This window comes from Canis lupus, chromosome 20, assembly GCF_011100685.1.
Source record: "Canis lupus familiaris isolate Mischka breed German Shepherd chromosome 20, alternate assembly UU_Cfam_GSD_1.0, whole genome shotgun sequence".
NCBI lineage: Eukaryota > Metazoa > Chordata > Mammalia > Carnivora > Canidae > Canis > Canis lupus.
Genome location: NC_049241.1, coordinates 56319149 through 56457359, shown reverse-complemented (window position 1 = coordinate 56457359; position 138211 = coordinate 56319149). Strand labels below are relative to the sequence as shown.

At 61.8% G+C, this 138211-nt stretch overlaps 2 protein-coding genes and 1 long non-coding RNA gene across 28 annotated transcripts in view; 2 read left to right on the top strand and 1 right to left on the bottom strand.

Moving 5' to 3' along the window:
* CELF5 (CUGBP Elav-like family member 5) overlaps window positions 1-33203 on the top strand; it is a 48182-nt gene extending 14979 nt beyond the window's left edge. For 2 of the 23 annotated variants that reach the window (XM_038567850.1, XM_038567841.1), the window contains exons 2-13: window positions 3992-4074; window positions 14907-14958; window positions 16728-16856; window positions 18982-19061; window positions 21099-21245; window positions 21871-22012; window positions 22108-22254; window positions 23750-23812; window positions 24194-24277; window positions 27566-27709; window positions 29756-30013; window positions 30488-33203. In XM_038567850.1, coding sequence (XP_038423778.1) covers window positions 3992-4074; window positions 14907-14958; window positions 16728-16856; window positions 18982-19061; window positions 21099-21245; window positions 21871-22012; window positions 22108-22254; window positions 23750-23812; window positions 24194-24277; window positions 27566-27709; window positions 29756-29973 — 1289 coding nt within the window. In that variant the 3' untranslated portion in view covers window positions 29974-30013; window positions 30488-33203. The other 21 variants (XM_038567843.1, XM_038567840.1, XM_038567849.1 and 18 more) reach the window with 21 other exon arrangements.
* On the bottom strand, window positions 32877-38365 carry LOC102153539. The gene is made up of 2 exons (XR_005375227.1): window positions 37992-38365; window positions 32877-34161 (listed from the first exon to the last, which is right to left on the bottom strand). It is a non-coding gene; the product is annotated as an uncharacterized LOC102153539 (long non-coding RNA).
* Window positions 38366-73913: 35548 nt separating this feature from the next.
* Window positions 73914-136207, top strand: NFIC (nuclear factor I C). Of its 4 annotated transcripts, none has more exons than XM_038567826.1 (11): window positions 73914-74014; window positions 89756-90287; window positions 114190-114261; window positions 118220-118294; window positions 118944-119067; window positions 119626-119750; window positions 124652-124777; window positions 126483-126667; window positions 127264-127411; window positions 129289-129374; window positions 133467-136207. In XM_038567826.1, exons 1-11 carry the CDS (start codon window positions 74012-74014, stop codon window positions 133482-133484), a joined length of 1494 nt encoding a protein of 497 aa, XP_038423754.1. In that variant the 5' UTR covers window positions 73914-74011; the 3' UTR covers window positions 133485-136207. The 4 variants fall into 4 exon arrangements, with proteins under 4 accessions (XP_038423754.1, XP_038423753.1, XP_038423756.1 ...); XM_038567825.1 differs by lacking the exon at window positions 73914-74014 and adding an exon at window positions 80033-80210; XM_038567827.1 differs by lacking the exons at window positions 73914-74014; window positions 127264-127411 and adding an exon at window positions 80037-80210.
* The last annotated feature ends 2004 nt before the right edge of the window (window positions 136208-138211 follow it).

The window sequence follows — 138211 nt, the reverse complement described above, 5'->3', positions numbered from 1 at the left end:
GGCCAACCCCCCTCCGGCACAGCCTCCCCTGAACTCCTCGCATCTGCAATGGCTCATTTTCCAGATAGGATCCCACTGTGGGGTCCTGAGGGGTTAGGACAGCCGCATATGAATTTTGGGGAGCGGGGATCCAGTTCAGCCCCAACAGGAGCTGAAAAGTCAAGGCTGTATTGACCCAGAAAAGGGTAAACATCACACGTTCTCCCCCCAACTAGAAAAGAGAAAATGAAAAGGTCAGGAAGAGAGAACAGGCAAGCGTTTCAGCACCGGGGACAGTGGCACGCAGTTGGGGCCTGTCCCTGGGGCTGCAAACCATCGGGGCCCAGAGGCTGATGGTCTCGAAGGTCGCTGGGGGTCAGGGGGGTGGTGGTGAGGGGGGTGTCCTACCCCGGCCTCGGGGACCAGCGCACTCCCGTGTTCTGCAAATGAGACCTCGTGGGCAAGAAGGGGCCCAAGGAGGAAGGGTTTTGCCTGGATTGTACATCTCCCCTGGGGTCCAATTTCTTGCTGGCTCCACCTAATTTCTCTCAGGCCCTAGGCTAGCTGTCTCCACGCCTCCCCTTTCCCTGAAAACCTTGAGGGATTAAGTTCAGAAAATAGGAACCCTGAAAAAAAAAGAGTAGAAGGACCGGCCACGGATCGGGGAAAGACGCGTGCATCCGATGTAGCCATAAAGGAACACGAGATATTCTTTATTTGCACAGCACATATAGAACTCCTACAAAGCAGCAAGGTGCCCCATCTTATTAATAACCATAAAAAGGTATGTGACCATCTCCATGAAATAGAGTGATGCACCCCCTCCCCCGCCCCCCACAACGACTGACATTTAAAAGGCCGGCAAATGAAGCATTGATACTGTCAGACCCGTTGGTCGGAGAATTCTTTGGTGCAACCCACTTTGGGAAAACGGTCTCTGGAAGAACCAGTCAAAGCTGATGACCATAAGCCTACCTCATAACCAGCAATCCCACTCCTGGATCTGCCTTTGTGCCTCAAAGCACCTATGTCAGAAGCGCTCCGCAGCAGCCCTATTCACGATCGCGCCTAACAGTGGGCGCCCCGGATGCCCACCCACAAGAGAACGGAGAGCCCGCCTGCGGCATATTCGCGGGATAAAACACGACACAGCTACCCGAGGAAATTAGCCCCCGATACACACCACCACCTGCTCTTGGGTAGCAGAAGCCAGACACAAAGTGTGCGTATGCTCCCATCCCCTTTCTGTAAGTCCGGAGGCAGGAAGGACGCAGCCACGTTGACGAGTGACACACACACGGGGCGGGAACCCCTAATGAGAAAGGAACCACGTGGTTATCACTGGAGCCAGAGTAGCAGACACCTCTGGGGGGCGGAGGGGATTTTCATGGGGTGGGAGGCACGGGGGCTTCTGGTGGCTGCTCAGTCCTATTCCTTGAGCTGGGGAAACAGTTAACAGGATTTTATAATTACTTGTTACATTGTACACTTATATGTTCTGCACCTTTTTTTGAGAGGAGAGTATGTTTTTAATATAGCCCGATGACAATTTTTTTATTGTGGTAAAATACACATAACATTAAAATCACCATCATAACCATTTTTCCCCCAAAACATTTATTTATTTTTAGAGAGGGAGGGAAGGGCAGAGGGAGAGAGAATCTCAGGCAGACCGCCTGCCGAGCGCGGAGCCCTTTAGGGGCTCCGTCTCACGACCCTGAGACCGTGACCTGAGCCCAACACAAGACTTGACTCGGACATTCAACTGACTGAGCCACCCAGGCGTCCCCTCCATTCTGTTTTTAACTGCATATCTCAGTGGCATCAAGCACACTCACCCTGCCCTGCACCCACCCCCACCACCGCCTCCAGAACCTTCCATCTCCCCACACAGAGACTCCGTCCCCAGGAACCACTGACCCCCGCCCCCCTGCCCCACCCCTGGCTCCCACCACCTCCTCTGTCTCTGTGGACGGGCCTCCTCTGGGGACCTCCTGGGAGTGGGGTCCTGCGGGAGGTGTCCTTCTGGGTCTGGGTCCCCTCTCTGAGCCCAGTGTCCTCGGGGTCCGTCCACGTGGTCACATGGGTCAGAATTATCCACTTCTTAAGGCAGATCAATACTCCAGTGTATGAATGGGCCGCATTCTGCTTATCCATGCATCTGCGGATGGACACTTGGACTGTTCCACCTTCTGGCCGTTGTGAACGATACCGCTGTGAATATGTGTAAATCTGAAATATCTGTTTGAGTCCCTGTTTTCAATTCTTTTGGGTATAGACCCAGAAGTGGAATTGCTGGATCATATGGTAATTCTATGTTTAACTTTTTTGAGGAGCCGCCAAACTGTTTTCCACAGGGGCTGCACCATTTCACATTCTCACAACAATTTTTTTTTTAAATGCTAGAAACCCATCCTCAGCTCTGCCTGCTGGCCTCCTCCCCCAGGGCTCCGGGGGAGCCTCTGGGGGGCCTGAGGCAGACCCCTCCCCATCAGTCGGCCCAGCCGGTGGGAGAGGCGGCGTGGTGAGCACGTCCCAGAAGGAAGGACATGGCTTTAATTAGCTCCTGCCTGGAGCAAAAATGAGCACCAGGAAGCTGTTCCCAGGGCCTCTGCACAGGGGGTCCTCAGAGGAGGGAGAGGCAGAGAGATTGTAGGGAGGGAGGTGGGGGTGGTGGACACAGGGTTCAGCAGCATCCGAGCAGCCAATGATGGGCTCGTTGCACACGCAGTGAAAGTGAGGCAAGGCCCAGGGCTAAGGCCCAGTCCCCTGGGTCCATCCAAGGGGACCTGGCACCTGCCTGCCCTCCACACCCCGCCTCAGGCAAACATCTTTCAAGTACCTTTGATCTCCTCGGTCTTTCTCTGGGGGCTTCTCTGTCCTTGCTCCTCTGTCTCTCTCAATGTCTCTTGTCTCTGCAGTTCTCCTGCTTCCCACCGCCTCCCCCCCAGCCCCACCCCAAGACACCCTCCCTGTCCTTGTCCATGGCACCCTGGCTCTGCACCACTTGGGGGCTGGCCGGCCCCTCCTCTCCTGATTGGCTCTGCCCTTGGCCACTGCACCACACCCCCTCTAGCTCCAACCCCACCCCCGGCCCGTCCTTCCCCACTGGACCACCCTCTCTGATGGGGCAAACCGACGCCCAGAGAGGGGTGTTGCCCTGTCCAAAGCCACTGACTCGTCTTCTGCATCTTTGAGGCCGCTGGTGCGCCCCCCACCCTCGTCCCTGAGGCAGCCGACCCCTCCCCCACCGCACCTCACCCAGCCTTCCCCGTATCTCTTTATCTAGCGGCAGCCACGGATTTAATTAACAGCTGGGTCTCCTCTCCCCCTCCCCTATCTCGCCGTTTGGGTGGGGGGCGGCTGAACCATGGCTGTTGTCCCCCCACATCCTCAAAAAAAGTTGGCTCCAGTCTCCTCTGCTTACCTTCAACTTGTATTTTAACAGAACATAAAATCTACCGTCTTAACCAATTTTTCCTTTTCTATTTTTAATTTTTTTATTATTTTATTTTATTATTGTGATGAAATAACACGTAACATTAAATTCACCGCCTTAACGGTCTCTAAGTGCACAGCTCAGGGCACGAAGCATGCTCACTCCGCTGTGCACCCACCCCCACCACCGTCTTCAGAACCTTCCATCTCTCCACAGGGACCACCCCCCGCCCCACCCCTGGCTCTCACCACCTCCTCTCTGTCTCTGTGGATGGGCCTCCTCTGGGGACCTCCTGGGAGTGGGGTCCTGCAGGAGGTGTCCTTCTGGGTCTGGGTCCCCTCCCTGAGCCCGGTGTCCTCGGGGTCTGTCCACGTGGGGGCAGGTGTCGGGATCCCTTCCTTCCTGGGGCCGAACAACATTCCAGCGTGTGGATGGGCCGCACTGTGTTTATCTGTCCATCCACTGATGGACACTTGGGTTGCTTCCACCTTCTGGCCATTGGGATCGATGCCACTGTGAACAGGGGTCTACACATCGCTTTCTCTTAACAACGCCCATTTCCTTCCTTTCCAGGCTGTGCCTTTCTCACCTATTGTGCCAGGGACTCCGCCATCAAAGCTCAGACTGCCCTGCACGAACAGAAGACCTTGCCCGGGGTGAGTCCTGAGTGCTGCCTGGGGTGGGGGAAGGGGGGGAGGGGGAAAGGGGCTGCTCTCAGCCAGGGAAGGCTGAGGCCCTTCCTGGGATCTGCTGTGAAGCCCACATGCCTCTGGACTCAGAAAGAGGTATAAGGTGCAGACAGATGGAAATGATCACCGGAGAGAGCATTTATTGAGTGCCTACTGCATGTCATGGTCCATACTTCACAACAGAGTGGTTGTTTGGGGTTATGCAGCTTGCATACTGCCCAAGGGCACCTGGCCCGGTGTGTAAGTGTCGTTGCAGTGAGGCCTGAAGGATGAGGAAGCACTAGCAGACAAATGGAACAGCCCATGCAAAGGCCCTGGGGCAGGACCAGGCTTGGTGTGTTGCAGGACCAGCAAGGAGGCCTCTGTGTCTGGAGCAGAGCAAGCAAGAGCGAGAGGAGGAGAGGGGAGGGCAAGGAGGAGACAGGGCAGGCCATAGGGAGCCTTTAGGGCCACCAGGAGGAGCTCAGGCTCTGCCTGTTTCTCCCTATATAATGGAAAGGGATTTACTTATCCCTGGTCTCTATCCCACAGCAAATAGAGCTGTAGCCCTTGATGCAGGGGCTGCCTGGACAGCTTTTCCATCCCCAGGGGAGGCTGGCCCAGGCCCCAGCCCTGCTGGCTCTCCCTTGTGAGGAGGTCCCTGTCCCCTGACCCAGCTGAGCCCAGGCCCCAGGCAGCGCCTCTTGATGGAAATGAGAGGAACCGTAGTGAGAAGTGAGATCCGTGGTGCCCCACGAGCCCTGGGGGTGTTCACTGTTCCCTCTGGGATTCTCAGGGAGGGACTGTTCAGCATCGGAGGCATCCGGGGGCTGCTTGGGTGGCATCTGCAGCCACAGATGCTGGGAACACGGGTGCAGCACGGCTGGCTGGGCAATGGGGGGCGCACCTGGCGGGGACGTGAGATCATGGCATGGGCAGACTTGATTCTGAACGAGGCTCAGAGATGCTCCCGGGGCTGGCCTCAACCTCAGGGTGAAGGATAAAGGGCCCTGTTTGGGGGAGCGAAGTGGAGACGAGTGTGGTGGAGGGACGGGGCGGCCACACCGGCGGGCTCCTCGCTGAGCTCCAAGCAGCCCTTGCCGTGTGTCCCTGAGCCAGTGACTGAGCCTCCCCGATCTTCAGCACTGGAGGAGCACAACAGCGCGGAGTGGAGGGAGGAGACTGTAGAGAAGGTGGTCAAGGAAGGCTTCACGGAGGAGGTGACATCTGAGAAGAGAATTCACAGTTGTCCCTCCCTCGGCCCTTGTGCTCGCACCTCCCCAAACCAACCGGCCCGGAACTGGAGGGCAGGTGCATCCATACAGGTTAGCGCCCGGGGAGGGGTGGGGGGAGCAGTGGAGCTCAGTGGGCTGTATTAGTTCTCTCCTGCTGCCTGGCAATTATCCCACAGCCTGGTGAGAGGAGCCCGGGGGCCGTTGGGCATCTAGACCAACAAACCAGTTTGTACTGGATTCGTCCACAGTCGAGCCGCCAGCAAACAGCAGGATGGGGATTTGACCCTAGACCCCGAGCGGCGGACGTGCGCGTGTCTGTGGTCAGATTTGGGCTGGACGCTCCGAGGGTTCTGTCCAGGGAAACCCGCCGCTTCGCGGACCTGCTGACCCCAGCCGTGCCCCAGCCGAGCCCCAACTAGTTCCCCCCTGCTCCCACCTTCCTGATGGAGACTCAGAGCCGAAGCCAGCCTCCGTTCCCGACCTGAGGCCCAGCTCCCTCTGTGCTGGGGGCCGAAGCAGGGCTCTGGGCTCCATCCGCGGCTGGGAGGGAAGACGAAGGTGGAGGTCTCCCCCTAGGTTGGGGCCCCTCCAGGGCAGACCCCGGGCCGAGTCCTCAGCACCCACTGGTTCATTCCGCAGACACTGAGCCCCCGATCTGTGGCTGGGGGGAGCCCAGTACAGATAACGAGTGAGCAACCAGCCCGGCGAGAGGACTTCTGGTGCTGAGGGCAGCACGGAGCTGAGACGCGGGGACACTTTCGGTGCCACTTGCAGACTCAGGATGGCCGTTCAGGTCACAGTGGGTGCTCGCAGACGCCCCTGCGCAGGGTGGCAGGGCCGAGGGGCAGCAGGGAGCTGCGGTGGCTGGGGCGGGGACAGTGGAGGGGGAAGCAGGGGGTTTGAGATGCTTGAGGAGCAGGGCTTTCCTGGGGCAGGAGTGACGGGGGCTGGTTGTCACCCCGCGGGAGGGGCCCCCCCTCCGCTGTAACAAAGCACCACCCACAGGAGGGGGCGCTTAAAGCAACAGAGGTTTACCCTCTCACAGCTCCGGGGGCCAGGAGTCTGAAATCAAGGCATCAGCAGGGCCGAGTTCCCTGTGGAGGCTCCAGGGGGGCAATCTGTTCCCCCGTCTCTCCAGCTTCCGGTGGCGCCGGCAATCCTTGATGTTCTCTGGCTCGATGATGACGCATCCGTCCGATCCCTGCCTCTGTCACCACATGGCCGCCCTCCGTGTCTACACGGCTCCCCCCTCCCTCTGCCTTTCTCTTATGAGGACACCTGTCATTGGGCTGAGGGCTCGCCCTAAAGCCAGGATGACCCCATCCCGAGATCCATGGCTTCATGACATCTGTAAGGAGGGACGCCTGTTCCAAATGAGGTCCCATTCATGGGTTCTGGGCTTAGGACTTGGGCGTATTGTAGGGGAGGCCCCCCCCCACTGCCGCTCCCATTCAACCCGCCATAACGGATGAGCACAAAATGAACAGCGGGTATAGGGCAGCCAGGGGCAGCATCACGGCGGGATTGGGGGGAGGGGGCCTGCGCTGCCACCGTCACCCATGACTCCCTCGCTGCAGCGGGGCAAACAAGGCGGCTTCTTGGAGGAGGGAGCGTTCGAGCTGCATCTTCGGAGATGGGGAAGACTGTGGCAGATGGAGGTGGGGGTGGCGTGGGGACCGAGTGTGCCGAGACTGGGAGGTAGGAACGTGCCAGGCGCATTCTGAGTGCGGGAGCCCAGCAGAGCCCCTGTTGTCTAAAGGAGGAGTTCACGTGGGGTCAGAAGGGGGCTCAGCCCGGGCGGGGGGCGCGATTGTGCCCCCATGGGACGCCGGGCGACGCCTGGGGGACGTTCGTGACTGTCATGATGATTGGCATCCAGTGGTCAGGAGAACAAGGAGCTGGCGAATGTTCTAGAGCAGTGCCCATAGCCATGCAGTGCGGGCCACGTAGAGCATTTACATTTTTCCAGGAGCAACATTTAAAGATCAGAGAGGAACGGGCGCAGTTAATTTTCATGCTAGATTTCTCGTGAACCCCCCACCTCTCCAAAATAGCATCATTTCAGGGGCGGACGGTGTAGTTAGGGAGAGCCCACGTTCCTGTTTCCCTCGCGGGCGCCCGCCCCCCCCCCCCCCCCCCCGTGTGTGTCCTGCCTCCTCTCAGGCCACCTCTGGTTGGACGATCGGTTGTCACCAGAAATGCTCGATGTGCCTCTGCTCTTTGCCCTCCGTGACAGTGGCAGTCGGAAAACTAGGTTCTCACTCCCCGCTTGCTCGAAGCGTACTTAAAAGATTTCCCAAGCACCGCGTCACGAACCGGCTCTCGGATTCGGGTTTACACTTCCACGAATTATCATTAGACAAAATTTAAGCTTCTGTTCCTCGGCCACACAAGCCACATTTCAAGGTGTTTGATGGCCACACGTGGCCATATCGGGCAGTATTGTTCAAGAATGTTCCAGGCCGCGAGTCTGCAGACTCCTAAAGGAACCTAAAGGATCAGAGAGTAAATATTTGGGGCCTCATGGGCCATAGGGCCTCTGTTGCATCACAGAAAAGAGACCACAGACAATACTTAACTGAATGGGTGTGGCTGTGTATCAATAAAACTTTATTTACACAAAGAGACAGAGGCCCAGACTGCAGCTGGCAGATCCCTGTTTCAGACCATTGCTGTCCAGTAGAATTCTCTGCGGTGATGGAAATGTTCTGTCTCTTGCTGTCCCCTTTGGCAGCCACTAGCCTCTTGAGCCCCTGCAATGTGGCAAGTATGACTCTCAGGAGCAATTTCTTTTTTTTTTTTTTTTTAAGATTTTATTTATTTGTGAGACATACACACACACACACACACACACACACACACACAGAGGGGGGTGGGGGCAGAGACACAGGCAGAGGGAGAAGCAGGTTCCATGCAGGGAGCCTGATGTGGGACTCGATCCCAGGACTCCAGGGATCACACCCCGGGCTGAAGGCAGGTGCTAAGCCGCTGAGCCACCCAGGGATCCCACAATTTCTAATGTCACTCAGTCTCAACACGTTTACATGTAGACCTAGAAAACCCGCCACAGGTGGCTAGCGGCTACCACATGGAACAACTCTAACCCAGAATGTTCTAGATCAGGGGCTCAGCTACGATGTTAGACAGAATGTTCTAGACGGGGAGGGGGGGGTGTTACCTACTGTATTGGCAAGTTCAGACCTAGAAAATTCTGGTCTAGGAGGTAGCTACTGTTTGGGGTATAGCACAGATGTAGAATGTTCTGGTAGCTGTAGAAGGATCAGCTACCATGTTAGACAGTGCAGGCCTAGAATGTTCTAGACCCAAGAGCATGAGGCAGTGTCATCATATGTCTAGATTGTGGAGTTTGGGGGTCTCACTTGGATGATACCAGCTCACGGTTGGAGGGGGAGAGGGAAGAGTCTCCAGCAATACCCAGAAACCATCCCTATCATGTGCTCAAGCCTGTGCTGTCACTCTCCCGACTTTCAGGGTAACCAACCCCTGCTTCTCGTCACGTTCTTCGCCCTTGTGAATAGATCTCTAAGATATTGGGCGGCTTTCCCCGTCTTGCTTGTTACCTAGTATGAATGGAACCATGTTATATGTAGTCTTTACCATCTGTGTGGTTTTTTCCCCCATAATACGATGCTGAAGAGATTCGGTATCACCTGCTCCTGCTGGTGCCACGTGCCTGGGTGGCTGGGGCCTTTTCATCCCTGGGTAGTATTCCACGGCGCGAAGACGCAACGTATTTGTCCATTCTCCCGTCGGTGGACATTTGGGTTGTTCCCAGGCTTTTGCTGTCACCGGTAGAGATCCTTGTCCGCGCTTCGTTTCTGACGGACACGTGCCGGGTTTCCCCTGGGCGCGCACGCAGGAGTTCCCACCCGGAGTGTGTGCGCCTCCAGCTTGGGCAGCCGACACCCACCTGACGAGCCAGGGGGTTTGGCCGGCGGGCAAGCCTCCTGCCCGCGAGGGCGCCTGCAGAAGTGGCATCAGCACGCTCAGGGCCGCAGCAGGGGCCTCGTTCGCGGCTTGCAGGAAGAGCGACGGGGCTGCTGGGGTGGAAGGCACCCCCCTTGCCTGTCAGCCGCATCTGAGCACGGATGTCTGAGCCCCCTCCAGGCGACTCTGCCCAGCGACGGAGCAGCAGGAGCAGCAGCCGCACGAGGTTCGCCCCGTGCTGGCGGAGCCCACCCAGCGGGTACATGTGCCCGCACACGTGGGTGTTAGGGGCCACAGCACGGTCACGCTAGAGACCAAGACAGCCACCGTCTCTCCCGTCGCCGCGTGTGTGCGTGGGTGTTGGGGGAGACGGCGTGGAGCGGCCGCTCCTGTCTTTTTACCTCTCTGTACACCAGGAGGGGACTGAGCCGGGTCATTCGCTGGCTCCGCACTTCTCCCCCCCACCCCCAAGTCCAGAATGCTGCTTCTGAAGCAAGTTCCAGTTCCCATCTCAAGTGTGACAGCGGCGGCGTCCGTGGGGGATGCGGTTTAATCAAATCTCAGCATTCTGGAATAGGATCCTAAATTGAATAACAGAATCCCAGAATAGAACCCGGAATGGACCGCAGGACCCTGGAATCCACGCTGGGCAGATGCCTCCGATTGCAGCGGAGGCCCTTTGTGGGGCTGTCAAACCCCAGGATGAGGCTCCCGGAGATGGACCAGATCCGTGGGGACAGAGGGGAGCAGCGGTGGCGGGTCCGGCTCCTGTCTCTGAGAGGCCGTGCCATTCTAGGGGCACTATCCATTTCTTCCTGAAGGTCTTGAGGGGCAAAGGACATCCCAGACCTGATGGCCGCCCTGCTGTTCCTCTGAGCACCCTAGAAAAGGATAGGTTTGTCTGGCTGGCTTGGAGGGATCCCCCCCCCGCCACAGCCTGCTGCCGAAAACCCGTCCTGTGCACACAGGGGTTTCTGAAGTGCCCCCTCACAAGGCCCACTCCCACATGCCGTGACGTGGCTCAGAGCCAAGCCAAACCAGAGAACGCACTAGGGGCCCCAGGTGCCGAATGTCCGGTGGTTTGACCTTCCCAGGCCTCAGTTTCTTCACTTGTGAAATGGGGCCGCAGAAGGGCTTTGAGGATCCTGTGGGGTGACACGGGCCCATTGCTGAGCTCACAACAGGAGCTTGGCAAATCCATGCTGAATGATCGAATGAATGAATGAATGAACTGTCCCACGCAAGTCAAGCCTGCAGGACTCCGGGCCAGTCACGTTGTCTGTCCAAGTCTGCTTTCTCCCTCGGGATACGGGGATAGCGTGGACACAGCTGGGCACAAGCGCTTGTCACTCCCCGTGCAGGGCGCTGTCCCCAGCACGTCGTGCCCAGCTTGCTCTTGGCCCACAGGGACAGGGACTGGGGTTCCATAGGTCTCGTATCATGTCATTTCGGTTGTCGTTTGCGTACCTGGGCCCCTGCCCCCCCACCCCGGGAGCTCACCCAAGAGGGACACTGTGTCTGTTGGGGGATGTACCACAGTCAAAGTCGTGCCTCGGCAGAGCCCCTGAAGCAGATGGCCTTGGGGGGGACATCTTCAGGGGGAGGTGGCGTTGGAGGGGTGGGGTGTGGAGGGGTGAGTTCCAGCCAGTGGGTTCAGCAGTCCTGGAGTGGGGGGTGGGAGGAGGAGTGGGGAGGAATCCCAGGGTGTCACCCCCAGGGCAGTAGGGCCACAGCAGCACCTAGAGCAGGAGAGAGGCCTGGCCTGGGTGTTGGACAGAGGCCGGGCTGGGGCCGAGGGGCCGAGGGGAGGCTGGAACGGGCCTGGGCACACCTGGCCTTCGCCTCCTTATCACCTGGAAACAACCCAGAAACAACCCCGTCTTCTAAAGGCACAGCTTTGCATCTTCTAAAGGACCATTTGGGGGCCCCAGCCTGACAGCCAGGAACAGCTCCTGCGGTCCCCCCGCCACCCCCCGCACCCTCGCCACCCTCCGCACCCTCGCCGTTTCCCCGTCTGCAATATACGTGGGTCAGACATGAGGGACGCTGGTTTCTCAATGATGTGTGGCTTGGCTGAGGTGGCCCAGCAAAAGCTGGGGGGCGGGGGTGGGGGGCAGAGCAAGGCCTGGGGCTCAGCTATCTAATGTGTGCCCACCCCAAAGGCACAGACGTTCCCCCAGAGCCCTGGCCCATGGGACCGCTGGCTGGGTCCTAGAGGACCCTGGGGGAACCAGCAGGGGGTCGGGCCTCCGCCTCTGACTCTCTCCTCTCCCTTTGTGACCTGCCCATCTGTAAAATGAGAACGTTCCCATCTCGTAGAGTAGAGTCGTTTGGAGATTAAATGAGTCAGTGGATGTAGGCATCCCTCCAGCCTGAGAAACTGTCTCCCCCCACCCCAAACTCTTACTCATACTTCAAAACCCATTGCGGATTTTCCATCTTCAGGGAAGCCCCAGGATAGCCTTTGGCTCTTCACTGTTCTATGCTCCAGGGTCTCCCAGGCCTGGATCCCCACCCTCAGGTCCGGGAGCGGCTGTATCTGCCTCTGCCTCCCCTCCGGGGGCCTCCCTGGGGTCGCAAGATCACTCAGCGTGGGGCACACCGGGGAATGTTGCTGAATAAATGGAGGGAGGAAAGGAGGGGGCAGGGAAGGGACGATGGGGAGCCAGGGAAGGTGGAGGAGGGAGGGAGGACACTAGGCAGAGACCTCTCGGTGGGACAGATGGAGAGACGGAGCCGGAAGGAGGTGGGCAGAGCCAGATGGGCGGGCAGGGGCGACAGGAGGGGTGGGTGTGGGGAGACCCAGCTCCCCCCAGCTCCCCCCCAGCTCCCCTCCCCCCGGCACGCCTCCGCCCCTCCCGGCTCGGGCGGGCTCCGCCGGCAGGGCCCGGCCTCTGGCGGGCGGGCGGATCGGCAGCAGCGCCCGCCTGCCTGGGCGTCGGGCGCGGGGAGCGAGGCGCGGGCCGGTGCGCGTGCGGCGTGTGCGCGCCTGTGCGCCCGGGGCGGCCGGGCGGGCGGCGGCACGTGGAGGCCAGCCTGGCGCGCGTCTCCGGGCCGGTGGGTAAGGCGGGCCGCGGGTGCGGATGGCCAGGCCTCGGCGCCTCGGCTCCGGAGCGGGGGACGGGGAGGAGCGGCCCCGCAGCCTGGCTCCTCGGGTCCAGACGGGGACCCCTGCCCCGAGAGCCCCGCAGACCCGGGAGGGGGGAAGGGGGCCTCCCAGGGGACGCGGAGGGTCCCAGGCCCCGCAGCGGCGCGCGGGGGAGACGGGGCGCAGGTACCCAGGCCGCGAGAAGGGGGGGCGGGGGTGGAGGGTGCCGTGATGGGGACCAGGTTCCCTCCCCGTGGCCCCCCTCCCTCGCTCCCTCCTTCAGCTCATCCATCTCCAGAAGATTATATTTAAATATCTCTTTTGTGCAAGGCAGGAGCTGGGCTCGCCCCTAAGAGGCGGTTTCCATGGCAACAACAATTGCCAGCTTCCGTGTGGTGAATCAGCGTTGCCATGGCAACCCCATCCTCATCTGCCCAAGGTGCTGGGAGGAGGGAGGAGGTGAGGGCCAGCGGAGGCGGGGTGGGAGGGGTGGAGGCGAACGGGAGGCTGGGCTCAGGTGCCCCCACTCCCCCCGCCACCTCTCTTCACAACCACAGCCTCCCCGCTGCACCCCCAGCCCAGAAACTGGTCCCATCTGGTTAAAATAACCTTCCCTCCTGCCTCCAGCTAGCTGGGTGTGGTACCCAGGTGGAGAGGGCCCTGGGTGTGTGTGTGTGTGTGTGTGTGTGTGTGTGTGTGTGTGTGTGGCAGTGCGTGATGGGGGAAGGGAGACGTGGTTTGGCCTTTCCCAGGTGGTCAGGGTCCCTCTAGGGATGCTGCTGGGTGGCAGGAATTGGGGACACTGGAAGGCCTCTCTGCTTCCGGGGCTCCCGAGGCTGAGTTCAAATTGAGGCAGCCCATATGAACCTGGGAACAAACAGTCAGAATGGGGGGGCTCCTGGAAAAGAGGGTGCAGAAGGAGGGAGGGGGCTTGGATGGTGTGGGGTTGCTCAGAGCTGAGATAAGGTCTAAGACAAGGGGAGGAAGATTTAGGGAGAGGGGTCTCTACTCATGGGAGTGGGTAGAAAGGTCCTGACATGTGAAGTCTGCGAAGGCTTAGTGCCTCGACTCCCCCACCGTGACCTTGGGCACATCGTCTGGGCCTTGGTGTCACCATCTGTAAAGCCTGGTGAAAACCATGCCTCTCCCTGGAGCTTGCTGGGGACCTGCGCCGTGACTAGGAAGCTGACATCTGTCAAGCACCTGCTCTGCCTGGCCAGGGGGACGGTCTGACCTGGGAGGGGGTCCGGGCCTGGCGCTCATTCCAACCCCGGCCGGGACTAGAGGCACCAAGCGGCCCTCCTATGCTGCTGGGCATGAGCCACTTCCTTCTGGTCAGTTCGGTTCAGCAAGTTTCTCGGATTCTCCCTGCGTGGTGTGGGGAGAGCTGCCTGCTGTGAGGAAGCAAGACATAGACTCTTCCTGCCCTGAGGCAGAGGGAGGAAGGGACCCAGAAGGGTGGAAGGAAGGTGCCTGCATGGGGGCTTTGGAGGTGGGTTTTGAAGGATGAATAGGAGTTCACCAGGAGCCACCAGGCGTGGAGGATTCTATTCTCAGACCAGTGGAGAAGCAAATGCCACCCACTTCCCACATCCCTTGAGTTCATTCTCAAATATCCACATTAGCTCACACCATGGCTGGGTAAGTTTGGGGGAGGGGGGTTAGAGAAGGATTTCTGTCATTAGATGTCATTTCCAAAAAACAACAAAACCCTGTCATTTTCAGTGCTGGGGGTGGAGGATAGAAGTGTCCAGAACAATGAGTCCAGATTGAAAGCTGGCCCACTCAGGTATGACAGTCCTCCCGCCCAGGGCTCAGAGAGCAGAGAGTAGCTGCCTTGGTGTCACCCCAACCATTTTATCTGTGCGTGATTCCCTGGGTTAGGAAGCTCAAACCGGGCTCAGCCGGGTGGCTCTTCTGCGGGTCTCTCCCGGGGTCGTTCCTGCAGGGCTGGTCCGGATGAGCTGGGACAGGCCAGCCTCACCCCTCCGCGTGCGGTTTGTCAGTGGGGACTCTCGGTGCATGAGCTCTGTCCTCCCGCCTTGCCTGGGCTCATCACCTGACCACGTCAGGGTCCCCAAAACGGAAGTCTCTGGAGGCCAGAGCTTGGAACCACTGTCCTTCCACCACATTCCACTGGCCAGAGCAAGTCACACCAAGGCCCAGATGCAGAAGGGTGGGGAAATAGACTCCAGTTTTTGACGAGAGAAACTGCAAAGTCACATCACATCCGGGGACTAGCGGGGTCAGGCATCTTTGCAAGAGCCTCTACTGCCCTTGGGCAGGCAAGGAGGCCTCTTCCTACAGCAAGAAATGGCGTTACTGGATTTTGAAGGTAAAGTAAGAGTTTTGCAGAGGGCAGTGAGCGAAACCCTGTCAGTGGGACCACGTGTCACTTGTCTGACTGGTTTGCTGCTGCAAGTTTGGTGGGATGCTGAGCCTTGGGGCGGTGGGCAGGGTGCCTGCCAGAGCTCAGGTGAAGCCCGCACCCATGGTGCCCCCCACCCCCACCGCCAGCTTTGACGTCCTCCTCCCCTCTCACTCCACAGATGGCGCGGCCGATCCAGGTGAAGCCGGCGGACAGCGAAAGCCGCGGAGGTAGTTGTCATCTCTCCGTGGCCACCAGGCTGGGTGTGGGGGGGAGGCAGGAGAATGGGTGGGGGAAGGAAGGGAATCCCCCATCAGAAGGACGTAGCAGTCACCTATCTGCTCACACCTCTCATGGTGGTGGCAAAGGGGCAGGGGAGCAGGGGCGCTGTGTCCCCTCTTCCAAATCACAGTGCCACAGGCCCAGGATTGGGGGGGGGGGTCTGGCTAGGTCCAGCTGCTTGGCCCTAGAGCTTGAAATGCACCACTCCCCCTAGGATGCAATGTTGGGGGGGTCTTCTGACGCAGAGGGGATTGCTTTCAGCACCCACGTTTGTGCGTATGTGAGCATACGTTCCTTGGCACGCCTGTGTACAGATGTGCGTGAGCACACGCACATGTGCATGTGTGTTTCCGGGGCTTACACCCTGGGGATCCCTGCCTGGCCTGTGCGTGAACGCATGGGCCTGTGGATGTGTGTGTGTGCGAGCGTGTGTGCTTGACTGTAGTTCCAGGCTGGGCGTGTGGGTATGCAGGCTGGAGGCCTGGCGTCTGCATAGGTCTGGACCGTGTTGGGGACGTGACCATGGGGGAGGGGATGCTCGGCTGTCCCCCATCGGCTGTCCCCCAGGCTAGTCATTCTTGGAGATTTTCCTACCTCCTCCCCATTTCTGGTGGACTGGGGTCTGGGAGGTGGCGTGTGGGGCAGCGCTGTTGGGACGTGTGTGTGTGTGTGTGTGTGTGTGTGTGTGTGTGTGTAGGACCTGGTACGGCCCATCTGGGATGGGACCTTGTTCACGCTCTCCCACCAGCTGCTAGTGTAGGTCACGGATTAGAGGGGGGTGGTCTGCAGACTCCATCTCTAAGGCTTCTCTGTCTCTATAATGCTCCCTCCTCTCCTCCCCCTTGCTCTTCTGTCTCTCTCTGTGTCTCACCTTCTCTCTCTCCCTCTCACTCCATCCCTCTTTCTCTCTTATCTTTTTCTCTCCTTTCTCTCTGGTCCTCTCGTGCTCCTCTTTATGTGTCTCTCTGTCTCTTACTGTCTCTCTTTGCCTTCTCTGTCTCTGCTTCTCTCTGTCTCTCCTCTCTCACCTGTCTCTTTCCCTCACTCTCTGTTTCTCTGCTTCTGCGTCCTTCCCTTCCGTCCCCGTGAGTGACAGCTGCCAGAGAACCCGTTTCCATAGTAACCCAGCTCAGCATCCCTGGGAGCGGCTGCTGCCCTGGTCCGGATTACAGGGGAGGGAGCGGGACTCTGGTGCCCCTTGCCGGAGAGGCTGGCCCAGCCGGGCCTCCAGCCAGAGCCCCCCACCCCAGCGCCACCAGATGGGGGCTCAGGCTTCCCGGGCACCTGGTCCTGTGCGCACACGTGCCCGCACTCACTCAGCAGACACTGTGCCTGGCTCCTGTCGAGCGCTCACCCCGACTGGGAAATCTAGATGACAGACAGACAGACAGACAGCCATGCAGTTCGTAGCTAGAGGTCCTCGGAGGGCAAGGAGAGAGGCACCTCGGCCCGGAGGGTGGGAGCAGGGACGCGGAGGCCCCAAGACTGAAGGGAGGACGTTCCCGGAGGTGGGCACTGCGCGAGCAAGCGCTTGGAGAGGAGCCGCGCGCGGCACGTGGGAGGATGGAGAGAGCGGGGCCGCGCGGCGGGTCCTCCCACGCGCAGGCAGGGCAGGGGCCGGCAGTGCTCCCCCCACGCCCGGCTGCCGCGGCTCCGTTGGAGGGACCGAGAAATTCCCGGAGACCAGGACGCGGCTGAGGGGGGGTGTCTCCGCCCACAGGAGACCGGAAGCTGTTCGTGGGGATGCTGAACAAGCAGCAGTCAGAGGAGGACGTGCTGCGGCTCTTCCAGCCCTTTGGGGTCATCGACGAGTGCACCGTGCTGCGCGGGCCTGACGGCAGCAGCAAAGGTGACCGGCGGGGCGGGGACTGGAGGGGACGGGGGCTGGGGCGCGGAGCTGGGCGTCTGCGGGGATGGGCCCAGGCTGGGCGACGGGGGCGGGGCTGGCTCCTGGAGGGGCGGGGCGGGCACGTGAGAGGGCGGGGCTGGCTCCTGGGGGCGGGGCTGGCTCCTGGAGGGGCGGGCCGGGCACGTGAGAGGGCGGGGCTGGCTCCTGGAGGGGCGGGGCTGGCTCCTGGGGGCGGGGCTGGCTCCTGGGGGCGGGGCTGGCACGTGAGGGGCGGGGCTGGCTCCTGGGGGCGGGCACGTGAGAGGGCGGGGCTGGCTCCTGGGGGCGGGCACGTGAGTGGGTGGGGTTGGCCCCCGGGGGCGGGGCTGCTGCTTGAGAAGGCAGGACTGTCTCCAGGGGGCGGGGCCAGAGCCATGGGAGGAGGGCGGGGTTGGCTCCTGGGGGCGGGGCCACGCACTTGAGAAGGCGGGACTGGCTTCAGGGGCGGGGACAGACGTTCGAGGGGGCGGGGCTAGCTCCTGGGGGCGGGGCCGGGCCGTGAGAGGGCGGGGTTGCCCTGGGGGCGGGGCGGTGTGGGCAGAGACAGCCTGGTCCCACCTGCTCCCACCTGGTCCCACCTGCATACCCAGTCTGTGGCGTCGTCTGTACCTCCCTGAGCCTGTGTGACAGTTTCCCGTGGACCCTCTGCCTTATCCTGGCTGATCGTGTAGGAAAGACTTGAGCTGCTTCCCTGTCCACCTACGTCTCGGTCTCTTTTTCTCCCTGAGTGTCTAAATGACTCTTTCGGTGTGGGTCTTCATGTGTCTGGTGGTTTTTGTCTGCTACGTTTTTGGGTTCATCTGTCAGGCACCAACTCTCGCCCTACCTGTGCTACTTTTTATCGTCTAGGATTGAATGAATCCCATGGTCCTTATTTGCTTGGCTCTCTCTTTTTTAAAATTATCTTCATTTTAAAATTTTTTAAGTGTTTTTTTAAAGTTTATCATCTCTACACCCGGTGTGGGGCTCAAACTCACGACCCTGAGATCAAGAGTCACAGGCTCAGGCAGCCCTGGTGGCTCAGCGGTTTAGCACCACCTTCAGTCCAGGGTGTGATCCTGGAGACCCAAGTCCCACGTCTGGCTCCCTACATGGAGCCCGCTTCTCCCTCTGCCTGTGCCTCTGCCTCTCTCTTCGCTCTCTCTGAATGAATGAATAAATAAATCTTAAAAAAAAAATCACAGACTCTACCCATGGAGCCAGCCCGGCGCCCTTCTTTTTTTTAATTGTTATTTACGTACTGTAAAATTCACCTTTTCCAAGTGTACAGAGAAATGCTTTTCAGTATATTCAAAAAATGCAACCGTTGCCACTCTCTAGTTGCATTTGTCCCACCTGCCTGGCTCTCCCATAGTACTCTGCCTGTCTGGAACTATGTCTAGTAGTCTCTCCTTATGATTGTGTGTCTGAATTTGCCTGTGTCTGCTGGTCCCTGGCCGTCTGTCTGCCTGATTTCTGATTTCTTCCTGTGTGACTGTTCATTTGGGTCTGACCTGTTTGCTTTTTTTGTTTGTTTGTTTGTTTTTTGTTTGTTTTTTTGTCCCGGTCTCTCTGACTCTGGTCACACGGGCATATCTGTCCGGGTGTGAATGTATCCATGCCTGAGTGTGCCCACAGGACTGTATCTCTGCACCTGTGTCAGAACATTTGTCACCTTCTCTCTGCATATCTGATTACAACTCTGGATCTCGTGGCATCCAGTGGCTGATGGGTGTTCTTAAGCCTGTGCCCTTCACTCCTTCTGGTGGGCAGGACCTGCCTCCCCGACTGCGCACCACCTCACTGTGTCTGTCCGACTGTGTGTGTGACAACTAGCTGTAGCTGGCTGGTTTCTGAGTGAAAGGACGGCCAACTGGCCGATGTTGTACTCTGCGGCTGGCTGCATGCTTGTCTTATTGCCTGATCCTTTACTGTCCAGCTGTCTATCTCAACAGATGACTGTTGTCTCTCTGTTCTGACTGTCTGACCTGGCTGCCTATGTCTGACACTGACCAGCCATCCAGGGCTCCCTGTCCCCTCCCCAGTGGCCCCTGCCCACCCGGAAAGGCCCTGTTGCCCCTCACGCATTCTCCTTCTCTTGGGGCAGGCTGTGCCTTTGTGAAGTTCTCCTCGCACACCGAGGCCCAGGCGGCCATCCATGCCCTGCATGGCAGCCAGACCATGCCGGTGAGTAGGAACTGCCCTGGGTCGTGGTGGTGGGTATGGGGACGGGGCCAGGGAAAAGGGACAAAGCCTCTCCCTACCGTTCCAGCCACCCTGTAGCCTCTGGCTATTCATCAGCAAGGCACAGGTGGAGAAAGAGGTGCAGTCTCTCACGGTGGTGTGGGTGGGCGTACGCATGTGAGTGTGCGATCGTGCATGTGTGCTGTGAATCAGTGTTTGTGTGAGCATGCAAGTAATTCTGCAGGGGTGTGCATGGATGTACTGCCGGTGTGTGGCTGCATGTGTGTGTGGTTGTGTGTGGACTAGCATGTGTGTGTCTATGTCTGTGTGTGTATTTAAGAGAAAATGTATGTGAGTGCATATGTGTGTGGTTGTTAGTAGGTGATTGTTAATGTGTAGTATGAGGTGCATGTGTGTTAATATGTATGGATAAGTGTGTGTGCTAGTGTACGTGTTTTTGTGTATGAGTGCACGTGTGTAAGTGTGTTGAAAGTGCGCTTGTGTAAGTGGGTTTTGCAGTATGTATGTAGGTGTGTGCACATGTGTGTTTATACATGTGTGTACTGAGTGCACGTGTATGTGTGGGTCTGCCTGGACGATGGGGGGAATGAGTGCATTGTGCATCTGTAGGTATATGTGAGGGCAAGTGTTTGTGGATGGGTGAGCACTTGTGTGTGAATATGTGTGGATGTGATTGCATGTGTGATTGTGTGCATCTGAATGTATTGTGTGAATGCATGTGTGCAACCATGTGTGATATGCATGGTGAGTGTAAATATGTGCACATATTTGTGCGTGTGTTCATTATGTGAGTGTGTAAGTTTGTGTGTGTGGTGTGTGTGCAAATGGACATGAGCATGCACAGGGAGTATGCATGTGTATGTGAGTGTGAGCATGCATAATGTGTGTACGTGTGTGAGTGTATGAACATGTATGGTGTGTGCGTGGCACTTGTGGTGTGTGTATTTATGTCTTCAGCTGCATCAGTCTGTGAGCATGCATGGGAAGTATGTGTGTGACTGTATGACCATGTGTGTGCATAAGTGTGCACGTGTGTGGTGAATGTGTATGAGTGGGTGTGTGTGTGTGAGCATATAAGAGGGCATCCTAGAGGGGCGAGACCCATAGCCAGCAAGGGGACGTGGAGCGTGGGGAACGACAACAAGGATGGGGGTGGGAGGGGGTGGCCCCAGAGGAGTGGGGGACATGGCTGGAGGGGCTGCAGTCCACGGCCTGGGAGCACGGGGCTCCTAGGGTGATGAGGGGCCACGAAGGTTTGGCCAGGCCGGTTGGAAGTGTCCCCTGGGCCAGAGCGGGGATGGGCGGGGGGCAGGCCTGGGGCGGTGAGAGGCTGGGGACGACCAGCCAGGCACTGAGAGCGGCCCTGCCCTCTAGCAGGCGATGCCAGGAGCCACCGTCCCTGTACATAAATGTCCAAATTTGCCACAGGCCTTAGAGAACCAGCTCCCCTCTCAGCTGTTCTCAAAAATGGGTGTGAGGAGCGGGGCAGCGGGGAGCGCCGTTGCTCTCTGGGCATCGGGCGTAGCTTGCAGTCCTCGGAGGGGCAGGTTCAGCTCAACAGGAGGTCAGGCTTTCTCCTGCACCGAGCGGACCGGCGGGTGCGTCAGGGAGTGAGCTCTCCATCAAAGGGGGCATGTCCCCTCTCTGACGGTTGGGGTCTCACCTGTCCTCAGGGGTGAGCGACGGTCATAGGGGCCTCCTCCACTTGGGTCCCCATCGCTCCTCCCAAGCAGTTGGATTCTCGGTTTTTGAGAGTGTGGCCGATAGTCAGGGTCCCCTCCATGCCCCAGACACAGCCCCACCCGCGCACACAGGCGGCTGCACCGTCAAGCCGCAAGGCCCGGGATGCTGACCTCTGAGCTGTTCTCGCTGGGACACGCGTGTCCTGCAGCTCCAGGCCCGTGGGCAGGACTGGCAGCTGCTGGCATCACCGCTCACCCAAGGGCCGGAGCTGACGTGGTCCCGGGAACCCCGGAGTCCTGGCTACCTCCCTCCTTTCCCTCGTGCTTGCCGCTGTAGGGTGCCTCCTCCAGCCTGGTGGTCAAGTTTGCCGACACGGACAAGGAGCGAACACTGCGGCGCATGCAGCAGATGGTGGGCCAGCTGGGCATCCTGACGCCATCCCTCACCCTGCCCTTCAGCCCCTACAGTGCCTACGCCCAGGCTGTGAGTGACCCCAGCAGATGCACTTCTGTCTCCAGCGGGGCCCCCGACACCACTCTGGGGGTCCGGCTCAGTCTGCTTGTGCGCTCTCTCTCCGTCTCTGCTCTGTTGGGGGTTCAGTGCCTCTCTGCTTGTCTTTCGGCCTCTCGCCCAGTCTCTCTGACTCACGGTCCTATCCTGGTCTTGGGTGACTCCCTAGATCCAGGCTGGTTCCTGAGCACCCCCACCCCAGCTCAGCCCCAGCTGAACCCCAACTCTGGACCACATGACCCCATGCTTAGCCCCTAAATCTAGGCTGGGTCTCAAACCCCAAAGAAGCCTCTAAATCCAGGCTGACTCTGACTGGGACCCAACCAACCCTGGTTGAGTTTAATGTTGGCTGATCCATGCTCCCAGACCAAGTCCAAATTCCTGACTCAGCCCTCATCTCAAGGCTTGGCCCTGATCCGAAACTGATCCTTGATCCCAATTCCTAACTGAGCCCTGACCTCAGCCTGTGCCAAGATAGCCAGGCTGACCTCCTCCACCCTCCAGTTACTTGAGGGCTGGGCCTCCCTCCCGCTGTGAGTCATGACCTCAGGGCAGGTGCCACCCCTATTGTGCACGCTGACTCCCTTTCCACCCCCAGCTCATGCAGCAGCAGACAACGGTCCTGTCCACGTCGGGCAGCTACCTGAGCCCTGGCGTGGCCTTCTCACCCTGCCACATCCAGCAGATTGGCGCCGTCAGCCTTAACGGGCTGCCTGCCACGCCCATCGCCCCCGCCTCTGGTGAGAGTCCGCCAGGGGCCTAAGGATGGGTGGGCAGGGCAGGGCCAGGGCCAGGGCCAGGCTCAGGCTCCTCATGATGCTCCTCTGTCCTGCAGGACTGCACTCACCCCCGCTGCTTGGCACCACTGCCGTGCCTGGGCTCGTGGCTCCCATCACCAATGGCTTTGCAGGTGTCGTGCCCTTCCCTGGGGGGCACCCCGCCCTAGAGACCGTATATGCCAATGGCCTTGTGCCCTACCCAGGTAATTAAATGGTCCCCTGGGACCTAGGAAAGGGGGTAGGACAGGGAGTTCCTGTGCCATAGTGGGACACAGAGGGACACAGGAAATCTCAGCTGACTAGACGTGAGCCGTGGGCATACAGAAAGAGGCTGTAGCAGGGCGGTTAAACATGGGAACTTTCTATGCAGACATTTCTGAGTTCAAATTCCAGTTCGGGGGCCCTGGGTGGTTTGTGTGAATCTCTGGGCCTCGGTTTCCACACCTGGGACATGGGGCAGATGACATCAGTCATCTCATGAGGTTGCATTGACAATGAAATTAGCATGTAAAGTGCTTAACACATCACCTGTACCAAGAACAGCAGGGTCAGTCTTCACTGTGAATCGTCCCTATTTAGGAAGACATATTCATACCCATACCCATACCCATATTCATACCCATACCCATATTCATTCACGTATGCATCCATTCAGTATTAGGCACCGAGTCAGGCTGGGCCCTGCCCTTGTGAAGCAGAGGCCCCACCTTTCCCTGCCCTACACCGCGATTCCCAGGCAAGCATCCTCCAACGCCGTGCTTCAGTGAAGTAAGCCATCCGCGTTTCCACCATTGAGGAGAATTTATTTTTATTTTGAAATGAGTGGAGCTCACTGGGAGTTTCAAAAATAGTACAGAGAGGTCCTGGTCCCTTCAGCCCAGCCACCCCCCACCCATGCCAACATCTTACATAACCTGAGCACATGGTCGAAACCGGGAAACACACTGGTACAGTCCAGTGAACTCAGCGAGAGCTGGAGACCTTATCCACACGGCACCACGTTCTGTGTGCACTCGTGTGGGTGGGTGGGCAGGGTGGGGGTCTGTGCCATTTCATCACAGGCATAGATTTGTGCAACCACCACCACCATAATCAAGACACAGAACTGCTCCATCTCCGCAGTGATCCGTTCATGTGACCCCTGCATGGTCACCCCCACCCACACCCCATCCTCTAGCAACCACTCTCGATTCAGAATCTTTTGGCTAAATCCCCACCACCACCACCACCACCACCACGCACCAGCTCCAGTGGTCTGGACAACCTCCCCTCCCCTTACTTCCCCCCCTGGGAGCAGGTGGGAGGACACAGCCCTGTGGGGGATCCACGGGGTGTCTGATGAGTGAGGCAGGGGGTGGGAGAGAGAGAAACGGCGGGTGTGGGGGATAATCAGGAGCAGAGGCCTTAAGTCCTGGAGAACAGTGCAGGGGTCCATATGGGGGTGCTGGTCTCACCTCTCTGGAGTCCTCTTCGACTTGTGCCGCTGCCGATCCGAGGGGCCCTGTGCCAGCTGCTTCATCTCTCTCAGCCTCTGTTTTCCCACCTGTAAAATGGGGACCCTACCTGTAAAACGTTTATGCAGAGGTGAAGCTGGGGCGGGGTGGATGTCTATTGCTCTCCTTCCGGGCTCCTAAAGCTCGGGGCGGACGGAAGACTTCTCGTGCCCCCGTCCCACTCAGCCCTCTGTCTGCCCCGCAGCTCAGAGCCCGACCGTGGCCGAGACCCTCCATCCCGCCTTCTCCGGAGTCCAGCAGTACACAGGTACGCGGGCAGTCGGGCCGGGGCGGGTCGCGGGCGGGGCCCCGCCCCCTCGGCTCCGGCGGCCTCCCTAGGCCAGCCCCGCCCCTAGCCCCGCCCCTAGCCCCGCCCCCGCAGCATCTGGTCCCGCCCCGTTTCTGTCCGAACCCCGCCCTCAGGCAGGCTCCGCCCCTCGAGCTCTGGCCCCGCCCACTCCGGCGGGCACTCGTGTCATTGGCCCCTCCTTCAGCCCCGCCCCCGGCCGCGGCCACGCCCCCGGTGGCTGGCGTTGGCCCCGCCCCCTCCCGTGGGCACGCCCTCCGCCGCGGCAGCCCCGCCCCCCGCCCCGGGGCGCCCGCCGGCCTCACGCCCGCCTCCGCCGTGTCTCGCTCCCGGTCTCCGCAGCCATGTACCCCACCGCGGCCATCACGCCCATCGCGCACAGCGTCCCCCAGCCGCCGCCCCTCCTGCAGCAGCAGCAGCGAGAAGGTGAGGGGGCCGCGACCTCCCCTGGGCGCCAGCCCCGCCCTCTGACCGCCCCCCTCCACCTCCAGGACCCCCCCACCCCCTCCTCCCAGCCCGGCATGGCAGGGAGCGCGACCCCGGAGAACCGCGGCCTGGAGCGCCGCCTGCTGGCCGGACAGACCTGGGTTCGAGTTCTGGGGCTTGGGGGGAGCTGAACCCGGAGAGCAGAGCGGGGAACCCTAGGAGAGCGGTGACCCCACCACGGCCAGCCGCCCTCTGCAGGACCGGCTGATTCCCTGGATTTTTGGAAAGAACGCTCGTTTTGAGGTCGGGAGGTGGAGGGGCCATGAGATGTCTCGGGTAAACTGAGGCCTCCCCAGCAAAGTGGAAGGAGGGAGGAGTTAAGATTCTGGAATCAGACAACTCGAGTCCAGGTCCACCCAGTTCTGACTGTGTAAGGAAAGCACTTCACTGCCCTGTGCCTCAGTTTTCTCCTCTGCGACAGGAGCGACCATCTGTGTCAAGAGGTGTCCCTGGGAAGGAAGCAGGGCCGGTGGGACCCGTGGTGCGGCTCAGCACCCAGCAAGGCCCCTTCCCTTGCCGGTCCAGCCAGTGGGGGTGGGGGAGAGGTGACCCACTAGAGAAGCCCCAGATCACCCCATGGCCAGGGGAGCTCCGCAGATGGCCTGGCACCAAGACCAAGTCCTTGGGGCCCCATTTCTCCCTTGCCCTTGGCCTGTGGAAGGGGCTGGGGGGACACTGCCAGGGTGCAGGAGCTGAGCTTTGGAGGCGAGCCCTAGGCTGAGGGGTCCCCAGCCCTGCCAACCAGATGCTACCCTGTTCCCCGTCAGATTTTACCATCTCCAGGATGCTCTGTGGTTAAAGTCACAGACAGCGGACATAAGGATTCGGCAGTGCCAGCAGCTCCAGTGTGACTTTTGGTGACCTCCCAACACCCCCTGTACCTCCCACCCAGGGCCGGCCAGTGGGAGCTTCAGAGAGGGCCCAGCCGCCTCGGGTCACTCGGACCTGGGTGTCTCCCTTCCCGGTCCCTTCTCCAGCTTCCCCCAACCTGGGCTGGGGACGTTATAGCACTGCTGTAACTCGAGACGTGCGTTCTGGGGAGTTCTGGAGAGTCACCACGGCATGCAGAACCGCGCAGTACCAGACTCCTGCTTGCATGGGGTCAGGATGCACCATTCCAAACCTTTGTCCGTGACACGTCAGAGCAAAACAAAACGAAAGACAGAACCCTAATAAAAACGGTAGCACAATGTCACGCATGTGAGCAGGTCCAAAAAAACCCACAATGACCTGACCCTTTATCCTGGAAGAGGGCTCAGGTCTGCGCGTGGAGGTGGCACTGATGGAAAGGGTTGCAGCTGTGGGTCAGTGAAGAGGCTTGTCTGAAGTCAGACGGGGAGTCGTGACCCCAGACGGGGATGCGTGTGGCTCACAACACACTTGGGGAGCTGAGGGAGTGGTAGGTGTTCCAGCCGTGTGTGTGTGTGTGTGTGTGTGTGTGTGTATCTGTGGGCGCGTGTGTGCATACTTTGTTATCTCAAGAGGTCCGATTCAGCTGGGTGCGGCTCTCTGTGTTCACCCCGAGTTTCATGGAGGTGAGAGAGCACATGAGCAAGCGTAAAATCTGTGTTGAGGTCAGAATTGTGCCGTCCGCATCAATCGCAGTGATGACGTTGGAACACACTTGTGTTTTAAAAACGAGCATTTTTAGAACTGTGGCCCTAATCGGGAAGGTAAGGGTTAGACATCAATGTGTAGTCTTGGACTTTATATTTCTGGGGTGGAGCGTACCCATTTCCAGGCCAAAGGGAGTTCTTGGTGGTGGGGTTCCCCATGTTTTGTGGGGCCATGGGAGAAGGTCATCCCTTGGTTTGGGATTAGGCAGATTTGGGGACTGTTCATGGCTTCGGATAGTGGAGGTTTTTATTTTTTATTTTTTATTTTATTTTATTTTATTTTTTTTGGTGGAGGTTTTAAAATTGGATTATTATTTATAGCTTTTACATGAGTCAGGCATTGGGGATTATTTGGGGAGGGGATGGTTTTGAGAGTTTGCTATGCTTTTAAAAATTATTTCTAGTTGGCATAGTATATCATTTAAAAATTATCAGGTGGGGGGGCTGGTTACCTGTCTGGCTCTGGGTAGGGGACACAACTCGACCTCAGTGTTGTGAGTTTGAGCCCCACGCTGGGCATGGAACCTCCTTAAAAATAATTTTATTTATTTTTATTTTAAAAAATTTTTAATATATTTTTTTCTCCTTAAAAATAAGATAAAATTACCAGGTGATTTGGGAGCTAGAGAGTTTTCTTCTTATCTTACTCGATTTTATTTTTGTGTCATCTGACTTTTGAAAGTTATTCAGGGTTTGGAGGATCATCCACAGTTTTGAAAAATATCTGGATTTCTGGGGCTTGGGACCAGGGAGTTACTTGCTTCGTTTTATTCTGTGATCGTTGGACTTATAAAGCGTGGAAAGTTTATTTTATTTTATTTTTTTAAAGATTTTTATTTATTCATGAGAGACAGAGAGACAGAGAGAGAGAGGCAGAGACACAGGCAGAGGGAGAAGCAGGCTCCATGCAGGGAGCCCGATGTGGGACTCGATCCCGGGTCTCCAGGATCACGCCCTGGGCTGGAGGCAGGCGCCAAACTGCTGAGCCACCCAGGGATCCCCTAAAACCTGTTTTAGATTCACAGAATTAGTGCAAAGATAGTGCAGAGGGGCCGTCGTATACACCACATACAATTCGTCTGATGCTGTAAATAATCTGGAGTTTCAGGTTTAGGTTTTATTATATTTATTCATGAGAGACACAGAGAGGCAGAGACACAGGCAGAGGGAGAAGCAGACTCCTCATGGGGGGCCTGATGGGGGACTCGATCCCGAGACCCCAGGGTCACAACCTGACCGAAAGGCAGATGCTCAACCGCTGAGCCAGCCAGGCGCCCCAGGTTTGGGGACTTTTCAGGGGTTTCCGGTTGGCTGGGATTTGGGGATTATCCAGGGTCTGGCATTGAGGGTTTATCTCAGTTTTGGGGGTGTGGGAGGGACTGTCTGAATTGTGTGAATTATGTAGGGCCTGAGGATCCCGAGAGGTTCAGGGTCCCCAGGTGTGGGATTAGGCAGGCGAGGATCCCCTCCCTGCCGTCTCCACGTGCCCCTGCTTCCCCGGTCCCCCCACCAGCTGCAGATGCCAGATGTGGGCTCTGGTCCCGCGCCCCTCCCCCGGGGGGTCCGCCTCCTCTCCTTGGGGGCTTTATGTCTTTCTCTCCCCCACCTGCAGGTCCCGAAGGCTGTAACCTGTTTATCTACCACCTCCCCCAGGAGTTTGGAGACACGGAGCTGACGCAGATGTTCCTGCCGTTCGGCAATATCATCTCATCCAAGGTGTTTATGGATCGGGCCACCAACCAGAGCAAATGTTTTGGTGAGTACCTGCTCCGGGCACCCCGTCCTGTCCCACTGGCCAGCCCCGTCCCCGACTCCGCCTGCCGAGGAACAGGGGCGCGGGCGGGCGTGGTCCAAAAGAATCCCCATTTATAAACGAGAACGAGCACTTAGTAGGCGCCTGCTGTGTGCGCCAGCCAGTGCTGGGTGCTGGTACACAGCAGTGAAGGGAGCCAACGAAATCCCTGCCCTCCGGAGCTCAGGGCCCCGCTGTGCTGGCCAGCGGGGTTTGTCCACGGCGGAGATGTTCTGCATCTCTGCCGTCCGAGCCATCAGCCGCCGCTGGCCGCCCGGCGCCTGAAGCGTGGCACCCCACCCACAGAACCCAAGCTGTGGTTTTAACGAATCCAAATCTCAATAAGCACCTGTGGCCAGCGACTACGGAGTGGGAAAGCCCAGGTTTACGGGCAGCAGATGGAAATACACAAAGCAGGACGTAGGCCAGGGGGCTGGAGGTGGCGTGACAAATGCCATCATCATCTACTCCTAAAGACGTAGAAGCTGGCACACAGGAGGCAGTGTTTCGGCTCAGCCCCAAATGGTGAGATTTCCCAGCCACAGGATGTCGGGGGTATGGCGTTCCAGGCAGAGAGAGCAGCACATGCAAAGGCCCTGGGGCATGACCTGTCTGGCAGGTTGGAGGGCCAGCCAGGGGCCCCAAGTGGGTGGCTGGAGCAGAGTGAGAGAGGGAGGAGGGGAGGGGAGGGAGGGGACAGGGCAGGTCCTGCAGGGGCTCGGGGGGCTCCAAGTTCACACAGCAGCAAGAGGCAAATGTAGTTTTTTTTTTTTAGATTTTTTTTTTATTTACTCACGAGAGACACAAAGAGATGCAGAGACACAGGCCGAGGGAGAAGCAGGCTCCCTGCAGGGAGCCCGAGGCGGGACTCGATCCCAGGACCCTGGGGTCACGACCTGAGCCGAAGGCAGACGCTCCATCGTCCCCAAAACATAGATTAGAGCCAGTCTGTGTGACTCTAAAGTCTGGACTCTTGATCCCACCCTGTCTTACTCAAAAGGCCAACTGTTGCCTATCTAGTAGGCACCTCCTGTATACGTTCAGTATCCCCATGAAGTAGAATTGTGCCTATTTACTGAGGGACGAGGGAGAGGCTCAGGATGGCCACACAGCACAGCTGAGGCCACCCAGTAGGGGTGCTCGTCCAGTGCCCAGGCCCCTCCTCAGCGTCCTGCTTGCGGGAGGAAGCAGGAAATGTGTGCCATGGGGAGTCCTGTGCCTTCTCAGTCTCAGTATATTGGGGCGGGCGGGGCAGGTGTTAGGGACATGACAGATACGAAGACGTCACTCCCTCGCTGGCTCCACGTTCCCTCATGGCTCCCCGTGGGCCTCCGCTCACCCCTGTCCCCACCGCCTCTCTGCCTGGCCCCCCACCCGGCCTCTTGAACAGAGCTCAGGGACCCCCGCCTCAAATGCCTGTGCATGCGGTCCCTCGGTCCAGAGGGCCCCTGGCCGCTGTGGCCCCACACCGTCCCGGGAAGCCTGTGAGGGGCAGGAGTGGGGCGGGTGGCCTGGGGTGGCAGGTGGAGGGAGCTGGGGCTGCTGGACACTGCAGGGGTGGCAGCCTGGGATGTTTCTCATGGCCTTGGGGGACATGGGGGGAGAGGGGGTGGAGAGACAGAGATGGAGAGACGAACGGCAGAGGACAAGAAGAGTAGAAGGTGCACAGGACACTCAGAGTCCGATGCACAGTCAAGATCCCAGAAGGATAGCGGCCTCAGAGGGGCAGGGGGTTAGCACCCAGGGCCCTGAAGGAGGCGGGCATCCAGGATGGGGAGGGAGGAAGGGAGAATGTGACCCTCCCAGGACCCCCAGGCCTCCCCTGCACCCTCTGCAGTGGGGGAAGCCGCAGCAGAGCAGACCCCAGGTAAGGAGCAAGCACCCCGTCCCCAGAGGCATGCAAGTCCAGAGGGTGTCAGAACCAGCCCCGGGCTGCCATGTGTGCTCTGGTGCCCCCTCCCACCTCGCCGGGCCCATCTGCCCCTGCGAGCGCACACCCCCCGCCCCCAGGACCCCGCGAGCCGGGAAGCCGGGGCTGCAGCACTGGAGCAGAGGACGCCCACGTTGCCCACCATCGCGGGTCCGCCCCGGTCTCCGCAGGCTTCGTGAGCTTTGACAACCCGGCCAGCGCGCAGACCGCCATCCAGGCCATGAACGGCTTTCAGATCGGCATGAAGAGGCTCAAAGTGCAGCTGAAGCGGCCCAAAGACCCGGGACACCCCTACTGACCGCGCCCACAGCCGCCCGGAGGCTGCGGGCCTGGCCCAGGTGAGCCGCCAGGCGGCCCCACCCACACCCACCCACCCCCTCCCCGTCTTGGCCAAACACCCCCTCATTCTCCAAACCCTCCCCAGCCCCCCGGGGGATGCTGCTGGAGACCACGAGGAGCCCCCAGTTGGGTCGGTGGGGACACAGTCACCCCCATCCCCCCTTTGGCCGGGGCTGGGACAGAGGGTGGAATTGGGGTCCGGGGGTGGTTGGGGGATCCTTCCAGAAGAAGGCTTTGAGGGATGAATAGGAGTTCACCCGAGAGGCCAGGTTTGGTCTGGGGTGGGGCAGGCCGTGGGGAGGGGCTTGTGTCCTGTCCTAGGAATCGGGCAGCGGGGCCCCCGTCCATAGCCCCTCATTTGGTGTAATCGTGCTCAGAGGACTGGTGAGAAAGTGGAACGTTTGCCCTGCTCACCAGCGTGCCCCCCCAAAGATACCCCCAAACAGATCCCCCAGAGTGTATTTTGCCCTCAGAGAGAACACCTTTATCAACAACCAAACACCTTCCTTGGGGAACGAACAGAGAGCCTAAGGGGCCAGTGGGGAAACGTAACTGGCCGCAGGCCTCGGTGAGCCTCATCTGTGCAGTGGGTTCGTGAAAGTCGCCTCCCGAGAGGCAGCAGGGAGCATCCGCTTGGGGATGCCGCGTTTTCCCAGCCGAGCCCAGGACCCGCCACCTGGAAGGCTCTTGATCATTTGTTTCGATTCTCTTTTTTTCCACCGCGAGCGCCGTCATCATCAAAGCGCCGCGCCTGGGGTCTGGCGCGAAGTAGGTGCTCAGTTAGGGGCTGCGCGTGCTTTTCAGACCCCGGCGAACCAGCACCCACAGATCCGAGGGTATTCAGTCACGGGATCAGGCACCCAAGAGACGCCCCATGCTCCTGAACACTCTGGGACCGCACATCCTTGCTGAGCACCTACTATGCGCTGGGCTCGGTTTCCAGCGCTCGGGGTCACAGCTGTGAATGACCAGAAGCGGGGTTGGGGTTGGGGGAGGGCTGCCTCTGCGGAGCTTCAGTGCCCGGGAGCGGGGGAGGGGACACGAGAAGAACCCCAACTCTTGCCCCACACCCCCCGACACCCCCACCCTGGGTTTGCAGGAGGAAATGGGCTCCGAGACCCAAAGTCCCCTCCAAGGCGGTTTGTTGGCCTCCGAATCTGAAAATGGACTCTCTCTCTCTGACAAGATAGGGGCCCCCCGGGTTCCCAGAACCCAGCCTGGCCAGGGCAGTGGGGCGGGTTGGGGGCACTGCCGTAGGCCTGCGTGCCCCCCATCACTGCGCCCTAACGCCCCTCCCTTCTCCGCCAGGTGAGGGGGCCTCCCCACCCCAGGAGGGCTTCCCGCTTCCAACCGATCCCGGACTTTCCCGTAAATTACAACCGAGTTTGGACACCAGCCCTCCCTCTCCTGTCCCACCTGCCCTTGCCCCCCACCCCCTAATGTGAACGGGCAGGGGGGTGTCGTGGTCCACCCCAGCGCTGGAGGGGGAGGCGGGCTCCTGAGTCGGGGGCCGAGGGTTTCACCGCCCCCTCCTTGGTGGCTTCCCCCAAACGAAATCTCAACGTTTCCTATATATATATATGCATATATATATAGAGCTATAGACAGTATATATATTTTTTGAGTGTAGATCATGGGACCAAACTTTTCCGACTTCCTTCCGTCCAAGAGAAGGTGACCCTGGCCCGGTCACTCAGCAGGGACATAAGAAGGGCTGAGGATGACCGGGCAGCCCAGTGTCTCCCCATCTCCCGCTGTCATGTCAGACCAGGGCACCGAAAAGCACTGGGAATCATCAGCCAACGCGATATACCTCCAGGACTTTGGGCCCCTGCCGTCGACGGTTCTCGCAGGCCTCCCGGCTCAGCCAGCTCAAGTGTCCCTGGTCTTAGCAGCAGCTCCCGGAACCCCCAACCCCTCCCGCGCCCCAGGGCCCTGCCTTCCCCGACGATGTAGGCACAAGAGAGACCCCGCCCCGGCCTCCCCCCCATCATAGCCTTACTCATGTGACCAATAGCCCTTAGCTTTCCGTCAGGGGCAGACAGGGTCGGGGGAGCCCCCCCCAACCCCTCGTGCCCCCTCCCAAGGGCAGGCAGCCACCCTCCCTGCCTTCGGATCACCAGCCTGGAGTTCACGATCTCATGACCAAGATTGCCAAGCGCGTTGGACGAGCCCAACCTGCACAGCACCCCTTTACCAGAGATACCTCTACAAATGATTTTTTTTTTCTTAATTTTGGTCTTTCTGAGCAGATACAAAGAAGAAAAGAGAAAAAAAATGGGGAAAAAATCAGACGACAGTGGATTTTTGTTTCCTAGTTGGGGCGGGGAGGGAGGTCTTGCGGGGCATCTCTGTATAGCTACTCAAACCGTGAAAACCCACCTTGAAGCACAGAGTCAAGTTCGTGGACGTCATTGGGGCCTCTTGCCAAGTGAGGCGCCAGAGAACTTAATAAGCTCAAGAAAAGAAAAAAAAAATTTGTAAAGAAAAAAAAAAAAAACAGCATTCCCTTTTGTTTCTACCAAAATGTGTTGACTGACCCAGAAAAAAAAAAAAAAAAAACACATAGCAAAAAAAAAAAAAAAAAGGAAAAGAAAAAAAAAATCTTATGACCAACTTGTTTCGATATTCCAGAGTTTGATAATTGTTCCGAGACACTCTAGCGTGCCTGTGTCCCGTGCGTCTGCGTGTGCAAGCACGTGCCCAGGGGCCCCGAGGGGGCCTCATCCGCGTCCCCGGCACCTGCCAAGCCCCCGCCGGGCCTGCTTGGGAGTGCGTGCTGGCGTGCAGTGGCGTGTGTCCTTCTGGTCCATGTTTACTGGCTGTAAATACCATTTTTATACTCCACATCGAAGACCTACGTGATTTGTACGATGTACTTTATTTCTGCTACGAGTAATTTCATGAAGTTTCAACTTGCAAACCGACTTTTGGAGACAAACCGCCACACACACACACACACACACACACACACCTCTACACATACACACAAACACACACAGAAAAGGAAGACAAGAAAGGGACTTCGAGGGAACTTTGGGTTGGCGTGGTTTGGATTTCTGGCTGGAGAGGTCCTTGTCACTGTGGCGTGTTCAGGTGAGAAGCTGCGAGCATCATCTTAATGTCCAAACGCCTCTCTTTGGTCTGGAGAAACTGAAAGTTTATTTAATAAAAGTTTTACTTGCTAAAGGACTGGGTCCTCTCTTATTTGCCCTCTCTCGTCGATGAAAGGCCCAGCGTCGCAGAACATCCCCGTGACCGGGCTTCTGGCTGACGCGTGCGGAAGTTGCCCAGATGGGACCGTTTCTTCTGCAGAAGAGCAGGTGGCTGTGCCGGTGCAGCCACACGCGTCCACAACGCAGACGCCGGCCGTGCGCCCACCCCCGTGCTGGCCGCCGTGACCGGGGGGCTCCAACGTGCGTCTCCTCTAAATCGAGGTCAAATTCACGTAACGTAAAATTCTCCATTTTTGCCACTTTAAAGTGTACGATCCAGTGGCATTAGGTAGGTTCACAAGGTTGTGCCTAATTCCAGGACATTCTTACCCGCGAAAGCAGCCCCGTCCCCATGAACACTCACCCCTTGTCCCCCTCGAGCCCCCTCCCTGTCCGTGGATGAGCCTGTCCTGCATGTGTCACACACGTGGACTCACACCCCACGGGGCCTCCTGTGTCTGGTTCCCTCCCTGAGCGTCGGGGGCTCGGGGTCCGACCCCGGGGTGACGTGTGGGCGCCTCACTCCTGTCCGCGGCTGAGGGACGTGCACTTGGGAGCACGGACCACGTTTTGTGCATTCGTTCATCCGTCTGCGGACACTTTGGGTGTCACCTCCTTTCGGCCGTTGCACGCGGTGCCACTCTAGATATTCGGGTGTGTGTGTGTGAACACCTGCCTGGGTTCCTGGGTGTGGGGAGTGGGGCCGCGGGGCCACCGGGCGGGGTGCTGTGAGCTCTTGGAGGGGCACCCACCTGGTGACCGGAGACAGAGATGCGCCGTCAGACCTGAAACAGCTGAGGACTCAGCAGCATCTCAAAGAGGTGAGGCCCAGAGGAGGTGACCCTGGGGAGGTGACAGGGCTGTGGCTGAAGGAGAACCAAAACGAAACTGCATGCTGCTCCTTGCCGTGCTCCTGGGAGGCCTAGAAGTCCCTAAAAAAAATAAAATAAATAATTGAGACCTGGGGTTAGAGACACCAGCTCGGGGCAGGGTCTGGCTGGGCAGGGGTGCAAATAGTGGGGACGGCCACAGCCACACTCATACTGACCACTCATCAGTGAGCCACTTAACACCCCGCCAGCCACTTGCCACTAGCCACGTCTTTCCATCTTATCAATGACTCATCCCATTTTCTGGTTCAGGAAACTGAGGCCCAGAGACGGCAAGCGCCTTGCTCCAGCACGTCAGACAGGGCAGGGCCAGTTAGGGAGGAGGCTGGGAAGCTGAGTCTGCCTGGCAGGGCTTTGTGGGTGGAAGGAACAGCCTGGGCAAAGGCTCAGAGGCTGAGATGTTGTGGAGGTTGCACGGTCGGCTCAGACGCAGCTCTGGCGGCAGAAGCAGCTGCGGAGGTGGCGGGGCCTCAGCTACACGGGCCCCTCGTGATTCAGCAGCTACCAGGTGCCGGGCCTTGTCCCCGCGCTCCCACGGCGCCGGTCAAGGGGGAAGATGGCAAACAAAACCCCAAAAAACCCAGAAGTGCCCATCCCGGCAAGAAAGAGTAACTGCAGAGTGTGCTAAGAGTTGTAACCACAGCGACACGAACAAATCTGGGCTATTATCTCGAGGGCAGTGAGGCGCTCCAGCAGGGCTTTTTTTTTTTTTTAAGATTTTTATTTATTTATTCATGAGAGACACAGAGAGAGAGAGGCAGAGGCAGAGACACAGGCAGAGGGAGAAGCAGGCTCCACGCAGGGAGCCCGACGCGGGACTCGATCTCAGGTCTCCAGGATCAGGCCCTGGACTGAAGGTGACGCTAAACCACTGAGCCACCCGGGCTGTCCTCCCAGGGCTTTGAGCAGGGATCCGACTGGCGAATGAGAAGGAAACGGGGGCGGGGGGGCATCCTGCTGCTGGGAAGTAACTCCATGCTCTGGATGATAACGTGGCCGGACAGTAGTTCCATCAAGCATTGATTAAGCACTTACTATTTGCCAAGCATTGTTTCAAGCCTGAGTCACACACGACAGTAGCCGCCGCTCATCACGCACGGCTATTTAAAAGTTAAACCGATTTACCGAAATTATAAATTCACTTCCTTGGCCAACCCAAGCTGCGTTTCAGGGGCTCAGCAGCTCTATGTCCATCGCCGCACAGCGTTCCCGCGGACAGCCCTGGGCCGAGCGTCTGTACGATGTCACTCACGTAACCTGCCACCACCCTGTGAGGTATGTCCTGATGACAGCCCCATTCTAGGAGTGAGTAAACTGAGGCCCAGAGACAGCAAGTGCCTGCCTGAGGCAGCCCAGCAGGAAGGCGATCCCGGCCCTCTGGCTGGCCTCTTAACCACCGTGCCAGTGCCCAGTGCCGTAGTGGCTAAAATGCAAATGTATTAGATTGTCATTCGAATTATTTATAAGACTCCAACATGGGGATCCCTGGGTGGCGCAGCGGTTTAGCGCCTGCCTTTGGCCCAGGGCGCGATCCTGGAGACCCGGGATCGAATCCCATGTCGGGCTCCCGGTGCATGGAGCCTGCTTCTCCCTCTGCCTGTGTCTCTGCCTCTCTCTCTCTCTCACTGTGTGCCTATCATAAATAAATTAAAAAAAAAAAAGACTCCAACAGAAGCTTTTAACTGTAACTAAGATTCCAACAGAAGCTTTTAACCTTAACTCAAAGTTGCCAAACGTTTGAAACGTGCATCCTCACAATACAGCAGTTCGGGCGTGTGCTTGAGACACGGAGGCCTGCTGTGATGTCGGGGTCCACCCAGTGGGAGGGGCTCAGTGAGGTCCAGGGTGTATCAGTTAGCGATCACTGCCTAACAGCCACACCCCCTCCCGGCAGTGTAGGAGCTCAAAGCAACACGCATTTATTTTCTGATGGTTCCTGCGATGGAATCCCGGAGCTGACTTAGCTGGGTGGTCCTGGCGCAGAGGTCTCTCCCGTCAGCACAGAGGCCAGCACATAGGAAGGCTGGACGGGGGCGAGAGGAGCCGGTCATGCTGGTGCCCTTGCAGGGCTGCTGGCGGGAGGGAGGCCTCAGCTCCTTACTGCGTGCGTCGGTCTCTCCGTGGGGCTGCTCATGACCTGGCAGCCGGCTTCCCTGTGACCCAAAGGAGGAGCGGGGGAGGGACGGAGAGAGTGGATGCTGCCTTTTATGGTCTGTGTCCAGGTCACACATCACCACCCGCACCTCGTCCGTGTGGCTGTCAGAGGATACAACCCTCTCCAGGCCACGTCCTCTGATGAAAACGAGAGAGTTGCAGGGAATACCGGCAGGGAATACCGTGTGTGTACGTAAAGCATGCATTCTGTCCAGGGACGCGTGTGTGATCGCAAGGATGTTATGATCACACACGCTGGAGGTGTGTTCACCAGGATGGGGAAGGAGGTGGCTTTGGGGAGTGGGGAACGGAGGGTCTAGAGGAAGCACAGTGGAGCCTCACCTGCAATCTTTACAAGGTGGGTATATTCATTGCTTAGGAAATTAAGAATTCATCTTAAATACATCTTGTGAAGATGCAAGAATGGAAAAGGCAGGGATGGGAGGCACTTTGGAAAGAGCGCCGGCATCTCCCATGACTGCCCCACCGCCCTGTGGAGAGGCCCACGTGGCAAAGACCAGCCGTCAGTGAGGGACGGAGTCCTGCCAGCAGCCACACAAGTTTGGAAGTGGGTCTTTCCCCCATGAACCCGCCCTGGCCATGCCCTTGAATGCAGCCCACCGCAGGCCGGGAAGCAGACGAGAGAACCCAGCTGAGCACCCTCAGGCTCCCGAGCCTCGGAAACTCAGACAATGAACGGTTTAGGCCACTAAGGTCAAGACTCCCAATCTTGAAGAGAACTTCGGCACAGTTCAGATCGCCAGGATAGAACTGGACCAACTGATCCTCACAGTCATGCAGGTAACTGAATTGCAAGGGAAGCCGGGCCGGGATGCGCCAAAACCAATGGCTGGTTACTGTGCGCATACGACGTGCCTGACACGCTGGGCTCGGGCTCGGTTCCCTAAATCTGCCCGGTGCCGCCGCCTGCGGGTTTTATCTACTTCCCTATTCCCGGGGCCTGGCTCGGAGCAGCTGTTTGCTGAGCGTCCTAAAAGCATAGTCCTGAAGTCTGGAGGCCTTGCGCCCAGGGTTGGAATCGCAGTCATGACACTTGTCAGAACGGTGGCCTATCCCTCGGCTCAGACCTCTCAGTGTCCCCTCTCTGCAGAGTAGGCTCACCGGGCACCCCGTTTTGAGGGTTCTTGTGGGAACGAACGCGTTAAAATATTTAGAAAGCACGAAGGAGTGAGCGGGCTACACAAGCGGCCAAAATAAATCAATCCCTTTTCCAACTTTCCAAAGACTTCCTCCCAGGACACCAGCAGGGGGCAGCAGAGACCAGTATTGGCGTCACCATTTTGAAAGGCCGCGAGCATTTATTGAGCACCCGCTGTGTGCCACGCACTGCTCTGGAGGCTGCGGGAGGTGGCAAGGGGAACTGTGGGTTCTCTGCGGGGACACTAAAGGAATACCCTGTCCAAATGTCTCAGCCTGTGCCTTAAGGCCGGTGGGGTCAGCCCCGTCCCCTGCGCGGCTGCCAGGCCTTGGCTCTCCTTCCCACTCCGGATGCTGTGATGCTCGGCTGGGACGCAGGCACACGTAACTCCTGAGCAGAGGGGACAGCACTGACCGCGGTGGAGGGGAAGGGGTCAACCGGGCCCCAGTGGCGGAGCAGGGGACGCCAGCGGCGTGCGTGGTGGTCAAACCGAGGGTAAGGTGGGGCGCCCGCCCCCCCCCCCCCCCCCCCCGCCCCAGGATGCGGACTGCATGCTCACCTCTGAGTTCTCAGGACCTGCTGGGTAGAGTCGCGGTCGGCCCGCCCTGGGGCAGCCTCTTTCTCTCTCCAAACCTCAGTTTCCTCATCTGTAAAATGGGACTCGCGACAGCATGCCCCGTCCAGGACTGCGGAGCTCTCATCAGGGAGATTAATTAATGCACGTAAGTTGCGACAGCCGGCGTCATTTTAATGCAGTCCGATGAGGCAAAACAGAACCTGCTCCCAAGTCGGAGCAGTGAACCCTCAGACATCACTCCTAGTGGGTTCGGGCGTCGGCAGCATCTATCGAGCACCTGCTGTGTGCACCCCGGCAGGTCCCACCAGACCGGAAAGCCCAAAGCTCCCAGAGGGCGCGTGCAGCACGGCGCCCCGCCCCCGGCCCCGCCTTCTCCCCGCCCCCTCTCTGTCCCGAGCCTATCAGAGTGCGGCGGGGGTGGGGACTATCTACATATTCATGAGGCCATCAGCCAATCCCCGGCCGGGACTCGGGCGGGTCTTTAGAGCCGTGAGTGAAGCCTTAGGTGACCCTTAAAGGTACAGTACCGGCCTGCAGCGAAGGGAGCCTGGCACCTCCCGGCCCGCCTTTGGAGGTGCGTCCAGCCGTGGAGGTCTGTCCAGACCCCGCAGGTTGGGGGGCGCCCAGCAGAGAAGCCGGCTCAGGCCAACGGCGCCGGAGCAGGGTGTAGGTAGGCCTCGAGCGCCCGCTCCCCAGCGAGCCCGGGTTCGCCGCAGGCAGCTTAGCTTCAGCACCGGGGGGCGCGGACAGGGCCAGGGGCGCGCCGGCGGGGGGCCGCGTGGACCGGCCGGGGGCAGGATCCGGAAAGGAGCCCAGGCAGCCAGCCAGCCCAGCAGGGGCCGGGGCCTGCCCTTGTCCGCCTGTCCACCCCCCACCAAAGCCTCCAATGAGCCAAGAATCCACCTGACACCCTCCCCCAGAGGCTGTCCCTCCGGACCCCAAGACCTGCCTGGACCCCCCCCAACCCAGTCCACCAAAGGGCACCCGTGAGCACCCGAGTCGGTGCGGCCCTCCTCTGCCCGCAGCCCTCCAGGACTCCCACCTTCCTGGGGGGAAGAGCCCCAAACCTCCCCGAGGCCTCCCAAGACCCTGCAGGACCTACTCCCATCCCCTCCCAACCTCACTCACTCTGTTCCAGCCACACGGCCTCTTCGTTGTTCCTCCAACACTCCAGGCAGGTCTTGCCCCAGGACCTTTGAATAGGCCCTGTCCTCTACCTGGAACCCTCTTCCTCCAGCTTCTCACCCGCAAATTATTCTCACTTTCTTTCCACACACAGGGGTAGCCTTGGGGGAGTGGAGGTGGGAGATGTTAGCAGAGGGCTGACTAAAGCGGTTACAGTCTCTGGAGACCTGGTGACAATGCTGGTCTTTATTCAAAAAATATATTTATTCATATATATATAAATATTTTTCTATATATAAAATAATCTAATGTTCACCCCCCACCCCGGCATACTGTGAGCTGCCCGATGGCAGGATTGGGGTCTGCCTTGGTCTTGTTATGTTCCCCAGGGCTCAGTACAGGACCTAGCATACAGCAGGTGCTTAATAAAAGTCTGATGAATCAACAAATAAGTGTCTCATGCCCAGAGCCCTAGCTAGGAGGCATCTGACATCGCACCGTCTCTCGCAACAAAGCTGCAAAGAAAAACGTCACTGGACCCATTTCACAGATGGGGAAATTAAGACCCAAGGAAGGAAAGTGGTTGGTCCGAGCAAACCCAGGCAGACACGAAAGAGGTTTCTGGTGGTCGTGAAAGGTCTCATTCCTCAGAAGGCGGCATGGGGGGCAACGATGGAGCCACACGGTTGCAGAGGATGGAATCACCTGGCAACCCAATGGCAAGATAGCGTGCGGCCCAGTCGGGGAACGGGTCCAGAGCGGAAAGTCCAACCCGTGCAGACAAGAGCACTGTGGTCAAGGGATCACGCCATCCCCCCAGTGACGGCAGCACCTGCCACTTGCTCTAACCAATAGCGTATGGCAAGGGCGATGGTGTCAACTCCCATGGTTGGGTTACTTTTCTCCCTCTTGTGTTTTTTTCTTCAATTTATGCATGTAACGTAAAATATGTGTAATACTGTGCACGTAACGTAAACTCTATCATTTGAACCATTTTCAGGCACACAGCGTAATGGCACCAAGCGCATTCATACAATCTATAACATACGCCTTTGACGCTGTAATTTTTTCACCTAAGTGCCGTTTTAGCTGCAGCTCATACATTCTGATGTGTTGTGTTTTCAGTTTCGTTGAATTAGAAGTATTTTCTCACATTTCACGTGTTCCTCTCTGATCTGGATTCTTTTTTTTTTTTTAAGATTTTATTTATTCATGAGAGACACAGAGACAGAGGGAGACATGGTAGAGGGAGAAGCAGGCTCCATGCAGGGAGCCTGATGCAGGACTTGATCCCGGGACCCCAGGGTCACGCCCTGAGCCAAAGGCGGATGCTCAACCGCTGAGCCCCCCAGGCGCCCCCTCTGATCTGGATTCTTAAGAGAAGTTGGTGGCTTGACGTCCAAACATCCAGAAATTTGTTTCCCCACATGCCTCTTTGCCAATGATATATAGTTCCATTTTGTCATGGTCAGAAAACATTAATTTGGGCGGCTTGAATTCTCTTAAATTTATGATGGTTCATTTCACACCCTGTCTTGGTGAATATGACAAAAGAATATGGTCTCTCTTGGGGGATGTTCCATGTTAACTTGAAAAGGAGGCATATTCTGTTATATGATGGCGTGTTCCATCACACTGAGATGGAACTGAGCCACCCAGATGTCCCTGTTTCTTATATTTTATTTTTATTTATTTTTTTAAAGATTTATTTATTTATTCATGAGAGACATAGAGAGAGAGGCAGAGACACAGGCAGAGGGAGAAGCAGGCTCCATGCCAGGAGCCTGACGTGGGATTCGATCCCAGGACCCCAGGATCCCACCCTGGGCCAAAGGCAGGCGCCAAACCACTGAGCCACCCAGGGATCCCCCTGTTTCTTATATTTTAATTGTCTGTTGTTAGACAGTTTGCTGATTAGATGTGCTTAGATGCACACACATTCCGGATTCGGGGACTGAGCCCACCATCAGTATGCACACCTTGCTAAGTGTCTGCCTTGTCTGTGTTTAATATATTCACCCCAGTGTATTTTAACTGTTCCCTCATACATTTCCTCCATCCTTTATCTTTATATTTAAAGTGAGTGTCGGGGATCCCTAGGTGGCTCAGAGGTTTGGCCCCTGCCTTTGGTCCAGGGCATGATCCTGGAGTCCTGGGATCAAGTCCTGCATCGGGCTTCCGGCATGGAAACTGCTTTTCCCTCTGCCTGTGTCTCTGCCTCTCTCTCTCTCTCTCTCTCTCTCTATGTCTATCAGAATAAATAAATAAAATCTTTTAAAAAATAAAAAATAAAGTGAGTGTCTTGCTCATCATAATCCCCCCCCCCAGTATTCATTTGCTAAAAAATCCTTCCTTTCTCCTTCATTTTCAAGTGATACTTTCATTGGGTATAAAATTCTGGGTTGACAGTCTTTTCCTGTCCGCAGATATCACTCCATTGCCGTCTGGCCTGTACATGTTCAGATGAGACGTCTGTGGTGACTCTTACTGTGGGTCTCCTGTATGTGATGCATCTCTTTGTTTCCTTAGCCCCCTACAAAAATTTTCTCTGTAGCTTTAATTTCATGTACTTTTAAAAAGAATTTATTTATGGGGACCCCCGGGTGGCTCACTGGTTGAGCATCTGCCTTCAGCTCAGGGAGTGATCCCGGGGTCCTGGGATCGAGTCCCATGTCAGGCTCCCTGCATGGAGTCTGCTTCTCCCTCTGCCTGTGTCTCTGCTTCTCTCTGTGTGTCTCTCATGAATAAATAAATAAATAATGTTTTTTAAAAGATTTTATTTATTTATTTGAGAGAGAGCAAGAAGGAGAGGGAGAAGCAGACTCCTTGCTGACCAGGGAGCCTGACATGGGGCTCGATCCCAGGACCCCAAGATCATGGTCTGAGCCAAAGGCAGGTGCTTTGCCGACTGAGTCACCCAGGTGCCCCTAATTGTATTCTTTTTGCATATGACTTACCTAAGTAGGTGTTGAGTGGGGCAGGGCGATATTTATTCTGTTTAGTAGTTTCTGAGCTTTTGGGATCTGTGATTTAATGTCTTTAATTTTTGAAACTTATTGGCCAGTCCCTCTTAAAATATTCAGCCTCTTTTTTTTCTTCTGGGGATTCCGATGACACGTGTGTTAGATCATCTGATCCCGTCCCACAGCCCTTGGATGCTCCTAAGCTGTCAATCTGTCCGTTACGCCTCTCTAACACTTGTTACCTTTTCAACAGAGAGAGAGCAGACTTTAGACTTCATCTCTGGCCAGAGGTGGATAAGACTGAGGCGTTTCCTGCATGCATCTTTACCGCTGGCCTTGACTCATGGCAGCCTGAGGGGCGAGTTATATTTTTCTCTTTAAATACACCTCGGTCTTTTTATATGGATAGTTTGATTGAAAGAAAAACATTGGGCAATGACTGGACAGAATGGAGAAGGCGAGTAACAGAAGGCTGAACAGGGCTGAACGGGCCTCATCTAGCCTGCTTGTTCAGCCGCTGGGGAAACCAAGGCACAGTGTGGGCAAAGATCTGTGCACCTGGGCCTTCTGCCCTTGGAACTGGAGGATAGGAAGCGGGGGGGCCGTCACAGAGACCCAGGCCCTGGCCCAGCTCAGCCGCTGCTGAGGCTTTGGGCTGCTATCTCAGGGGGTCTCGGTTCCCCCCAGTGGAAACAGTAGCTCATCAGCCAGGCCCGCAGGGCTGGGAGTGCAGGGTGTGTGACCCAGAGGCCTGTCGCAGGGGGGGTGGCCGGTCCCCTGGCCCTCCTCTTGGCCCTCCCCGCTCTACCTCTGTGTTGTGTTTCTCTGTTCCAGTTTGTCTCTGTGCCTCTGCTCGCTGGTCTCAATCTGTCTCCGTCCCCCACCTCTCCCTCTGTCTCCCCGTGTGTGTGTGTCTCTCTCTCTCCCTCCCTCTCTCCCTTCTTGTTTGAAGACTGCCTCCCACATCTGCCTTCCGCCGGGCCCGGGCTCTGACCCGCCGTCTGAATGCCTTACTCCGACCGCACATCTGTGGGGTAATTGTCTCCTACGACCACAAGGTACTGAGGCAAATTATAGTTACGGGCGGGGGCCTCCATGTGGGCGAACCGCGTCCGCCGGGCCTGGGCTGTACCGGCCTCGGCGGGGTGAGGCAGCTGAGGCCGAGGCGGGGCCTCCCTGGGCCTGGGCCTGAGAGCCAGTGCCGGCCCCTGGCCCCTCCCTGCCCCTCTTGCCAGACCTGCATCTTTTGTGGCAAGATGAAAATGCCTTTTGTGAAAGTCAGCAGGAAATGCCATTGTTTTGCAAAACCCTGGCCCATTATTTATTCACTCACTGGTCCATTCAACAAATATATTACGGAGCGTCCACTCTGTGCCAGGCGCTGTTCCAGGCACTGAGGCCAACGCCGTGAACACGACCCAGGGAAGTCCTTGCCCTCCTGGAGCTCACGGTCCACTAGGGGATGCAGACGAGAAATAAATAATCGTGATAAAGAATGACAAAGCTGGGAAGGGAGCCACGTTAAACGGGGGGTCGGGGGGTCAGAGGGAGGTGAGGGCAGTGGGGGGGGATTCGCGGCCCTCCCACATCGCAGGGGGAGACCTCCTTGCCATGTGTCCCTGGGCTTGCGACCTGACTTCTCTGAGCCTCAGTTTTCCCGTCTGTAAAAGAGGAACACTCAAAGTACCGATCCCCCATGGCTCTGGGGGCTTGCGTGTGGTCGTGCACCTGGCCCGTATAAGTGGTCCCTAAATGGCTGCCGTGAATAATGAGGTGCAAGTAATTGGGTCTAGTCCACGTGCTTGCCCTCCGCCAGCAATCGCGGAGCCTGCTGCATGCACAGCTCTGAGCCGGGTGAGGAGGGAGTCCCAGGGACGTGGGGAATGTCAGGCTGGGTTTTGAGGGATGTGCAAGAGTCCTTGGGTGATACAAGAATGAAGGGTGTACCAGGCAGAGGGGATGCCAGGAAGCCAGGCGCAGTGCTTGGGCCTTCACGAGGGGACCTGGGAGCCATGGAGGGTTGCAGGCAGCGGAGAGGAGCACTCAGAGCCCCCCTGAGGAAGAACTGTCCAGGTGGTTTGGGGACAGAGCAGGGAGGGAGAGCCCGTGCAGCCAGGACCCCCTGTGCCGCCCTGCTTCACTCAGCCTTGGTCTCCATCCACGAGCAGCACGTGCTGCTCCACAAATCCTGCCTCCCCTGCCCACTCCCGGCCGGCAGCCTGCAAGGCCACCTGGAAACCCGGAGCAAGTGCTTTCCAGCCAGACGAGCACGTGGGCAGCCCTCACGCGGCAGTCCTTCCTGCTGTCTATCTTCTGCCCCTCCTGCTACCAATGCCGGCCGGACAGCCAACCCACACAGAGCAGGCACCCGCGTACTGAGATGAGGCATACACCCAGCGCTCCATAAAGACACAGCAATTATTAGATTACAAAATGCAAAGAGCCTCCCCGGCTTGCCCCTTCTCAGAGGTGGGGAGAAGGAAGGGAGGACGGGAAATCACAGGGCGGTAGGAGCCCCTGCTCTGGGCTTTGGTGTTTTGTCTCCGACCCCCACCCCCACCCGGGCGCCCACCTGGGCCCCACCTGGTCCTCATCCTCAGCGATTCTGCACCCTTTTCCAGACAGGCGTGGGGGCCCGCGGAGGGCCAGCCACTTGGAGGTGGCACCAGCCCCAGCTCAGCACCCACCTCCTCCCAGGCCCCGGGCCCCTGCGGCGCGGCCTCTTCCCGCACGCTCGGGCACCCAACCTCTCCAAAGGCCCTCCACCGCCCGGCCTCGGCCTCGGGCCGTTCCCAGGGCGCCCGGGACGCGGGAGGTGGGAGGTGGGCCGACCTCGGGCGCGACCCCGACCCGCTGCGCCCCAGCGCCCCTCCCCGACGGAGCCGACGGGAGGCAGGGAGGCGGGGGGCCGCCCGGCCGAGCCACACTCCTTCCGGGGGTGGGCGGGGGGATATTCCCGGGCAGAGGCTCATTCACAAACCCACGGGCCGGGCGCCGCCGCACGCGCACTCGGGGCGGTGGGTGGCCCTCGCGGGATGGCCCGGCGGGTCTCAGACTAGCGCGTCCCGCCCGCCCCGCCCGCTCCCCGCAGCCGGCGCTGAGCCGGGCAGGGGACCCCTCCTCCGCGCCCCGGAGCCCCGGGCCATGGGCGCCCGCTCCCCCGCCCCGCACCCCCGGCCCGCCCGGCCCGCGCTGCGCTCCCAGTAGGCTCCGGCCGCCCGTGCCCCCGCGAGCATGGAGGTGCCCGGGCCCCCCGTGGCCAGCAAGCCCGGAGAGACCTCGGTCAAATGGCAGCTGTGCTACGACGTGACGGCCAAGATGTGGTGGATGGTGAGTGGGGCGCCCCGCGGAACCTCGGGGGACCCCTGGGCGCCGGGGCCAGGTGGGGCTGCGGACGCGCCGCCCTTCCCCGGGTGTTTGCAAAATGGGGAGAGGTGGGCACAAGGGGGGGAAACCGAGGCCAGAGATGGACGATCAGCGCACCCGAGTCTTCCACCTGGAAGTGGGTCCGAGGCTGCCCCCGGGGGCGCATGTCCTGGTCCCGGAGGGCAGTGGGGGTGGCGTCCCCCTGGCAGGTCGGCAGGGAAGTAGCCAGGCTGGAGACCTTGCAGGGCCCTGTCCGGGACTCCTGTTGCCCCTGGAGTATCTTGGGGGGCTGGGGGCGGGGGACCCCCCAGGCGAGCTGGCCGGGACTCTGCGCCACCCAGGCTGCGCCTCTGCCCGTTTCTGCGCCCCCTGACCCGGGGAGGGAGTGGACGCCCTGCGGCATCCACCCTTAAGACTGAGCACCCTTCTAGACGCTTCCAGGGAGAGTGACCAAGGCCCCCGAGCCAGGGTTCAGCGACGGGGCAGGGTGGGCCGTGGAGGCTGAGGCTCTCAGAGCCAGCACGAGGCCACTAGGCCAACACACCATTGTCTGCCCAACTGTCCCCCACCCTGCATCCCTCCGGGAGCTGGCCTGTCAGCCACAGCCAGGCTCTGGAAGCTTCTCTCAACAGTTCTAGACCATACAGACTAGGTTTGGAGCTGGGTATGCCATGTGACTGGGGTCAGCAGCGAGGGGCGCGGGGGTGCGGGGAGGCGTCTCATGACCAGCCACGACCACTGGTCCCTGCCGCCTCTCAGGTTCCTCTGACTTGGGGGGACTGGGGGCAGTGGGAGCTGCTTCCTTGGAGTGTGGCCGTCTTGGGATCCACGGGGACAGGTCTCCCCTCGTTTCTGGGGAGGCTCACACACTGCTTTCATGTGTCATCGTTCCTCATCCAGCCAACATTTACTGAACACCTACCGTGTCTCCAGCCCTGTTCGCATGCCCAGGACACAGCAGTGACTCAGACAGAAATCCCTGTCCTCTTGGGGCTGATGTATTGGTGGGGGAGACAGAAAATAAAAATACCAGTGCCCAGAGTCAGACAACCATGAACGTGGAAAGGATTATATGGACCTGGGGGGAGAGGGTGCTTTGAATAAGCCTGGGCGATCTAGGAGGGCTTCCCTGAGGAGGTGACATGTGCTCTGAGGCCTGAATGAGACAGAATTCATTAGAAAGGAAAGAGCAACAGCGTTCCAGGCAGCAGGAACAGGCCATGCAAAGGCCCTGGGGCAGCACCAGGCCTGGCCCACTGGAGGGACAGCGAGGAGGCCTGTGTGGCTGGAGCAGCATGAATGAAGGGGAGAGAAGGAGGACGGGAGGGCAGTGAGGGGAGAGGGCAGGCCGTGCGGGGGGGGGCCCTGGGGGCCGCAGGGAGGACTTGCCCCCCCCCCCAGGGAGCTGGGTGCCCTGAGGGCTGTGGGCAGAGGAGGCCTGTTTTACATTTTTTAAGCTCCCTTGGGCTGCTGTGGGGAGAAGGGCTGGTCCGGGGCTGACGTGGCAGCCGGAGGCCAGGGGGAGCCTGGGGCGGCGTCCGGGCGAGCGCTGATGGGGGCCTGGGGGTGGGAGGAAGAACGGCGGGAACTTGACAATTAACGTGAAAACTCGAATCGTGGAGCGACTTGCTCAGAGGCCCGCAGCCAAGCAGGGGGGGGAGGCCGAGCTGACGGGGGCAGAAGGGGCGCAGGGCAGGAGGTCAGCGGCGAGGGCACGAGGCCCCGGGGCCCACCTCCACGGTCCTGGGGCAGCCGTAGGACCTGGCAGCAAGAGGCGCGTTTCCATGCAAACTTGAGGTCTTATCAATGGAGGTAGTAGCCCTGACACCGGGGAGGTTTGGAGCCAGTACTCAGCCAAGGCAGGTGGCCCCTGAAGAGGAAGAGGCTGGCGCACGTGGGCACGGGGGCTGCAGGGGGCCGGCAGGAGGGACAGGGTCTGCACAGGCCCTGGAGGGTGGAGCTTGGCGTCCGCGGCCTCAGCTGCACTTGGCTAACCACTTTCTACTAAGTGGGTGTCAGGTGATGAGGCCTCCAGTGCAGGAGGCAACCAAGCCCCAAGTGGTGGGAATTCCACCCTCTGAGGCAGGATGGACTCCATGATTCTGAACATCAAAGACCCCAACATGGCTGGGGGTGGGGGGCAGGCGGTGTTGAGAATGTGGGAGGGGAGCGGGGAGGGACCCCAGCCTCGACCCGGAGTCCCTGTGCCTGCACATGGCTGTGCAGGAAATCCAGTCAGCGGGGGCAGGGGGCCGAGCCAGGGGGGCGGGGGGGGGGCAGGGGCGGTCTTACAAACTGTGAAGCACCGCGCCCAGGTGGGGAACCGGCTAATACGCAGTTACTGCAGGAGGAATTGTGGTCAGACCCCAAGAAGACTTCCGTGGCCACGCCGCCTGCTCAGGGAGTGCCCGCTCCAGCTGCGCTGCCCTGGGACCCCACGACCCCCCCATGCCCCCCGCCCCCGGGCCCCTCCTTCCTGGGCTCTCAGTCCAGCACAGGAAACAGAGAGAAAAGGAATCAATGCGTGAGATTATTTCAAACTGGGAGGAGGCCGTAGGGCTTTGGAAGCGGGTCATAGAAGCCGGGTGGGCCGGGTGGGCCGGGCAGGCCTCCCCGAGGAAGCGGCAGTGCAGTCTGAGGGATCTCAATGGACCAGAGCTCTAGGGGCAGAGAGCACAGCATGTGCAAAGGCCCTGGGGCACGACCCGGTCTGGCGTGCTGGGGGGGATGGCGAGGAGGCCCGTGTGTGGCTGGAGCAGAGTGGAGAGGGGAGGGCAAGGAGGGGTCAGGGGAGGTCGCACAGGCCTTGTGGGCCCGGTGGGGGGTGGTGGGCTGTGTGCAGAGGGCACCAGGGAGCCCCGGGAGGGCTCTAAGCAGGGGAGGGCCTCCGCCGCCCGCCCGGCTGTAAGTGCAGCCCGCCACCTCCCCCGCCGTGTGCCGGGCGCTGGGGTGGGGGTCGGGGTGCGCAGTCTCCCCAGTCCCCAGCCCGCGCCCGCCCGGCCGCCGCCCACTCTGCCCACATCTGAGGCGCCGAGGAGCCGGACAGTCTGCTGCAAACCACGGAATGTTTCCCGGAGCGCCCGGGCCGGGAATGTCGGCGGCGGGGAGGAGAGGGCGGGGAGCCCCGGAGAAGAGAGTCGGGGAGACACAGGAGGCAGGACCGGGGTGGGGGGCGGACCCGGCACCACTGGGCGCCGGTGCTGAGGCTGCTGTCAACCAACGATGGGCCACCACGAGGCCCCCTGGCTTCAAGGACGGGGAAACTGAGGCAGGCCCACAGAGGCGCAGGCCCACAGAGCTGCAGAGAGGCGGACTCGAACCCAGCCCACCTGGCTGCAGAGCTGGGGCTCGACGGGCAGCCTCTAGGGACGGAGCCAGGGCAGCCTTTCCTGGTGAATGAGTGAAGGCGAATGAATGAATGAGGGCTGCAGGCACCACCCAGCCGGCCCGGCGCCCGTCAGCCCCCCGTCCCCGCATCCCAGTGCTGCCCTACCCTCCACACGTCCCTCTGCGGACGCGCCCTGGACCCTCCTCGCCTATTTCTCCTCCAGGGCAGACAAACACAGTGTCCACACCCTCCCCTGGGGGCACCTGCCCCCCCAGGAGGGATACGGAGGGGCCACCGCTCGTTCTAGAGGAGTCATCAGAGAAGGGACCGCCTAGGCCCAGAGAGGGTCGGCACCCGCCCCACGGCCACAGAGCAAAGGACCCTGAGCCGACACCTCAAGAGAGCGGCCGGGCGGCCCCCACGTGCCACGTCCTTCCAGCTGCGCCGCAAGCCCACGGGGAAGGAGCCGCCACGATGATCACCTGATCACCGTCTCATGGGCAGGGAAACCGAGGCGCGGATGGGGCAGGCAGTGCGCGGGGTTGGGGCGGGTGAGCAGGGTGCCGTGGCGGCCCCGGGGGAGCGAGCGGAGATGGCTCGTCCACGTCCGTCCGCGGGTGGGTGATGTTCTGGGAAGCCGCGCTGCCGGGTGGGGGTGCTTTGCACTTCGGGGCGCCTTTGCGCTTGGTGGCCCTGCAAGTCTCCACGGGCCTGGGAGCCTGGGGGGGAGGGGGCACCTGGTCCTTGGATGGAAACGCAGGGAGCCAGGAGTGGCCCCCGGAGAAGGTGGCATCGGAGCCCGGCCTGGAGGGGTCACACCGAGATGGCAGGCCGGGCTCCCACACAGGTGTGGTGGCGGGACTGTGAGGGGTGACGGTGGGCGGGGTGAGAGCGTGTGCACCTCAAATGCTGGGGAGCGCAGGAGGGAGCCGTTGAGGGGCGTCAGAGCAGGGAGCACCATGGCCACACCTAAGGCAGGTGCGGGGTGTGCAGTGGGGACCAGGAGAGGGTGGAAGAGCCTTGATCCAGGTGGGAGAAAAGGAGACCCGAGCCCAGGCCAGGACCGCGGGCGGACGGGGGAGACCCCAGGGTGCAGGGACCCCAGCCGGGCAGACGCACAGCACATGGCAGGGAAGGGGCCAGGCCAGTGCGCCGGTTCCCACCTCAGGTACGGGAGCGACGGGGAAACTGTCCGTGAGGTGGGGACACTCAGGGGCAGCAGGTTCAGGAGGTCTAGGGACTCTGGGGGATGCTCAGGTGGGGGGGATGCTGAGTGAGGTGTGCGGAAGTCTCCTGGGGCCTCAGAACACCTGGTCCATCTTTGTGACCCAGAATCACTTGTCAATGGCAGGGAGGGAGGGAGGAGTGAATCCAGGGGGGATGATGGATGGATGGATGGATAAGTGGGTGGATGGGTGGGTGGATGGATAGAGAGAGGGATGGGTGGGTGGGTGGGTAGTGCATGGGTGGATAGGTGGGGGAGGGATGGATAGAGGGACGGACGGGTGGGTGGACAGGGAGAGGCCGGGTGGGTGGGTGGGTGGAAGCTAGAGACAAGTGGTTGTCCTGAGTGTGTGGCAAAGGCCTCCGCATGGCCCCGGGAAGCCCCCCCAGTTCAGGCAGGGGAGGGGAGACGGGGTCCCCGTAACCATCGTCTCTCGGCGAGGCCCTCCCCCCCACGCCCTCTCCTCTGCCCTCACCCCCCCACACACATGGCTCTGCTCTGGGGGGCCCACCGCAGGCAAATCAGTGGAAAATTAAAATAGTGCCTGTGCGCCCGAGATCGGGGCCTCGGCTGGGCCACTTAATGAGACCTTTCTGGGGATTGTTACCAGCTGGAGGTGCCGGGGGAGGGGGTCAGCGCCCAGCCGCCCCACGTGCCAGGACAGGAGGGTGGTCCCTGGAGGGGGAGCCAGCCAGGGCTCGGTCGTAGTTGGGGGAAGATGCCCCCAGGCTCCAGGCGGACTCACCTATCCCCGCCCCACCGCAGCCCCGTGGGTCCCTCTCACGGTCTGTCCCTGCAGCACCTCCTGCCGGCCCGCTCTTCCCCCGCTCTGCCTGGGTAGCTCCGGCTCACCTTTTAGGTCCCCGGTCCATGTCACCACCTCCGGGGAGCCCTCCCAGAAGAGGCCAGCTCCTCCTGTGGTTTCCTCTATCGCCTTACCCTCCAGCCACACAGGGGTGAGGAGCAGGGCCTGCGCTTTGCCCCTCCCCTGCGGTGTGTCCTCCGGCAGGCCACTTCCCTCTCTGGGCCTCATGTTCCTCGTCTGGAAACCGGGATGCGACGTGCTGGTCCCTCCTCAGGGCGGGCCGGGCAGGCCACTCAGAGCCCACAGTACGCGTTGAGCGAGTACTCTGCGCCGCGTGGGGCCTGGGTCTGGTCCCCAGGCCCTGACAGTCCCATCTTACGGGGTGGGGACACTGAGGCCGGGAGCATCATCGGGGCTGCGACTAGCCCAAAGTCCTCTGCTGTGGACGACCCCCCCCCCGCCCGCCCCCCACCTGGGGCTGCGGTCTGGTCCCTACCATCCACCTCCCAGCAACGACTACTGGAGGGCCCCCGTGAGCACCCCCCCCACCCGCCCCCATCCTGCTCCCACCTCACTGGGTAAAAACTCAAATCCTCCCTGAGCCCCCCCCCCCCCCCGTCCTGCATGACGCAACTGGCCCCCTCCCCTCCCCTCCTTCCTGTCACCTCGCCCACCCTGCTCCAGCTGCACAGGCCTCCTTGCTGCACCTGCAACAGTCGGGTCAGGTCCTGCCCCAGGACCTTTGCACAGGCCGTGCCCCTCTGTTCCATATCCTGTTGGCCAAGTTGATTTTGTCACATTCCTCTGTCCTGAGCTCAGATGGCACCTAGGAAACCCCCACTGCTCAGCTGAAGTAGGTCCTCCTGCCAGTCTATCTCTGGCCCCTCCTGCATTATGCTCTCTCTCTCATTTTTAAAAAAAGATTTTACTTATTTATTCATGATAGAGAGAGAGAGAGAGAGAGAGAGAGGCAGAGACACAGGCAGAGGGAGAAGCAGGCTCCATGCACCGGGAGCCTGACGCGAGACTCGATCCCAGGACTCCAGGATTGCGCCCTGGGCCAAAGGCAGGCGCCAAACCGCTGAGCCACCCAGGGATCCCCACTCTCATTTTTTAAAGATTTTATTTATTGATATGACAGAGAGAGCTCAGTTACTGGAGCTCCCACCTCCCCAAGCTCAGGACCCTTTCCCCCACCCTGGGCCGACTTTGTGATGATTTTTTAAAGAGTACATCATGGATTCCATTCTGCTTATTTTAATTTTCTGGCTTAAGAATCAGTTATATATGGAAAAACGCCGATCCAAAGGGCGGAAATAGGCCCCCGACACATTGGGGGGGGTGCTTATTCCAATTAGCGGAGAAGTGACAGGTTCTTCAGTGAATTTTGATAAGACAGCATTAAGGGCAGGGGAGGGGGGAAGCCCGTATGTTTTATTTTAGAATAATTTTGGATTTATTCCAAAAATTGTGGCAAAGTGGCAAAGTGTGGAAAAGTGGCAAAGACAGCTCGGAGAGTTCCCTCCAGCCTGGTTTCCCCGATGAAAACACCTTTCTTAAAGCTCTGCTTTAGTGTACTATCCGCTACCGAATTATGAATTTTTTTGCTCTGATTTCTCTGGTTCTGCCACTGGGGCGGTTCCACAAGGCTCCCGTGAGGAGGACAACTCTTTAGCCACCGGAGAAAGTATGAACTTGTTTCCCTTATATGGTAGACATCAGTCCCCAATATGCATCACATGTGGGTTAAAGATTTAGCTGTTAGAAAACTAAAATGTAAAATACTAGAAGAAAATTCCAGGAGAAACTGTTTATAGGGTCAACGTGTAAAGGCCTTTCTAAGTGAGAACAAAGCCCCAGAGACCATGAAAGAAAGACTTAAAGGTTTCCTTACGTAGGATTTAAAATTCTATGCATGGCAGAAAGTCCAGGAAACCAAACATGCTTGCAGAAGATTTTTACCGGATCACGAATATGTCAAGAGTGTCTACAAATCAATAAGAAAAGATGAACAGCAACAACAACAGAAATACAAAGGACGTGAACAGGCCATGACAGAAAAGACTTACAATGGATAAAAATGGACAAAATCTATGAAAAGATGTGTAATGTTGTTCCTACGAGGAGACATTCACGTTAAAGCTACGACAGGACAGCTACTGTTCAAATTTCGAAGAGTGAAAGTCGTCTCGCACGTGAACTTGTTATAGGCTTGGGGCACTGACTGTCAACCGGGACTGATTTCGACCCCGGGGGATGCTCGGCGACATCTGGAGACATCCTTTTAGTGGTTATAACTCAGGGGAGGAGACGGCTGGCGTCTAGTGGGAGGAGGTTAGGGATGCTCCTCGACACGCTACGATGCGCAGAAGGCCGCCCCCTCAGCAGGGAATGATTCAGCCCAAAGCGTCAACGAGAAAGCAAGCTCTTCCGTGGACCACTTGTGAGACCATACGTCTTTTGGGGGTGGCTTGGTGATATCTGCCAAAATGCTCAGTGTGGACACCTCATACCGCCCTTCCAGTTCTCGTAATACGTCTTAAATGTCTGCAGCGATATGCACGTAAGGGGGTTCACCCCATCGCGACCAGAGTCCCCGAAGACCGGAAATCGCCAAAATGAGCCGCAAGCAGAGACTAGCTTGAACCATGGTCTGTGGGAAGCAGTGTGGCAGGTCCTCAAATCCTTAAAAAAGGAATTACTGTCCGACCCGGCTATTTCACTGCTGGGTCTTTATTCCCCCAAAATCGGAAGCGAGGATTGGAAGAGACACTTACACACCCACGTTCACAGCAGCGTTAGGTACAACCTCCAAAGCTGGAGGCAACGCAAGCGTCCACTGGTGGGTAAATGGATAAAGAAAGTGCGACCCCTCCATACGATGGAATCCGGCCTCGGGGAGGAAGGGGACCTGCCACCTGCCCTGCGTGGACGGACCCCGAGGACACCGGGCTCAGGGAGGGGACCCAGACCCAGAAGGACACCTCCTGCAGGACCCCACTCCAGAGGAGGCCCGCCCACAGAGACAGAGAGGGGGTGGTGGGAGCCAGGGGTGGGGCGGGGGGCGGGGGTCAAGCTTCCTGGGGACGGGGCCTCCGTGTGGGGAGATGGAAGGTTCTGGAGGCGGTGGTCGGGGAGGGTGTGCTTCATGCTCTGAGCTGCGCACTTAGAAATGGTCAATACAGTAAATTACAGATTATGTGTATTTAACCACAATTTCTGTGACGGCCGGGCATCCACGCGAAGGCCCGCTGCACCTGCCAGCAATCCCGAGTCTTGGCTGTTTCGCTTTGCGGCGCAACCACGGCCCAGGCGAGCCAAGTAATAAGGCTGCGGTGCTCACCGTCCCCGCGAGAGGGCAGCGCAGGACCGGGACACCCGCCTTCGGGCCGCCTCTGCCCTTGGCAATTTTGGTGGTTTTCTTCTCTTCCTCCCTTTTTGTTGGTTCCTCTACCTAAGTCTCTCTGTCCGCTTTTCCCTTCGCCTCCTTTTGATCCCTTAGCCCGTTCCCTGCCCACCTCCAGTGTTCAACGTCTTTTCTTTTTAATTATTATTTCTATGTGTCCTTGAAAAATGCATTTTGTTGCCATAGGTTGCACACGCAGGTGATTTGCTTCCGAAGGGGATACCTAAGCCAATGGGTGTGGCCACGTGCCAATAAAATTCTATTTATAAAAACCAGCAGCGGAGTGGGGGGAGCCTGGGGGCTCAGCAGTTAAGCATCTCCCTTCGGCTCAGGCGTGATCCCGGGGTCCTGGGATCGAGTCCCGCATCGGGCTCCCTGCATGGAGCCTGCTTCTCTCTCTGCCTGTGTCTCTGCCTCTCTATCTGTGTCTAATGAATAAATAAATAAAATCTTATAAAAAAAAAACAAAAAGCGGGATCCCTGGGTGGCGCAGCGGTTTGGCGCCTGCCTTTGGCCCGGGGCGCGATCCTGGAGACTTGGGATCGAGTCCCACGTCGGGCTCCCGGTGCATGGAGCCTGCTTCTCCCTCTGCCTGTGTCTCTGCCTCTCTCTCTCTCTGTGACTATCATAAATAAATAAAAATTAAAAAAAAAAAAAGCAGTGGTGGGCTGTGTTCTCTGGAACCCTGAACCCCGTGGCCAGGGTTCTCCAGAGAAACGGGACCCGTAGCGTGGGTGGGTGTGTGTGCACAGGTACCACGTGGATGGTTAGGCATAGACAGACAGACATGGAGATAGGGATATGCATACATACGGATGTTTATTTTTTTTTATTTTATTTATTTATTCATGAAGACACAGAGAGAGAGAGAGAGAGAGAGAGAGAGAGGCAGAAACCCAGGCAGAGGGAGAAGCAGGCTCCATGCAGGGAGCCCGATGCGGGACTCAATCCCAGGCCCCCGGGGTCATGCCCTGTGCCAAAGGCAGACGCTCAACCACTGAGCCCCCAGGGCTCCCCCTAAAGATGTTTATTTTAAGAAGTTGTCCCATGTGCTGTAGGAGCCGGCAAGGCCAACATGTGTAGGACAGGCCAGCACGCTGGAAATTGGGGTAAGAGCAGATGTTGTGGTCTCGAGCCTGAAACGTGTAGGGCAGGCTGGGAGCTGGAAAGTCAGGCAGGCTTTCTGTCATGGCCTATGAAGCAGAACTCCTTCCTCCCCCGGACGCCTCAGTGTTGGCTCTTAAGTCCTGCAACTGATTAGATGAAGCCCACCCTCCTCGCAGCCATCTGCCTCCTTCACTTAAAGTCAGCGGGTTGTACGTGCGTGTAAACGCGATCGCATCTGCAAAACAGGTGCATGGGGCTGTCTGGTCCGGCATCTGAGCGAGCGGCGGGGCGCCACGGCCCAGCCGGGTGGACACATAAACTTTAACCATCACAGCTGGCTCGGGTCCAGGGGCCACACCTGGCCAGCTCGCGTGTGTGCTTCTTTCCTGGCGCTGCCGTGATTGAGGTACCAAGAGCTGGGCGGCTAAAGGAGCAGGAACGGCCCGGTGACCCCGGGGCCACAGGTCTGCCGTCGAGGCGGCGGCGGCGGGGTGGGTGCTGTGAGGGCGGCGAGAAAGGCTCCACTCCCGGCCTGTCCACTTGGCTCGCCCCGTCCCAGCCCCCGGGTGTCCCCATGTGCGCAGCCCTGTCCTCGTTCGGGTTACCAGGAGCCCCGGCCTGTTGGACTGGGCCGCCCCAACCCATGTCCCTTATGGTCCAAAAGGGGAGTCTGGGGCGGGGGACACGGCTGACACATCACACCACCGCGGTATAAATGGAGAGGGCTGGCTCTCCGCGGCGCAGCCCTCCCCGCTGCCCTCTGCAGCCCTTCGCCCTTCTCGTCTGTTCTGGGGATGGTGCTCGGAGGCTGTTTGTGGACCCGCTGCCCGGGGCGTCCCTGCGGGTGCGCGCCTGTGGGTGTGACCGGGTGGCGACAGAGGGCCTCCCCGGGCCCGCTGCTGCCCAAACTCACACACATGTGCGCACATGTACACACTCACATGTGTGCGCTCATACACGTGTGCCTGCACACATGCTCGCATGCACACACTCAGGCACACATGTACACACGTGCTCACGTTTGTGCAGTGCTCAGATGCAGACTCACATGCGTGTGCGTGCTCACACTCGTGCGTGCACAGGTGCGTGCTCACATGTACACACTCATGCACATGCCTGCGCTCATACTAGTGCGCCTGCACACGTGCTCACACGCGCACGCGCGGGCTCTGCGAGCCTGGGCAGCTCCTGCCCTTCTCATCTCTGCCCCCTCGTGGGCGCGGGTGGCGGGGTTCCGGAAGCGGCCCTGCCACCCCACCCCCTGCTCCGTTCCCAGTGCCCTTCGTGGGGCAGAAATCCTTCCAGTTATTGTCAAATCCACGCATGGGTCGCACACCAGCGCGTGCGCTGGAAGTTCTGCTTAAGAAACCCCTTCCCGCCGCCTAGTCGTGAAGCACCCCCCCTCCCCGGTTTCCCGTGTGCGGACTTAATCCAGGTGGCTCCCCACTTCGGGGGCTCATTAGGCGGGGAGCCAGCCTCCCACACTCTGCAGGCGACAGGCGGGGAAACTGAGGCTCAGGAAGGCGAGTGCTCCCAGAGTCGCGCTGGCTGCTGGGGACGTAGAGGCAGCGCTGGAAGCCGGCACAGGGTCGGGTGACTCCATCGGTGTGATTTCTTGCCGTTAATCTAAAGCAGGAGGCGCGAAGCTTCTCCGTAAAGGGCTGGACGCTCAGTCGGTGGGGGTCTGTGCGCTGGGCGGTCTCGGCTGGGACTAGTCAGCTCTGTCCAGCGACGCAAGAGCGGCCACAGATGCCACGTGAACACGTGCGTGTGGCCCAGGACTGATAAAACTTTATTTGTGAAATCAAGGGGTTGGCCCGCCTTGGCGTCTGGCCTATGGTTTGCTGACCACTCGCCTAAATGTTTATCAAGCTCCTACAGGGTACTGAGCCCTGTTCTCCAGGCCTGGAGGTCCAGCAGTGATCAGGACAGGTGTGCAGACAACTGAACAGATAGGGTGACATCAGATGAGTGTGAGGCTGTGGGATAAAACAGGATGGGAGGACGGGGGAGCGGGAGAGGAGACAGGAGGGCAGGAGAGAATGTTCCCGAAAGATGCAAAGAAGGCAGCATTGGACACAGCCTGTGCAAAGGTCCTGGGGCCTTTGCATTGGAGGTCCGGGCCTGGTGCATTGGAGGAACAGCCAGGAGGCCCGAGCGGCTGCAGCAGAGTGGGCTACAGGGAGAGAGTGAGGAGGGGACGGCAGGGAGGGGTGGGGCAGGTGGTGTGGGCCCTGGGGGCCACGGGAAGAGAAGGCTCGATTTTACCTAAAGGGCAATGAGGAGCCAGAGAGAGTTCAAAAGGTGTTTTAGGGACAGGACGGTGTGGGGGCAGGAGTGAAACCCAGGAGGCCAGGGAGGGGCCGGAGCAGCCTGCACTGAGCAAGCGGCTTCACGTCCCGGCTCCTCTGTGAAGCGGGATCCACGGCACCCACTTACTCACACAGCAGAGCAAGGGCCCGTGGCGGGGTGTCCACGGGCGCAGGTCCCGGAGTCAGACAGGGGCTGAGCTGGGGGTCAAGCGGTCGTGGCCTGGGCTGTGGCCGGACTCGGGCGGCGGCCCCTCGGAGCAGAGCACGACCTCGGGACGGAAGGGGCGAGGGCAGGAACCTCTCCCGCCTCCTGCCACACCTGCTGTGTGGGTTGTGCAGGCTGCCCCCAGACTCCGCTACTATTGGGGTGGGAGGTTCTCGAGTCTGGAAGCAGGTTGCCAAGCTGAGGCCAAAGGGATGCTGGGGTCAGGGAGCCCCTGGGTCACCCCCGCCTCCAGGGACGCCGGACACCTGCCCGGGCCGGCCCGGCTCCTGCGGCGGGCACAGGGGAGGCCGCGACCTTCCTCCCAGATCCCAGAGCTGAGTAACGGTGACCGGAAAAATAGCCCTGCCAGCCGGGTGGCTGCCCTGTGCCCTCGGGAAGCGGGTCCAGGTCCCCGGCCAGGCCGCAGGAGGCGGGGGCCATGTGACCGGGCTGAGGGTCCCCCTCCTCGCGCACCCTCCGCTCTCCATGCTGCACCCAGGAGGCCTGAAGGGAGGTGCGGGAAGAGCCCCCGGGCCCTGGCTGCCCCCGTGTCTCCCCAGGCCTTGCTCCCACAGAGCCTGTGTTGGGGAGGAGGGAGTCGGCGACGCGGCCGGCCGGGAGCCCGGACATCGGGGCCCTTCAACCTGAGCGCCGTTGCTTTCTGGTGGGGTGACCTTGCACAGGTGACCCCCCTTCCTGAGGCTTGGTTTTCTCCTCTGGACAATGGGAGCTAAGAGACCCCCCACCCCGGCTCCGAGAGGCTGGGGTGCAGTAGGGTGGCCCGGGGCACCGCGTGGTCCTGAGTGGCTCAGGCTTGGGAGGCCGGGAGGCTGCAGCAAGCAGAACAAAGGCACCTGCCCCCGTGCAGGCGACATTCCGGGGGGAGGGGGAGGACACCAGCATGTGACGTCCAGGAGCCCAGAGACCACGGAGCTCATGGGACCTACCTCGCATTTGTTACCGTCGCCACTGTGGCTGGTGATGCTCCATGAATGCACCCCACTGTCCGCAGCCTTCCAAGGCATGTGATTATTTAGCGCTGACTGTGTACGGCGCTCCGGATGCATGACCCCACACGCCCATCCCCCGAGGACAAAGTGAGGCCCTCGGTCTGTGCTGGTTGTACAGACAAGGGCCTGGGAGCAGAGCTGCCCCGGGGTGCGGGGGGGCATGCTTCGGGGACCCTGCTGCCTCCCCGGGCAGAGCTGGCACCCTGTGCCCTGAGCCTCCCCAAGCCGGGGTCGAGATGGGCAGTGGCCGGGGCGGCGCAGGAGTGGGGTGCCCGCTGCCCACCCCCCACCCCCAGGGCTGCCTGGGGAACGCCAACGCCTAATCCTGGCTCAAGAGGACACGTTGTACTAGAGATTATATAAACCGCCTCTCCCTTTGTTTGTTTAACGCTTTCAGGCTCCCCCCAACCCCATCTGTCACGCTCCCATCGTCCTGTCAGCGGGGCCGGGGTGGGTGGGATACTTTGGGCCTGGCCTCTTGGAGGAGGAGGGTCTGCAGCCCGTCGCGTGCTCCCCCTGCGTCCCGGCCACCCCATTCCCTCTCCCTGGCCAGAGATCCAAGTGGGGTCTCTGCCCCCCCAAGACCAGGTGCACCCGGCGTGCAGGGTGGGGTGCTGGGCGGGCTGATGGAGCGTGACTGAGAAACAGGAGCCTAAGGGCCCAGAGCAAGGGCTCCGAGGTCAGGCTCTCACCCACTCTGACCCTGGCCATGTCTCTGCACCTCAGTTTTTCCCTCCTCCAGAAAATGGGGGTCTGAAAGGCCCCGACCTCTGGGTGCTTGAAAAGGCCATGCAAGGAGCTTGCGTAGTATACAGTAGGTGCTCACTTAGTGCTGGCTGTTCACTCTCATTGTGCACCCTGAGAAGCGTTGATGCCGCCCCTGCCCAGCCTGGGGGTACCCGACCCTGGGCGCCCTCGCTAAGATGTGGGGTTCCCATCCGTGGAATGGGGAAGCCAACACGGAGCTCCCCTAGTCCGAGCTGCAGGGCAGACCTCCACAGGGAGGTCTGGGTTCAAATCTCAGTGGGGATCCACTGAGTGAGAGCACCCCCTCCTGCCCCGGGGTCCCCGAGAGGGTTAAAAGCACTCGTCCACAGAAGGTGCTTAGCACGGGCGCTTTACACATGCGTGTACACGTGTGTGCTAAGAAGGGGAAAGTTAGAACCGAAGCGTAAGGTCGTGAAAATGCCGGGCCCACGGGACAGATGGGCCGACAGGGGCTGCGGTTCGCGCGGCAGGTCAGGGTAGGCCTGGGACTTGGGAAACCAAGTTGGCTGCCCTCACCCCCCGCGCCCACGGTGCCCGCGCCCGGATGGAGGGCGTCCAGCCCCGGCGGCAGGATTCAAACCCCAGGCGGCCTCCAGCCAGTAGCCGGCCCGCGCGAACCTGCATTTCCCGCCTCCTTCGGATGGGACCCGGGTGGGTGGCAACAACAGGGTGCCCGCCTCCCTGCCTGCTGCCCCGCCCCTTGGCAACCCGGCCGCCGGCCGGAAATCACAGTGCCAACGACTCTCTCCCTGTGTAACCCACTTCCTGCCGTTACCGACCCACCTCGGGTGCCCGTGGCGTCCCCCCCCCCCCCCGGCCCGCCGTGGCAGAGAGGTATAGTCCTTCGCCCTGAGGCTCCCACCCCGGGGGCACCCCCCCACTCTTCGACCGCCCATGGGCTGGCCGGGCTCCCTTCTGCCACTCTGCTGGGAGGTGGCTTGCTGGCCACCCCGTTCCTGCAGCGGCAGGATAAGGGGCAACGGGCCAGGAGCCCCCTTGGCGGATGGAGAGGAGCAGGAGGGAAGCAGGCCTCGGGGTGGCAGGGCTTCCCAGGGCAGCTGGCAGGGGCGGGCGGGGGCTGCCCTCGCAGTACAAAGTACCGTGGGGGCCACGAGGCCAGTCCCGCCGAGAGGGACAGCTGCGTGCTTCAAGCGCTGGGCCCATTTACGGGGTGAGCGGGCTACCTGCCCACCTGCCCACCTGCCCACCTGCCCCAGCCGCGAGGTCTGTAAGCAGCAGAGCTGGTCTCTGAACGTCCAGAGGCCTGATTGCGTGGGCACGGGGCGGCCTTGGTGGGCTCTGGGGGCCCAGGAACCACAGCTGCAACCCCCACCCCACATTTCTGCCCGGAGACGGATCCTCGTCTCTTCCCTGCGGCGACCCTGCCTGGCTTGTTAGCAGACAAGATGGGGACACTGAGGCCAGGAATACAGAAGCGATGCGTGCCAGTTCCCACACGACAGTGGGGATGCCTCATCGGGTCCCCGGGCCCCTCCCACCCGTGAGGTCCTGGCACACTTGGGACTCAGTTTCTCCACCCAAAGGGGGAGAGGCCAGAGAGGTGTGAGCGGGACTTGGGAGATGGGCCCGGGGCGGGCGTGTGCGGGCAGGCTCCGCGCTGCCAGGCGGTGCCCGAGCCCACACCCAGGTGCCCACGCCCGGGTGCGAAGGGGCTGGGCGGAGTCCGTTCCCCGTGTCCTCCGCGGAGGCCTGGCCTTGACTCCGGCTGCACGCTCCACGGCCTTGTGGCTGTCCCCAAGCCTGCCAAGCTCCGTCCCACCTCGGGACCTTTGTTCAAAGTCACGCAGCAAGCAAGCGCAAACCCAGCTCAGCCGAACTCAGAAAGCTACAACATGTGGGGAATTTCAGAGGATTCCGGGCGCCAGCTCCCGGGCCAGCCGGAGTCCCACCACCCCGGGGCAAGCGGCCACACCTGCCTGAGCCGTGACATCCCTATTTCTTACAAAAGTGGCACCATTCACCCGCTCTTTGCTCCTCTCCCGAGGGCGTGAAGTGTGTCCAAAGGGGGAGAAAACATGGGTAGATTCCCTGCTCCACTGACCTCCAGACCCGGGAAGTGCTGCCAGGTGTCTAGCTGTAGTGTGTCTGGCTGCTTGGCTCCCCCTCCCAGTTGTTTGGACACTCCCCCCCCCCCCCCGGGAGGGGGGGCGGTGCAGGCAGTGGGGGCTGCTACCCAGGGCAGCCGAGGAGGTGGGTACAGTGGTCACCAGGCAGGGGACGTGGCCTGGAGGTGGACGGAGCCTCAGTTGGCTTCAGGCTCAGCGTGGGACCCCCCGGGGCAGGCGGCACAGTTTGCACAACCGTGAAATGGGTCAGAAGTGGCTGCAGCCGAGGGTGTAGACGAGGCGGGGAGGGGGGCGCCCAGCACACAGTAGGTGTGGAGAAAAGCCTGGCCACCCCCCACTGCAGCCGCCCGTAAAGGCTCCGCGGGGAGACTGAGGCAGCCCCTTTCCAGCAGGCGATGCTTTCCAGTTTCCAAAATGGCTAGGCCTCGGGGGCGCGGGTCCACCCGGCCGGGCAGGGGCGCTGCGGGCAGTGGTGGGGGCGCAGCAGCACCCCGGCCCCCTCCCGCTGCCGCCGGGGCACCCTGTTGTGACAACCACGGATGGCCCGGGGAGGGGCGGCGCCAGCGCCTGCGGGCACCTGGGGGGGTCGGGGGCTGGGCGGCCTGCACCCCGGGTTCCAGGAACTGGCACGAGGAGCCCAGGGCGTGCACAGCTGCAACATCTGAGGGCGGCAGGCCGGCGTGCCCGGGCAGGGCCCCCCCTCGGCAGCTCGCAACCGGGCACCAGCACCCCCGGCTGGGATCGCGGGCTCGGGCGGCGGGGGCGGGGGCGGGAGGGGGCGGCCCAGGTGGGGCCTGCGCCCTGCGCCCTGCGCCTCGCCCTGCGCCCCGGCCTATCCGGCGAAGCTGGGTGCGTGCTGGCCAATGGGGAGGCCCCAGCGAGGACGGCCACACCCCCGCGGAGGCCCATTGGCGCAGGGCAGCGCGAGGGGTGGTCCCCCCGCCTCCCCCCACCCCGCCTCCCCCCCCCCCCCCCCCCCGGGTCCTGCGCCGCGGCGAGCTGCGGGTGCTTCCTAATACGGGGGCGCGGGGGGGGCCTCCCCACCCTGAGCGCCGCTCGCAGGCGGGACCCTGGCTGTGCTCCCTTCCCTGAGCCAGAATGAGGCTTGACGGTTCAGGAAGGCGTTCGCACGCCGCGTGTAGGGGGAGCGCGGGTCTGCGCGGCGGGCGCAGCCCGTGCAAAGATCCTGGGGCAGCACGGGGCCCGGCGCGTTGCAGGGACGGCCAGGAGGCCGGTGCGGCTGGGCGGCCGGAGCGGAGTGAACGGAGGGGGAGAGGGAGGAGGGAGGGCAGGGAGGGGACGGGGCGGGCCCTGCAGGGCCTCTTGGCTGCGGGGAGGACTTTGTCATCCTGACGACCATGGGAGGCCGTGGAGGGCTTCAGACGGTGGAGCGATGTGATGTGCCCCCCAGAGACAGTGGGGTTTGGGGCAAAGGGCTTTGCGTGCGCGGGCCAGCAGCCCCTCGTGCATCAGCCGGGGGATCACAGCACCTCCTGGGGGGCCGCCGTGGAGAGAGGCTCGAGCGGGGTGGCTGGCGCATAGCAGGTGCACAGCCGTCACCGCTCCGGCCCAGCGTCACCCACTCGGAGCACTGCAGGACCCCCCCACGCCCCACCGGTCCCGGGGCTCCCGCCCTCGCCCCCCCACAATCCGTCCTCCCGGAAGCGGCCACCAGAGGGCGCCCGTGAGCACCCGAGCCGGGTCCCGCCCTTCCTTGCCCCCAGAGCCCTCCGGGGCTCCCACCCTCCCCGCGGGTCCCCGAGGCCCTGCACCACCTGCCCCCCGCCCTCCCCCGTCCCCCTCACTAACTCCATCGGGTCACACCAGCTTCCTGGCTGTTCCTCCACGCCGGGCCCAGTCGTGCCCCAGGACCTTTGCATGAACTGTTCCCTGTGGAACCCCCTCCCCCGAGACACCCACATGCCTCCTCTTCCACCTCCCTCCTGTCTTAGCTCCTTAAAATCCCACCCCCAGGCCCGACCCCCCCACTCTCCCTCCCCCACCCCCCAGCATGGCTTTTCTCAGAGATACCACCACGCAGTGCGCAGTACACTCCACGTCTGCCTCTTGCTCACCATCTGTCTCCCCCACTGGATCGTCAGCTCCATGAGGGCAGAAATTTTGACTTTTTGTTCTCTGCTGCATCCTCCGTGCCCAGAACAGCCCTTGGCACATAGCAAGTGCTCAGCAAATGTTGATGAATGAATTCATGAACGATGACTATTATTATCCTCCTCCCCACACCTCAAGTTCCAGTCAGTGTGTGCTCCCCTTCCTGGCCTGCCCCGCAGCTCCCCCAGCCCTACGGGAACCCCAGGGGTTCATGGGGCCGCAAGAGGGAGGAGTGGGCATGGCCAGGAGGACTGGGGTGGGGGGCATGTGCCAGCAGAACAGCCACCTGCAGCCACCTTCGGCCCCCTGGTCACGCCGATGCCCCGGGCAGGTCCCCGCGATTTCTGTTTGGGGGAGAGGCGGGGGAGCAACCGAGGCGGCTCCGGGCTCGTGTGTGGGAAGGTTCTGCGGCCTGGCAGGGCCTCATTCTGGCCGGTGTCAGAAGTCATCCGGCCCGGTTCCCGGGAACAGAGGAGACGGGGCCACGTGGGTGCGAGCCGATGAGTGGAGGGGGTCCCGAGACCCACCCGCCCAGAAGCCTGCGCCGACCAGGGGGGTTGGGTGGCCGCGGCCTGGCCGGCCCTCTCCTCTGCTCTGGGCCCCGAGCGCCTGCCCCTCGGCTCCAGGATCTCTCCACTAGTGGAACCCCGGTGCCGAGGTTCTCAACGATGAACAGATGGTCTTAGGTCGGGGGGTGGGGTGCAGGGGCGGGGAGCTGAGCCCTGGAGGGGACCGGGGGTCCCTGGAGCAGCCCTGCAGCCCTCCTGGAGGGAAACTGAGCCAGGGAGCTCCTCCGAGCTTCTGTAACCCAGGGTGGGGGGTACCATCCGCAGAGGGTCCCCTGGTTTGGCCACGTTGCACTTGGCAGAGGACGGCTTGGGGAGGGCGGAGACCCGGGCCCTCTGCCAGGTCAGATTCCTCCCAGCAGCGGTTGGGGGGGAGGGAGAGGGTGTTTTTTTTTTTTCCACCAGAATCAAAAGGAGGAGAGAGAGCTGTTGGCAGGAAGAAGGGATTGGAACGGAGCCTAGGCTGGGCTCACCCTGAAAATCACACTCCTGGCCTCGCGCTTGGCAGCTGGGAATGGGGGTGGCGGGAAGGGGAGTTTGGAGGCTCTCAGCATCCACCGCACCCCTGCATTTTGCAGAAAAGGAGGCAGCCTCCTCGAAGGGTACTGGATGCGGCCTTCAAGGCCCCCCCCCAACTGCCTCAGCCCCTCTCCCACTGGTTACTCAAGGGACTTTGCTGCCTCCACACCTTTGCTCCGGCTGTTCCCTCTGCCTGGGATGCCCTTCCCATCCGGGCCCCCGTGGATCTGGGCTTCCATCCCCCTGGACCTCCAGGGCTGGGGTGGGGGTGCCAGGTGCTAACCCGAGGCTGAAACACCCCAAATCTGTAATGCTGACCTTACCTTTTCCAAAACATGGTTACTCTGTTAGCCGTGGGTTGTCTGCGTTCAGTTTGATTCTTCACAAGATTGTGGTAAGAGGTGAGCTGCCTCGAGGACCGAGAGCAGCCCTGGTGCAGCCCCCCAATAAGTGCCTCACCCTCCTTTCGGCTCTGGCGGTCTAGCTTGTCCTGTAACAAGGCCAGAAATGAGCAGAACCCAAGCCCAGCCATCACCCCTGGAGACAGACACGGGGAGGTGAGACCCTGATAAAGGGGCCCAGGCAGCAGTGGGGGTGGGGGTCCCCGTGGGCACATCGGACCCATGCTCTGCCCTCTGGTCCTGGAGCCTATCCCGGCGAGCAGGCGCCCGGCAGACCTGGTCACACCAGTGTCCCCACGTGTGACCCTGGGCAAGTCATTTCCTTCTTCTGGCCTCAGTAATGCCTCTTCCACCAAACTTGTTCATCGGGGCTCCCCTGCCTGCCTCCAGGGCTGTTTGTGCACCCGATGGGATAATAGCTGGAAATGGCTGCCTACACAATGAGAGCTGTTATTAGGGCTTCCTGGCCACCTGCAGGCCTCAATTTCCTCATCTATAAAATGGGCGTAATGATACCCACTACGGCTAACCTCTAGGGTTCCAGAGGTTTCTAGGTGGGGGGCGGGGGATGATGAGACTTGGCAGAGGGAACATCTGAGGGCCGAGAATGTTCTGTGCAGGTAGGGACCGTGGCCAAGTCTGAACACATACACACACACACACACCCCCGCATTAGAGTAACACCTCCTACAGCAACACTGTCAAGGAGAAAAAGGTTAGCAAAAAAAAAAAAAATTCAGCTAACACCATTGTTGCAAATGTGACCTCTTTCCTCCTGGTCCGTTCCCGGCTCCACCTTTCTGTTTTCCTCCCCTTTTCACAGCTCAGAGCTAGAAGGTAACTGGAGGGGGCGGTTAGGCAGTGGCCCTTGTGAGCCAGACAGCCCGCCTAGTTTTATTTATTTTAAAGATTTTGTTTATTTATTCATGAGAGACACAGAGAGAGAGGCAGAGACACAGGCAGAGGGAGAAGCCCGACGCGGGACTCGATCCCAGGACTCCAGGATCGTGCCCTGGGCCAAAGGCAGGCGCTAAACCGCTGAGCCACCCTGGATTCCCCCGGCCCAGCTTTAAATCCCAGGCTTACCACGTATTGGCTGTGTGGCCTGGGGCAACCCTCTCCACCTCCCTGGGTCTCGGTTTCCTCATCTGTACAATGAGAATGATGCTAGTCTCTGTCGCGTGGAGCTGCAGTGATCAGTTAATGCGAGGATCTGCAAACCACATGCCAGGGGCCGGATTTTTTTGTGCTCGGCCCATGAGCTAAGAACTGTTTTATGTGACATCGTAAGTGGGTGGAAAACTCAAAAGAATCATGAAAATCACGTGAAATTTATACCTTGGCGTTCGTGAATAAAGTTTTATTGGTACACGGCCCATCGGTTGACACACTGTCATCCCTAATGGCTTTTGGCTTTTTGGCTTTTGGCTCAGTAGGTGCTGAGTAGGTACATCAGAGACCATCTGGTTGGCAAAGCTGAAAATATTTACCCTCTGGCTCATCCCAGAAGTTTCTCACCCCTGAGTAACTTTCAACAGTGCTGGGCACATAATGAGCTTGGTATCCTCATACTGGCCATTGTTATGAAATATGTGGTTTGTATAAAAATCACATGCTATTTCTTCCCCTTAAAATGTCATATTTTTCCCACACCACTGAGGATTCTGGGAAGCTGACCTCACTCCCCCCATCCTGTGAAAGTTCCTCCCCGATCCCCTCCTGTTGGGTGCTCAGGTTATTCCCAGATGCTAAGGTAGAGCTGCGGAGGCCAACGCCCCCACACCTCCAGCTGGGTTTGTGTTCACGTATCCGACACCTCGCTGTCGTTTGCGGCGTGCCGGGTCCTGTCCTAGGCCCTTTGCAAATGTGAACCTGTTTAGTCCTTGCGATGGCTCCCGTGATCCTCCCGTTTTCCAGATGGGCACACAGAGGCTCAGATGACTGGCATGACTGGCCCAGGGGACACGGCCAGCATTCAAACCCAGGCTGGGGGGCCCCTGTCTGTGTCTCGACTGCAGTCCTCGTTTCCGAGGAAGAGAGACCCAGAAGCCAAATCCTGGTATCAAAGCGGGACAGGAGTAAAAGATTCTGGCAAACTGCCCCTGCTGTATACATATGGAGGTCACTTAGGGCTAATGCGAGGTTTGATGCTCAAAACCTGACTACGGCCTCCCAGGGGCAGGTCCTAGAATCTGAGTGTTGCCAGGAGAACTGGCCGTCCCTGCCAGGTAGGGAAGCAGCAATCCCTTGGTTACAATCCAGGTGCAGTGGCTGGGCCCCAAACCTGCAGCTGCTTCGCTCACCTGGGCCTGGGGGCATGGCCAGCAGGTTCTGCACAAATCCAGGCCTTCATCTTGCCAGGACCTAACCCCCCCCCAAGCTACCTCTTTCCCCTTCACCCGCCCTGTCTGAAAGGATGCCTAGGCTCTTCCCTTCGTTCAGGCTCAGCCACCAGAGGTGGGGCAGCTCGGACTCCCCATCCCTCCTGGCAGGTATGTCAAATGGTGCAACCGCCTCGGAGAACAGTTTGGCAAGTTCCAGAAAAGTTAGATACACACCCACCGCCACAGGACCCAGCGTTTTACCCCCTGGGTGTCTTCACCCAAGAGCAATGAAGGCTGATGGCGGTGCACGCACTTCTACATAGACGCCCCCCGCCTGTCACCCATTCCAGTCCCAGACATTCACCGGGAGGAATGAAAGGGCACGTCCGTAAGGTGTCGTACCACCCGCAAGTCCCAGCCACTTTCTTTGTGACAGTCTGAGGAAACACCACAGATGCCCATCGGCAGGTGAGCCAGAGAAGCATGCTGCGACCTATCCGGCCCATAGCACGCTAGCCGCCAAGAAGGAGGCGTGAGCCATGGGTGTACATGGCAGATGGATGAACCCCAAAATAATTAAGCTGAGCGTGAGGATCCAGACACGTGGCCGTGCCTGTGGGTTGACTTATTGTCCAGGGTGGCTTCCGTGCTACTGGGGCAGAGTTGAGTAGAGAGGAGCTCTGGGTAATCAGTAACTGTCTGGGTCTCAGGTCCCGCAGCTACGGAAGGGGCCTAGGCGTGGCCCCTGACCCCACAGCCGTGGGTGCCCCCTGCTGCGGTGCCGCGTGGCTCCGGCTGTGCTCTGGCCTAGATGCCGGAAGGAAGTCTCCTTCATCCAGCGATTTGGGTTTTCTCTTTGCTTTGCCTCCGAGACAAAGCATCGTGGACATCGGTTCACGCCAGTGATTGAGTAACCCTGGGAGGGGGGTGGGGTATGTGCGTGATTCTTTTAAATATGTGTATTTACGTGTCTCGTTATCTAATAAACATATTTAATATGTTTATACACGTGGTAACATACAATTATGCATTATACAGTGTGTAACAATACCTGGCGCCTTCGAGTGCATGTACATTGGATGTGACACGTTACACACGTGTGAATATATACTATATGTTATGTGATGTCCATAGCATATTTAAAGCATAGACGTTTTATATAAATACACTAGGTAAATAATAAATACATACACTACATATACGTTGTATGTTACACGTTTCATGTGCACATATATTATGCATATCAATACAACATATACATAAACATATGAGATGTGGGGTTTTTTCTTCCTTTTTTTTTTTTTTTTTTAGAGCGGGAGGCGGGAGGGGCAGAGGGAGAGGGAGAGAGAGAACCTTAAGCAGGCTCCATGCCCAGTGTGGAGCCCAACATGGGACTTGATCTCAGGACCCTGAGATCGTGACCCTGAGATCATGACCCTGAGCTGAAATCAAGAGTCAGACGCTTGGGGCTCCTGGGTGGCTCAGTCTGTTGAAGCATCTGCCTTCGGCTCAGGTCATGATCTCAAGGTCCTGGGATTGAGTCCCACAGTTGGGCCCCCTGCTCAGCCTCTGCTGCTCCCCCTGCTTCTGCTCTCTCACTCTCTCTGTCAAACAAATAAATATATATGAAGAGTCAGATGCTTAACCGACTGAGCCACCCAGGCACCCCTGTGATTTGTTCTTAAAATGGGATTTTTACAAGGCCTTTGGTCCCTCAGACTTGCATTCATTCAGTCAATATTTATTGAGCACCTACTTCGTACCAGGAGCTGTTCTCGGTGTCAGGATGCAGCTGTGAACTCACCAGATGGGTACCCCCTACCCTCGCGGCGTGGAGCTGACAGTTTACTCTCACACGTTATTCTGAGCTGGTGGTTTCGGCAGTTTGTTTGGGCTTTAGATGCTGAAATGAGTTCAGTCCCAGGCTGACTCATGACTTACTCTCATCACTGTTCCACTTATCAGTAAGTTTTAAATTTTGCTAATAGGATAGATACCCACCAACTCAACACCACCTGGATAAAGAGAATTTTAGCAATGACCCCATCCTGCTGCCTGGATTCTCCCTTAGAAAGCAACCACACTCCCTGATCTGGGGAAAGGATCATTTATCCTTTCCCTCCCTCCCCACCCCCCTCAAAAATAAGCATATCTCAAATTGTTATTCCCCCGTAAAATGTCGTTTCAAGTACTCTAACTTCATAAGGAGGCTATCACACCATGTGTAACTTCTGGAGGCTCCCTGCCCCCTCGATGTTGCGTTGCTCCGTCCCTCCATACTGTTGGCCTGTGGCTGGGGACACCCCCTGGCCGGGCTGCTGATTGATACTCCAGTAGGTGAATTTCCCACAATGCATCTCTCCATTCTCACAGCAATGGGCATTCGGGTCGTTTCTGGGTTTTTGGCTTCTTCACGTTGCAGTGATGACTGTTGGGGGGGGCGCATCTCCCAGAAGCAACGAGCAAAGCTTTCTGGTGGATGTGTATCCGGGAGCGGAAAGGCCATGTTATGCGGCCCATGGATGTTCAGGGCTGCGATTCAGGCCAGTCTGTTTCCCGGAGTGTTTGCAGTGTGCAAGAGCTCTGTGTACACACAACCTCTGTGACATTTGGTATTGCTGGACATTTTAAATGTAGGGCTATGAGGAAAATTGGGCCTTGCCACGGCCTTCCCGTGCATTCCCTTGATCTTTTAAAAAATTATTTATTTATTCATGAGAGACACAGAGAGGGAGAGACAGAGACACAGGCAGAGGGAGAAGCAGGCTCCCTGCGGGGAACCTGATGTGGGGCTGGATCCTGGGACCCCAGGATCACGCCTTGGGCCGAAGGCCAATGCTCAACCGCTGAGCACCCAGGCATCCCTCCCTTGGCCCTTAAAGAGGCTGGACATCTCGTCATGAACTTGTTGGCCACTCCTGTCTCATCATTCATCGTACACCTGTTCGTGCTTTCGACCTATTTTCCTTTTGAGTGGTTGTCTTGTTCTTACTAGAACCTCACTCCTTTTCACATTTCATCAGAAGTCTGTGCCATTATTTGTAGCATGCATTCTCGAGAAGGGCAAAAATTGGTCTGGTGGTGGGAGGGTTGTAAATAAAATCTTACTCTTCTGATGTACAAAAGACAGATATACATTAAATATAAACACAAGCACGCGGTATACCCGTGGTATTAAAATTTCACGAGAGGTGATCAGGAAAGAAAAAGTCTCAAGCAGGGGCGTCTGGGTGGCTCAGCGGTTAAGCATCTGCCTTCAGCTCAGATGGTGATCCTGGGGCCCAGGGATCGATCCTGCAGGGAGCCTGCTTCTCCCTCTGCCTGTGTGTCTGCCTCCCTATGTGTCTCTCATGAATAAATAAATAAAATCTTAAAAAAAAAAGTCTCAGACAGTTCAAGAGGGACTCTAGTGGGGGAAAAAAAAGGCTGAGAAACATTGTTTTGTAGCAATTCTCACAAGCATAGGGCAAGGAACATCTTCTGGGGCACTCATAGGTTATGGGAGTTCGAGACAGACTCCCAGAAGTTGGGCCCCGAGGCCTGAACGTGCCTTCGCCCCCTGCCATGCCTGCCAACTGCTTTCCCAACTCATACACATTCACCTCCGAGCACTTTGTGAAAATGCCTGTTTCACCACATCCTCACCAGCACTAGCTTTTTATCAATTTAACAATCTTTACCTACTTTGATGAGCGCCAGAGCATGGTATTTTTCTTACTGTTTGTTATCCTTTCTTTGGCCTCTGTAACACTGGGCACTTTTCGTGTGTTTACTAATCAGTCTGCCTCCCAGGAATGTAACAGAGTAGAAGCACTGCAGGCCAACACATCTGGAGGAAAAGGGGGGGTCCTTGGTCTGTGGTGGCAGAGACTCAGCTGAGCTGTGTCCTACAGTTATACAGGAAACAGGAGTTGATGATGTGAGAGATTCTCAGCCTATTCAGATCACAAAAGAAGCTAAAATGAGAGGAGGTTAAGTCAGGAAGGCGTCCTCCAGGCCAGCTGGGTGACCTTGGGCACATGTCTAAACCTGTCTGAGCCTCAGTTTCTCCACTCATGAAATGGGGATGGAATTAATAGCACCCACCTCATAGGGTTGCTGGGAAGGGTAACAGAGCAGGCTCACACATGAGCTCGGTTCCTGCAGCCCAGGGGTGGCCTCTGGGGAAAATGATGGGTGGGAGCTGCTTCTGTGCCCTCCTGACTGTCCGCTGGACCCCAATCCCTGGGGTCTGGCAGCTATCAACTCAGGCCCCGCCCCTCCTCTCAGGTACCTAAGAGGGAGGGGCAGAGGATTCATGGTGGGGATTAACAGGGGAAGATTAGAGATTGGGGGGAGGGGGGGGAGAGAGGCAGAGGGTGGGGGAAGGGGTCTCTATCCACTTAACCCTTCCCTCGCCAGCGCCAGAGTAGCCACCCCTACTTCCTTTGGCCTCAGGTTTGTGAGAAGGCAGGCCACCTGCAGAACCTTCCCCTCTCACCACCGCAGAACCCTGGAGGAGGCTTTAGGGTTGGGGTCCTCAGGCTTCCCACATGCTGGTTGACCTGGGGAAGATGGGGTTCCTCTCTGGGCCTCAGTTTTCTCTCCTGAAAAACTGGGAGAGCGTGCAGAGGCGATGAGACCTCGGCTGGCAGGGCGGGAGCTCAGGGCCTGGTGGAGATCTGCTGGGGCGGCCCAGACTTACTGAGCACCTACTATGCAGGCAGGGCTGCTGTCACATCTCATTTGTCCGAGATTTCCCAGCCTCTGGGATGCCCAGCAGCGCGCACAGAGCCGCAGAATCAACTTCCAGAAGCCCCCAGAGTCCGCCACGGCTGCGGAAGGGCGGTCCGGGGCCCGATTCCCGTCCTGAGCCCCCGCCTGCCCCCTCCCTAAACCCCGGCGTCCTCCCTGGGAGAGCTGGGAACCACTTCTCCAAAGGGGTCCTTGAATCCCGGCGCCCCAGTGCGGGGACCTGGGGGCGCAGGCTGAGGGGAGCCCAGACAGCAGGACGCTCGCAGGCTCTCCTCCGCCCACCCGGCCCGGGCAAGACCCCTCCCGTCGTCCCCCAGCTGCGCCAGACGCAGAGCCCGGGAGGGGGGAAGGGGGCGGCGCCTGCTCTGCGGCTGCCGGAGGAGGGGGACTGCGGGAGAGCGCTGGGGGTGGGGGGGCGCTGCGGCACCGCGGCCCGGCTCACGGCGGCCCGCGCGGCAGGGGCGGGGGGTGACCCTCCTCGCCCGCCCCTCCCCCCGCTGCGGACGCTCCACCATTAACCGTGACCCGGGGAGGGGGCGCCCGCTCACCCCCACCTGCGAGGCCGCCGCGCGCGCTCCCCGCCCCCCGCCCCGCTGGAGCCCCTGCGGGACCCCCAGGGGACCCCCGCGCCCCAGGTCTGTCGCCCTCGGTGTCCGAGTCTGTCTGTGTCCCCATCTGTCCCGTCTCCCCGCTATGCGTGCTTGTTGTGACTGCGTGTATCCGGGACACCTGCACTCACGGGCCCGGGGTGGGGGGGCGGGCGCGATCGCCTGGGGGAGGCCTCCCGGGGTCGGTGTGCGGGTCAGGCCGAGGTCTGGAGGGTCTTTCCACGGCCGTCAATCTGTGTGGGTGTCCAGGGGACACCCCGCGGGCTGTGAGTGTGCATGTGACAGCGTGGAGGCTGTGGCTGTCTGCGTGACACCCCACAGGCTGCGAGTACGTGCGAGTGCCCGGGGTGTCTGTCTGGGTGGCAGCCGCAGGCCGTGCGGGTGTGCGTCCGTGGCCCCCTGCGGGAGGCGTGCGTCCGAGACAGCCCCCTCGGCGGCGAGCGTGGCCCCGCGCCCCGGGTGACGCCGCAGGCTGTGTGTGTTGCACGCTGCGGGCGAGCCTGTGCGGGTCTGCGCGCGTCGCTGTGCGTTGTGTGTCCGCGTCGGGGTCGGAGGCCCGGGCCGCGAGTGTCCCTGAGCCCTGTGCGCGCGTGTGTGCGTGTGAGTGCGAGTGTGTGTGCGAGTGTGTGTGCGAGTGTGTGTGCGAGCGCGCGCGCGCCGCGGCGAAGGTGGATCCGCTTCCTCCGCAGCCAGCCCGACCTGGGCCCCGCGACCCGCCGCGGCCGCCGCTCGCTCGGCCTCCCCTCGCGCGGGCCGCGCCGGGGATGGAGCCGCAGCCGGGGCCGCCGCAGCCGGGGCCGGGGCGCGGAGCGGCCTGAGGCGCGGGCGGCGCGCGGGGCCGGGGGGAGGGCGGGCCGAGGGGAGGGTCCTGCGGGCCGGGGGGGCGGGCGCGGCGCGCCCCCTCCCTCGCGCGCTCGCTCCCTCCCCCGCGCGCCCTCCCTCGCCGCCTCCTCCCGCCGCCTCCCGCCCCCCCTCGCCGGGGACCGAGCGCGCTCGCTCCGGCGCCGGCCTCGCCTCCTCGCAGCAGCGCCATGGTACGTCGCCGCCCCCACTTTCGTTTTCGCCCGGGGAGTTTTTGGGGTGGTGCGTGGGCTCCCGGCGAAAGTTGCGAGGTCTGGGGGGGCGGGGGGCGGGGGCCGCCCAGGGGAGGGGCTCCAGGCGGGGACCCCCCCGCGCCGCCCGCGGCCGCGGGACCCCCGCCCGCCGATCCCCCCGCCCCCCCCCGCGCGCGGCTGGAGGCGGAGCCGGCGCGCGGGGCTCAGCGGGGGACCCCGAGTGGGGGGCCGCGGAGTTGGCGGGGAGGGCGGGGCTCCCCGGAGAGGCCCCCCCCCCCCGGACCCGGCTCCCGGCTCCCGCCTCCCGCCTCCTCCCGGGCCCGGCCGGCGCGGGAGGGCGCGGCCCGGAGCGCACGACCCCCGAGCGCGCAGCCCGCGGGGGCGCGGGGCCGAGGAGGGGGCGCCCGGCGGGGCGCGCGGGGGGCGGGGGCGGGGGGCGGCGGGCCCCGCGGGGTGCCCCGGCCCGGACGAGCGCCGCGCGCCAGCTAGCGGAAAATGGCCGCTGCGGAGAGGGGCGGAGAGCGCGCAGCGGCCGCCGCCGGGCGCCTTGAACTTGGAGCGGGGCGGGCGGCTGCGCTCGGGGGCCGCACCCCGCCCGCGCCAGGCCGCAGCCCCGCCCCCGGGCCGCCCCCGGGCCGACCCCGGCCCTCCGCCGCGCGCGCCGGCCGCCGCCGGGAGGGGTCCCCGGGTCTCGGCCCCGCGCGCCCCGGGCCCGCTTGGCGTCGGCGGCTGCGCCCGAGGGCTCCGGCCCGGCCCGCGGGCGTCGGCGGCATCCGGCGCTCGGGGGGCGCGTGGGGGGCGCCTGTGCCCCGGCGGGTCCGCGCGGGAAGCCCGGGCGCGTCGGCGGCTCTGCACGGCCGGGGGCCCCGTCGCGGGCCGCGGGTCTCGGGTCTCGAGGCGTCGAGCCCTCCTTTATGTGCCTGCGTGTGTCCGCGCACCCACGTGGCCGAGTGTGTTGTGTTGCGCGTGTGTCCGAGCATTGTGCGGCTCGGGGACGGCGGGAGCGCCGGTGGCCGCGCGTCCCGCTGGGAAGATGTTGTGAAGCTGCGAGGAGGGCCGCGGTGTCCCGGGGTGACCCGCGGGGGTCCGCATGGGGATGTGCGGCCGCCGGGGGGCTGTGTGGAGCGGCCGCGTCCCAGGGGACGGCCGGGTGTCGCCGTGTGCGTGTCTCTCGCGCCCAGGGACTCTTCCTGGGGATGGGTCTGCACGCTCCCTGGGCCCCCCCAGTTCCTTTCCTCCTGCACCCGGGGCTCCTGAGTGAGGGACGGGTGCTTCCTCTACCGCGTCCAAACTCTGACCCCTCATCGCACCCCACACCACCCCCTCCACTCGGGGTGCCCCATCCGCGGGGCCCCAGGTGGTCCCGGCTTGAGGCTCGGGCGCGAGGTGGCGCCGGGACACGATCGCTCGGCGGCGGCGCCTGCTCCCGCCCGGGGCTGCGCGTGCGCGGGGACCTGCCCCAGAGGGAGGCGGGGCGGCGGGTGTCCCCCCACTCCGCGGCGGAGGAGGTCCCGAGGGACGGCTGGCTACAGAGGCGCGGGGGCCAGGTGGGGCCCGGGAGGGTGGCCGAGGAAACCCCCTCACCCCCGAAGCGGGGAGCCACCCCCAGGCCTGCCTCCCTGCGCTTGCCCCCTCCCAGGCCAGAGGGGCGGGCACAGAGTGTTGTTTGCTCCCCTGCGGGGGAATCCCCGCCGCACCCCCACCCCCACACCGGGGCGCTTGATATAATTTTCTAAATATAAAAGCGCCAAGGCCAGGCCGGAGGAGCAGCTTTTTTTCCTTTAAACCTGCAACCCATTTTAGGGGGCTGTTGGGGAAAGGGAAAGAGGGGTCCTACACCGACACCGGGATGTGTAGGCGCCCCACCCTCAAGGTCGGGAGGTCTGGTAAACTGCCCCCCTCTCTCTGCCAGTGTGCCCCCTCCCCTGCGCTCCCCGCCACTGCGGAGACACAACAGTCCAGCCACCCTCCCGCCCAGTGGGACACCTGGTCCGCCTGCCCTTCCCAGCACGAGCCTCTCCCGCCGGGCGCCTGGTGCAGTGGGACACATCTGTGCAGGAGCATTGACAAGCACACACCCAGGACACAGGTGTACAGCACTGCACGCCCGCACCACCGCACACAGACCCACACTGACACTCCCAGCCGCAAACAGGCACCTGCATTTGGGGTGGGGAGACAGGCCCTGCCGCCACCACCCACCACCCCTGTGCAGCCCACTGGGGAGAGCATTGAGCCTGGGCCCGGCTCTGGGGGGCACGGGTGGGGGAGGAGCAGGGATGTGGTGCGCACGTGCAGGCACCTGTGTAGGGATCCTGGGAGGGCTGCTGCTTGTGGGCGTGTGCATGGTTGTGTTTGGGTGTGAGGGTGTGATGGTGAAGGAGCGTATATGTGTTATGTTCACGGTTGTGTGTGTACTGGAGTGGATCTGTGTGTCTCCCCAAGTCTGCTGAAGGTGTGTGTGTGTGTGTGAGTCTGTGGGAGTCCGGGTGTCCCTGGGTGCCCCTCTGAGGAGATGTTTGAGGCCAGGTGTGGGGAAGTCTGAGTTCATGGGAGTCTCTGTGTTTGTGTCACGTGTGTGTGACTGTATGTGTCATATGAGGACTGTGTGTCTGCATTTTTGTGACGTGAGTGTCCGTGGGGCATGGTGTGTGTGTCTGCGTGTATCTGTACCAGCCTTGTGCCCCATCCTACCTTTACTTGTGGAGACCAAAGACCTTAACATCGCCTTCTAGAACCTCAGTTTCTCCTCTGTAAAATGGGAACACAAGGGCAGAGGAGGGGTGACACTGTCACATTCCCAGGGCCTGGACGGTGCTGTGTCCTCTGTTCTCCGGGTGTGGTGGCTGTGGACTTACTGTGTGGACACCTGTGGTCCCTGCCTCAGCTGCCCTGTGAATGGCACTCACTTTTTTTAAAAAGTTGGTTGTTAATGACACAAACCATCCAGGAGCATCTAAGGAAGATATAAAAGTCCCCAAAGTGAAAAGCAGCCTTCCTCACCACCCTTCCCCGAGTGGGACCCCACTCCGGGGCAGCTCTCTTTCCATCAGCTTTGTCTGAACCATTGCACACATAACAGGTACATATTCTTACAAATATGCTTGCTTTTTTTTTTTTTAACAAAAGAATCCCAGATGAGAGCTTGAGTCTCCTTGCAGCATTTCCAGTGGGCGGGGTGGGGTGGGGTGGGGGGTGTCACCCAGGGACTGTTCTGACCCAGGAGACACTGGGTAATGTCTGGGGACATCTGTCTGGATTGGGGGGTGCGCCTGGCATCCAGTGGGAAGGAGCCAGGGATGCTGCTCAGCACCCCTCCCCCACAGTGTCCAGGATGCCCCCAGTCCCCGCCCCCCTCCCGGCAGAGAATGATCCAGAGCACCCTGCAGGGAGAAGCCCTGCCTACAGCTTGCTTGTGCTTTTATGGAGCTGCATAGTAGTCTCCCCGAACTGCCCTCCCCCCATGGACTCGGTGGCTTGTTCCCAAATTGTTGCCGTTGGTGTTAGAGAGTGGTAGTCAACACACTTGTGCGTCTGTCCCAGGGACAGTTAGAGAGAAGACAGAATGAGCTATAAAGGAGCGAGCGTGTTTTATTTAATCTTTTTAAACCAACGAGCTATATGGTGCTCCATCCAGGGTGCCAGAGGCTAAATCGTGCCCCCACCCTCGCCTCCTGGGCCCTGGCACAAACAGGTCCGGATCCACCAATTGCTTTGGTAAGACACTGCCAGGTGCAAGGCAGTGTCCTAACGTCAGTCCAGTCACTGGTTCACCCACGACATCCCAAGGGGTTGGAACTACCTTTGCCCTTTCTCACGGAGGGGAAGCTGAGGGGAAGCTGAGGCACCCTGGAGTTTAGCTGCTGCTGGAGGAGGCACAGACCTGGCCGCAGCCCTGCACTAGCGCTGGCCCGCTGTGTGCTCGCAGGGCCCCTCCTGCCCGGACTAGAGCACATACGTCCGCACTGTCCCACTCGTGGTGTCCAGGGTGTCCACACAGGTAACCCCAGGACTCCCAACTCCCCAGGCCTCCTCCAGGCGGGTCCTAGCACCTTTGCCATTTTACAGATGTGGAGACTGACGCTCCCAGGGGGTTAGTCTGTACTCTCCAAACCTCACTTTGCCAACAGAAGCCTGGGGGTTGGGGGGCAGGCTGGGCTCAGAGGGCCAAAGCCGGGAGAACCCTCTGAAGCCAAGGGCAACTTTTAAATGTCTGTGAATTCGGGATCTTGTACTCTCTGTGCTCCTTGCACTTTTAAAATAATAAAATACTGCCTGACGTTATGTTGGCATTTGGATTCCTAGACACCTGCCTTCCCCGTTCATCCTGGGGTTTTGAAATGCACCCCTCCCCACACTCCCTGCCCGACAGGGATTTTCAGACATTCCCATGAAGTGCTCCTGATGTGCTAAGCACTATTTGTTTGAATAACGGACACCCACATGCAGTGGGGAGGTCCCCGTGGCCCTGAACGTGTGTTCTGTGGGAACCCTGCTCCCGCCTGGTCCATCCCTGGGGCCCTGGGCGAGCGGCTCCCTTTCTCTGGGCCTGTTTCCTCCCTGTAATGCGGGAGAATAACAGGGTTCCTGGCACCTTCCTTTACCCTGGGCATGGGGCAGCTGCCCCAAGTTGGCAAGAGGGTATCATTTGGCGTCAGGATACTGGGAGAGAACAAATCAAAATCACCAAGCTTTCTAAGAATGCCTCGGTGCACATTTGACAGAAGGTCAAGGCTCTGCTAAGTGCCATTATCCTCATGCCCATGGATCCCATGGGTGGGCACCGTCAGTGCACTTGACAGGGGACGACACCAAGGGGCAGAGCGACACATCGCCCTGGTCTGTGGGGTGGGAGTGGGAGCTTCCGCGGTGGAGGCTGGGAATGGGAGGATTCCGGGAGTGAATGGGGAAGGGTTGAGGTCATGGTCCTCAGGCACCCTGGGGGCTCAGATGAGGGGGGATGTCAGGTCTATGCCCCTTTCTCTAGAGGGAGAACAGTGGAGCTTTAGGAATGTGGGTTCTGGGGCCAGGTGGCCTGGCTCCAAGCCACTCGCTGTGCCTCAGTTTCCAGATCCGTGAAATGGGCACACTGCTGGGGTCAGTAGGAATTACTGGACGCCCAGGGAAGAGGCTGCAAGGGTTCACCTGGCCAGCCTGAGGTTCTGGACACATCCTCCTGGCATGTTGGGGAGACTCGTGGGGGATGCCACAGCAACCCCCCTCCCTGCACACCCAGGTCCCCTCGGGTGCTAACTGAAGAGGCGAGAGCAGAGTGCTGGCTGGCGGCTCTGGGGTCAGCTGGGACCTTTGGGGCTGGTGGGCTGGTGGAGGAGTGCACTTGGAGCCAACCCCTGCGCCCAGGGAACCGCAGCCCATGTGTGGCTCTGGGGGAGCGGCGGGAGACGATGCCCCCGGAGCCCCCTCTCCTGCCCTGCACCCCGGGTTGTACATCTTTAAGGGGAAAGACGCGCGCTGGCGCCGGGCCTCTGCACACGTCACTTCTTCATTCTTTCCCTCCCCCCCCCCCCCCAACTTGGCTCTTTTCTCCAACTTCCCGGCCAGCGCGGGGAGGGTAAGGGGGGGGTCTTAAAAATCCACCTCCGGCCCCAAAGTGTCCAGCACCAGCCCAGCACCCCCTCCCCACTTGACTCGGGTGGGCGGTCCTGGGGGACCCGCGGTGACCCGGGTCGCGCGGCCAGTCGGTCCCCGTCGGTGCCCGGGACCAGGCGGCTCGTAATTCGTAATAATAGCGATGATAGGGGTTCACGGGGCGTGGGGGGGGAGCGGCTTTGCTTCCCCGCTCGCTCGCGCTCTTTTTTCCCTCGTTTCTTTGAAAGTTGGATGTTGAGAAGTGGGAGGTTCGGGTGGGAGGGGAGGGGAATTGGGGGGAGGGAGGGGGAGGCTGCCGGAGGGAGGAGAGACAGAGACACGGAGAGACAGAGACGGAGGAGGAGGAGAGAGGGAGGGGGGACAGGAAAGGAAGAGAGGGAGAGCGAGCGAGCGCGGGAGGGAGGGAGGAGGGAGATCCAGGGAGGAGGCGGCGAGGAGCGCGCCGGCCGCGGCCGCGGGGGGGGGTTTGGAAAAATGACTCAGTAAGTTCAGCGCGCCCGCTCCGGCCGGCCCTGCGCCTCCCGCCGCGCCCGGGATGTATTCGTCCCCGCTCTGCCTGACCCAGGTACGCCCCGCGCCCCCCGCGCCCCCCGCGCCCCCCGCGCCAGGGCCCCGAGCCGGGAAGCCCGAGGAGGCGGGACGGGAAGGGCGCGCGTCCCTCCCGCCGCCCCGCAGGGTGCCCCCGCCGAGGGCCGGGGGCCGGTGGGGGATGGGCCGGCCCGGGGACCCCCCCCCGCGAGAGCCGTCCCCGGGACCCCCGCCCCGCCCCCGGCGCCCCGGCCGCTCCCCTGCGCGGGCGCGGGGCTCGGGGTGCGGGCCGGGCGCTCGCCCCCACCCGGGAAGGTCCGGGGAGCGCCCCCCCCAGCGGCGAGGGCGGGCCTCTGCGGGGACCCCCCCACCCCGGCCTGCCTCCGGGCGCAATCGAGGGGTCCTGGCCGCCCCCCCCCCCCCCCGGGCACTGCCGAGGACAGGATCCCTCCGACGAGCTCCCCAGACAGCGCCCCCCCACCCGCCCCGGGACGCCGTCCCCCCGCGCTGGCCCACGTGTGCGGGGAGGGGGAGGGGGAGGGGGCGCGCGGAGTTGGAGGCGCCAGGGCGGGGGGAGGGGGGAGGGGGCGCTGACACCGCGGCTCGGCCTCCGCCCCCCCCCCCCCCCCCCCGCCCCCCGACACCGAGCTGATATTTTCACCGCATCGATCCTGGATTGTTGCGCCGCCGCCGCCGGGAGGAGCCGGGAGGCCGGGCGTTCCGGGGTCTGGCCGGGCACTGCGGCGCTGCGGACGCCTCGCCAGCCCGGCACCTGCCCTGCCCCTGCCCCCTCCCGTAGCCTCTCACCCCTGGCCGCGCTCCCAGACCGCCCCGGGCTGAGCCCTTGTGCAACGGGCCCGGGGGTGCGTGGGGAGGGGGCGGCCGGCCGGCCCGGCCTCCTCTAGTTCTCTCTGGGACACCCCCAGGTCTACTTCCAGCTCCCCCCACACCCTCGTGTCTCTTTAGGCCAGGGGGGTTCCGGCCTCAGTTTCTCCTGAGGACTAAGGCAGGTTCTGGAGACAGGGCCGGGGTGGCCTCCAGCCTGCAAAGTGCAGGACTCTGGGAGTCCTCTGAGTGGGGGGGGGGGGACTGCGTGTCCCGTGTCCCTCCTCCCTCCCTTGTGGGGAGCACGTGGATGCCTGGCTCAGGCCTCAGGGACCGCCAGCCTCTGTGGGGAGGGTCCCTAATCCAGGATCTTGGGGTCCCCAGTCATTGGTGGTGGACTCTTTCCTGCTGGGGTAGGGAGTAGGGAGTTCCTGGTTCCCCCCAGCAAATGGGTGGACGGGTGCCCCCCCCCCCGGGGGGGGTCTCAGAGCTTGTCTTACCCATAATCCCCTGAGTGACCTTGGGCCAGTCCCTGCCCCAGTGCAGGCCTCAGTTTCCCCTTCTGAACAACTTTGGAGGGGGGTCTCCCCCGGAAGCTGTCAGTGCTGCCCCTCCTCTGCCTCCCCACTGTCCTGCAGCTCCTGGGAGCAACTGGGAGCTACTGGGGTTCTCGTCTGGGTTGCCGTGTGACCTTGGGCCTCCCAGCCTCTGCGCTCGCGGGGTGGCCTGGGTGGCTGTGGGTGCCCCCGCCCCCTCCGCCCTCCGTGCGCTTGCCAGCTCCCGCCAGCCACACAGGGGGGCTGAGCCAGGGAGGCTATTCCAGGGGAGGAGGTTGGAAGGCCGCCTTTTGTCACCGAGCCCTGGAATTCCCCCATCAGGACTCCTCGGGAGACAGGCCTTCATCCACGTTGCCGCGAGAGTCGGTGGCGGTGAGGAGCGGAGCCCTGGGGTGAGCGTGTGTGCTCACGGGGCCTGGCGGGGCTGTGCCCCTGCTGGACGTGGCCCTGACGCCTCCCTGAGCCTGTCCCGGGCTGGGGACAGGGAGACAGAGACAGGGAGCCCCCCTCGCCACCAGGCCAGGGTGCGGAGAGAGTGGCCCACGTGCAGGGGGGTCCCCTCCCTCCCCTATCTCCTGCGTCCCCACCAGGATGGGAGTCCTGGGACCCTCTGTCAGGCAGCCTGAGGGCAACTCCAGAGCTCCTGGGAGAGCCAGCCTGGCCTGGGGCCTCTGGCGGGGGTCCCCGGAGCACCCCGACTGATCCCCCTCATGCAGGACCTCTGCTCCTGGCTGCCCGGCTCAGGTCCCTAAGCACGCCACCACCCCCCTTCTCTGTGACCGCCCCCAGCTCCATCTCCCTGTCTCTCCGTCTCTCCCCGTCTCTGCCTGCGTCTCTGTCTGTGTCTCCATCCGGTTCCGTGTGTCTCTCCCCCGGCCCCCCAGTCCGTCGTCTCTCCAGTGTGTCTCCCCGTCTCTGGGCCTCCGTCTCCCCCCTTTTCCCAACTCATTTTACAACCTGAGCCCATCCTAAAATAGCTCGCTTTTAGCTGATCCGACCCGGATCCTTGTCGGAGCCGGAGCCGAGGGGGGAGGCAGCGCCCCGGTGCCCGCGCCCGGTGCCCCCCGGGCCTGCCCGCCAAGGGGGGGCGGCGGCGGCCGCGGCCCTGGAGGATTCTGGGAGCCCCGTCCCTGTTTCAGTGGTGACTCAAGCGCTTTTTCACTTTTACTCTTAAGAGGAACTGTGTGGAGCAGCCGTTACTTCCATAAATCCTGGCGGCGGGAAGGCCGGCCTCCCCGCGCTGGCCCTGCTCCGGGCCTCCCTCCCTGCCTCCCTCCGCCCGGCACCGCCACGTTAGTTATTCCGGGTTTGGGGCCAAATCCCTCTTGGCTGCAGTGCCCAGGATTCCCCGGGGCCGAGGCCGGCCGCCGCGGCCGCCAGGGCCCCTCCCTCATTCATTCATTCCTCCCTTCATTTCTGCCCCGGCTCCCCTGGGCCTGGCGCCCCGGCACTGCCGATTCCCCAGGGGGGAGGCCGAGGCCAGAGGGCGCCCCGCCGCTGAGGCGCCTGGGGGGGCGGGGGAGGCAGTGAGCTCTAGGCCTGGCCTGGGCTGTGGGGCGGTCGGGGTGCCCCAGCATGAGGACTGGGCGACGCCGAGCCCAGAGAGGGCCAGGGCCTGCCGGGGCGGCACAGCACGGCCTGCGGGGCGCGTCGGGGACACTCCCGCTTGGCCGTCTAGCCGGGCCTGGCAGGTGGGCGCTCCCCGGGTGATCCCCCCACCCCACCCCGCCACCCGCAGGGTCTGCTGGCCTCTGCTCGGCTCCTGCAAAAAGCACAACCTCCCTGTCGCTGTCTCTGCGTCTGTCTCTCCCTCCTCCCTTCTCTGCGGCGCGGAGGTGCCTCAGCGAGCGCGCCAGGGCCAGGCGCCTTGTAAATCACGAAGCTGGGATTCTGGCCGAGTCAGCGTTCCCTCTCTCCCTCTCTCTCCCTCTCTCTCCCTCTCTCTCCCTCTCTCTCCCTCTCTCTCTCCTCCTCCTCCTCCTTCTCTCCTTCTCTCTCTCCCTCTATCTCTGTCTCTCTCCCCCCACCTCTCTCTCCCCCTCCCCATCTGTCTCCCCCCACCTCTGTCTCTGTCTCTTTCTCCCCCCACCTCTCTGTCTCTCTCTTTCGCCACCTCTCTCCCCCCACCTCTGTCTCTCTCCCCCATCTCTGTCTCTCCCCCACCTCTGTCTCTGTCTCTCTCCCCCTCTCCATCTCTCTCTCCTTGCACCTCTGTCCCTGTCTCTCTCCCCCCACCTCTGTCTCTCTCTCACCCCTGCCCCATCTCTCTCCCCCACCTCTGTCTCTCCCCCTCCCCCACCTCTGTGTCTCCCCCATCTCTCTCCCCCCACCTGTCTCCCCTCCTCCCCATCTCTGTGTCTCCCCCATCTCTCTCTCCCCCAACCTCTGTCTCTGTCTCTTTCTCCCCATCTCTGTCTCTCCCCCTCCCCACCTCTGTGTCTACCCCATCTCTCTCTCCCCTCACCTCTGTCTCTTCTCTCCCCATCTCTGTGTCCCCCCATCTCTCTCCCCGCAGCTCTATCTCTGTCTCTCTCTCCCCCACCTGTCTCTCCCCTTTCCCCACCTCTGTGTCTCCCCCATCTCTCTCCCCCACCTCTGTCTCTCCTCCCCCCATCTCTGTGTCTCCTCCATCTCTCTCTCCCCACACCTCTGTCTCTTTCTCCCCCCATCTGTCTCTCCCCCTCCCCATCTCTGTGTCTCCCCGCATCTCTCTCTCCCCACACCTCTATCTCTGTCTCTCTCTGCCCCCACTTCTCTCTCCCCCACCTCTGTCTCTCCCCCTTCTCCACCTCTGTGTCTCCCCCATCTCTCTCTCCCCGCACTTCTGTCTCTCTCTCTCCCCCCATCTCTGCCTCTCCCCCCACCTCTGTCTCTGTCTCTTTCTGTCAGCCTGAGCCCTCCTCCCTCCGTCCTCACATCACAGGGATGGGAACCACTCAGCACCTCCGGGTCCTCCTGTCGCCCTCACGCGTGGATGCACTGTTCACACCCCCCTGCACACACGTGTGCTGCCCACTCGCCCAGGGGCGTGCACGCAGACAGGCTGCTCGCTGACGGCACCGTCGAAGACGCAGCCCGGCCTGGCTGGCCCCACAGGTGCTCTGACGAGGGTCACCGGGACGCAGGCCTGGGGCCCCCAGAGCCCATGCAGACCGTGCTCGGGAGGGAGTTCTCAGCTTCGGGGCCACATGGCCCATCCGTGTCCCCTTGTCCCCACTGTGATGGTCAGCGGTCATCTCGAGCTGCGGATTCGGGAGGCGGGACCCCTGTGAAGTGCTCAGCGCAGGGCCTGGCATGCAGTAGGCGCTCACGGGTACCTGCCACGTGAAGGGATGGACGGCCCGGCCGAGAGCGGCCACTCTGTGAGCCTCATTTCCCGCCCGCATGAGACCCTGGGGGAGACAGTCCTGCCGTCCTCAGAGGCTTCACCCCCAACACAGTGCCTGGTATACAGTGGGTGCCAAATAAAGGTGGCTGTGATTCGGGCTGTTGCTATACTTCTCGGGGGTGCTTTGGACGCGCCCTCCCTCCACCCTGTCACAGTTGGCTCAGCGGGAGCCAGGCCTTGGGCTGGGTGACAGGGGCAGCTGGGACCCCGGAGGGTTCTGTCCAGGGTCATTCCTCCCCCGCGGCCTTCTCTGGGGTCCTGCTGAGTCTGGCCAACCCCACGGGGGTGCCGGCATCCGCTGGCGTGTGGGGAGTTTGGACTGGGTGACGTAGGGATTGCTCCTGGGGGATCCGGGTGCTGGGGGCCCAGCCGGGGACCGGGATGATACATCCATGTCCTGGAGGGGCCGCGGTCCAGGCGCTGGGCAGGGCAAGGAGGCCCTGGGAAGGCAGACAGAGCCTACGGGGTGCAGGGTGGGCCTCTCTGGGGAGTCCCAGCAGTGGGGCTGAGGTGTCAGGAGGCCCGCGGTCACGGGGACGCGGGGTGGATCCTAGCGGGGCTCCTTCTGGCTGGGTGGCTTCCCTGCCCAGTGCCTCGGTCTCTCCCTGCGGAAAGCGGGTACGAGGTCGGCCCTGTGTTGTGGGGTTGATCGCTCGAGACACGCGCAGCCCATGGCCGGGTGGCCCCACTCCCGGCCTCCCTCCGCGCCTGGCCACCTGGCTCAGCCCCCGCCGTGTCCCTGGCACAGAAGGCACAGAGAGGGAAGGCAGGAGATCCAGGGTTCAGCCTCCCCGGTCACTGGGGCAGGAAGTCTCCACCCCCACTACTCCGCGTGCCCAGATTCCTCCCAGAGGCCCCCAAGACCCCGCACAGGCAGACCCCGGCACCTCCCTGCCCTCCGCCACCCCCCTCCTCGTTCGCTCCATTTCAGCCACACGGACCTCTTCACTCTTCTCACAAACCTGAGTTGCGGTGCTGCCTCTGGGCCTTGGCACATGCTGTCCTCACTCTCTGGAAAGCTCCTACCCTGGCCTGGCATTTTTTTAGATCTTTTTTTCAAATGTCCTCTCCCACGAAAGACCCCACCCCACCTCCGCCGCCACCGGGACCACTGTCAGCTAAGAAACAACCCCCTGGGCATTCCCCTGGCCCTCCCCAAACACCTTGAAATTTTTTCAGGGCACTTTGTTCAGACTGACATTTTATTACACATCGTGCCGGCTTGTTTAACATCCATCCCTGCCCCAGGTCAGGATCCACGCGGGGACTGAGCCCAGGTCACTGCTGGATCCGTAGCACCATGCACGGGGCTGGCATACAGCAGGCACTCCATATATGTTTGTCGAACGATCACACGGATCTCGCCCTGATGACCTGGGGTCATGCGTACGCTGTGCTGCTCTGAGTGTGAGGGGAGGGATGATCCGAGGTTGGGAACACCCCCTCTGGTGCCAGGTGGACCCGGTTTTGACCAGGAGCTCTGCCCTTCGCCCCTTAATGCTGGCCTTAACGTAGAGGAAAAGACGTCGGAACCAGGGCTTTGCAGGATGCGTAAGAGTTCGGGATCGGCATTTAGGTGGTTCAGGCAGTGCCCGGTAACGCTTGGCGAGCCGCTAAGTGACTGAGGGAGAGAGACTCCTTCCTGGAAATCTTGTGGTTGGTGGACGGGAGCGTCGTGGCCCCAGCCAGCCACCAGCCAGGGCTTGGACCCAGGTGTCCACCTCCCAGCTGCTGACCTCCTGGGCCAGGAAATCCCAGCGGGCCGAGCGGAGTTTCTGGGAAAGGCCTGGCCTTGCTCGGCCTGCCCCCGACATTGCCTCCCTGGTTACCAGGAACAGACAACCCCACCCCCCCGCCCCGGGACACACCCGACAGCTGCAGGATCCCATCCCGCCGGGTGTACAGGATGAGAAACCGAGGCCCAAAGCAGAGCCTCGGTTTGTTCTGGGGCCAGATGGAAGGTGAAAATGGAGGCCCTTTGCCGCCCAGCCTCATCCCCTTGTAGAGTCTGCTTGGCAAACGCGTGCTTCGGCCCCCGGTCTCAGTCTCGGGGTTGGGGGTTGGGGAGTAGCAGTAGAGCTGGACTCAGAAGCCCGGCCTGTGTGGTCCAGGCGAGGTCTGCGGGAATCCCTAAGGAGAGCACGGAAGGCTGCCCGAAGGAGAAGGAACGTGGGGACAGGGCTTTGAGGGATGTGTAGGAGTTCGGGAGGAATCTCCACCTCTGGCCCGCCTGGACTGCCTCCTTTGCCTGTCAAGCCCGGGGGGAGGGGGGGATGTGCCTGGGAAAGATGCCTCGGATGTTGCAGGTCCCGTGGGACAAAGAGTAACAGGCCTGCCTCTCACCTGACCTGACCCCCCGGGGAGGACGAGGGAGGATAGGGCAGCAGGTCCGTGACCCAGTTACAGACTGTTTGTCTTCCTTCCTCCCGGACCAGCTGGGGTCACTGGTGACGTGGGCTCCCGCCCCTGTCCGCCTCCCTGGCACCTCTCTGGAGAGTGGGCCCCCCGGGGGTGTGTAGGGCCCCCAGAAAGGGGAGGCGCGCGGGGATCCGTCAGCCTGCCCCACCGGCCCGCATTCCAGCTGCCCCTTCCCAGCTCCCTCTTATCGCTACCCCAGTAAGCGCCGGTTTGGGTGGCAGCCACGGCTCTATGTCAACACCACTGCTTGGCCTCTTGCCACCCTGGCCTCCCCTCTGCTGGGGGCAGCGACCTGGGCCTCTATCGATTCCCTACCCCTGGTCCTCCGGCCGGGAAGCCTGGGCTCTGGTCCCAGCTCTGCTGAGCGGCGGTGTGACCCTGGGTGAGTCACTCCCCGACTCTGGGGCCGTCAGGTGGGCCTCAGGCGCAGAAGCCCCGCCAACGACCATGACCACGACCATGAGCACGAGGGACAGGGAGCGGGACCGGGATGCACCCCCCCGCCCCTCCCCCTGCCTCAGCAGGTCAGCCGGGGTGGGGGTGGGGAGTGGGCCGAGGAAGAGAGCCCTGAGGTCCAGCCCCTGCCGCAGCTGTTCTGGTGACTCACGCTTTGGGGGACATCGGAGTGGGGAGCGGGCTGGCATGAGCCGAGCCCCATCCGCCCCACCCGGGCGAGGGCGGGAGGCTATTTTCAGAGCCTCAGTAATAGGTGAAATCTGAGGTCATCTCCCTCCCCCCCCCCAGCGCCCCACGGCCCGGCCAGGGGTGCACAGAGCAGGGAGGGCACATGCTGGGGGCTCCGGGGACAGTCCTGGCCTGGTGGTGGGCCCGAGCCAGGCCACGTCCAACCCGAAGGCAAACGGAGAGCCCGAGCAGCCGCCTCCCCGGGACCCCAGGCCGTTCTGGGAAAGCGGTGGCGGCCTCCGCACAGGGCTTGGGGGCCTGGGCTGGGGTCCTCACGAGGCCCTGAGACCCTGGGGGAGCCAGGGCGGGTGTCCGCTCCTCTCCGGGCCTCAGGTCCCATCACTTGATGGGTAGCTGCGGCCTGTGGAGGGGCTCACGTCCCTGGAAGCCCACGGCCCAGGCCACAGGCAGAGTCCGGGAGCCTCAGGGTTTCTCCTCTCTGCCTTCCTTTCTCCTGGACGCTGAGAAGCCAGGCCCCAGGGGTTCTGCAGACTCAGTTTCCCTTGATGAAACCTAGAGAGGGTGGGACCACCATCCCACCGGACAGAAGGGGTCAGGGACCTCCCACGACCCAGCCAGCGCTGCTGTTGTTTTCATGGGGAACGGTCCATGCCCCCCATGAGTAGGGCGCCTCTTGGGGCCTCGGTTTCTTCATCCGTAAAACAGGTGTTAGTGTCTCCCAGCAACGCCGGTTAGGCAAGACGTGTGGGGGGTGTTGAAGTCACAGGTCTGGTCAGGCCTTGGTTTCTCCATCTGAATGGGTCTGTGGGGGGCAGGGTCATGGGGTGAACGGGCGCCCGGGGGCCCCTCTCTCCAGCTCTGAACCTCCGTGGCCCAGCTCCCCTTCTCTCGATCTCTCAGCCCCTACGGTGGGTCCATGCAGGAGCCCTCCCCCGCCCCCGCCCCGGCTGCCCTAGTATCGCCCCATGGACCTCTGCTGGTCTGTCTCTACGAATGACCCCTAGACCTCATTGTTTTGTTTTGTTTTGTTTTTTAATTTAAGGGGCCAGTAGAGGCAGCCCTGAGGACCCCCCCCCCCCGCCCCCGAATCCAGTGTCAGCTTTCTTTGCTGATGATGACACTATCTGAGCCTGGTTTCTGCTGCAGTCGTCGAGCACCTGCTGTATGCTTGGCCCTGCTCTGGACATTGGAGCTCAGACTGCAGTTCAGGAGTTTGCAGACAACAGGCCTGGGGCCCAGCGCCCGCCACCACCTGTTTTTGTAAATAAAGTTTTATCGGCACTCAGCCATGCCCATGGCTTGTGCGTCACGTCTAGGGCTAACCGGGGGCCACCGTGCACAGTTGGGTAGCTGCAAGGGACTAGGATGCTCGCTGTCTCGTTCTTTAGGGCGCTTGCAGACTGGGGTTTGCAGACCCCCATCCTGGTGGACAGACAGTAGGTCCGTAACCTCCCCATTCTCCCGACCTCAGTTTTCCCCGACTATACAGCGGGTCAGCTCCCATAGGACCTCTGGGGACCTTCCGCTTGCTCTGTCTGTGTGTTGGGGTTCAGGACAGTCCTTCAGGCACTTCTGCTGGGTCCCCTCCGGCCTTGAGTTTTCCCCAGGAGGTACCAGGTCAGCGGCGGCCCCCATGCGCCTGGCCCTCCCCGCGGGTCTTCCTGGAGCCCCCCTGCCTCAGTCTCCCGGGCGGGGCAGGGGCCCACGGTCCCCCGGCGCCTCCTGACCTCTGTCCTCTCGTGCCCACAGGATGAGTTCCACCCGTTCATCGAGGCGCTGCTGCCTCACGTCCGCGCCTTCGCCTACACCTGGTTCAACCTGCAGGCGCGGAAGCGCAAATACTTCAAGAAGCATGAGAAGCGGATGTCGAAGGACGAGGAGCGCGCGGTGAAGGACGAGCTGCTGGGCGAGAAGGCCGAGGTGAAGCAGAAGTGGGCATCCCGGCTGCTGGCCAAGCTGCGCAAAGACATCCGGCCCGAGTGCCGCGAGGACTTCGTGCTGGCCATCACCGGCAAGAAGGCGCCGGGCTGCGTGCTCTCCAACCCCGACCAGAAGGGCAAGATGCGCCGCATCGACTGCCTGCGCCAGGCCGACAAGGTGTGGCGGCTGGACCTGGTCATGGTCATCCTCTTCAAGGGCATCCCGCTGGAGAGCACCGACGGCGAGCGCCTGGTCAAGGCGGCGCAGTGCGGCCACCCGGTGCTCTGCGTGCAGCCGCATCACATCGGCGTGGCGGTCAAGGAGCTCGACCTCTACCTGGCCTACTTCGTGCGCGAGCGAGGTGAGGGGGCGGCTGTGGGCGCCCAGGGGCGGGGGGCAGGTGTGTGCGCGGCCCGTGAGGGAGGGGACGTCCCCTGGGGAGGCCTGCGGATGGAGGGACTGCAGGTGCCGTGGGAGGCGGCGTGTCCAGGGCCGTGGAGGGTGAGAGACAGGCCCATGAGATCTCGGGAGATGAGACCTTGTCCCAGAACGTCTAAGGGGCAGCATAAGGCCTTGTTGGGACAGTGGTGAGGACAGGATGGTGACCAACCGAGAGGCAGGGAAAGCTGACAGAGTGCCCGCGTTGCACGCTGTGGATGCTAGTTGATTGACTCTCAGACCTTCAGCAGAGGCCTGACAGGTCCCACGTTTGTGCTGAGGGGGAGGCTGTGTGCTGTGTGACTTTGGCTAGGTTTCCACCCTCCCTGGTCCCCTGTGTCCCTGGCTCTGGCCGTCCTAGAGGGTGTTTGCTGGCTGCCTGGTCAGACGCCCCACCTGGGGACCAGCAGGGTCTGGGGGACGGGGATCCCTGGCCGCTTCCTGGAGGGAGTGCTATGGCAGATGTGAGCTCTGCAGGGCAACTGTGGGGGCAGGGGGGTCCCAGAGGGTCAGCAGCCTGGGCAAAGATTTGGAGGCCGGATGTCAGCAGGGCTGGTGGCCAAGGGCAGGGCCTGGCCGGGAGGGCGGTGTTATCTGTCGCCCTGCTGCCCCTGGCTGTGTGGCCAGCCTGGGCCTCAGTTTCCCCCATCTGTCAAGTGGCGGCCACCTGAGTCTGAAGCTGGAGTAGGCCACAGGGGATTGGCCGGATCACGCATGTGGAGTGTGAACCCTGGCCTGCCATGTGGCAGGTGTCAGCTGGGAAGGTCTTCATGCGGACACAGTCAAGTGTGCTCGTGGAACCCAAGTGTCAGGTGTGCCCCAGGTCCCCGGCAGGGCGGAGTGTAGTTCACACCTGGGTAGCTCAGGCTGCAAACCAGCCCCAGCGACCCCTCAGGAGCACAACCCCATGGGAGCATGCGCCTGGGGTTGGGGAGGAAGTGGCACCACCAGAGACAGATGGGAGGCGGCCGGGGGAGAGGCGGGGGCATGTAGCGGGGACAGGTGGGGGCCACTGCCCTTTGTGGGCTGTGTGACTTTGGACGCATCACTGCCCCGTGCCTGTCCCCTCTGGAAGGCGTGGAAACGATGGCGCTGCCCCGGCCAGGAAGGATCAGACCAGCTTGCAGGGCTCTGGGTCCCCAGGGAGACGCAGGGCAGTTTCCCAGTCTCGACCTTGACTCCTTGACCTTGACCCCTCCTGCCCCCGCCCCCACCCTCCGAGGCCCAGGATGCAGAGGGGTGGACGCCACCTGGGTGACCGCCTGTCCCCGGCGGGGGGCGGGGGTGGCCTTGGGGGCGGAGGGCACATTGCCATGCGGGGCCAGGCCTCTCCCACCACATCCATCCTCTGAGCCCGGCCCTGCCCCCACCTCCTCCACGCTGAGCTGATAAAATTTTGAAGCGAGTTTTCTGCCTGTGTCAGCACAATCTGCAGGCGCCTCCCCTCCCCCAGCCGCCCCCTCCCCCCTGGGCTCAGCAGGCAGGCCCGGCCTCCAGGCTTCCCCAGACACCTTCGTGTCCGGCCGCCCTGCCTTCCCCGCCAGGCCAGCCATGGGCAATGGGCCTGGGGCTGGGGCAGGTCAGAGCGGTCCGGCCGTGCTCCCAACGCCCCTCATGCCCTGCTCCAGCTGCCCCCCCTCCCCGACCCAGCCGCAACTGCAGCCCCCGCGAGTGAGGCTAAGGCTCCGTCCAAGGCCGGCTCAGCACTTGCCCGCTGGGCCACCCCAGACAAGTCACCTAACCTCTCTGTGCCTCCTTTCCTTGTCCTTAAGGCGGGAAGCTCAGGATAGCTACCTGGTTGGGTCCTCGTGGTGAGTGCTCCCCAGACAGCCCCTACAGGGGGGCGTGGGGGGGCCGGCTGGCGGGGAGGGCTCCGCGGGCCACTGTTCTTACCACCCCCCACTCCATACCATCCTCATCGTGCTTAGTTACCATTTACCAATTCCACGCCTTTGCCTTGCTGCGCCCCGGGGAGCACACGGAAAGCTCCTGCGTATGCTTCAGCACCCCAGCTCCTAAGTCCCCTTTCTCTCTGCTGGGCATTTTTCCTGAGCGCCTAGCAGTTCTTTTCGGGTCTGTCAGCAGCCCTACAAGGGCGGGGTCACTGTCGTACTCCTCCCGCCGCAGATGAGGAAACAGGCGCAGCGCAGGGCCCTGGCTGCCCAAGGCCCCACTGCCGGGGAGGGTGGGGGGCAGAGGGGGTTGTGGGTGCAGGCAGCTGCTGTGGAGGATGGCCCCCAGCCCTCCGCCCCCGACGGTGGGAGAGGATGGAGGTAAATCGTGCGCTCCAAAGCCGCTACCCGGGCAGCGTGTTTGGCACGTCAGGGTTGGGGCCGGGTTCTAGGCTCCCCAGACCCTGGGGCCACCCTCCAGGACCCCCCAACCTCGTTCCAGGCCCAGTGAAGTCTCTGTTCTTGGTGAGGCAGGTGTCGGTATGACAGTGGAGAGAGCTGGCCGCCCCCTGACCACAGCATGGCACTCCCTTCACCCAGCCCTGCCGGGAGCCATGGACTGGATGGGGAGGCAGGGGACAGGCCTCTGGGAGTGGGTGCAGGTGGATGTTGGGGCGGGGCCCCCCTGCAGCTGCAAGGGCACCACCTCCGACCTGGCAGCCCCAGCCCGTGCGTCTCTGCTGGACAGGGGTGCCCCCCGCCCTCCATCCTCAGGTTTATTTGAGGGGGGGAGGGGAGGTGAGCTCTGAGAAGGTGCCCTCACCACTGCGGCTGCACTGCGGCCCGGTCAGAGCCGGGGGTGCCTCCTGAGGCTAAATCTGGTGACTCTGGGCATCCCTCTGGGACCAGAGGGCCCTGATTCCAGGGGCAGCACTCGGTGTTGCCCTGGGGGCTGCCTAGGGCACATCTGGGGGGACCGTGAGGAGGGGGCAATGCGAGCTCTACTTTGGGGCTATGGGGGGGCTGTCTGCGGAACGGCTGTGTTGGGTGGGGTGCAACTGAGGGGGGGACCCGGAAACCGCCAGGTCACAGTTCAGTGAATAAGAACAAGGGCAGGAAAAGAAAGCAGGGGCAGGGTGTGGGGCACTCCAGACCCAGGAGTTGGGGGGGGAGTGCCTAGGGATGCGCCTGAAGGAAGTTTGGGAGCCACAGAGGGATTTGTGTGAGTGCACAGTGGGGGGGGGGCAAAGCCAGTGCAAAGGCCCAGAGGCCAGCGCCCCGGAGCCTGAGGAGCAGGGCAGGGAGGCCCCGGGGGACCGTGGCGGGGAGGCCAGGCCCGCTGCGCCGCGTGGCTTCCGGGGAGGCCCGGAGCGGGGAGCCCGCCACTCCTCCACCTGCCCGGCACTTGGGAGGGAGCCTGCAGGAACCGGGGCCCAGAGAGGGAAGCCGCCGGCCCAGCCCTGAAGCCCGGCCAGGCCTCCCCGCCCCCTCTGGCGGCCCGAGAAACCCGAGGCGCGGGCGGGCGCCGTGCCAGGGCCGGGCGGGGGAGGGGTGCCAGGCCCGCCCGCCCCGGCAGCTGCCAGCCCGCCCCGAGCCGCCAGCCCAGATGGTGCCCATCTGCTGACGCTGCCGCGGGCCGGCCTCCCGTTCCCGCCTTGTGCGGTGCCAACCTCCCGGGGTGGCGCTGTGGGCCGGGGCCGGGCTTGGGAGGCTTGCAGCTGCTGGAGGGGCTCCCGGGGCACCCCCGGAGGGTCCCCACCCCCCCCACGGGAGCGGGAAGCGGCAGTAGCGACGGGTATAGTAATGGCGAACACGTGTCATGTGGGTCCAACACCGGGTGCCTGCTCCTGGGCTCACCCCATGTTCTCGCTCGTGGACTCCTCTCCACAACCCCGAAAGGGGGGGACTGCTACCTTGTCCCCGGGCTTGGGTAAGGAAAGGGCCCAGAGAGCGCCAGCCACCGGCCCAGGGCCACACAGCCCCGGAGAATCGGAGCAGAGTTAGAAGCCGCAGGATCCTGAGTGCTCCGAAGCCGGAAAGCACGTTGGAGGTTATCCCCTCCCGGTTTGTGCAGCTGATAAAAAGAGGAGGCGCTGGGTACAGGGCGAATAAATGAATGAGTAGCGGTGAGCCACGTTGAAGAGCCCAGTGTGACCGAGCCCGGGGGCCGGGGTCACCGTAAAGCACACCCTGGGTTCGGGTGCAGGAGAAGGGGCCTCAGTGTGGAGCAAGGGGGCCCGGGTCAGCTGTGTGACCGAGGGCAGAGCCCTGCCCTCTCTGGTCTGCGGGGGAGGCGGGCGGAGCTGAGGGCAGGAAGGTAGGGCCTTGTGGGGCACAGAGAGGAGCAAGCGGGCTCATGACTGAGGGTCCCCCTGCCTCCAACCCCGTTAAACTCCATCCCAGCACTGGGCCCTTGGGAGACGAGGGGTGGGCAGGAGGGTGTGAGGTCACCCGTTTATCTGCGTGACGGACAGAGTGAGTCCGTGAGATGCATTCCCCTGTGAAGCCTTGGTTTTCCCATCTGTAAACGGGGAGCGTGAGAACTGTGTCCACCGCACTGAGGACCGGAGTCAGCGATCCCCTATACAGGAAGCACTAAATAAATGCCCAGCCCCTTCCTGGATGCTCTCCCCAGCCCGAGGCGACAGTGGGAGGGCGCCTCAGTGGCACTCTGAGACCTCGGGCCTTCTTCCCGCCCAGTGAACCCACAGGGACACCTGTGACCCGGGACGGGCTCGTCCACTGGCAGCCGGCCGGCCGCCCTCTCCAGGTGTCTGGGTGGCGGAGGGGTGAGGGGCTGCTGGCGGCCGGAGCGCCCCCAGGGCCGGGCAGCCAGGTGTACGCCGTCTGTCTGTGCAGGGAAGGTGGCTGCACGGCTGTGAGGCCCAGACGCCAGCTGACGGTGTATTTATAGCGATGGCAGGCCTCCAGGCTCACGGTCAGCGGCAGACAGCGACAGGTGAGGGTTGTGCTCACGGAGCAGAGGCCAGGAGCCGGGGGCGGGGGCGCTGGCCGTGTTTTGGGGAGAGTTGGGGCACAATCTGTGGCCAGACCACCCTGGCTCAAATCTCACGGCTCCTGAGATTCGCGGCCTTTGGTAAGTGACGTCACTGCCTGCATCTCGGTTTCCTTCCGTCTCACGTGGGCAGGGTGAGAACACCTGTGCGCTCCTCGCCGCGCCCCGTAGGGTGAAAGTAGGGAACACGTGGGGAGTGTAGAATGCGGGGTACAGGGTAAGCCAGCATTCGAAAGCCATTTGTCATCCCAGGAAGGAAGGGGCCCTGCCACCTGCCCCGCGTGGACAGACCCCGAGGACACCGGGCTCAGGGAGGGGACCCAGGCCCAGAAGGACGCCTCCTGCAGGACCCCACTCCCAGGAGGTCCCCAGAGGAGGCCCGTCCACAGAGACAGAGGAGGTGGTGGGAGCCAGGGGTGGGGCAGGGGGCGGGGGTCAGTGCTTCCTGGGGACGGGGTCTCCGTGCGGGGAAATGGAAGGTTCTGGAGACTGTGGTCGGGGAGGGTGCGCGACGGGGTGAGGGTGCTCGGTGCCCTGAGCTGCAGGGGGTTACGGCGGTGAATCTACGTCGTCGTGTGTATCTTACTCCCACTGATGCGATTGTTGCCGTCCGCGTTGATCCTACCGAGTTCTGTAGGTATCGCGTGCTGATGAATAATTCGTAGAGATACGGCTCTGGGGACGCAGTGAGAGAGCGTCACCCTCAAGGCGCCGGGGGCTCTGGTCGGCTCTGCTCTCTGGCCTGCTGGGCGCTCTTGGGCAGCGCAGCGCCCATCTCTGTGCTGCTGCGTCTGCAGAACGAGCAGAGGGTGCGAGTCCACGAGTAGGTGCTGCGCTGCGGCCCTCCGCACCCCTGCGGCCGTGATGCCGCCATGGCAGGGGTGCGGGGGCTCCGGGGGCCGCCCCCAGGGTGAGGGAGGGCAGGGCCGGGCCGGGCTCTCCCCGGAGCCGGCAGGAGGGGGAGGCGGCCTGCTGCACCTGTGGCGTCCACCCCGGCGTGGGGGGGGCTGCACTTGCCACCTTGGCCCTCTGCCCAGGGAGCCGAGGGGACGCCGAGGGCAGCTAGGGACATCTCTGGCACCCCCCGCCCCCCCTGCCAGCTGCCAGGCCAGCCCCTCTTCCTCCAGCTGGGTGTGGGCAGGAAGTCACAGATGGTCAGATGTGGCGAAGGGTGAGGGAGGGGGCACACGGGGACACTGCATGTCTGGTCCAGACGGGGAGACCGAGGCCCAGGGAGGGGTGGGGCGTTGTCCCGGGCCGCCCGGAGAGGGCCCTGCCTCTGGTCCCTTCTGCACCATCTTGGCCTCCGGGCCGGCTTGCAGGGGTGTTGGGAGGCGCAGGTGGACGGGGACCCTGGCGCCTCAGGGAAGACGACGCGCGTGTGGCGGGCAGGGGCTCCAAGCCTGGGGCGGGGAGTGGGGGGATGATTCTAGAGCGCCAGAAGCTGAGGAGGCTTCCAAATCCTGCAGGAGGCCGGTTCTGGATCTCCCCAGGCCTGAGTTCGGGAACCCTCACCGTCCTCACCGTCCCCGCGGCTCTGCAGTTCTCCCAGGCGGGGGGCGCCGGGGTGGCTCCGAGGCTTCGGCCTCTGACGCTCCATCACAGCCCAGGGTCCTGAGTTCAAGCCCCGCGATGGGCTCCGCGTGGGTCTCCTCGTCGGGCTTGGGTGCGATACCCGGCGAGCCACATAGACAGTTGAACGTTGTTGTCTTTCAGGTGTCCGCACTCTGAAGCGCGTACATACGTACCCAGGGGAAGTTGGGTTAATTAACAACGTGGTCACCCGGGACGTCCGCAGTCTCGTCCTTTTGACGCGTCGTCGGCCTGAATGGGTTATTGGGGTGTTTTACGTTATTTTATTTGTTCTGTCTCTGACGTCAGTGTGTGTTTTACACTCACACCCCCCCCCCGATTCTGAGCAGCCACGTTGCGGGGCGCAGAGCCACATGGGGACCCGGGCAGCTCCGCGCTGGAGCATGTGAAGTCCAAATGATTTCAAGGCCCCGTCTCAGGTCGGCCCCCGGCTGGATCACAGAGAACGTGAGGAGGGCGTCCTAGAATTCCCCACTTGGCTTCTTGGAAATCCAGGGAGTAGGTTCTAGAAGGCCTCACCTTGGCGCTTTTGAATGTAGAAAGGCAGGTCTCTCCCCTTTGGCACCACTGACCTCGGGGCTCGGCCAATGTCTGGTTGGCGTCCATGGCGCTGAGGAGGGCTGAGCAGCATCCCTGGCCTGCACCCCTCTGGGATGCAGGAGCACCCCAATTGTGCGGCCACAGATGTGCCCAGACATGGCCCTAGTGTCCCCTGAGGGCAGAAGCCCCATGCTGAGCCCCCCTGAGCCCCCCAGGGAGACTGCGTTCTGACCCCTCGGGCATCTACCCTGGTGTCTACTCTGACCCCCACCCACTTAACTGTGACCACCAGAAATGTCTCCAGACGTCGACAGGTGTCCCCCAGGGGACAGAGTCACCCCGGTTGAGAGCCGCTGTGCTCAGGGCAGCCTTAGAATTCTTTGAGGTTGGCCGATTTAAGGATCCAGGTAACGGCTCTAGGGCCTTGCTCTGGAACCTGGATCGGCAAGCCGGTCCCTCGATCTAGAATTCCTCGAGGGTACTCTGGACCACCTGGGAGTTGAACCAAGAATTTCCCCAGCTGGGTCACCGAGGGTCTCGACGCAGCGTCCAGGATGCTTTACGAAAACGTGTCACCCTGGGTTTTTGCTCCACTGAGGGCCAAGCTCCAGAGACCTGCGGGTTGGGTTCTAGAACACGTGGGTCCTCGCCTTCTTCGAGGTGGGTTTCTTTTCAGCAGCTGGGGACAGATCTCACATATCCCACGCAGGTTCTCAGGAGGCAGGCTGCCTTCTTGGGGATGGGGGGCGGGCAGCTGGCTGGACCGGGGCCCCAGTTCTGGGGTGAGATGTCTGGGGGCATTTCATGGGGGTTACGTGACTGCGAGAACCTGCAACCCGGTAGTCCTGGGAACAGGAATCGAGACTTTGTTGGATCTGACGCTTACTGGATGTGGGGACGCAGAACCCCAGGGTGGGGGGTGGGTTCCAGAGGCTGCTGTGGGGCCCAGGGACACCAGGAGGGGTGTTTAGTAGGTCCTCAGTTGAAGGCAGTGGCTGTCCTCGAGACTGACACCTGGAGGGAGGCAGAGTGCACGCAAGTGTGTCTGGGCGTTGGCGTGCGTGTACGGGGGGCGCTTGCGGGCATCCCAGGGACGCCCCCAGCTGGACCCTCAGTAGATGTCAGGTCCTGTTAGCACCATTTCATTTTATCCTCATGCCAGCGAGGTAGAGATGGGCGTGACCTGCATGTCAGAGTCGAGGAAATGGAGGCCCCGAGAGGAGAAGCCACTGGCCCGAGGCCAGGTAGCTAAAAGGCAGCGTCAGGACTGGAACCCAGGCCCACAGGGGTCCCCTGGGAAGGGGCAGTTGGAGATGTGTCAGGGACCTCCCCAGAATGGCCCAGGACCACCACCCCACCTCCTTGGGCCTATAGGACGTCGGTGCTAGCCGGTGGGCACCAGGTTTGGCTGGATCAAGGGGCCTCTTGGGGGGCTGCACCCCAGCTGGGGGTTGGGCCAGCCTCACACTCAGTTCAGGGACCCAGGGGAGCAGGAGGTGCTGCCGAGAGGCCGGGTGTGTCTCTCCGTGTCTCTCTGTCCGTCTCTGTGTCTCTGCCTCCCTCCCAGCGCCCGTCTCTGCCTCTGCTCGCCCCTCACTGTCCCTGCCTTTGCCAGCCTCCTCCCTGCCTCCCACCCAGGCCAGCCTGTGGGCTGCCCGGAGGTGGCAGCGGCAGCTGAATGGGCCCCTTGTTCCCGACCACACCCGCCCCTTGGGGTAACCCCGGGACAAGCCCTGGCCGCCTGCTGCCTTAAAGGGCCAGTGCCCACAGAGAAGGGGAAGGAGGGGGCCGCCTCCCCTCCCGAGCCACACCCCTGCCAAAGATGGGGAATGGACGGGGGTGGGGGGCTGCCATCCCCAGACACCCCCAAGCTCCCCGGGGGGCAGACGGAGGGTCCGGGGCTGGGGAGACCCGCTGGGGACAGAGACGGTGCACGCGGGGTAGGGCTTGGATTGGGCCTTGGACAAATCCAGGCTCTCCATGCCTCGGTTGGCTTCCCGGTCTGTCTCTCGGGCTCCCGAGTCCACCTCGGGGCTCATTGTCGGGACAGTATCTGGGCCAGAGGTCGGTATACAGTCGGCACTCTTCCCGGCTGGGGGGGAGGGGGTCACCCTCACACATTCCCCTCTGTCCCTGCGGCTTCAGGGTAGCACAGGGCAGTGGCCGCGCCAGCTGCCCAGGGGCAAGCAGGTTGATAGAATTAAAAGGCTTTTCGAGCAGGCCCCGCGGAGTTGAGTGCTGCTGCATTTATTGAGTGCCAGCTGTACACTAGGCGTGGCGAGAAAGCTGCTGCCGCAGCCCGGCTGTGCGGAGGGGTGGGGACGTCGGGGCTCCGCTGAGGCCGCACCGTCCACGTCTGCGCTGCGCTCGGGGCTGGGCCGCGCTGGGCTGCTCGCTCGCCCTCTCTGGGGCTCAGTCTCACCTTCGGAGCAATGGGAGGCCCGTCCACCCGCGGACCAGAAGCCCGCTGCCTCCCCGCCGAGGATGCCCTGTGTGCGCCCCCCGCGGGAGCCGACCCCAAGGCCCGTGGCCGGGGCTGCGCCCGGTGGCCACTCTGGGTGGCCCAGCGCTCCTGCGCCCCAGGCCGGCCCCGCAGACAGCCCGGGACAGGTTGCTGCCGGATGGACAAGCCTGTTCCTTGCTTCCTTATGTAACCAGGTTATGCAAGGGCGGCTGGGCTGCTTACATAAGGAGAGGCCGGGCCAGCGCCCAGCTGGGGAGGGGGAAGCTCTTAAAGGGGCCGGTGGCCCCCCGGGTCCTCCCCCCGCCCCCCCGCCCCCACCCACACCGGGGAACTGGATCCACGGGCCGATTCTGTGTGGGTCAGTGCCTCTTCGGTGTCGTTACTATTACTGTCGTTGATGTTGTTGACGATCAACTGTGTTGTTGGCCGCAGGTCAGCCGCTGGGGCACAGTGATCCCTGGCTTGGGCCTGCTCGGCTTCTGACCCTAGCCTTAGTTTCCCCACCTGTAAAATATGCTCGCCCCGTGGGGTTGCCGGGGTGGTGGTGGGGGGAAGTGTGTGAGCACCAGCGAGTGGTCTGGGGCGGCGTAGAGCGCGCCCACCCAGCACCCACCCAGCTAGAACCATGGTGTAGTCAGTGGATGACTCAGGAATAGAGATGGGGGCTACGGGGGGCGCTGTTTGAGCTGGGACCTGAGGGTTGAGGAGCCGGCTGTGCAAACGAATGGCAGGAGAGCATTGCAGGTGGGAGGAACAGCCTGTGCAAAGGCCCTGGGGCAGCCCTGGGCCTGGCGGTTTGGAGGAGCAGCAGGGAGGCTCCTGCGGCTGGAGCCGAGTGGGTGAAGGCGAGAGAGGGAGGAGGGGCCGGGGCAGGTGTGCAGGGCCTTGGGGGCTCTGCTGGAAGCACTTGGGCCTTGACCAGGGGGAGATGGGGGCCCTGGAGGGCTCACAGGCGCCCTCTGGCCACCGTGTGGAGCACAGACGCAGGCAGGAAGGGAGCTGGAGGGAGTCAACGGGCCCAGGCCACCGTGGGGGTTCAGGAGAGGGACAGGGACCCTCTCCCGGTTGGTTCCCTTGTCGCAGCCGGGGCCGCGTGGAGCCTGCAGGCTGACCGCCCGGATTGTGTGCCCCCACCCCCCTGCCGCAGGGCACCTGCCTGGGCATAGCAGGGGAGGGGTGCTGAAGTCAGGGCAGGACGCCCTAGACCTGCCCAGACACCCTCTGGGAATGGGGCGCTGCTGTCAGGCTAGCTGGGTGCAACCCAGGAGGCCCCTGGGGCCTGGGGGGTCCCCGCGGGGCAGCGTCTTGACCATTTTATCTCCAATCTCGTCAGGGGAGCTTTATAGGCCAGCGCCTGCCCTGCTCTGTGCCTCGGTTTCCTTGTCTGTGAAACGGGAGCGATAATCCATGAGTGTCCAGTGGGTTCCAGGAGCACCTAGCACGCAGTAGGCGCCTTCTCCGGGATGGGCCGCAAGGAGGCCAGAGGCCGGCACGGGAGGTGTGCAGGGGGAAGCACGCATGCTCACCGGGACAGGCCCCAGGCGGGGAGACCACCCGCGACCTCGGAGGCCCTGCTTTGTTCCGGGAAAATGGGAGCGCGGACACGGAAGGCACCAGGTGCCTGCACAGGTTCCAGCACAAGGTGCAGAGGCTGGTGTCCTGCTGCCCATCTGGGGGCGAGGCCGGGGGGGTGGGCGGTCACCTCACGCCATGGCTCTGATGCCCCGGGAACATGAAGATGCCTCTGGAACAGGGGTCCTGACTCCGGGCCACTCGCCGTGCCTCAGTTTCCAGGTCTGTGAAATGGGCACACTGCTGGGGCCAGTAGGAATTACTGGATGCCTGGGGAAGAGGCTGCAGGGGTTCACCTGGCCAGCCTGAGGTTCTGGGCACGTCCTCCTGGGATGTTGGGGAGACTCGTGGGGGATGCACAGCAACCCCCCCCTGCACACCCAGGTCCCCTCGGGTGCTAACTGGAGAGGTGAGAGCAGAGTGCTGGTGGCTCTGGGGTCAGCTCGGGGTTCCTGGCTGGCGGAGGGGATGCAGCTGTAGCTGAGCCCCCGGACCCAGGCCCCACAGCCCCTGCCGTACAAACACGCAATACGTGGAAGTGGTGGTTATTACTTTCGTGCACTCTTCTCACCCCCCAGGAGCCCCTTCAGTGCCTGGCAAACTCCTACTCACACATCAAAGCCCCAGCTCCAATATCCGCTCCCCCAGGAAGCCGTCCTGGGCCCCCAGGACAGACTCCAGTTACTTCCTCAGGCTTCTCTACCCTCTGAGACATTCAGGATCTGGAGCATCGGGGGGATCTACTCGAGAGAGGATTTCTGCTGATCCTCGAGGGCCCAAGGGGACCGAGGTGGGCAGTGTTGGGGTGACGTTCCACACTCTGTCCCGGGCCTGCTCTCAGAACCCCCTGCGTCACCAGTGACTGGAGTCTGTATCGCCCTCGGCCAGGTCTTTCCCTTGGAATATTCCCCGATTTTCCCACCATTCCTCCAGTTCCTTGCACAAACGTTTATTGTGCACCTGTTGTGTACCAGGCCCCATCAGGATCATGCCAGCCAGTCACACGACAAGCACGTATGTATTGGGTGCCTACTGCGTGCGGCCCCCACTGGGATCGTCATCACTTGCCTACAAGCATCCATCGAGTGCTGGCTACATGTGAGCATTTATTGAGCACCGACTGTGTGCCAGGCTCCCCGAAGAGAGGTTGTCAGGAAGGCCGGGGGAGCAGCAGTCTCCCGCGGCCTCCCCCTCTGGCGCCGAGGCCGTGGGTTTAGAGTAACTGGGCTCCGACGTGCTGGCCCACTCGCTGGCGGTGGGACCCGGGCCCCACCTGCCCGCGGCCCTCGCTTTGCCCCCCCACGAAACGGGCTGCCCAGCACCTGAAGGGTGTGCACGTCGACACCTGCTCTGTGCAGAAAGGGAGATGAGCATGAGGGGGGCCTGGGGCCCCTGTGTCCCCGCAAGCAGGGCTGGGTGGGGGGGACCATTCTACTGACCCCACTGCGGGGCTAGGGGTGCCCCCCCCAAGGCCCGAGGCCACGCAACTCCCGGCAGGCCCGAGGCCTGGGGCCTCCTCAGTGTCCGCCTCCCTTGGTGGCCTCGTGGGGGGCGGGGCACAGTGGGGTAGGGGGGTTGGGGGGCGGCCCTAGAGGCCTCAGAAAGCAGGGGTGAGCTGGGGGGTCGTGGCCCCCGCCCCCTCGCCCCTTGCCCGCCTCGGGCAGCCGGTGTCCTCACGCGCTCCCGCTGGGCTCCGTCCGCCGCGCGGCCTCGTGGGGTCGGGGGCCTCCGTCCCCTCCCGGGCCGCCCACGTGTGCTCAGCCCGGGGACATGTGGCCCCGCGCCCCCGGTCCCCCCCCCCGCGGCCGCCGCCGGGCCTGCCAGGGAGGCGGGAGGAGGCCCTGGCTCGGCTGCCGGAGAAGCCAAGAATTTGCTCCAAATGTAAACAGCAAGTTATTTTAAGTCTGCCCCCCTCCCCGGGTGGCGTTGACACATTTGACATTGGAGGGGACCGCGGGGGGGGGGGGGGACGCGCGTGTGGGTATTTTTAACCTGTTTTTCGCGGCCCCGGTGGCACCCGGAGCGGAGCCGCCGGCAGCCCCGAGCCCGCGAGCCCCCCGCGCCCCGCCCGCGCCCAGCCCCGTGCCAGCCTCGCCTCCTGCGCCGACAAAATGGCCGCCCGGGCCCGCAGAAGCATCTGGAAGGCGGCGGGGAGAGGGGAGAAAATGGCCGCCGCAGCACTGATGTCATCGGGCGGCCTGGCCGCCAGGAGCGGGGCCGGGACCCTGCCTGCCGGCCGGGGGAGGCGGGGGCCTCGGAGCGGCGGCGGAGCCGGGCCGGCGGGAGGGAAACAGAAACTTTTCTTTGAAAGTGACTCCGGAGCAGGTTGGCTCGGGCCCAGCGGCCGCGGCGGCGGCAGAGGAAGAGGGAAAGTGTGGGCCAGACTCGAGGAGCACGCGGGCCAGGAAGCGCCCGAGGCCGCCGCGCCGTCCCCGCCGTCCCCGTCCCCGCCGCCGCCTGTGGCCCCTGGCGGCTCCCGCCCGCCCCGGCCCGCACCCGGCCCCGGGGACAGAGCGGCTCTGCGGGCGCCACTCGGCGGGGCGAGGCGGGGCGCAGGGCCAGGCGGGCGGGCTGCGGGGCCTCCTGCCCCCCGAGCCGCCGCCGACGTCCCGTAGCCCGCAGGCCTCGGCCCCGCTGCCGTGGCGGGGGCAAGCCCCGGGCCGGGACCGCGTGCGGCCGGATGAGGGCCACGGCCTGGCCTACGCGGGCACTTGCGCAGACACCAGCAGCGGGCTGCAGGGGCGAGGCTCAGGGACGCGGAGCGGGCGTCCCGGCACCCGACGGCCGCGGGAATGTGTTGTCGCACTTCTCGGGAGAGCCGCGGGGAGGTGAGGTCCCAGCCTACCCGGCTCAGAGCCTGGATCCTGCGCCCACGGCTGTGAACGCATAAACCGCACTTGAGCAGACCTGATACAAAGTGAGGGCTTGAGCCAGGCAGGCATTGACAGGAAAGGCATTCCAGGCAGCTGGCACAGCCTGTGCAAAGGCCCTGGGGCGGCCCCCGGCCTGGCGTGTGTTGCAGGAACAGCGGGGAGGCGTGTGAGGCTGCAGTGGAGCGAGCAGGGGGGGCGGAGGGCAGGAAGGGGGCACGGCGGCAGCGCGGAGGTCATAGGCCAGGGTCGCGGGTACAGCACGGCCCTTCCAGGACACGGAAAGTTGAACCTCGGCTGGCTAATGTTTAAAAATGGCTGGTGACACCCGGGAGCTGGGAATTCCAGGGCCTGGCTTTGGTTTCCTCTCTGGCTGGCGGCGGCGGGAGGCAGACGTGGCAGCCCGTGGAGCCAGCTGCACTTGGACGCCGCAGACGTTGGAACGTGGACCCGGTGATAGGTCCCCGTGCAGGCGCCGCGGGTCCCGCAGACGTGCCGCGGCCCAGGCCCCCTGCCTCCCGCCGGGTTTCAAGGAAGGGGCACGACGACGGTGCCAGCAAGTCCTGTCTGTTCTACATCCTGAGGATCCACGAACGAAGACCCTCTGTCCGCGCCCTGGCCGTCCGTGGGGACACCTACCCCCAGGATCTTGGAATTCCCTGAGACGTGTGTGTGTGTGTGTGTGTGTGTGTGTGTGTTATTGTGGTTGAAAGACATGGAATATAAAATTCACCATTTTAACCATTTCTGAGCACACAGCTCAGGGCACAAGGCACCCTCACCTGCCGCACACCTGCCCCCACTGCTGTCTCCAGAACCTTCCGTCTCCCCACTCAGAGACCCCGTCCCCAGGAAGCACTGACCCCCGCCCCACCCCCAACTCCCACCACCTCCTCTGTCTCTGTGGACGGGCCTCCTCTGCGGACCTCCTGGGAGTGGGGTCCTGCGGGAGGCGTCCTTCTGGGTCTGGGTCCCCTCCCTGAGCCCGGCGTCCTCGGGGTCCGTCCATGTGGAGGCAGGTGTCGGGCCCCTTCCTTCCTGGGGCTGGGTCGTGTTCCGGGTGTGGATGGGACGTGTCACGCTGATGGGCACCGGGGCGGCCTCCCTCTGTGGTGACCGTTGACCCCGCTGCTGTGCGGGCGGGGTGCATCCATGGGGAGCCTCTGCTTTCACCTCTTTGGGGAAGATCCACGGGCCTGGAGTTGTTGGGTCATGTGGGAACCCCACGTTTAAGTTCCCGTGGAAGCGGAAGTGCCAGGCCGGCCTCCACCACCACGCACCACGCTTCCAGGTCCTGCGCAGCCTCGAGGCCAGCCACACGGTTGAGTCCCCCAGAGCTGGAGTCGCGGCGCCCCATGTGGCGCTTGAGGGTCCAGGCCGAGCTTCCCTCTGCGGTCACGTGGCCCAGGGGCTCAGTCCTGTCCCCTTTGTCTCAGCACGCAGTGCCACGTGGCCCAGCCCTCAGACGTCCCCACTTTATTCCTGCCCCAGGGCTTTGGCCCTGGTTGCGCCTCCGCCCAGCTCCCCCGACCCCGTTGCACAGGCCTCTGTGCCCACGTGGCCTCCTCCGCCGCCTGACGGCACCCCCAGACCCGATCTCTGTCCCCTCACCCAGGTTCATGGCCTCGCAGGAATGTAGAGCCGTGCACAGGGGTCTGGGGTCTGGGGTGTGGGCACGAGTCCCGCCGTCTCTCCCCCGCCCCAGGGTGTCCCCTGCCCCCGATGCCTGGCGGGCCTTGGTGATCGCTAACTGCTAACCGCCTGCGGGACGGCGGGACAGGACGACCGTCGACTGTCTGTCTGGTGGTGCGTGGTCTCCCAGCTCCGACCTGGGTGACGGGAGCTGTCACTGCACGGGGGTGGGAGCTCCCGCGGGAGGGGCAGGAAGGGCGGGACCGGAGGCCCGACGGCGCCTTTGTCGTGGGCTGGGACGAACCAAATTTGGGCTCGTGGCCACGGACAGGAAAGAACAGTTTGTACGCTCGTCAGTGGGATCCAGTTTACATTTCTATTGTCACCACGGTCATGTGCTCGTTTGAGCAAACGGCCACAGGAGGTGGTGACGTCCCGGCTGCGCACAAACACCCCAGGGACCTGCAAAGTCGAGGGAGCTGGGCCCAGGCCAGGGCAGGGAGTCACCTGCAGGGCAGCTGCTGTCGGGCCGGGGTCTCTCTGATCCTCACGCGGGCGTGGGTGACTGTGCGCCGCGCGGGTGCTGAAAGGCCTTCTGTGTGTGTCAGAGAAGGAGACGTGTGAGGGGGGCCCCGGGTGACAGAGGGGGCAGGGTCAGCCGTGCAGATGCTGGGGGAACAGTGTTCCAGGCGGAAGGCACAGCCGGTGCAAAGGTCCTGGGGGCAGTAACTGCCTGGCGTGTTGGAGGAGCAGCCCGAGGCCCGTGAGGCTGGGGTGGCGGGACGGCAGGTCCTGCGTGGGCCGCGGGAGAGGGGAGCCCTGCAGGGCACTTGGCGGAGGAAGGACGGCGAGTTCAACTAAAATCAGAGTTTGGAAAAACGCCGTCACTGAAGCTGTATTTGTCCCTTATCTGCCATTGGCCCTTCCTGTTCCGGAGCTCCTGTAACTTCTGCCTGACCCGGAAAGGGAGGCAGCGATTGAGAACGTTCACTTGACGGATGGGGAAACCGAGTCTGGGAGCGGGGCGGGGACTCAAGGTCAGGGCTGGCAGATGGATGGGTGGACGGAGGGATGGACAAGGCTGGGAGCCGCTGCCCCTTCGAGACTCCAGGGCATTTTAAAGACCCTACAGGGGCGCCTGGGCGGCTCAGGGCGTGACCCTGGGGTCCTGGGATCGAGTCCCACATCGTCTCCCCGCAGGGAGCCTGCTTCTCCCTCTGCCTGTGTGTCTGCCTCTCTCTGTGTGTCTCTCATGAATAAATAAATGGAATCTTTTAAAAAAAATTTTTTTATTATAAATAAATAAATAAATAAATAAATAAATAAATAAATAAAGGCAGGCCCTGGAAAGTCCCGCAGCTGCTCGCAGACCCAGTGAGGCTGGCGCGGCTTGGTCGCGTCTGGAACCACACGCCCGGCTCCCCAGCGGCCACGTCCGGCATCTTTTCCACGGGAGACACGTCCGTGTTTTCCTCGTGGGGAGCCCAGCGGCCGGTGGCGCGCCCGCCCCGCGGGGGCTGCGTGTTCAGGGCCGGGGAGCGTGCGCCGCCGCCCGCCGGGTCACGGAGAGCTCACAAGCAAGCAACGCCGCAAGGCTGGCGGCAGTCGTGGGACCACGTCCAACGGGGTGTTCGCTTACGCGTGTTCTTTTTTAAGAGGGGAGTGGAGAAACCCGGTGGGCCCATCGGCCGGCTGCTGTGTGGCCCCGGGTAGCCCGCTCACCCTCTCTGGGTAACCCGGGAGCTGCGGCCTCCATCAGGTGCACGGCTGCCGGCCGGCCCGGGTGCGGCGCGCCGTGGGTACGTGGCTGGTGTTGTTGGCCCACGCGGTGGGCTCGGGGGGGGGGGGGGCCCTGTCGCCCTGGGGTGTTTGCCGCCCTGCATGGGGCCGGGGGCAGCCGGGCCTCACCTGGTCAGGAGCGCAGGAAACAGAAGTGCGGCCTCCACTCTGGGCCTGTGGCCTCCGGCTGGTGCTGCACACCTTTAAAGCTGCCTATCTGGTGCCTCAGTTTCCCCATCTAGCAAATGGGGATGAAAATGGCAATGTTCCTCCTGGGGGAATTTATTTATTTATTTTGTTTGTTGTCTTAATCAGGGTTGATTTTTTTTAATTTTTATTTATTTATGATAGTCACAGAGAGAGAGAGAGAGAGAGAGAGAGGCAGAGACACAGGCAGAGGGAGAAGCAGGCTCCATGCACCGGGGGCCCGATGTGGGATTCGATCCCGGGTCTCCAGGATCGCGCCCTGGGCCAAAGGCAGGCGCGAAACCGCTGAGCCACCCAGGGATCCCTGATTTTTTTTAAATAAATCTTTAATCTTAATTCCTATCTAGTTACTGTCCCGTGTCACACGAGTCTCAGGCGTGGGATAGGGGGATTCCGCAGTCCTACCTGGGAGCACGCTCCCTAATCCCCTCCGCCCCCCCGACCGCCACCCGCCTCCCCTCTGGGGACCACCTGTTTGTTCTGTGGTTGTTGTCAAGAGTCTGATTTCTGGTTCATTGCTCTTCCCTTCCCCGCCCCCCCTTTGCTTGTTTGTTTCTTCAATTCCGCATTTGGGTGACACCGTGCGGTGCTGGTCTTTCTCTGACCGACTTACTTCGCTCGGCCTTACACTCTCAGTCTCCACCGTGTTGTCTGTCCTCCTGGGGACAGTTTTCGAAGATCAAAGAAGTCAGTGGAGGTGAAAGTTGCACCCCAGTCAAAGAAGTGACTCACTAAGTATTAACTCTTGGAATGTACCATTCCCCACACAGCGGCCTTATCCACCCTCCCGGAGGCTCCGGCCGGAGCCCCTCTCCCTCCAGGGGCTGCCACCCGCATCTCCTGCTTGGTTTGGCCTTCCTGGCACTTGGCACAGCCTGAGGCTCTCTCTCCTCCTCGTTTATTTGCTTACCCGTTGGTTGGTTGCCTGTCGCTCCCCCGTTAGGACAGCAGGGCCGCGAGGGCAGGGACTTCTGTGCATCCTGGTCGCTGCTGTGTCCCCCTGGGGCAACTGACACCTAGGAGGTGCTCAGCAAGCAATTCCTTTCAAAAGAACAAGGTGACGTTAGTGAGGTTCACATCTGGTTTATGGATGACGGAAGGGTACCCAGAGACGTCAGAGGACGTGCCCCGTGACACGCAGCCGGGAGGCCGCACTCACGGTAAACGGCCCAGAGGGCGAATATTTAAGACCTGGCAGGTCTCGTACAGTTTCTGCCTCATGGTCTCCTTTCTCCTTTTACAATCCCTTAAAAAAATGTACTAGGGTACAACACGTACCGATCTTTTTTATTATTGCTTCCCCGACATATTCCTTTTTAGACCTTTTTCTATAATCTCTCCATTCCATGAAGCTGGGTTCGTTTGTTTGTTTTTTTTTCCTAAGATTTTTATTTATTTGTTCATGAGAGACCGAGAGAGGCAGAGACACAGGCAGAGGGAGAAGCAGGCTCCCTGTAGGGAGACGATGCGGGACTCGATCCTGGGACCCCGGGGTCACGACCTGAGCCGAAGGCAGACGCTCAACCGCTGAGCCCCCCAGGCGCCCCCTCCGTGAAGTTTTCATATCACAGGAATATTACACATTTATTCACGTGCCGCGTCTAGATGGACGTATCAATGTTTTACACGCAAAAGAGCAAATCCCCTCAGCTCCTCCGTCCCCGCACGAACCGGTTTTCACCCCCACTGAAAATGGATGGATCCAGACCAGGGTCTCCCCACTTGGCACTGCAGACACTGGGCCAGGTCATGCTTGTGGGGGCGTCCCTGCGCCCCTGCCCCCCCCATGCCAGGAGCACCCCCCGTCGTGACGACCACAGATGTCCCCAGATACTGTCCCGAGGGGCAGGCTCCCCCCAGTGGAGGTGCTTCTGTGCACACAACTTCTTTGACTTGACATCGGTGTTGGGAAATAGGCTCTCTGAGGCTGGCCTCAGTTTACCAAACTCATCAATTGGGTGGGTTGAATCAGATGGTGCCGTGAAGCTCGTTGCACAGTGAAACTCAGCAAATGAGAGCTGCTGGCTCCGGGCCTGGGACATCCTGGGGCATCGGACGGTAGCCGTCCCTGAGACGTTATCCACTCCAGGTACCTCTGTTCGGGCCAGAGAAAGGTGTGTTTTAGGGCGCCGGAGTAGATGCAAGGAGGAGGGATTATCTGTGCCCCTTTGCTCCTGAGTTTTCATGGAAACATCCACAGGCCCTCAGCCCCTTCTGTGGTGATGGTGATATTTGGCACCGTCCAGTTCAGTCCCCATCAGTCTTGTGGGCTATTGAGTATGGAAAAGTGGCCAGTGCCACTGAGGCCCTGAAATTCTGACTTAATTTCGATTTAGCATATTTAAATTTAAAGTCTCATGTGGGGCAGCCCAGGTGGCTCAGCGGTTTAGCGCCGCCTTCAACCCAGGGCGTGATCCTGGAGACCCGGGATCGAGTCCCGCGTCCAGCTCCCATTGCATGGAGCCTGCTTCTGTCTCTGCCTGTGTCTTTGCCTCTCTCTCTGTGTCTCTCATGTATAAATAAATAAAATCCTAAAAAATAAAAATAAAGTCTCAGGGCAGCCCTGGTGGTTCAGCGGTTTAGTGCCGCCTTCAGCCCCGGGCCTGATCCTGGAGACCTGGGATCGAGTCCCATGTCGGGCTCCCTGCATGGAGCCTGCTTCTCCCTCTGCCTGTCTCTGCCTCTCTCTCTGTCATGAATAAATAAATAAAATATTAAGAAAAAAAGAAATCTTTTAAAAATAAAGTCTCGGGATCCCTGGGTGGCGCAGCGGTTTGGCGCCTGCCTTTGGCCTAGGGTGCGATCCTGGAGACCCAGGATCGAGTCCCACATCGGGCTCCCGGTGCATGGAGCCTGCTTCTCCCTCTGCCTGTGTCTCTGCCTCTCTCTCTCTCTCTCTCTCTGTGACTATCATAAATAAATAAAAAATTAAAAAAAAATAAAAAATAAAAAATAAATAAAAATAAAGTCTCACGTGGCGAGTGGCTCCCATAGGGGACAGCTCTAGAAGGTGGGGTTTTCAGGAGCCAAATGACAGGCAAATGGTTGGCAGATGGATGAGAAATATTTCAAGGGTGAGAGATAATTAAAAATATGATGGCATAATTAAAAGGAAGGACATCCTACACCTATGTCCCCACGTGGACGGACCCCGAGGACACTGGGCTCAGGGAGGGGACCCAGACCCAGAAGGACACCTCCTGCAGGATCCCACTCACTCCCAGGAGGTCCCCAGAGGAGGCCCGTCCACAGAGACAGAGAGGAGGTGGTGGGAGCCAGGGGTGGGGCGGGGGGCGGGGGTCAGTGTGGGGAGATGGAAGGTTCTGGAGACAGTGGTGGGGGTGGGTGCGCGGCGGGGTGAGTGTGCTTTGTGCTGCTGTGCTTTGCAGTTAGAGATGGCTAAACGGTAAATTTTATGGTATGTATATTTAAGCACATTCTAGAAACTAAATTTAAAAAATTTTGATAAGATAGCATATAATTACAGTATTATTTTTGAGAAACTACACTTATTTAATTTTACAAAAATGCTCCTGGGACCATGGAAAGAGAAGAGAACCCCTTCGGCCCATTGCAGGGGTCAGCAGAGAGCCAGCCACATGACCACTGCACCGAGGAGGTGAGATCCTGAGTGACTTCACCCCAAGAGCAGAAGCGAGAAGGGACACTTGCTGTCCGCACTGGTGCTCAGCATTGTGCCGGGGGTCCTTGCCAGAGCGATAAGGCAAGAAAAGGAAATCCGAGGCATACAGATGAGAGGTCAGGATGGTCTGCTGAGGAAATTCCAAGGAGTCTATGCAAACGTGAACATCTAGAACCATCAGGGGAGCTCCGGAGGGCTCGCCGAGTACGAGATCGACCCACAAAGACCGGCCGTAGTTCCCCGCGCTGGCAACGAACAATCAGAAACCGAAATTGAGAGCACAGTGTCATTTTCGGCCGCTCCCCAAGCCTGCCATTTCTGTGAATGTCAGCCGGCGGGTGCCAACCCTCTCACACGTATTATTAGCTGCCTTGGCGCCCTAACAACGCCTGGAGGTGGCTCTGACCATCTTCCCCGCGGGACTCTCAGGAAGCGAAGGCTCACAGAGGTGGGGTGGCCGGCCGGCCCGGTCAGAGTGAATGAGCAAGGGGACGAGGGCTCCCAGCTGGAGCCTGCCGCCGCCCAGGGCCATCACTCTCGGCTGGTGCCAAGGCACACGGAGGACCAGCACCCAGGACGGAAACGAGGGACATCACACTAACAGCAGTAAAGCCCCCTGTCCGATTGATGATGGGCTTCCCGTGAACCCCCCACCCGGTGGGGTACTGGGGTGCATTCACTGTCCCCCTATTGGTCCGGAACGGCGTGTGCGAGGCGTGCTGTAGTTGTGCCCACTTCCCGGATGAGGAGAGCGAGGCACAGGGGAGGGGAGGCTCACAGCCCCGCTGCCCTGATCCCCAAGCCAGCAGGCGGCCGGTGTTCGGGCACTACTCCCCCCCCCCGCCCGGGGCAGCACCCGGGTGCCAGCCGGGCACTGCTGCCTGCTGAGTCCGTGTGGGCGCCGGTTCCTCGGGAGGGTCCTGTGCCCGAGGCCCGCAGCCCGACGGCCGGCTGCCCGGGCTGGGCTCTTCCCAACGCAGGGGCCACCCGTGCCCAGCCGCCTGGTCGTCCAAGCAGAAGTGGCCCGCGCCAAGGGGCCGCTGGCTGCCCAGCCTGGGAGCGACCGCAGGGCGCGGGGCCGAGCCGGGCACACTCCCCTCGGCTGCTGCCCAGCCGTGCCCGGCCCAGTGGGTCACGCCTGGGGCTGCTCCCGTCTGCGCCTGTCAGGGGTGGGGAAACTGAGGCACAGGTTCCGGCTCCGGTGTGGTTTCGGGCATCCTCAATCTTGGCAGGCAGGAGGTGCCCCACACATGGAGTGGGTGAGGCCACAGGGCAAAGGGTGAGGGCCCATGGCTGTTTTGGGGCGGCACCCACATATCATGTCCACGGCACTCCGGGGTTGCTGAGGCTCCCGGGGCTGGGGTGGCCCTTGGGTGTTTGAGCACAGCGCTGGGCGCCTGGACGCACCCGTGCAAACGAATGCGGAATATCACCCCCGTAAGGGAGGAGCACTTGTTCGCGGTGTCAGCCTCAGTTGTCCTCGCCTATAAAAGGGGTGCGCTAACGTTGTGGCTCTCCCGAGGATTCAGGGGAACGTCTACAATGGGAACTTCAAGTGAAGCGCCCCATTTACGGTCGTCTTAGGGGTTCAAACATAACCCCACCGCCAGGGACACCGGGATGGACGTCACCTGGTATCCGGTCCTTGGCGTGCCCTGGGTGCTTCGTCGGCATCGTCTCTCCACCCCCTCTTGGTGATGCTTACACGCACCTGAAAGAGAGAACGGCCGCTCAGAACAGCTCAGCCGCTGGCCCGAGGTCACACTGCGAGGATGCCTGGCCTCGGGGGGTGGCAGGTGGAAGGGGCTGATGCTCTTTCGTTGGCCTCTGATGGTGATGCCTCTCGCCACCTTGGTCTTTGACCTGACGGACAGCCGGGTAGGGCCGGGGGTTCCGTCTGGCTGGGCTTGGCCGCGTGCGCCCCCCACCTCCCGCCCCAGCATCGGTCCTGGGTGGACATGGTGGGGGCTGCCGCGGGGGGTTGGCGCTACTCGCCCTCCATCCAGGCCGCCAGAGCTGATAATGCTGAGCTCAGCGTCTGTCTGCTTCGCCCGTCTGCCAAGGAGCCTGATTATTTTTAGATAAGATGGAGAGGCGGGCGCCGGGGTGGGAGGGAGCCCCCAAGCCAGGCGGGTGGGTGGCGGTGTAGCAGCTGCAGGGGGACGCCCCTCCGCCCCCTCCTGGGGGCTGCGAGCGACAACCCAAGGACCAAGGGCTGGACCCGCAGGACGTCAGGGGCAGAGGCCAAGCGGAGGGGGCCTGAGGGCTCGATGACTCATCTCTTTGGCCATCAGTTTCCCCATCTGTAAAATGGGCATAACGAGAGCTCCCACCGCACAGGGTTGAGCCAGTTAGTGAATAAACGGGCTCGAGGAGGGGAAGATCTCCAGCCTGCGACTGAGCCGGCGCCTGTACACGGGTTCTGGCAAGTGGGTGCCCTGCCAGGCCCCCGTGACCCTGTGGGGCAGCAGCCAAGGGAGGGGGCGAAGCGGAGACCCTGGGGCCTGGGCGCCTTCGGAACCACCTCTCCACGGCACTGCACAGGGGTGGGGGTCTCCTCTCTCCCTGGGGTGGGGTTCCCTGCAATGTCACCACCTCTTCCTCCTTCTCTCTGCAGACGCAGAGCAAAGCGGCAGTCCCCGGGCAGGGATGGGCTCGGACCAGGAGGACAGCAAGCCCATCACACTGGGTGAGTCTGGGGATGGCGACGGGGGAGGGTGCACTGCCCCTCCTATTTAAGAATCTGAGCCACATCTGTGTGCTCTGCATGGCCCCACGCGGGCATCTCTCAGACACTGATAGATTTGTTCATCACAGCCGTGGCGTGGGCAGGTGCTGCTGTGGATGAGAACACCAAGGCTCAGAGAGGTTACGGGCCCTTCCCTGGGGCACCCAGGAAGCTTCTGCCCTGGTCTGCTCCCGTAATTGCCCTCCTGACCAGAGGAGTCCCCTGCACCCTGGTCCCCTGGCTTCTGCCCTCACCCTTCCCAGTGTGTCCTCCCTAATGTAGCCGGGGGGTGGGGGGGGGCGCCTGTGAGCACCTGAGTCAGGTCCTGCCTTCCTCTGCTGGCAGCCCTCCACGATTCCCACCTCCCTTGGGGTAAAAATCCTCCCCTGACCCCCAAGGCCCTGCACAACCTGTCCCTGTGTCCTCCCTGCCCTCCCCTCCTGTCTCCTCCTCACTCTCTCTGCTCCAGCCACATGGGCCTCCTAACTATTCCTCCAACAGTCTAGATCCAGTCACTGCCTCAGGGCGTTTGCATGTGCTTTGCTCTCTATTTGGATAGCTAACTGCTCTCTCTCTCTCTCTCTCTGTCTCTCTCTCTCTCTCTCTCTCTCTGCCCCCCTCTCTCCGGATCACTCAGGTCTCAGGTGACATGCTCTCCTCTCAGAGAGATCTTCTGTTCTCAAGCAGCCTTAGCCACTCTCGATGGCTGCCTTCTGTTTTATTTCCTTGTGAGGAAGTTAGTGATTGCATATGTATTTGCTTAGTTGCTCAGTGACTGCACACACATTTGTTTATCTCCCCTAATGCAGCATCACCTCCTTGAGAGCAGAGGCTTTTGTCTGTCCTGGTTGCTATTGTGTTCTCAGTGCCTAGAATAGGATACATGATAGGTGCTCAATAAATATTTGCAGAAAGGAGAAGAAAAAAAGAGAGAGGGAGAGATCGAGCAGAGAGAAAAAGAGAAACTAGAGGGCTGCTTTACCAGGGGTGAGGAGGGAGGAGAGATGAAAAGGAAGGAAGAATGGAAGGAAAAGCAAATGGGTGAGGACATCCCCGTTGGAAGGACCAGCACAGGGAGGCTGGTTCCAGGAGGTTCAAGGGCCCCAGGCTGCTGACCACTGGCCGTCTGTGACCTGAGTCCTCCTTGGCCTCCTGTGATCTCCAGGCGCCTGCCTCCAAGCCAGATGTTCGAGGCAGGCGGGGGCAGCGGCGCTTGGCCTGGTCCCATGGGGAGCTCCAGTGTCTGGCGGAGGAAAGCACTTCCTCCCACCCGCCAGGGAGTCCCCTGGAGATGGAGCTGGGCGAGTGCTGCACAAACAGGAAACCCCGGTGGGGGGAAGGCGGAGGGGCGTGCTGACACCAGCTGGCCAGCCGGGTGGCAGGAAACGGCCGTGGCCACTTCCCCTGGATGCTGGGAGGCCATCGCCCGGTCCTCCCAGGGATGTTGTGGCCCTGGGCCTCCGAGCACGGGGCTGGGCATATAATAATTGCTCAATAAATGGTGTTCACAAAGCTTGTAACTGGGGAGCCTGGAGTCTCTGGACTGGCGGTGGGGGCGTGGGTGTCCCACAGCTGGGGAACTGGGCTCGAGGTCAGCTCCCCGGGGCCCGTGCTGCCCCCTGGGGGCCTGGAGAAGAACTGCTCTCACTGCCCCAGGAAGCCCAGAGCTGCCCACCTGCTGGTCCCGACCTCCCTGGCTCCCGTCACTCCAGCCCCGGTGGCCTCCGACCCCAGGGCTTCTGCATGGGCCATCGCTGGGAACATCAAGGCCCTCGGGGAGGCGGCAAAACACCACATTTGAGATCACCCCGAAAGCGGCAGCCAACGCTCGCTGGCGTGGTGGTCACCCAGCGCCAGGTGCTGTCCTTGCCGTTTCCCAAATTTGAACGTGTCTGCTCCTCTGGTCCACCCGCACCTTGAGGTCTTGGTAGAATGTCGCCCACTGTACGGCCTTCTGAGAGTCCCTTGCGTACACTAGGTCCCCTCACCAGTGGGCTCCCCTCACCCTGCCCGCTGGCCGCTGCCCAGCACACGGCGCCTTTGACTTCATAACCTTAATTTTTTATTTTTTATTTTTTTTAATTTTTATTTATTTATGATAGTCACACACAGAGAGAGAGGGGGGGGGCAGAGACACAGGCAGAGGGAGAAGCAGGCTCCATGCACCGGGAGCCCGACGTGGGATTCGATCCCGGGTCTCCAGGGTCGTGCCCTGGGCCAAAGGCAGGCGCCCAACCGCTGCGCCACCCAGAGATCCCGAGCTTAATTTTTTAATTGTGGTTAAATTCACATAACATCAAATGTACAGTTAGTGGCTTTAAAATTTTTTTTTTTAATTTTTATTTATTTATGATAGTCACAGAGAGAGAGAGAGAGAGGCAGAGACACAGGCAGAGGGAGAAGCAGGCTCCATGCACCGGGAGCCTGACGTGGGATTCGATCCCGGGTCTCCAGGATCGCGCCCTGGGCCAAAGGCAGGCGCTAAACCACTGCGCCACCCAGGGATCCCAGTTAGTGGCTTTAAGTACGTTCACTCTGTCGTGCAACCTATCCGTCTAAAACATTTCTGTTGCCCTAAAAAGAAGCCCCATCACCATTAGTGGTCACCTCCACCCCTCCCCCGGCCCCCCAGCCCCTTTCAGGTCCGCGGACGAGACCATCCTGGACATGTCACCCACATGGACTCACACCCCGTGGGGCCTCCCGTGTCTGGTCCCCTCCCTGAGCATCATGGGCTTGGGGTCCGTCCCTGGGGCGGTGCATGTGGGCACCTTGCACCTGCTCGCGGCCGAGGGACGTGCCCGCGTGTGGATGGACGGCATTTTGGGTATCGGCTCATCTGCTGATGGGCTGTTCCCAGTTTGGGCTGTTGTAGACCAGGACCAAGCCACCATGCACATGCACGCACAAGAGTTTTTTTGTTTTTGTTTTTGTTTTTTTTGCCTTATTCATGTCACATGGTGCCCACTGCCCACACAGACCGTGCGTCCCAGGAGGGCAGCCACTTGCGTCTGTCTCGTTCCCACGGTGTCCGCAGGGCCCAGCTCAGAACTAGACATTGGAGGCCCTTGGTTAATGATTGTTGAGTAAGTGAATTGTGCCTGTGGGGGCCTCAGGGGACACAAGAGGCCTGCTCCCGGCTGTCTGAGGTCAGCCAGGGCTCCCGCCCTCTTGGAGCCAACCCACATCCACAAAACGGGTCCCAGCCACCCCAGGCCAGAGAGGAGGGTCCGTCTTCCTTTGCATTATAGGCAGGAGCAGTTCTAGGGACCCTGGGGACTTTAACGGCTGCAGGTGGACCCTCCCTTCAGCCCCCGCTGTTGGGCCAGGCTCCGGGCTGGGCACTAGGGGACACCGTGGGACCTGGGCACGCAGAACCCCAGCCTCACGGAGCTCCCCGTCTGGAGGGGGATGGATAACAGGCTGCACTGCTGCATGGCATAATAAGTGACGGGTGGCATTTTCCCAGCTGCCTAGGTGACATTTTCAAGATGAGGGAGCACGAGGCTCAGGGATGAGAAGGGACTTGCCCAAGATCATATCCCCAGTGGCAGCGGAGGCAAAATTTGCACCTGGGTCCGGCCTCTTCCTCCATCTCGCCGCAGGGCTGCAGAGGGTGGACAGGGTGACCCCCAAGCCCCCGGAGTCTGGGTAGCCCATGGTGTCAAGGAAGGAAACAGGGATCCCTGGGTGGCGCAACGGTTTGGCGCCTGCCTTTGGCCCAGGGCACGATCCTGGAGACCCGGGATCGAATCCCACGTCGGGCTTCCGGTGCATGGAGCCTGCTTCTCCCTCTGCCTGTGTCTCTGCCTCTCTCTCTCTCTCACTGTGTGCCTATCATAAATAAATAAAATAAAAAAAAATTAAAAAAAAAAGGAAGGAAACAGACCCGGTGACCCCCGTTTTCTCCCTGTTGCAGACACCACCGACTTCCAGGAGAGCTTTGTCACCTCCGGTGTGTTCAGTGTCACCGAGCTCATCCAAGTGTCCCGGAGTGAGTGTCCCTGCCTACCTTGTGCTGGGATGGGAAGAGGGGAGGGACTCACGCAGGGGAGGGGCGCCGGAGGGGGGAGGGGGACTCTGAGAGAGAAGGGGCCCCCGGGAGAGGGGAGGAGCCCCTGCCCATCCCCCTGCCCCACTCCCCTCTGTCACCAAGCCAAGGTTCCTAGCAAGGGCAGCATCCAGGCCCTCCCTGGAGCCCAAGGTCAGAGCAGCACACTCCTCCCCAGGAAACAGACTCCACATGCTGCCTGGAGGGTGCTGGAAAACCCTCTGCCCCGCACCCCCAGGAGGAGACCCCAAAGGGCCCCCCCTCCTGTCTCTGCCTCCAGTCCCCTTACCTTCCTAACAGGCCCTGACACCCCCGTCCAAGCTCCACCCCAGGGAGTTGTGGGCACCGTCCTGCCTCAACCCCGACCGTCAGCCTCCCAGTCTGCATCAGCAGAGCCGGGCCTCTCTGGCTGCCTTCGGTCTCCTGATCCATAGACTAAGGACAGTTTCAGCCAAATTAGGAACCAGGCCAGTTAGGGAAGGGGTTCCCTTTCGGACTGGCCAGCCCCCGGATGGCTCTCCCCACCGTCCGGGGCCGAGTGCAGCCCTGGGCCTTGCGCCCTGCTCACCCTGCTCTCTCTCGCCCCCCGCAGCACCCGTGGTGACTGGAACAGGACCCAACTTCTCCCTGGGCGAGCTGCAGGGACACCTGGCCTACGATCTGAATCCAGCCAGCACAGGCATGAGAAGAACGCTACCCAGCACTTCCTCCAGCGGGTACGTGGCCTGGTCGCCCTCTGAGCATTTACCCTCCCCACACCCCGGCGGTCCCAGCCCCCTGGTTCATTCCCCTCCTTGCCTGCTTGCAAGGCCCACGTGGTAAACTCCTACTTATCCTTCAAAACCCAGCCCCGAGGCCTGCTTTCCCCCGACCCGACACCCCGGTCAGAGTCCCCGTCCACGGCCCCTCGAGACCCCAAGAGAACGCGGACACTGGTTCCCGCAGAGATGCGCAGTGCGGGCGTGGGCTTCCCCATCTGTGAAATGGGACCGTGGTCCCGAGGTTGACGGTGGGCCCGGTGATTAGCCAGGCCTCCAGCGTTTTAGTCCGCAGCCCGCTGACGCTGGGCCCCCCGCTGCCTCGGGCCTCACGCGTCCCATCCGAGCAATGGGCAGGTGGAGGCAGGCGCTCACGCCTCCCGCTGGAAGCTCGCGGCTCCCGCGACGTCTCGCGATAGCGCCCTGCCCTCTAGGGACCGGAAGTTAGCGCAGCCTGCCCCACGCCCTCGCGTCTCCGTGGTAACCGGCCCGCGCTCTCCCTCCCCCTCCCTTCAGGAGCAAGCGGCACAAATCGGGCTCGATGGAGGAAGACGTGGACACGAGCCCCGGCGGCGATTACTACACCTCGCCCAGCTCTCCCACGAGTAGCAGCCGCAACTGGACTGAGGACATGGAAGGAGGTGGGGCTGGCGGGGGGCGGGGCCGGGTGACCGCGGCGGGGACTACGTGTTCCGGCAGGCACTGCGCGGGCACCGGGGAGCCGGAAGCCCGGGGGCTGGAGCCGCGGAGCCTCCTGGGAGTTGTAGTCGCGCGGGCGGCTCCCCGCTGCAAGTCCGAGCTGGGGTTCCCGAGCGTTCGGGTTTGGCTGCGTGCAGGGAGGGCGCACAGTCGTCGCGGTGTGGTTCGTCTCCGCGGGCTGCAGCGCGGACTCGGGTGGCCTCGGGTCAGCAGGGCGCTGAGCCCCGGGGTCGGCCCAGACCCTCCTCTAGCGGGTCCCCTCTGCCTGCGTGCTCGTGTTCCTGCGGGTTCCCATCTCCCGGCCGAGCCCCGTCGCTTCTCTGTCGGCGCCCTTCCCGGGAAAGTTGCGTCCTCCCGCGGCCGATCGGGGCCCTATCCGTTTCCGTGGGCTCTCGTGGGGCAACGCTGGCTCCCCAGGAACCCCCCACCCCGCCCTAGAGACTTCCCTCCCGTGGGGGCCCGTCTTCACCGCGCGTGTCCTCCAAGAGCCCGAGGCTCTGCTCTGCAGCGGGGCGGCCTCAGGGATGCTCAGGACCTGGTGCACGGGGCGCGCCCCTCACCCCCCCCGCCTCCGGCCTGACCCAGGGCACAGAGTCCCTGGCGACGCCCAGATCCTCAGCGGGACCCGTCCCCACATTTCAGAAGCATCACTGTGTGCAGATGACCCCTTGTCAAGGGGTCGCCCTACTGATGGGCCAGGGGTTGCCAACCTGGACCCGGGGGTGCACGCCCACTGCTCTGAGCCTGTTTCCTCTCAGTACCTGCAGGACTCACCTAAGGTCGTGGGGACTAAGCAAGTTAGTGCATTTGGTGTCCCTAAAACAGGCCTGGCACAAAATACACACCCAGTAAACCTTAGGATTTGTTTACTTGTTCCCTCCCCCTTTGTCCTCCCTCCGTATATCCCCCAAGAGCCAGCTTTCTTATAAAGCTGTCTGTACAGAGTGCCCTGCCTACAGGATTCCTGGAAAGCAGTGTAAGATTACAGTTAAGAAGGCAGGTTTGGACGCCAGAGAGACGTGGGTTCGAAATCCAGCGCTGCCATTGGCTCGCTGTGTGGGCTGCATAACTTTGGGTAGGTGGCTCCACTTTTCTGGGGCTCAATTTCCTTATGTCCAAGATGGGATGGGTGAGCTGACTCTTCTGTCCCGGAGCTGGAAGGAGGAAATGGTACAACGTGCCTAAAGCAACTCTCTGGCTCATGATACGTGCCCAGGACACAGGAGAGTTCATTGTTTGTGTCTTTATAAAATTACCGTCTCTATGAGTTGGTCTCTAAGACATCTGGTTGTGACATTCAAGCCGGAGGGGCCCCCCTCCTCCTTCCATTGTGTTGGCGTCCAGAGCAGGTACCCAACTTTGGGAGGATCTGTCTATTATAGGCTCTAACTTATGAGTCAGAATGTCTCTGTGGGTTCCCCATTTGTCAGGTTTGCCTGTGTAAAGATCCTATATTTAATAAGCTTTACGCTTAATTGTGAGAAACAGAAAACCCAAAAGGACAGGGCATTTCTCTCAAAGTAAATGTTCCACCATCAGCAACCCTGGACGTGTGTGGTGTGCGGGACTTAGGCTCCTGGCTTAGGCTCCAGTGAATGTGGTTTTCGTTCCCATCTTGTGGTCCAAGAAAACTGTTGGAGCTCCAGCCATCACGTCTGCTTTCCAGCCAGCGGGAGAGAAGGGTCAAGTCTGAGCATGTCCTCGCCCTTTAAGTATAGAATAATTCTCGGAAGATGCACCACTTACCTCTTCTGCTTATCTCTGTGCCCACCGCTCCCTGCCCCCGAGTTGTCATATGGCCGCACTCTGCCACAAGGGACTCTGGGAAATGTGGCCTTATTTTCGGCAAGCGTGTGCCCAGCTCAAGGGGAAAGGCTCTGTGAGTAAGGAGGAAGGGTAGAGCAGATGTTGGGAGACTGTTACCTTCTGCCCCGGCGTTTACCGTCGGGGACCCCAAAAGCATGTGTCCTCAGCTCTGTGATCCACGGGGCTACGTCTACGTGTAGAGCGGATGCTCTTTGGAGGTGGGGGACAGCCCCGGTGAGGTGGCCACAGCAGCCCCGAGAGGAAAAGTTATAGCCCTGGGTCTGTGGATTAGAAAAAGAGGAGGGAGGGGTGGAAGTAGAAAAACCTAGCTTTCAATGCAGGAAGCTCAGAAAGAAAAAAAAAATTAAAAGGAAGGAAATGTTCGAGAGAGTCAGCGGAGCTCCTCTGAACTTCCTGCCTCGAGCTTGAAGTGGCAGCAGCCTGGGGGGGCGGGGGGGGGGGGGAGGACGAGGAGGAAGCCCACGCCCCGCTTCTGTTGCGCCATGGGGAACCACCCAGCCTCCTCGGGAGGGAACTTCAGGGAGGATCTGTCCCCTCTCACGTCCATTGGTTGCCTCTGGCGATGGCAGGCTCGCTCCTGCCGGCGGGGGCCCTCCCCCTGCACCCCAGCCCTGTGTCTGTCTACGCCCTGCAGGTGCTCGCAGCCTGGGGGAAGATGGACGTGGATGCTCCCCCTCCTCTTCCTTTCCCTCCTCCCTCCCCTCCCCCTCTGGTCTCCTCCTCCCTCCCCCACTTTCCCCTCCTCCTGGCTCCCTCCAGCTTCCTGTCTAGACAGCCCCCAATTAGCTGCTCATTAATGGGGTTAAGCTGATTAGAGCACTCTCTCCCTTCCTCTGCTCTGGCCACAAGGGCAGTGCTCAGCTAACCACCCCCCTCAGCATCCACACTCCCCTCCCTGGGAAGGGCGGAGGCCTGGGGGTGGGGGTCGTGGGAGGGCCCCCCCCCCAGGCAGCCACGCCTCTCAGGCCCTGGCCCTCTGTGCCCCATGAGGAGCGCCTTTTCTCCTGCTGGCCACCCCCTCCCGAAGTCTTCCCTGATTACCCCCCACGGGAGCCAGGGAGAGGGCACCCTCTGCTCAGCCGCCAGAGTGCTTGGTTCTTGCTGCTTCTGTGCCCCCCACCCTCCCATGCAGGTATATTTGGGCTGAAGCAGGCAGCTCCCTTCTCTCACCCGGGGGGCTTCTGGTAGAACTCGGGGGGCGGGAGGGGGCCCAAGCGTGGGGTGTCTGCTCCACCATCCTGGGCTGGTGACCTTCCATCAGGCCCCACTGCCCCCATCCGTGAAGTGGGGTGACTCCTGTAAGCCCAGTTCGGGGCAGCTGTGAGCAGGACGGCCTCCCAGGGCCAGGCCAACGTCAGGACATCTGCGTGTCACAGCTCAGGGGAGGGGTGGGGCTGGGGATGCTGCTCAGCCCCCACCGTGCCCTGGGCGCCCCTGTGGACAGTGACCGGGCCCCACGTCCCCAGGGCCACGGGGGCATCATGTGTGCTCCATGCACTTGCACACGCCACAGCAGGCTGCGTGTTCAGGCAGGGCAGGAGGGGATCCTCACATGGGGGGCAGGCCTGGTGGTTGGATGGGGACACGGGGGCATCTGTGTCGAGCAGAACCATGACTGCTCGGATCCGGGGGTGGAGGATACGTGGATGTCATCCTAACCCGATGGCAGCTGCTCACACGGGCGCGTGGTAGGCACGTGGGTCGAACCAGCAAGGGATGTGCAGGTGCGGGGCTCACACCCAGGGCCTCCGAGGGCCTGCCCGGGAGCACGCAGGGCTGTTCTTTCTTGCGGGCCCAGGCTCCCCCCCTACCTCCCCCAGGCCCCGTCTCAGGAAGCTCTAGAACACCTGTAGAGAGGCGGCGGGCCAGGGTCCAGCCAGGCTGTTTCCATCCAGGACAGGCTGTTCTAGGAAATCCTCCGAAGTGAGCGTCTGCCGGCCCTAACCTCCTTCCCACCACAGCCCCATGGGAGCAAGGAGCCTGTGGCCCCCACACACATGCCCACGGTCCCCAGGGCTGGCCTCCTTCCCTGCCCGCCCCCCCCCCCGCCCCCCGGCCCACCAGCTCCCTGTTCCTGGAGAGCTTGGCCGCCAGGCCTGTTGGGCCTGCTGACCCTGTTGACCCTGCTGACCCAGGTCCCCGCACACACTCACCCACAGCGCGTGATCGGGGCCACCAACCAGGGTTCATAGTAGCAAAACTAGCCGACTGCCCCAGGGGCCACTGGGGGGCACAGGGCTCCCGGGTCTGGCTCACCACCAGTGCGGCTTGGGAGGGACCCTGAGAGGCAGGACCCAGCAGGGTGGTTGGGGGAACATGGTGCAGGACTGGGCTGGGGGAGCTCGCGCCACGGGAGACCCCAGCCTCAGAGGACGGCAGCCGCTCTCAGCAGGGCGACTCTGCCCCAGGACACCCGCGGTTGTCACCCTGGGGGGCTCCTGGGATGGGGAAGGGATGTGGGCAAGATTCTTCCCGGCCTGCACGGGACATCCCCCCCACACACGGGGATGACCCGCCCTGATGTCAGCGGTGCCGGTCGGAAGGAAGCACACCCCTCCTCGTGTTCCTCTGTGGGTCTCAGTGGGTGCGTTTCTCCCTAAGATATATATTATTTTTATTTAAATAATCTCTAAGCACGTCCACCTGCAGGTGCCACAGCCCTGAGATCCCGCTCCTGGGCTCTGCACTAGCCATCCTCCGCCCTCACGTCTGGGGGCTCAGCAGGGGTGGGGTGCAGGGGGCTCGCCTGTGTGTGGAGGGTCCCTACGTGGCCAGCCGTGGCGTGATCTGTCCCCATCCGTGCCACGTTGTCTGCTGCATCCGTGCGCGCCCATTTCACAGCGTGCATTCGTGGGGGAAGGTGCCAGGGGCCGGGCTGGAGGCCCCTCTGCAGGGCATCCCCGCGCCCTGGTCTCGGTCCCAGGGCTCTGTCTCCCCTCGTGCCCACGGTGGCTGGGGAGAGGGGAAGGCGAGGCTCTGCCTGCAGCCTGGTGACCCTCTGGCTCCTCCCACGCAGGTATCTCGTCCCCGGTGAAGAAGACAGAGATGGACAAGTCACCTTTCCACAGCCCGTCTCCCCAGGACTCACCTCGCCTCTCCAGCTTCACGCAGCACCACCGGCCTGTCATTGCCGTGCACAGCGGTGAGCCCTGGGCCCCAGGCAGGGAGGCAGGCCGGGCCCTCTCAGCAGCCGGGGAAGCCCCATACGCCATCCGACCAACGGTCCTTGCTGTCGCCCCCTGCCAGGCAGCAAAACCTGGAGGTGTCCCTGTGCAGAGCACCTGGCCCTGACTCAGTCTCTTGGGCCTCAGTTTCCCCTTCTGTACAGGAAGGAGGTACAGTCTGGGCTTGTCCCCAACCAGCTCCCTTTATCTCATACTCTACCTCCCACAGGGTTGGGAGGCCCCAGAAGGAGGGCGACACTCCCAACGCAGGGCTGGGGACACACACAAGGCCACACAGGGGCGCCATGTGGACAGGAGGCTGCATACGTAGCTGGGGGGGGTGCGGGGGGGGGGGGGCGTCTCCAGCAACCACAGGGCGTGTGCTGAGCTGATCACGGTGCCCCTGGTGCTCCGTTTGTTCGCCTCTCGGTTGGGGTACATAGATGTGTCCCCCCAAACACACCACCCCCAGGACTGACTTCAGGACCACATGAGCTAAATCCAGGGAATGTCGCCGGTCACCCCGTTGTTACGGTGATAACGGTTTAGTCCCGCACGAGGGCAGACACACGTACCGGAGGCCGGCAAAAATTAGAGCAGTGCAGAGGTTTGGACCAGCCCGTGGCGCCCGTTGGTATAAATAAGGTGTCGCGGGTGCGTGGCCGTGTCCACCCGTTTACACATCGCCTGTGCGGCTTTGAGGCTGCGGTGGCAAAGTCAGGTGCTTGCAAGAGACCCTGGGGCCTGAAAAGCCAAAAATACTTACTGTTTGGCCAGGAGCTAGAGAGAGGGGGAGGGGAGTGAGTGGGAGAGTAGAACAGAAGCAGGACTGCCTTTGGGGGTGATGGAAATGTTCTAGAATTACAAAGCGAATATATCAAAAGTCACTAGATTGTTTAGAGAAAAGAAGAAAAGCAAATAGTACCCAGGCAGGTCACTCACCTGCAAACTGGGGCGAGGCGCCCACACTCCGCCCCCCAGGGACGGACGCTGAGCCCACGACGCTCAGGGGGGAGCCAGACACAGGACGCCCCACGGGGTGTGAGTCCACGTGTGTGACACATGCAGGACAGGCTCATCCATGGGCAGGAAGGGGGCTCGGGGTGGGGGGTGACAGCTGCTGGGGATGGGGTTGCTCTTCGGGATAAGAATGTCCTAAAAGAAACTAGTGGTGGTTGCACAGTCCCAAGAATGTGCTAGAATTGCCTACGGGACGTGTGCATTGTCTCCGGAAAGAGAGCCAGCCGAGCCCCGGGTTGGGGTTGGGCTGTGGGGCCAGACTGTCCCCAGGTCTGCCACCACCTCGCTGTGTGGCCTGGGGCGGAGGACGTGACCTCTGAGAGCCACTGAGTCACCCTGTTCTCAAAACCAAAAACAAAACCCGGGTTCCCCCGGGGTGGCTCATCCGTTGAGCATCTGACTCTTGATCTCAGCTCAGGTCTCCATCTCGGGGTCGTGAGTTCAAGCCCCCCGTTGGGCTCCACGCTGGGTGTGGAGCCTACTTAAGAAACAAAGAACAAAAAATAAGAGGGTGCTACGGGACCCCGGTGGGCTCGTGGTGCAGGTCAGCCCGTTCGGCGTACGGGGGACAGCCGGGCCCCAGTGACGGGGCTGCTGGGTCTCGCTGTGCCATCGGGACTGAGCCGCTCACCGCCGCTCACACCGCCGCTCCCATCTCCGCAGGGATTGCCCGGAGCCCTCACCCCTCCTCGGCGCTGCACTTCCCCACCACGTCCATCCTGCCCCAGACGGCCTCCACCTACTTCCCGCACACGGCCATCCGCTACCCGCCTCACCTCAACCCCCAGGACCCGCTCAAAGATCTCGTGTCGCTGGCCTGTGACCCGGCCAGCCAGCAGCCTGGACCGGTGAGTCTGGGGGGCTGGGGCCTCCCCTCTTGGCCCACGCGTGGCTCTGGGTGACCTCGCGGGGGCCCCGGCGCGTCCCTCGGCCGTCCCCGGGCGGTTGCTCGACCAGGCAGCCTCCGTCTCACGTGGTTTCTAGACGGCAGGTCCGCGCCCCGCGCCCCGAGTGCTCGGAGCCGGGTCAGAAGTCAGGCCCTTCTGGGCGTCGGAGTTGACAGCACACGTCTTCCCCCGCATCAGACGTGGCCCTGTGGCCGCAGCTTGGCCCTCTGGGTGCGAGGAGCTTGTTGCATCTTGGAGCCGCGGGCGAGGCGGTGGACGCCGCGTCCCCATCGCGAGTGAGGGGGGTGCAGACCCGCCCCGGGGTCGGCTGCGGTTTCGGATGAGGTGACGGCTCTGGAAGGAAAGCAGACGGGTAGAGAGTGGCCTCAGGAGGACACGCAGGGTCCCCGGGATGCTGCCACAGGCGGGCGGGCGTCAGCGGCCCCACCGACTCGCCCTGGTCCCGCCAAGCCCGCCGTCCCCCGCAGGACGCGGACAGCAGCCCGAGGCAGAGGGGCGCCCGCCGCCTTAACCACCTGTCTCTCTGTTCCTCCCAGTTAAATGGAAGTGGTCAGCTCAAAATGTCCAGTCACTGCCTTTCCGCTCAGATGCTGGCACCCCCGCCCCCTGGGCTGCCGCGGCTGGCGCTCCCCCCTGCCACCAAACCCACCTCCGAGGGAGGAAGCACGTCGCCGACCTCGCCCTGTAAGCACTCGGGAAGCGGTGCCCGTGGCAGGGCGGGCGTCCCTGAGGGGCCCCCTCCCCTCCCCTCCCCGACTGCTGGGGTCAGGGGCTCAGGCCTGCCTGGTACCGGTGAGTTTGGTGGGTCCCCAGACAGAAGCCTGGGGGGCCACGTGGTCGGGCCCACGTGGGGCCAAGGCAGCCTTAGGGAGTGGCAGGCGAGGGCCAGGGGGGCGTCTGGGGTCCCCGTGTGTCCGCTCCCGGCCTCCGAGCCTCCTCCGTGCAAAGGGCAGGTGGCAGTAGGTCAAGACCTCAAACTGGTGGCCGTGGGGGCAGGCGCAGCCCCCAGATGCCTTTTGTCTGTAGAAGATGAGAATCTGTTGTCTTAGAGTCAGGACAGGTCACGTGAAAATCCCGGGGTTCTGGGTTCTTGGCAAAAAGGCAAGCCTGATGGCTGTGTTCCTGCTGGTGAGCCCGGCTGGGCCACGCCTGTCAATGGGACAGTCCCCACCTGCCCACCTGACCCTAGGAGGCCTTGAGTTGACTGCCTCGTCTTCTAGAACTTTCCACCCGCTGGATACATGGCTTCCAGAGGACAGCTCGCGGGCCCCTCGTGCACCCTCCCCCCCCAGTCTGGGACTTGGCTCCCAGGTGCTCCAGCCTCTCCCTGGACCCGGTGCAGGCTCGGGTGGGCCGTCCCCGATCCTCCAGGCCGCCTCACTCTGGGCCGCCGGCCTCCAGGTGTCCCCCAAGGCCGTCTCAGTTGGTGCCTCCCCAAGTGGATGATCTCAGGGACAGCCCCCCCACCCTGGGCTCTCAGTCTGCCCCTCACACGCTGGGTATCCCTCTCCCTTTGTCCCAAATGCGGTTCCTCACCGCACCTGAGCGGGGGTGCTGGCAGCCTGCTCCCTGCCCCGCAGGCACACCCCTGCCCCCCGCATCCGGGGCCGGCCAGGACGCAGGGCGGCAGCTGCATGAGCACACGGGCTTTCTCTGCGGCGTGAGGCACTGGGTTTGAATCCTGTCCCTGCGGATTCTCAGCTGTAGAATGGGACGGTCACAGGTCCCCGAGCGCCGGGTGGTGGGGAGCAGGCGAGGAGCTAGATCGGGGTGGGGGGGACACGGGCGCCGCGCCAGGCGCAGGGTAGGGAGCCAGGACGCTGGACGGGGCACCGCCACTGCTCGCTGGGCTGTAAAATGGGAAGAGTCATCACGTCTGCTAGATGGGGGCCTGTGCAGGCTGGTGGGGTCGGGGCCTGTGAACCCCCCCACGCCCGGGTTATGACAGCACATACTGCCCGCCCCTACCAGGGCCCCCGCACCCCCCACGCACCCCCCCCCCCGGCTGATGCCGCCCCCGGCCGGCCTGAGGCCTCCCCACCACCCCCGGCAGCCCCGGGCCGCGGATCCCTCACTGGCCCACAAGACGGAACTGGCGGGACGACGACCTAACTGTAAACGTAAACATAAAGGTGAATGCGTGTGTGCCTGCGCGTGCGTGTCTGCGAACACCCGGCCCTCCCGTGCAGCTGCAAGAGGAAAATTAATAAATAAAGCGCCCTCAATAATTCATGGCGCCCCGCGCGGGATGCGGGCCGCGGAGCAGGACGGAGCAGGCAGTGCAGCTTCCTGAATAATTCACAGGCGGTTTCTGGTTATGAATCTTTCATCTCGTGCCTTCCCTCTCAGCAGATGCCCCGCCTGTGTGACCCCAGGGCCCGGCACTGTGGGCTTTCCGGGGTGCCCGGATCGGCGGGGGGGCGGGGGGGCGCAGCAAGCTTGGAGGCGTCGGGCGCTGGGTGCGAAGGCCCGGCTGTGTGACCCTGGGCAGCGGCCACCCTCTCTGGGTGCTCCCGCGCACCCCCTCGCTAACGGGCTCTCGGTCTCTCTCGTCCCTGCAGCCTACTCTACGCCCGGCACGTCCCCTGCAAACCGTTCCTTTGTGGGATTAGGACCAAGGGATCCAGCGGGCATTTATCAGGCACAGGTAGGGGCCGAGAGGCCGGCTGGGGGGGAGGGGGGCAGGGCAGAGGGGCCCGCCTGGGTGTGCAGGGAGAGGCCGGCCTGCCGGTCCCGTGCCACCCCTCCAGCCGCACCCCTGGCACAGTGGCCGCTGAACGTGGCAGGGGGGCCAGCTTCCCATACCCTTCCAGGGCCTCGAGCCCGCGCCGGGGAGGTGGTACGGCCGCCAACCCTGCCTGCCGCTTCCCAGCGGGAGGCGCTCCCGGCAGAGCGGCTGCCAGGCCGGGCCTGTTACCATGCCAGGCCCATTTGTACCGATGGGAAGACTGAGGCCCGCCGAGGCGAGGGGGTTTGCCCAGGATCACACAGCACGTCAGCCCGAGCTTACAGCCCCCAGCCTTCGTCCCCAGAAAGGGGGCAGAGGGTAGCGGTGGACTCTAGGACTCCAGGGGCAGGTGGGGAAACTGAGGCAGCTCCTGGCCCCGCCCCCCAGAAAGGGGGCAGAGGGTAGTGGTGGACTCTAGGACTCCAGGGGCAGGTGGGGAAACTGAGGCAGCCCCTGGCCCCCGCCCCCCGGGGTGGGAGGGGTCTCCCAGTGGAGCATGTGTATCCCCCCCGCCATGCTGGAGAGCAGAGCAGCAGAGGCATCGCGGAACTGCAGCTGAGCACCGGGGTGGGGGGGAGCGGCCGAGGACAAGAGCAGGAGGCCCAGAGAGGAGGAGCGGGTTGCCTGAGGTCGCACAGCAGCGGAGGGCAGAGCCCCGATGGTCCAGAACTAAGACTCGTGGCTGCCAGCTTCCCGCAGGGTCGGGGTCTGAGTCCAGGCCGCACGCTGGCCCTGGGAGCGTGTTGGCAGCCGGGGGCTGGGGCCTGGAGCCCCTGCTCCCCACTGCGGTGCGTGTTGGGGAGGGGGGTTGTAGTGCGGGTTTGTGGGACCCATGGGCTGCAGCCGGCGCCCCGCCCCCGCCCCGGTAGCTGCGGGCAGGTTTTTTGCAGCCAAGGCCGTGGGCAGAGATGGGGAGGAGCTGGGGAGCTGGCCACGTCCCCCATCGTCCCCCATCGTCAGCTAAAACCCAGTCAGCTGGGGGCCCTCCGGCAGCTCACGGGGCTGCGGGCTCTGGGGAGGCCTGGCCTTTACCGGCTGCTTCACACACGGAACGCCTGTCTCGTCTTCTGGCCTTGGACGCCTCCCGGGGGTGCTCCTGCAGGGACCAGTTTAGCTGAAAGGCACCAAAAGGCAGAGCGGCTGCCCACGTGCCCTTGCAAACCCCCCCCCGGGGAGGAGGAGTGCGTGGCCTTGCTCCGGCCGGGGCCCAGACAGGAGTCTCTTGGTCAGGCTCCCCCAGCAAGCTGGGGCGACTCCAGGACTCCCCACTCTGGGTCTGGGGTACCCCACGGCACCTTCTGTGGGTCCCAGCGTGGACGCGCCCACTGCCCAGTGCTCTGGAGCCATCCATTTCTTCTCCTGCGCCCACCCCCCAGCCCACCCCCAGCGGGAGGCTGGGAATGCCCTAACTGCTCCAGAACCCAGAGGTGACACGCAGTGACCTGAAGGAGGCCCTGCCCCTGCCTCACCTCCCCATTATTGACCCCTCCATGGGGCCCCTCTCCCCACAGCAGGTGTCCTGGGAGAGGAAGGAAACTGAGGCAGGCCAGGGCAGGACTTTGCTTCTGCACACCTCTCATGGCCCCCTCTTGGCCAGCGAGCCCCAGGCGGGTGTGGAGGCAGCTCAGGGAGGGGCACCGAGCCCCCTGCCCGGGTCGGGAGAGGCTGGAGCTGGTACAGAGACTGCCCGACAGAGGAGCAGGGTAAGGGCGCCCAGGCAGGGGGCTTGGCCCTGACAGAGGCTGGATGTGCTAGAGAAACAGCTGGAATGTGGGCTGTGTCCTGAGGGCCATGGGGAGCCATGGACGGCTTCGACGTGAGGGAGGGGCACAGCCAGATCTGGAAACGAGAAAGAAATTTCTGGGTGGGGGACGTGGACGTGGAAGGGAGATGGCTGGGTTGCGGGAGTGGGGAGGCCCCAGCCTGCGTGAGCGGGGAGGGCGGCTCTCGGGGATGCCCCTGGCAGCGCTGCGGTCGGCTGGGCTAAGGCACCCCGGTTCTCTGGTGGGGTCAGAGCCCCCTGCAGACCCTAAAGGGAAGGAAGGACACTATGAGACCCCTGCCCCCCCTCCTGGAGGCCCTCCGCCTCCATTATTCCTGGGAGGTTTGCGTTCCCCTGGCCCCCCACCCCTCAACTGCCCCCCAGCCTACAGCTGCTTTCCCTCCCCACACCCTCCACCTGCCGCACCTCATGTCAGTGCCCTTCCCCCACCACTATCTCCTCCCCCAGGGACACCTGGGTGGCTCAGCAGTTGAGCATCTGCCTTCAACTCAGGGCATGACCCGCGGGTCCTGGGATCGAGTCCCATGTCAGGCTCCCCACATGGAGCCTGCTTCTCCCTCTGCCTGGGTCTCTGCTTCTCTCTCTTTCTCTCTGTGTCTCCCATGAATAAATAAATAAAATCTTAAAAAAAAACCTCCCCCATCAATACCCCCCTTCCCCAGCAGCGCCCCTCCCCACCAACATCCTCTCCATCATCCCTCCCCACCATCAGTGCCCCGCCCCGCCCCACTCCATGCCCATCCCCCCTCCGTGCCCCTCCCCCATCCATTACCCACCTCCATCTCCCCATGCACCCCCCAGTCCTCAGCCACCCATCGCTTTGGCCCCCAGCGTGGGCTCCGAGGGCGCTGACACCTCTGCCCCATCCCATGTGATGGGAGCCCCCCGGCTGAGCATTTTACACCAGGATCCTTTCTGCCCGAGGTGAGGCGCGTGACCCCCATCCAGCAGATGAGTGACTCGAGCTAAGGACCAGAGGGGTTAAGCCGCCTGCCACCGCCACACTGGTGGCTCCAGCCAGGCCAGGGAGAGTCCAGAGCCCGGACCTTGTGCCCCACCCCCACCCCAGCACCTCAGGCTCCCCCTCAGCCAAAGGGGAGGATGTTAAGTTACTGGGACCAGAGGCCTGGGAGGGAGGAGGGAGGAAGGGCCGAGGGGAGGCCACCGTGGGGGAGGGTCACGCCCAGAGTCTGTCTGGTTGCCAACAGAAACCAGACATGAGGTAATGGCCAAGATGAACTTGAACTTGGCTGGAGGTGGGGGGCTGGGAGGCAGGGCGCCAGTCCGTGGGGATGGCCCACGCGGCGGCCTGGGTGGAGGGGCACAACTGACCTACGGCAGGGCTGGGGGGGTCCCCAGGCCGGCCCCACACAGGTGGACCGTTAGATGCATTTCCAGGGGAAGGGCCTGTCCGGCTTCCCCGTGGAGACCCAGGCTGGAGCTGTCCCTGAGGCTGAGCCCCGGGACCCCCCCGGGGGAAGTAGAGGTCGCGACCCCTGGAGGGCCAGGCCGGGGTCAGACCCGGGCAGGGAACAAGGGTTGGAACCGGGCTGCCGAGCTGGGAATCTGCCGTGGCGCCCCTTCGCTGGTGGACTCAGGCCAATTACTTGACTTCTCTGGGCCCATGTTTTCTTTGCTTTGAAACGGGGTAGTCGGGGGCGTCGTCCCTCCTTTATGGAGAATTGGGGGGGGTCATTAAATGGGAAAACATTTGTTTGAAGAATGACAGCAGACAGCCCTGGTCACCCTGTGACCCTGGTCACAGCGCCTGGACGAGGCGGCGCTCCCTAGAGCTTCAGCACGTGGAGGGAAGCCCAGGGCGGAGCCACATCCTCTCCCCTTTTTTAGACTCAGGGCACCGAGAGCTGGTCGTAAACAAAGGATGCTCAAGCAGATTTAAGTTCCAGATAAACGAGAGATAAAAATAAGTCTGAAAAATACCTGTTTTAGCATAAGTATATACCGGAAGTTGCGTGTGGTATACAGGTTTCCCCGAGGCTTCTCCAGAACTCGGGTGTCCGTGGGCACCCCGAGTTTCATCCAGGGCAGCCTGGGCCAGGGGCCTCTCGCAGGTCCTGACACGCCTGGGGCTGGGGGGACGGGGGAGACGGGTCCCAGGGAGGCGGGTGTGGGCAGTGGCCAGCGCGGTCAGTGGTGGAGCCTGACCCCCGTGTGTCTCTCTCTCTCTCCCCCCCACCCCGCTCCGTGTGTCCCCGTCGGGCACCCAGTCCTGGTATCTGGGATAAGAAAGATTTCGTCCCACGCCCTGCTCCTTCGTCGCGGGAATCCCAGGGGGTCGCCCAGCCGGCCCCCGGCCCACGTTTTCGGTGGAAAGTTAGAGCGAGCAAGAACACCCCGCCGACTCCCAGCCTGGCCGAAAAGACAAAACAGACACATACACACAGGAGGGAAACAAGCAAAAAGAGAAAAGAAAAAAAAAAAAAAAAAGGCAAAAAAAAAGAAAAAAAAAGACAAACGGAAAAAAAAAAAACCACCATAAAAACAAACCCACCCAACCAAGAAGACAAAAGGTAAAGACGGCAGCCCCCAGACTGTGGGGTCGCCGCGGCTGGACCAGAGGCCAGGCCCCGCCACCGCTCCGAGGCCGCGCGAGGGTCAGGGCGCCGTCCTGTTACTCATCTCTGGCTGCTGCTCTGGAAGGGCAGGCGCCCGCTCCCCGCCTCCGCCCAGGACCAGGTGAGCGCGGCCCGGTGCCCCTGCCCGGGCCTCACGGGGCAGGACACCCAGCACGGCCACCTCTCCCTGGGTCCCCACTGCCGGGATGTCAGCCAGGCCTCCGCCACGGTGTCCACCGTGCGGGGAGGCAGGTGTCGTGGGGACGGTGGGGGGGCCTGGCGAGGACAGCCGAGGCCGCCGCCGCTGGAGGCCCGAGTGGGCAGGGAAGCGACGAGGGCAGAAGAGGGTTGTGGGGAGACCCTGGGTGTCGCCAGGGGGACTGGGACGCGTGGCAGGAACTTTCTCAGGAGCGTCCTGCGGTCGCGGGACCTCCGCCTGCCCCAAAGCGTGCGCGCTCGGCTGGGCTTGCTCGGGACTCGGTCTTTCCGCCCCATGCCTGCCCTGTTTGGGAGGAGAAGTCTCTATGCAATTGACCCCCCAGCTCCACCCCGCGGCACAGGAGGCCACCCCACACCGCACCCCGCTGGCCCTGCTCCACACCCCACCCCGGGGAGGGACCCACGTTGCACACACTGTAAGAAATGCACTTTCCGAGGAAGGGGCTGGGGGGGTGGAGAGACTCGGAGCTCCCCAGGCGGGGACAGCTGCCCGAGCCTCCGTCCGCCCGCGCCCTGGGAGGGGAGGACCCCCCCTGAAGCCCACGGAGGTGGGAGGTGAGAGCGAGTGGTTTAAGTGCCTGATTCCCACCGCCCGCCCCCCTTTGTCCAGCTGGAATGGGAAGTGGCCGCGGGCCCCTTCCATTCCCTCCCACAACCCGGCCACCTCCAGTCGCCGACCCTCATTGCTGTGCTCCCCTCAGAGCTAGAGAGATGGGAACACCCCCCACCTGCAGTTGGCCCAAGGGGCAGAGCTGGGCTCCCTCGGGCCCTGCTGCGCTCGGGCACGGGGGTGGGATCTGGGGAAGCCAGCAGGCCCTCCCTCGTCTCCTCTGCCAGTGCCTTACATCCTGGAGCGGCACCCCCTCCCTGGTGCTTCCCAGCCCAAAGGGGGACCACGGTTTGCACTTTCATCTTCCCCCGCCGAAGTGGGGCGCAGCCAGGGAGGTGCATCGCAGCTGGGCCCCCACCAAGAAAGAAGGCCGGGCGGCCACATCCGTGCACTCCCGGATGAGGGTTGGGGGGGTTCTGGCCGGGGGAGGGGGGGGTTGGCGCCTTGGGGTGTCCCCTGTGGCCATGTGGGGGACCTCCTGTCTGCTAAATGTTTTCCGTTGAGCCGCTCCAAAAACACTAAGCTGGGGACACCGGGTGCCCCCCAACCCCGGCTCCCTGGCCCCATCCCCACCCCCACCCCAGGATGGCCATCTTGGGTGGGGGCCCTGGGAGGGGGTGTTAGGTGTTCTAGGGTCACCAGGCCCGAACACAGGGACCCCTCCCATCCCATCCATCTGAGTCCCAACTGGCCTCCTCCACGCCTGGCCCTGGGGAAGACCTTCCCCACCGCGACCCCCCATCCCCCAGCCTGGGCCAAAGCCATCGCCCTGGGCTGGGCCTCCGCCTCATCTGCTCTCAGCCTGGCCCTCCTGACCCTCTCCCGGTGCCCCAGGCCTGGCCAGCCTCCTCCCATCAACCCAGAAACTGGACTTTCCTCCCAAACCAGCCCCAGAGAGGGTTGGCAAACCCACTCAACCGTATAGAGAAAGACCCTTCCCCACCAACCCCCCTCCCACTGTCCAGAGGCATTCAAGAACCCTTGGTCCGTCCGTCTGTCCCCAAGGCCCCCTCCACTGGGTGGCCGTTGGGGAGCAAAGCCTGGGCCGCTCTCCGGGAGGGCAGGAGGGGGGTGGGTCGTGCAGGTGGGGTATCCGGAAGCTTCTCAGCCATGGAACCTTAGGGTGCGGGTAGGCGGGGTAGGGGAGGGGCACCTGGCAGCCCCCAGCTACCTAACTTTGCATGGTGCTTAGTCGGGGATTCCTGTGACCTGGCTCCTGTTGTCAGCTCGCCGCGGCTGATACTGCATGGCAAATTATACCTGGCTCTATCCCCCTCTCCCAGCCCTCCCCGAACCCTCCGACACTACCCCCTCCTCTTTAAAAAAAAAAAAAAAAAGATACAAAAAAAAAACCCTTAAAAAAACTCCATGTTTCCTAATTTGCACGAAATTTTCTACCACATGATGTGCCTTGCCTTCCGAAAATAAGTATTACCTTTAAACAATATCAGCGCACACAGTTAGCTGCATGCACTGCTCGTGTAGTTAAAAAAAAAAAAACAAAAAGACAAAACAATGACATGAAATAAAAAATAAAAATTGAAGAGGGATGTATTTCTATTTGTAAAAAAAGAGAAAAAAAGAAAAAAAAGAATTAAAAAAAAAGAAAAATCCCACGCTAGAAAAAGCAATCCACAGAACAATCGCCCCATGGTCTGCCCCACGCCCACCCCCTGGCTCTGTCTCCACCTCCTGCTGCAGTGGGGGTGCGCCCTGGTGCTCTGCTGCCCCCAGCCCCACCCCTGCGCTCCAGAAGGGTCACTTCCGAGGCCCCTGCCCACAGCGGCGGACAGACCTCAGGGGTGAGCCCTGACCCCAGTGCAGGGGTTTGTCCTGCCACCGGGCCAGTGGTGTCCCCACGGGGTGGCCATCCTGCCTACAGCCAGACCCCCACCCCACCTTTCCTGCAGGCTGGCGTCCCTCTGGCTCAGGGTCACATTGCCGCCCCCCCTCCCCAGGTTCCCCTCCAACCCTCCCCCAGGCCCCCCTTCCTTCTTGCCAAAGGACTCGCCTCCGCCCCCCCATTCCCTGGAGACCGGCCTGGGACGGCACTCCCCTCCTGCCCCCTCCGTGCCGCCAGCACCCACTTCTGTCTTCCAGCTGTGACTGGGGGGGGGGGGGGTTATCTGGGATGAAACAAACAGAAAACAAGCCAAACCCAATATATGCAATATCTGTCTGTCTGTCCCTGGAGACTGAGCGCAGCCGCCGTAGGCCCAGCCGGCGCCCGCGGGCACACGGACGGCCCAGGACGGGGACCCCTGGGCACGGGCCTCCATCTGGTGGCTGCTCTCGCTGTTGTCTTGTCCTTGATTTCATGTTCCCTTTCTGTTTTTTTCTTTCTTTGTTGTTGGTTTGTTTTTGTTTTGTTTTGTTTTTATTTTTTTTTTCCCCAATTTCCTTTGCTTTTGACTCGACCAAAGCTGAGACAGTAGCAGCCGGTTAGCGGGGTGTCAGAGGGCTGGATTCTTCAAGCTCGGCCTCCCACTCATCTCCTGTGGGGACAGGGCGGGCAGGGCAGACGGTCGCCCCCCAGAGCAGGGAGGAGCCTCGCGGGCCCACCCGGCTTCCATCCACCATCCTACGCTCATCCCATGTCTTTTAAAAAGATGCCTCAGCACGTCCCAGGGGGCAGGTCGCTGCCCCTGAGAACTGTCCTTTGGTCCGAGAGCCCAAGGCCCTGCCTGTCAGTTTCCATGGGGCAGATTTCTGAGTTTTATTCTCTTCCCCCCAGAACTGGGGAGCAGCCTACCTAGGACCCCTCCCCGAGGGCTTGGGGGGACCATGTGGTCTGCCCACAGCCCGCCCCGAGCTGTGCGCTGCTGCTGCTGAGTAGGTAGTGCCATCCTAGGCTCGTCCACTCCCCCTGGAGGAAAGGCCACGGGCAGAATTTGGCAGAAGCAGCAGGATCCAGACCCCTTCCCCAGGTCTGCGGTTTGGGCTCCAGGCGGGGCACAGGGTGTCCCGTTGTTTTTTACCGGCGTGAAACTAACTTGTTCTCAAACCCCCTTCCCTCCCGCCTGCTGCCACCCGCCATCCATCATCGTCCTTCCCCATGGGAGGCCCCCCTCCCAGTCTGAGCCTGGGTGCCCCCCACCCACCCCATGCTGTGGAAGAGAACGGGGAGGCTTCCCAGATATATGCAAGTTGCCCTCCCTCCTCTCTTGGACGAGGGCGTGGGATGACCAGGGTGGAAAAGGAGGTGCAGAGGGGCAGGAAGACCTGGCCCTATCCACCGAGAAGGGGGTCAGGGATCCCCAGGCCTGGGTTCGCAGCTCAGCCTCTTGTCAAGTTCCGAGCTCAGACCCATCCCCGCCCTGATCTAGACAATCAGACCCAAGAGGAACCCCGAAGGCGACCTGGGGGGTGGCTGCACCCCCCAAGCAGCAGACAATTCCAGCCTCAGCCCCACACATCCCCCATCTCTGCTCTGGAACCTGCTGTCTGTCCCCAGGGACAGCAGCCAGTTAGGAGCCTGGGGCTAGGAGGAACTCCAGCCCCCCTGCAAGATGCAGCTTGAGGACCCTCTCCCCACTCTGACTTCTCCCACGGTACTTTGACCTCCAAC

Coding starts and splice junctions, on each gene's coding strand:
- NFIC (XM_038567825.1), top strand. CDS start 80,181: ATGTATTCGTCCCCGCTCTGCCTGACCCAG. Junction 119,068..119,625: donor CCCAGCACTTCCTCCAGCGG/GTACGTGGCCTG, acceptor CCCTCCCTTCAG/GAGCAAGCGGCACAAATCGG. Junction 124,778..126,482: donor TGTCATTGCCGTGCACAGCG/GTGAGCCCTGGG, acceptor CCATCTCCGCAG/GGATTGCCCGGAGCCCTCAC.